This window comes from Microplitis mediator, chromosome 8 (assembly GCF_029852145.1).
Source record: "Microplitis mediator isolate UGA2020A chromosome 8, iyMicMedi2.1, whole genome shotgun sequence".
NCBI classification, from domain to species: Eukaryota; Metazoa; Arthropoda; class Insecta; order Hymenoptera; family Braconidae; genus Microplitis; species Microplitis mediator.
Window position 1 is genome coordinate 1175473 of NC_079976.1, and position 123756 is coordinate 1299228.

Here is a 123756-nt window from a genome sequence, read left to right on the forward strand (position 1 = left end):
GATAAAACCTACCAAACATAAATAAGTATTTTGGATTTTATTTCCAATCATTGGCTGGTTGTTATGGCTTTTGCTGATAACATTATTATTTACATTTGTTATTTAGTTTTTATAACGTCATTTAACCCGCGATGATGCCTGGGGAATTTGGTCTTAGATATTTTTGGGCACAGAATCAAAAATTGTGGGAATTGAAATTTTTCCTGAAAGGTATTGGTAGAAATTCTACCGATGGAATTCGATTTTCAAGATTTTTCAGCGTATGAGCAGCGAAAATTCACCCAAATCGACTGTTTGAAAGCCGTGTAACGAAATAGAAGGCTCAGTGACGATAAATATTCAAAAATAATAAAAATGAATAAATATGTCAGTATAGTTATTTTGAAATCCGGCAAAATATTTACTTATATTAATAATAATAACAAGATAATAACATAAAATACGAGCCGAAAATCTGAGATTCATATCCCGCAATCCGACGAGACATAAATCTAATAATAAGCTCTTGATGCCGTCGAAAAGTGTATATATAAACTATGGAAGAAGGCCAACGTATATACACGCATAAAACATCCAAGTATCAACGCCGGTTTGTCATTCGCGGCACATTGGAGTGACTAATTGAATTGCCTGAGACTCTCATCAAACAAACAATTTTTTGCCTTCATAATTTCCGATCTCCACTTAAGAGCCGCCGTTCCAAATCCGCCCAAATTAATCAAATAATTTTCAAATTTAAAAGTATGTTGATTTTCCCGGTCTAGAATATCAAGTCCTTCCCCTCCCACTGCTCAATTTTCACCAGCGCAAGCGCAGTAGGGGGTTTGGTCCGTCGAGCCACCACAGGAATTCAGTTCTGATTAAATTAGCATGCTAATGAAAATCCTTGGAAGGTTTTTGTTGAGTTGAATGAGAAATAAATAAATGTATAATATGGTGTTTTATAAAAAATGTAAATAAAAGTCGCGACTGGGTGGCAATAGAATTAAAAGAGGTCGCTGAAGCGTCATGGTCATGATAGACCAACAAGTGGCGTCGGTGGCATCAAAGCCGCATTCATTCTGGCTCGACTTGTTCAGTCTTGGAGTTGTTTCTCTTTCGTCTCCACTGCTCACTCACGGCAGCATCGATGTAGTCGTTGTTGTGGTGTGGCAATCCAAGTATCTAAAATACCTCTTGCTCCTCTCTATACGCTAGCCATTGTCTTTCGTAGCAGCAGCAACGGCCAAGGCATTGGATCAGATATATGTCGGTGGCGAAATATGCGATGAAAAAAATAAACTTTATCCCGACTCTACTCGGTTTCTTATTTATTCGTACGGACGCACATCGACACGTCAACCTACGGCATGAGAAACTAAATCGATGCCTTTTTCCTTTGTTTTATTTACATTTCTGGGATTTAAGGTTTAATGATGTGTCAGGAATTAATTAGCCTTTTTTGCACACCTGGAACTCCTCCGCTACCCAGGGTGTGCTCGATAGTCAGCTTCGTTTCGATGAATTTCTGCAACAAATAAATTTATTAATTATCGACTGAAATTTTTAAGTCAACCGAAGAAGTAGTGACTCCATTTAGCCCCTCAGTGTTCATTTCGAGAAAATAATGTAAGGATATTTTATTTCTTTTATGGTTTTCTCTACCTTAGTAAACGAGTAAGTTTTGTATTTTATCAGTTCAAGAGTAAAATTATTAGAAAAACCCGATTTTTGAGCAAAAAATGGTTTTTATTTTTTTTCAATATGTAGTACCATTTTTAAAAATTTCGAAAGGCCATAGATTCATAGGAAATTGGATGAGGAATTCAAAAAAAATATTTTCATAACTGTGTCGTAATGGTAAGATGCTTAAAAATTGAAATTAAAAATATAAACTCGTTTTTTTTTAGGTTTTTGTGAGCCGAAATAGCTCTTATTTTTTTTCCAAATAGCTACCATCAACCCCCAAAACATATCCAATTTTCAGATCAATCGAATAAGTACGCTCTGAGAACATCAATTTTTTCTAATTTTCAGTATTTTTCAATTTACTCCGAAGTGGTTATAGATAAAGACCTGAAACTCGCAGCATCGAAGTATCTCATGGGTACAAACATTTCCTGAAAAAATGAGCCCGATCCCTATCTGGGGCCGATTCAGTATACTTATCATCCCACGGCCTTTGAGTAAAAAATTTAATACGACCCATCGTGCCCCTTTTTACTTAAATTTCTTTTCTTATTCACACCCACATCCATTTTGGATTCATAACGAAAAAAAAACTTTCTATGGACAAAAAAAAGTGGGTAAAATGAGCAGCCTATGAAAATCCATCCAAAAAAATTCAAAATTGGTGTGCATATTTATTACATAACTCATGAAAAAAAAATGTATATCGATCTCAAGAAGTTTAAGTGTCAAAATGTGAGTTATATATATTTAATGTAATAGGTACGTTTCGTTGCGTATGTCTACATCTGTTGGCCCCATATAAACGTTTATGCGGGCGTGTGCCAGCTGATGCCGCCATACACTAAACTTGTATGCAAATTATATTCATGCAATGGGATATCTCGCTTACGATTACGTTAGTCCGTACCTACGTATTACTCTCTGTTATACACATACATGACACCTACATATATACATATATATATATGTGAAGAGTAAAGCTTAACAGCGACGGTAACACGCGTATTCGCGTACCAAAATCCATTTACCCGCCAAATATTATACTAGAGTATCCTAATTAGTCTGTTTCGAAAAATATTTTAACGCTTAATTTATATGTAAAAAAATATGACCAACGATCAGATAAAAAAAATGTATTTTTTAATTAAAAAGTTGACTTGTCAATGGACGGAAAAAGTTTATAATTTATAAGCCTGGTGTAATTAATTAATTTAAGTAAAGAAAAAAAAGGTATTGGTTAATGTGTCTTGAGATAAGGACTAATTAGAGGAGCATAATGGATATTAATGAACTGTGGGGCGTAATATAGTTGGTGAAGAAGAGCTAAGACTTAACTTGAGTGTATATAAGGCAGTAAACAGTGTCCCGTCCACCAAAAGTAACCGATCCCTCTTTGTTAGTCGTGAGTGTTAAAAGAAAGCACTCCGCTTATACTTAGACTAACACTTGATAAAATAATGAAAATAATGATGATAATAACGGTGATGGTGATGGTGGTGATGATAATGATAATAAGTTTTAGCGCAAGGGAGGAGTTGGAAAATGTCGCGAAAGAAAACAACATTTTCTTGAGTTGTGATGGCTGACGGCAGTTGTCGCCTCGCTTATTGCATCACGTCTCAGGACGCCAGGACTCTTGTCTTTCACTCCGAGATATGGTTCCTATTCTCTTACTCATAATCCATCTAAATTTTAAGACCGGATCAGGAGATTCTGGAAAAGTTTGTCGTGAGCTGCCGCAGTAATCCATTTAAATAATTCCCGTCGCGCCGGCTACCAACTTTAAGGAGCAAGAATATTTTTTTATCTCTATTACGATTAAATATTTTAATCCCTCGGTTCTTATTTCTTTGGGTTTTACAAAAATTTTAATTTTGTTGTCAGATTTTTATTTTCCCGGCCTGGTTGTACTTCTGTTCAACTCATGCGACATCTGACAAAGGCGTCAGTGCACTAAAAAATTTTCATACAATACCATGATATGTTTACTAATCTTCAATATTTTCAATTATTTTTATCATAAATTTTAAACTAACTACGAGTATTTCAAATATTTCCCGCGCTCGCCGCCATGGCGGATACCAAAGCGCCACCTAACGACGGCGTCAGTGAACTAATGTTTTTTTTTCCATATTTCGCATTGTTATCATTAAAACTGAAGATTTTTCAGGAATATTTTGGAGGAAAACCATTTGGTTTACGAAATAATTAAATAAAATTCGTAATGACTCCATTCTAAGCGGCTCTATTAATAGTTTAGAGTCTGAAGAATGGCAATGGCGCGTGCGTAACAATTCAGTATCGATGATTTGTTTGTCGTGTAAGAAAAAAGGTGAAAAAAGTATAACCAAATAACTCGGATGCTCGATCGGAGTTAAACACTCGTCATGAACGCCTATTTCTTATTCATCTGAGAAATGCACACCCCGTATTCACACATGCTTCTTGATTTACTCTATTTATTATACTTAACATTCAACGTTGTCTACAAGCCCAAGACGTAAGCTTGACGCGCCGAAAACATCGTCTGGGCGTGTCGCACACCCCGTCAGATAAAATAATCTCTGCTCATGAAACATTCTACGCGTGTCGTTCACATTGTACTAGTTCCTTAAAACTATTCATACATAGCCGTGAATTTTTCCATTCGCTCGAAATCTTTTATCTCTGGCAATTGAACGAAACCCGAAAAAAATAAAAATTTTTAATGACATGATCGTCGATTTTTTTGACGGCTCATTTCCTATCTACTCGAATGATTTTCAGAGCCACATTACGTCCCATATATTTATAACACGTATCTATATCTATATATATTGAAGAGTTAGTAAAATGAAAGTAGGAGGTGGGGGATGCCGCTTACACGCCAAATTGTCCCCATTCGAAGATGAACCGCCGCGGCGGTCTTTGAAAAGGATCACAGCTCGTGCTTATAAATCTCTACTCCGGTGGATGCTGAGAGCGAAAGCGAGAACAGAGGAAGCATAAAAAGACTAAAAAGTATTTTTAAAAAAATAATAAAAGTATCCGGTAAGAAAGAGAACGAGTGAGAGAAGTGTAAGAATCAAGTTTTAGTAAAGTGAGAGGACGCCGGTTCGAGTCTCACCCAAGACTCGGTCGACTTTTTTTTTTTTTTTCGATAGTTTATTTGTTTATTTATTTAATTTTATGGTGGCTGGAAACCTCGACCTGCAACCTCGGTTTTAAATTCTTCGAAATGGAGGTAGGATTCTTGAAAAAGTTACCGAGATCGATGTGAACATGTGCATGCATGTGTGTACATGTGTGTGTGCGCGGTTCGCAGGTAAGAGTCAAGGGAATCCCGTGGGTTTTAAAATTACATTAAATATTTATATTTTATAGAAATAGTTGGTTAATTTTTTGTTAAATTGGTAATTAGAGAACGAATTTAATTAATAGCGTTCATATATTTTTTTTTTTATATGAATAGAAAGTTTTGTGATTTGAATGTCGGTTTTGTTTAATGAGTTAACTTTGTTCTATGGTTAAATAATTATTACAGTGGTGATAATAATCGATGCTAAATATTTTAATTAAAAGGGCGATTTCAATGAGATAATTAAAAATTTCATTATGATATCAATGGAAGCGAGATTATATTTTAGTCTTTAATGTAAACATTATTTAATTATCTCAATCCGGCGTGATAACTTTACTCGTTTTTTATTAAACATTTTGTATTATCTGTTCACTACCTGGTACAATTGTAAATTTTCCCGGTTATTATTTTAAAATATTCAATGTCTCGTCCGTTCAGAAAATTAAAACCAATAATTTTCAAATAATGCAGTACTTCGAATAATTTAAATTCTTTTTTCAAATTTTCCAATTTCTAAAACTTCTAACAGCGATATCTCTCAAAGTATTGATTTTCAGAGATTTTTCAAAGAGACCAAAGTTGTAGGAAATCAAATTTCCATTCCAGAGACCAGTAATGATGTTAATTTATTTGTAAAAATTGGCTGGTAATTATTATTTGAACATTTAAATAATTTTCTAACAATTTTTTTTTTTTTTTTTCAAGTTCTAAGGCCTGTATCTTGGAAACTGTCGATCTTAGGCCATCTTTTAATGAACAAAAAATTACAGAGCATTAAATTTCCATTCTAGAGACCAATAATGATGTCAATTTATCTGTGAAAATTAACTGGTAATAATTATTTGAACGATTGAATAATTTTCTAACAATTTTTTTTTTTTTTTCAACTTCTAACGCCTGTATCTTGGAAACTGTCGATCTCAGGCCATTTTTAAATGAACAAAAAATTGCAGAGCATTAAATTTCCATTCCAGAGACCAGTGATGATGTCAATTTATCTGTGAAAATTAACTGGTAATTATTATTTGAACAATTGAATAATTTTCTAACAATTTTTTTTTTTTTTCTACTTTTAACACCTGTATCTTGGAAACTGTCGATCTTAGGCCATCTTTTAATGAACAAAAAATTGCAGAGCATTAAATTTCCATTCCAGAGACCAGTGATGATGTCAATTTATCTGTGAAAATTAACTGGTAATTATTATTTGAACAATTGATTAACTTTCTAACAATTTTTTTTTTTTTCAACTTCTAACGCCTGTATCTTGGAAACTGTCGATCTCAGGCCATTTTTAAATGAACAAAAAATTGCAGGGCATTAAATTTCCAGTCCATAACCACTTGAAAAGTTTTATAAATTCAAAACCTCGAGATCCAGATGAAAGTGATTCTCTTTAAAAACTAAAACTTTTAATTAAACCAACAATAAAACAACAACTCTAATTAAAATTCCTGTAGTGGAAAAAAAGAATATCAGTATCAGTATCAAAATAGCGTTTTAACGAGATATTGATGAATAAAAATCCAATTAAAGAGCCATGTATCAAAATTACACGGTGTAAAAGTAAAAAAGGAATAAGAAAAAAAGAAATCAGAAACAGACTAAGTATCTGTGAATGTGTCGAGAGCCGTGTAATAACAAACTGATGATTTAAATGGGTAGACGTACGTCGTGGTGGTGAGACCAGCTCGTTAACTACAGCCTTGGGTTCCCGGCGACGAGATGCCCGCCCTGATATCGTGACGCACTGCACCGTTGTTCCCTATCCGGTGGTAGTGTAAGTATACTTCACCATCATCACTACTATATAGACATATATATGTATATATGTATGTAGTCTCAACCGAGTCTCAAGTCTTGTAGTTAGTGTACTGCTGCTGTTATGTTCCTTTCGGAACCTTCGACACGGACATATCCTGCGGCAACATTTACTTTTTTATACCTAAGATCCTTTTAGATCCCTATTATACACAATTTAATACACCCTCGACAAAACAAAACTCATTTCGCGCAATTATCGACGTATATGGTGTTCAAATATTTATTTTTATCTTCCTCTGTACACTGAGAATCAAAACTTCCCGGAAAGTAAAGATAAGATGTCATCAGATTTTGTAAGATTTCATTAAATCTGCTTATTTTTTTCAGATTTAGTCAGATCTGATCAGAAATATCTGCTAGATCTGATCACTATCAAGAAAAAAATTTATTAGATTTGACGAAATATCTGATCAGATCTGGTCATATCTCGTCTGATTTAATGTTATTTGATAAATTTTTTTTCTGATAAATGTTCACATTTTATCATACACATTCAGATCTGGTCATATACCCGAGTCGAAATTTAGAGCCCATTTGGAACCTTCTAAAGTCGGACCTATTTCGGACTTGGAGGCTCTAAATAGAGTCTGTTTCTATGTTCAATTAGGTCCGATTTTGGTCCCTGAGGTGCTACAAATTTCCGTTTTCGGCACTTGCGGGCTCAATCTAGGACCTGATGAAAATTAAAATTAGGTCCGATTTAGGGCCTGTAAGCCCTGGTTTATTATAATAATAATAATCATAAATTATTCAATTATAATGAATCCAAATTTATTACGGGACTAATATTGTCGGACTTGAAGGCTCAAAATCGGACCTCTCAGTGAATGTTAAGACCTTCAGGTTCAAAGTCGGAGCTACAGGACTACAGGGCTCTAAATCGGATCTATTTAGGGCTACAGGGACCTACATAGGCTCTAAATTTCGACTCGGGTATATCTGTCCAGATTCGAGTACATATGAAAAGATCTGAGCACGTATCGAAAAAAAAAAAATTATCAGATATTAGATCTGACGATTTCCAATCAGATTTGACCATATCGTCAGATCTGATTTTTTTTCACGGGTGCAAAAAAAAATTTGTTATTTTTTTAATGGCAATAGGTAACGAGTAAAATGATATTGAATTATAATTTCCCGGGTTTTGAAATGCGGAAAGTGGTGTACGGGTAAGATAACAGGAAAGTAGGCTGTGAGTAATAGGCAGTAGTTGTTTTATGTGGGTGTATGTGTGTGTTTAATACAGAGTATACAGAGTACAGAGAGCAGAGAGTTGAGAGTAGAGAACATACGCTTCATTAACGGATCATCTCGTGTTAATATCTACTTTATCCTGGACTGACCGTATCAGCGGCGACCAGACACGTTCCCGAGCGTCCAATGCGCCCAGTGTACGTGTGCGGGTATTCAACTTGTAGAGGTAAAGGGCGCGAGGTGCGGGGTGGGGTCAGGGGGAGGTACAGGAAGAGTCTGAACGGATTCTGGAGCCTGGAGCGTTTTAGCTGACTGCAATCTACTGTATCTGCTCGGTGTGTATCTACCGCGGGATAATCATTGATACACTTGCTGGGTTCAGCGAGGCCGGCTCTCTGTTTGGGAATATTGCGAGTCAACTTAAATTTGTTGTTTTAGGAAGAGTTAATTAATTTTTCGTTTCAACAGAAATTTAAAAAAATTATGTTTCGATTAACGAGGACTCAAACTCCAAAAAATTTTTCGTTGATTTTAAATTTCTAAGTAGGGGAAGGGGGGGCAAAACGGGATACTTAACGAAAAATTTAGTTTTTAGGGACATAAATATCGTAAATTGGCTTCATTTTGATTCTATTTGAAATAAATATAACGAATGTTAGACTGCCATCAGAAAAAAAATTTTTATTTTCTGCGGGCAAAATGGGATACCCCAAAAAAAAGTAAATTTTTTTTTTTTTTTCAAGTGAATAAAATTGGTGTAATAATGTCTTTCTAAATTGATGTAAGTAATAAAATTTACTCTCAACATATTTTTAAAGAAGTTTTTCCTTGTTATTTCTTTTCAAAATTTGAAATTGGCGCCAATATTATACTTTTCGCAAAAAATATAAAAATGTTTTTTTTTTAGCTTTTAATAGTGTAAAATGATACTAGATGTCATTTTTGACCATTTTCGAAAGTTTTTCGAGAAAAAAAAATTTTGACAAAATTTTGAGGGTATCCCATTTTGCCGGCCTATCCCGTTTTGCCCCCCCCCCCCCCCCTTCCCCTAAATGAAAAAAAAATGATTGACAATTTTGGTGAATAAATTTTAGAAATGGAAATTCAAAAAATGTTTTTCGCTTTGATTTAAAAAGTTTTTGGAGAAAAAGAAAAAGTAAATATTTAGTAAGTGTATAAAAATGACAAAAAAAGTATCAGTTGTCAGTTGTCACCCGAGGAATATACACGATGTAGTGTAGCGAGGGGCTGGATGTATTAGAGTACTGAGTCGCAGAAGCAAAGAGAGAAGAAGGATCGCCAGAGTGTATAACTGCGGAGATGAGAGCCGAGCGCTGCCTTTTGAGGCCACGAGGGTTGACTACACGCTTTTCTACTTAGCGCCGGCGGCATCCCGAGGGGGTTAGAACTGCCGGCCCCCCACGCCCTAATTGCGTCCGAGAGACTGGACAAAGCGCGACCTGTGTATGTGTGCGCAGGAGGTATGTCCGGCCAGCGTTTCTGTTCCGGTTCCTACCAAGGATTCTCTCTCACCCTCATCCTCACCCTCTTCCTCACCCTCTGAGCCCTGCTCCCTTTTCGTACTCTCGCGTTAACCAGAGTATCAAGTCGGACACACTGTTCCTGCCCTGTCTGAGATAGTCGCTCTGCTTCTTTGTGTAGTATATACACACATATATATTATATATATATTTACTCCCTTTTTGCTTTACTCTCGAGTCTCTGTATTCTGTACCTCGGCTGCTGGACATGATCTATATATGTATTGAGTTTACTAGACTGAGTAAACTTTGTGGTCATTCCATTACAACTTTTAAAAACTTAAAAAATAAAAAATAAATTTAGTCTTTTTATAAATTTTTTATTAACCCTAACTTGTATTATTAATACTAAATTTTATTCATTATTACAAATTAAAAGTCTGAACTAAAAAATTATGAAACGGAAGTTAGCCGACATATGATAATTTTTGGATTTTTTTAAAACAATAAATCATTAAAAAAAAATATTTGAAAAAATTGCACCTGTAGTTTTTTAAATTTTCTACATGTGCATATTTTTAGTTTTTTTTTTTTTTGTAATTCTGTAAAAAAAAAAATCCGAAAATTTCCGATTGTCTGTTAACTTCTGGATCATAAAAAATTTTCATTAAAATATTTTTAGCGGTAAATTTAAAAAAAATAATTTGAAAATTAGTGTTGAGTGAAAAATTCAAATGAAATTTTTAATATCGATCATTCTATGGAAATTAAAAATGGAGTTTGTGATGATAATTAATATTTCAAAATTATGATAAAATCATTAAAAATGAATTTTTACGAAATTTGTTAATTTCAAGATTTTCGACAAATTTTAAATGAAGGACTAAAAAAATAATTGCAAATAATTTTACGAAATTTGTTAATTTCAAAATTTTCGACAAATTTAAAATGAAGGACTGAAAAAATAATTGCAAATAATTTTACGAAATTTGTTAATTTCAAAATTTTCGACAAATTTTAAATGAAGGACTAAAAAAATAATTGGAAATAATTTTACGAAATTTGTTAACTTCAAAATTTTCGACAAATTTTAAATGAAGGACTAAAAAAATAATTGCAAATAATTTTACGAAATTTGTTAATTTTTAAATTTTCGACAAATTTTAAATGAAGGACTAAAAAAATAATTGCAAATAATTTTATGAAATTTGTTAATTTCAAAATTTTCGACAAATTTTAAATGAAGGACTGAAAAAATAATTGGAAATAATAGACTCAAAACAAAGAGCGATATGATTGAGAGAAAGATTAACCGAGCAAACGATACAGACACGTATCTATTGTGCGCCGAGTTAGCCCACGTCCCAATCCACACACACAAACATACATACTCCCTTGGAGACTCACACACTTAGAGCATCAGCAAGTGCGAGAATCGCGAGTAAGCCGACTTGGAGCGTGACAAAAAGAGATAATAAAATAAAACCGGCGGTAGTCTGCCGGTAAGAGGCGGAGTCCGAGGTGCGGCCTCGCTCGCTCCTCCTTCTGTTATCGGCATGTCGGTGTGCCCGCGGCGGCGGCGACGTGTGTAACGGGAGTCGCTTACACGCGACGGCGCCCGCGGCTCGGGGCTTCACCGTGGCGCACTCTCATGAGCGACCCCACACTCATCGGATCTCAGTTCCAGCTCCTTATCCTCATCCTCGTCCTTATAAAGCAACTCAACTACCATCCACTCTGTTCTCTACATTCTCTACACTCTGTACTCCACTTGCAACATCAGTAAATATAAAATCAACAGAAAATACTCGGCAGTTAAAATTGTCCACCGCAACTCACATCCGCGTCCATTCCTCTGTCCATCATCATCACACGTCGACCATTAAATTACCTTCTTACCTTACCTAGACTTACATTATACATCCATATATATATCATATATATCAGCTTCAGCCTGAATCGATCTCCAAAGACTTGGATTCGAACCTCTCTGCGCTGATTCTCTCATCATTTATTTTCCCAACCGACTTCTGAGGAATAATAACAATAATTTACCTCTATTACCATGTAATAACTTGCCGTTAGTAATAATTATATATTTTTATTTTATTTAAATATGTGTAAGCGATTTTAAAAATAAATATAGAGAGCCAACGTATAATTTTGTTGATATGAAGATTTGAATAGATCCAGGCGAGTAAAAAAAATATAAAAAAATATTGAATGATGAGGTGATTAGATTACAAGAGCTCGTATTATATATATATATATATATATATATATATATGTATACATATATGTATGTATGTATAGACAGACTGATGGGCGTTTCAGAGCAAGAGCGAGAAGGAAAGTCGGAGCATCAGAATCCGACATGCCAAGAGCGCGTTGACGAAAACTACGGGGCTTCCTAAATGGAAACGTCTTGGGGATGTGTAAGTGGCTTGTCTAACATTTTGATTAACACGTCTCGGCGGGAATCGTTGGACGTTGATCGTCGGTTAGACGTTAGTTGGAAGTTGGATGCTGGTTGCCGGTTTCTGGGCGTTGGGTGCTGGGTGCTGGGATTTAGAACAAGTTTGAGGCCGCTGTATGGGCATATGTGTGCTGCGGTGTGGATGTTATGCGATTATATGCCACGGGATATTCGTATCGAGTATTTCGGAGAGATAACGACGGACGCGGCCGTGCGTGTGTGAGCTTGAGGAGAAAGGTGGAAAGGTGGTTATCCGCGAGGTGATGGGCCTGATGGGTATTAACGTGTCGGAGGCAAGTCGGCCAAGATTGTCCATCACTCAGCCGTTCGAGCGAAACTCTGATGCATCGTGAGTGCCTTCCTTTGGAGGTTTTTTTATTGCAAGTCTAAAGCGCGTGAGAAGATTCGTCTTTTTAAGCCAATCTCGCTTCGTGGAGATTTTTTAAATATTTTTTCGGGTAAGGCGGTCAGCGTTCGAGGCAAATGGATATTTGATATGCTCATTAGAGAGGTTATTTAATTTTCTACTGTTTTGGATTCAATAATAAATTTTGGGGATCAATAGTTTTGATATGGGGTTAATTTATTGTCTATTTGTTTAAGAGGTCGTAACTTTTGAACGGTTAGTTTTAGGGAATTTTTTAAAGAGACAAAAATTGTAGGAAATTCAATTTGCCGTAATTTTGTTCTCTGTAAAAAATTTGATAAAACCAATAGTTTTTGAGATATGAGTCTTCAAAGTGTAGAAAAAAAATATTCAAAAAACTGCACAGAAAAAAAAAAGTTCTCGACTGAAGGTAAATATTCTTGATTCAAGAAAATTTTTTTGGAGACCTAAATTTTTTCAGATAAAGTAGAAATCTTCTCCGACTAAGACGAATTTTTTTAAACCAAGACAAATTCTCTTGGCTCAAGAAAATCTTGACTTAGTTTCCGAAAACGTTTGTCTTCAAAAATATTTTCTTGACTCAAGATAACTTTTTTTTCTGTGTGAAATTGCTATTAATATTTAGTTGCAGATAAAAATAAAAAGTAAATAAAGCATTAATCTGAAATGTAATAATCTATATTTATATGTACATTTAATTTAGTAGGTCGTAAAAAAAGGCGAGTAATAAAATGATTAATTTATGAAATAATATTTTTTTTTCCACCATAAATTGAATTTATTGAGCTTATATATATGTATATTACACGTAATATGGAGTGTACATTGATGATGATATGTCGACATAAACCTTGATATCCATATCCAACATACATACATCCGCACATACATTTATATGTATTTATGTAGACGAGTGCATATATTAGGGCCTGCTTACATCAGGCGTAAAATAAGTTCTAAACGATGGGCAATTTAAGGAACGGGATATATTATATTGGACTCACCCCCGTACCCAGGGTTAGGCTTACAGAGAAACAAGGGCTCGAGATGATGATGAAATGAAAGACGCAGACCGAGACCAAGACTGAGACCGAGTGGCCCTACACCGAGGACTAAATAACTGGATATGCAGAGTCGTCTTTTACTCAGCGTTGGGCTGTCGGTTATTCGAGTGCGTAATGTTCGCTCGGGCATATCCAAGACCCGCGAAGAGTATTAAAGCCGGCTTAATGTAAACTAGGAAGAAAGACGAGTTGTATATGTATAATATGTATGGATGTATAAAGTAATATAGGGCTGGCTGGCGACCCTAGAGTAAAGAGGGGTGTTCAACTCTCCACGAGCATGAATTTGGTTGGTGTACCTCCTTCCAAACCCCATTCGTCGCTTTTTAATGTATACGTGTGTTGTGTGATTGTGTGTGAGTGTGTGAGTGTGTGTATTTCCAGCATCCCCTGTGTGCTTGCCGACGTTACTGAGCATAAGTAACAGGCCCTAGTACACTTTACTCTCCTACACTCGGTCTCTTATTCTCTATCCTGTCTACTCGACCCTCGACTCTATAAAGTCCTTCGCTTATTTGCCCCGACGAATAGTAAAATATCAAACAATTTGTCGCGTCATAATCAAAGGACTTTGCATATATACTCCTTTTAACTTTATTTTATATTTGTGTTTGTATTTACTCGGTACTTTTCGTGTAATAAGTCTAATGTATATTCAATTTATTTAAATTAAAAAATATTGATCTCGGAGGAATTAAAGCTTGATACCTTTTATATTGGCGGTATCTCATTGAATATGCCAAATAGGTATATAATGTTTGTGTTCATTGGAAAGGGGATTTAATTCCCTACAAATTTTCATTCGGTAAAAAATTTTTTAGAGTCAGAGGTTCACAAGTTACGGCCGCTTAAATAATCAGAAATTCAAATAATTATTTTTCTTTGACTTTAAATTACTGTATCTTTAAAACTATCGATTTTACGGAATTTTTTAAAGAATTCAAAATTTTAGAAAATTAAATTTCCTACAAATTTTGTCTTTTTAAAAATTGCCATAAAACCAATATTTCAAAAGTTACAGCATTATTTCTAATAATTGTTTAGTGAGGTTGGAAAATTTTAGAATAAATTTAGAAAATGTATGAGTCAGAGGAATTTCTTGCACAAAATGTATGAGTTTTTTTTTTTTAATGGATATGGAAGAAGGTATTTAGTATTTAAATTTAAAAAAAAATCTTTCAACTAAACGTTTAAACACAAAAATAAAATGTGAATATGTTAAAAGTCATAAAATACACGCTGAGATAAATCCGGTGAGTTTGTTGTTGTTGTTGGTGTAGTTTTCATGCCAGTGGAAGTTTTGGGATTGTTGTATTACAATTATACGGTGTTATTTGAATGGAATCGATATAACGTCAATTGCATTGTCAATGCTGGCTTCAGTCCACCGTGTCATGATTACTATTGTTTGCATCGCTGTATACCATCAATTCAATTCGACATACATATATACATACATACATATACATTCATACATATATAGATATAAAACTGGGGTTAAACGGCAGGAATGAGGATAATAATTTTGAAAACGCATGCGCTTGATAATTTAACCCGGCAATCATTTTCTCAGACTTGGACATTTTATTCACCGCAATTATGCCCCCAGACTATTTGCGGCAAATTTTATACCCGCAATTATTTTCACACTCATTTTTATCATTTTTTTTTTAATTTTAATTTTCCTGCCAATGAAAAATATTTTTAAAAAATTTACTGATTGAATTATTTTTTTCCGATTGAAAATTTCAAATTTTTTTTATAAGGCCTCGAAATTTTGTTAGAAGTCAAAATTTTGAGTTTTTAATGATTGATGATTTTCTTTTGAACTGTGATCTATGTAGATCTCTAAAGATCTCTCAAGATCTAAATAATCAGAAAAGTAGATCGCAGATCTGAAATTTTCAATCGGAAAAAAATAATTCAGATCTGCGATCTACTTTTCTGATTATTTAGATCTTGAGAGATCTTTAGAGATCTACATAGATCAAAGTTAAAAAAAAAATCATTAATCATTAAAAACTCAAAATTGTGACTTCTAACAAAATTTCGAGGCCTTATAAAAAAATTTTTAGGAAGATCTACTCAGTTCTCATTAGATCTAAATTATTTATCCCGCGTAAAAAAAACGATCTATAATTTTTTCAAATCTTAGATCTGTCATAATTTTAGAGGTCTCAGATCTTACAAAATTTTTTTTCTCTAAGTCGAAATTTTGACTTTGCAGTTCGACACTAAATTTTTCTAGTATGATCTACTTTGATCTGAATAATAAAAAACTAAGATCTAGATCCAAGTGGAACTCAAAATTTAACCCTTTAGAAATCCCAAAATTTTTCGTAACAAAAAAATTATCCTTTCAAATTTTCTCGACAATTTTTCATATTTAAAATTCCAGCTGTTGATTAAAAATAATTTTTTAACGAGTTAATTAATAAACTTTGTAAATTGCGGCGACAAAGGGTTGAGATGGATGGGGTGCGATAAGTAATAAGTTGACTATGTCTTATCTTGTATTATAATATTAGGAGGAATATGTAAGTAGGATAGTACGTAGTGTAGTATGTAGTAAGTAGTAGGTAGTATGTAGTTTGGATGTACATATAACAAGCGTGTTAGAGAGACCAAGTGAGAGGATTAGACGGTGTATGGAGTACAGTAACGTGTGAGAACAGGTGGTGTCTATTATAGAGACCAAGAGATTTGTAGTTTCATTAGGCAACGGCTGCTGTTTATGGGGACCAACCGTGCGTGTCTACAACCACTTACATTGATACTTATGTACATCTATATACAACACCCTTACACCCTATATATGTGGTGGAAATTTGGAGAAGCTGTTATCAACTCGAGTAAAGTCACTTTTTAAATTTAAATCCATTATATCGCGACTTATTGCGAGCTTTAGTGTCTATTGTACTCAACTTTATTTATTGTTATGGGAATCTAAAGTATACAGGAGTAGATTTTTTAAAAATATGTAAATATGTTAAAAAATTTAAACGAGTTTAAGTTTCGATGTCTGTTAGTTCGACACTTTGAATTCATATATATTTTATTTTGATGCAGATGATATGGGATCTGGGTGATTTTATGGGAAAAAATAAAACAGGATGAGTTTTTTTGTAGGAAAAATTTCGAGGTTAGTTTTATTGGGGATAGATGTTTGGCGCAATCCGAAGCAGCTGCAGCTCATTTACTTGCAGGTATTTTGTAGGACGTGTGGATATGAGTGATTGTATTAATATAAAGCTGTATGGAAAGTAGGGTTAATCCGGTCTATTCTCGGGCTTTCGCGAACAAAACTACTTATGACAAGAATAGACATGGCTTCTTATTGTTTACATTTCGATGTAATGAATAATCTGCTTAGACGGAAGGTTTTTTTTTAATCCATAATTTAATAAGATACTATTGGAATGTATAATTGGATAACTGAAGTTTTAAATTAAAGAAACTAAAAAAAAAAAAAAAAAAAAAAAAACCTCGATGGGGATTCGAACCGCGACCCTCGGGTTACAGTCTGAAGTTTTAAATTCCAGTTTTTTGTGGTTTAAAACAAAAATTTAGGCATTATTTTATTATATATCGATACTGTGATGATAAATACATATTATTTGATAATGATAAAATTATAGAGGGCGCAAAAGCTAGTGAAAAAAAAATGGCCGACATAAGCCACAATTAGGGCATAAAAAAAAATTATTTGCAGATCATGCTTTAGAATTGAAGCTGATGTGTTTTTAACATATGGGGTTTTTAAAAAAAAGCTTAACAAAAATTAATGGGGACTCGAACCGTAATCCTGGAACCTACGCGTCGTTAAAGTGAAAATAAAATATGTAAAAATGAAAAAATATCAATAAAACTTGTATCAACTGACTTAAGCCCCAAATATTGATTTTTTATCAATAGAGCAGACATTAAAAATAAAAATTCACTTCAGCACATAATGTAACCACATTAGCCCCTTTATCATCGTCTGAGGCTATTCTCGGCGTGCACACATTAAACATCGACTGAAAAACTCATCGATTCTCTATTCCGTACTCCGCATAACACACAATACACTTTATAATTCAACTGGTCGTAGAAGTACGTGCTTAAAGACTCTGCACGCGGATTTGTCATCTCAAATGACGTAACCTAAACCACAAAACTCCGCACGTGCACAATATACATTTTTATAAGCTTTGTCAGAGATATGTCTCAGCGTCATCTCACTCCCCATACCATCATAGATGATACGTCTTTTATTTTAGTGCACACCAATGCACACCACGACATACTTTCCACACCACACGATTGTAGTTTTTCTACATGGTCATTGTCTGACGATCACTTGTAATTACATTGTTAATATATCTTTTCCCTACTCTATTACCCCTCAGCAAACACAGCGCACACACCACAAAGTATATATGCACACCCACACATCTTAGCTCAAATTTAAGGGTCAAAAATATTTATACAGTAATTTGAGCTAAAAAATAATTGGAAAAGTTGAAAGTAATGTTTTATATTGGTGTGATTTCGCTCGAAATTAAGTTACATTCTTGGGTACACACTCATGCACACCCCGGTGTGTATTATAGGTGTGTATAGTTGTGCAAAAGTAGATTATTCTCATTCTCAATAGAAGATCCTCTTTATCATCTACAATGCAACGCCTCAAGGAGCAAACGATCACATTCACAAGGGGATAAGAAGTACGGGCATGTGCCTCTCCTGCTTTCGTCCTAAACTATTTTTAGGTTAACTCTCTCCGTCTCGCTCTCGCTGTTATCCAGACAAAACAGAGAGAGAAGGAGAAGGATACTGAGAGAGCGCCGGTTAATTTCATAGCTGATCACCCCGAGTAATCCGGGCAGGAGTGATGGCGCTCATGCGGAAAACAAAGCCAAGCGCGGGGTAGCCGGGATTTGGTTTCCCGAGCCCCTGGCTGCCTTCTATCTCACTCGAACCGCCTTGCCGGCAAAGCTTGTTCCGTGTATACAATACTGACATCTCTATTGGGTTTCTCACTCGTCCAATATCTACGTCATCCCCGTCGTCATTTCAGGATGCCAACGATGAGACTTAGTCGTACGTCATAAGTGCTTCCGCGCTAGATTCATCATCTTAACTTAACTTAACTTTTGGTGTGTATGATGTGTCTTTCATCCGACATCCTACTTATCCGACTGGCTTTTTCCGCTTGTGTTACTACCATATAATACAATATGTTGGATACACATGTATTGTTATATTTTATATACTTTAGAAATTTTTTTTTATTTCTCTCTTACAAAAGAAAATCTTTACTTCGAAACTAGTTTAGTAATTTTTCTGAGGTTTCATATAAAAAATATTTTATCTTTACAACAATCAAAATTTTGATCATCACCACGATTCAAAAATTTAATATTAGATCATATTTTTGGGTCGAAAATTCCAAAAATATTATTCAGACTTCATTTGAATTTCCACCGTAATTCAAAAATTTCAATAGACCCCAGTTTCTAATGCAAATAGTTGAGGTGTGCATAATAAAATTTTCAAAATTTCTCCATTTTCGTATTTTGGAAATCATATATGATTACATAGATAATTCATAATTTAAAAAAAAAATTGCACACCAAAGTAAAGGGTGTGCATTTTTTTTTTTTTTTTTGAAAAATTAATTATTTGGTAATGAATCCAATGAGAAAAATAAAAATTCATCTTCCCACGATTATAATGAAAATAGTGAAATGAAAGACCGCAAAATGATGATCAAACAACGAAAACTGAATATAAATTATATTTTATATACTTTAGAAATTTTTTTTTATTTCTCTCTTACAAAAGAAAATCTTTACTTCGAAACTAGTTTAGTAATTTTTCTGAGGTTTCATATAAAAAATTATCTTTACTACAGTCAAAGTTTCCATCATCATCGCGATTCAAAAATTTAATATTAAATCTTATTTTTGGGCCGAAAAGTCCAAAAATATTATTCAGACTTCATTCGAATTTCCGCCATAATTCAAAAATTTCAATAGACCCCAGTTTCTAGTGCAAATAGTCGAGGTGTGCATCCAAAAATTTTTAAAATTTCTCCATTTTCGTATTTTGGAAATCATACTCTTTAATTATCACATCGATAATTGATAATTTAAAAAAATTTGCACACCAAAGTAAAGGGTGTGCATTTTTTTTTTTTTTTTTTTTTTTTTTGAAAAATTAATTATTTGCTAATGAATCCAATGAGAAAAATGAAAATTCATCTTCCCACGATTATAATGAAAAAAGTGAAATGAAAGCCCGCAAAATGATGATCAAACAACGAAAACTGAATATAAATTATATTTTATATACTTTAGAAATTTTTTTTTTTATTTCTCTCTGTGAAAAGAAAATCTTTACTTCGAAACTAGTTTAGTAATTTTTCTGAGGTTTCATATAAAAAATACTTTATCTTTACTACAATCAAAATTTTCATCATCATCGCGATTCAAAAATTTAATATTAGATCATATTTTTGGGCCGAAAAGTCGAAAAATATTATTCAGACTTCATTCGAATTTCCGCCATAATTCAAAAATTTCAATAGCCCCCAGTTCCTAGTGCAAATAGTCGAGGTGTGCATAATAAAATTTTCAAAATTTCTCCATTTTCGTATTTTTGAAATCATACTCTTTAATTACATCGATAATTCACAATTTAAAAAAAAATTGCACACCAAAGTAACGGGTGTGCATTTTTTTCTTTTTTTTTTTTTTTTTTTTGAAAAATTAATTATTTGGTAATGAATCCAATGAGAAAAATAAAAATTCATCTTCCCACGATTATAATGAAAATAATCAAATGAAAGCCCGCAAAATGATGATCAAACAACGAAAACTGAATATAAATGTTTATTTGCTGATTATTATTGATAATAATTCTTGTAGGGAGGATATATAAGCAGTGCACACAAGTCACTCGAATTCGAATTGAGATTTGGGCAAGCCCTACATAATGTTTGTAAAGAAATATATGTACACATAAAATATATATAGGGTAGTGGTTCTGTAGCCTGTAGTCTGTGTGTCAAGCTAATCCACATCCGTATCGCCATAATGCAAGGGATAAAATTCATATATATAAACATTCGTCTCACTGTCCATTTTCCGTAAAATAAATCAGCCCCAAGTAGCCTCATAGTATTTCACTCTCCATGTCGGTATCCATCTTGCTCAACACTAGCACCATTTTTTTTTGTCCCTATTAAAACTATTCCATAAATGTTAAAAATATATGACAAAATACAACGCATTTGATAAAGTGTCTTGATTAATATATGTGATAAAAGTGAAGCGGTCACTTGGTATGTAAAATTTTAAAACTCGCAATGAATACAGACCTACTCGACGACAGCAATAAAGAGTTTTAACAAACGGCCTTTTTGCGTATTGCTCGGTGGACTTTTTTCCGCGGTTTACTACCACGATTGCATGGATCATATTTTTTTTTTTTTTATTCGCCAGAGTCAGAGTATTGTGCAGTGGAAATGTTGGAACGGTAGCAAGTGCAGTGGCAACTAAAATAATAAAAAATATGAAAAAAAAAAAAAAAAGGTTCAAATGACATGGCCAGCAAATTTCTGCAGCGAGCAGCGAGCATACAAACGCCTACAAGTTGACTAACACGAGTTCTGCTTATGATCCCGAGCTGAATTATTGTTATTCGTGGGATGTTAAATTAAAAGCGAAATATAAAATGAAATTAAAAGTGTAAGAACCCTTTTAGCAAACCTGTCACTAATAATGAGGGCTCGGAGTCCAAAGCGGGGTTCGGAGCTTCGGTTTGGGCTCAGAATCGGGGTCGGTAAATAGAATGATTGTATTTTGACAATGTTGGAGTAATAATCGCGGCACGTGCTGTTTTTAAATTCGGCCAATGAAAAGCCCTCATCATCGTCCGGGATGTTGAGCAATGGCAATTGGTGTTATCAGTAATCCACCAGCCACCAAGACACGTGTCGTGTAATGCAACTGTAAGACATGGACCCTTTTTAACCCGACTGTTGCCCCTCGTACGCTTGATCGATGTGATATGTTATTCCTAAGTAAACAATTACTGACATTTTAATTTATTTTACAATTGACACTGTATTTTCAACGGCCCATTTTACCCCGACCATTAAAATTTTGCCTCTAGTGGCGAAAATAATTGAATTAGTACTCAATCACCTCAAAAATTACTTAAAATTCCAATTTTACGCGGCCCGCTTTACCCCTCTTTCGATCGATGGTGTGCAAAAAATTATTTCACCCCATCCCTGGATTCTGAGGCCTCCGAACAAAAGATTTTCATACTTCCAGATAAATTTTTCAGGACATAAATCCTATAAAAAAAATTTGAACCGCAAATTTTGAAGTTTTCACTCCGCGGTTCGAATGTACGCAGACTCGATAGCGTCAAAAGTAACCAATTGATCGGCTCAATTTTTTCTTACCACCTTCAGAAGGCTTTTGTCCAGTGACTCATGAAAAACGGCCACTGAAATCCTGAAAATTAAATTTCCACAAGGAGTTAAAAATAATAACTGCCGAGGGTGTGCATAAGTTTTGAGATTGAACAATGAATCAATAATATATTATCGAAGATCCGAATCCTGTGGGAGCATTATACGTGTTTGTTAATGTTTGCAAGTACGTCGACACCCACCTACTTATGCAAATCATTTAATTTAACCCCAGGATCATGATCTTATCTCGAAACCTATTCGTATTCATTGCTTTGAGGGTCGTAGAGCCAGATGAAGAGCAGAGTAGGAGGCTAAAAAAAAAAACTCGCATACCAACGAGAATTGAATCTTCAAAATAGCCATCACCCTCCACCACCAGGCGGCGCCAGCTCACCATTTTTTTCTATTTCTAATTCCAAGCAAATTTTTGCCAATAAATTTTAATTTAATGATCAAAAAATAAAATTTGAATACTTTTGTAAACACAAAGCTCATGACGTTTCGATTACACGGATTTTGTCAGTAATAAATACACAGATTTTATTGCGTGGCATATAGTTGAGTGAAAACGATTGTCGTCATTCAACGGGCAAACAAATTGGAGAAGCAAATTGCCTGTTAACTGTGTCCATTTTCTCGTTTAGCTATTGCATCGATCACATTGCTGCTGGCTGTACTGATGCCATTATATATATCTATATATATATATGTAACGTATATATATGGATTTGTATCGGTACTTTTGTGAGTGTAGAGGACAGTGGCATTGCTATAAACACAGGTCACGGTACTTTAAACACACGAGAATGCGTATATCGCGTTTTCGCGGATGGTGTGTGTAGGGTGTGCATTGGTGTGTAGGGTGTGCATGTGGGTGTGCATTTGTGAACAGAATTCAGTACGCCGGTGCATCCTCATGACAATGTGTATGGATGAATATAGCATTGTTAATCTAGTAATCGAGTGTGTTTCAATTGGCACGATGATTATTCTCTGGTGATGTGAAATTAACTTGATAATAAACGAAGTTATCAAACATTTTGTTTGTGATTGTGATTGATTTAAATGTCTATCAACTTTACACAAATTGAACGCTTTTGTTGATAAATTGAATTATTATGTAGTGATTTAATTTATGTCATGTTAGATTATTTTTTGTGAAACTTTTGAATCCTCTTCGTTTTGATTTTTTGTCTGACTTCCAATGGCTTCAGCTTCGAAATTGCTGGAGCTGCGAAATTTTTGATTGACACAAAAATTACAGGAAATTGAATTTCCTTTCCAATAATTATCTTATATCTCGGATTATTTCTGCTAATTACTCGGTAATTACTTTTTGAGCATTTAAATTATTGATTCAGCTCAAGAAAGTTGTCAATTACTTGAAATGACGATATCTTCCAAAGTATTGATTTGAGAAAATTTTTTATAGAATGAAAATTGTAGGAAATTAAATTTCCAAAGTTTTTTGTATCTTTAAAAAATACCATGAAATCAATAGTTTAGAAGTTAGAGCCATTTGAATCATTACAAATTTTTTTTGAAATTATCAACTGCTTTTTTGAACTTCCAATCAAAGTATCAGTTTTGGAAAAATTTTTCCAGTTACAAAAGTTGTCGTAGAATGAATTTTCCCTCTCACAGCCACTTTTTACATCTAAATAATGCCAACCATCGCCCAAATATCGGCAATACAAAAAATAATGATGCTGCCCAAAATTCTGCACTTCCCCAAAATGAATAATTAATAAAATAAATTCTGTTAAAAAAAATATTTGTGTCTTGTCCCTCGGGTGTCAATCGGCATTATTACTATTTGCTTAAGAAATGCGTGAATCGATAAAGCCAGTTTGTGTGTGCGAGAAAAACAAAGAGGAAAACATATATATATTTATATATAAGGGATGAAAGATGAGGATGTTTTTCGTTGACAGTCTTTTCGTTGGCAACATCACCGACTAGTTGAGAGCCTTTCGGGCAATAATTCCTCTCTCTCGCTCTCATTTCGCGGAGGATATCGCCGCGTGGGAAAAGCTAACATACAAACAAAATAAAATAGAGATAGATAAAGTGACGAGGATCGTTGGCTTGGGGGATTACTTGTCCACGCGTGACGCGAGTAAACTATACATATATATACATATATACCCCAATATATATACATGCGGCAGCAGCTCTTAATCCCGGATTGACTCGTGTCACTTATTAATATTTTATGCAAACATGCTTCCAGTAGTGCGCACTTTGCAAGATAACGCTCCTATAAATCCGATTATCACCAAAAACCCGACGCGGAGACACTCGCGTAATCATTTTATATGGCATGTCATTTTTTTTCTTTATACCGACACTTTATAGATGTATTTTTATGCGAGATAAAGCCCAGCCGCTGACGATTTAATGAAAATACTCGAGGGATATTTAAGTAACTCAGTAGTATATATATATGTATATATATGTATACTCTGAGCAAATGAATTTTGTCTTAAGATCCAATCCAGAGTGTCGTGGTTTGCTGATTAGATTGTAAACGAAAACCCGGCGGGTTTCTGGGCTGTATCTTAATACCTTCTGAATAAGACGAGCAAGTTAAGTATTCGTCGGCAGGGAGGGCGACTTAGCTACTTTAATTTCAGCCGAAGAATAAGGAGAGCAGTTGGGCTGGAGCTTCAGATGTAACCCATCAGTGTGGCTTTTTTAAAACTCACTTTAAATTGCAAATATAGTAATGAGTATTTCTGGATTCGTTACATTTACTTGATTGGAGTATATAATAATTTTATTCTACGAGTTTTATCAGTGTAATTTATTTTATTATTTTTTTCAGATTTCCAGAATTTTGAAATTTTGAAATTTTTCAGAAATAAAAACATTTTTACACTGTAAAAAGAGTGGTGTTAAAAATGGACTCATTTTAACTCCGCCCGGTGTTAAAATAAAACTACACCGGTGTTAAAAATACCGGTGTTAAATCGGGGTAACCGGTGTAAAAGCGGAGTAAAATCGGTGTAAAGGCGGGGTAACCGGTGTAAAAACGGAGTAACATCGGTGTAAAAGCGGGATAACCGGTGTAAAAGCGGAGTAAAATCGGTGTAAAGGCAGGGTAACTGGTGTAAAAGTGGGGTAACCGGTGTAAAAGCGGAGTAAAATCGGTGTAAAGGCGGGGTAACCGGTGTAAAAGCGGAGTAAAATCGGTGTAAAGGCGGGGATCGGTGCAAATGCGGAGTAAAATCGGTGTAAAGGCGGGGTGATAGGTGTAAAAGTAGAGTAATGCCGGTGTTAAATCGGGGTAACCGGTGTAAAAGCGGAGTGAAATCGGTGTAAAGGCGGGGTAATCGGTGCAAAAGCGGAGTAAAATCGGTGTAAAGGCGGGGTAACCGGTGTAAAAACGGAGTAACATCGGTGTAAAAGCGGGATAACCGGTGTAAAAGCAGGGTAAACTGCGTCCACTTGGATTATTAACTTTAAAGATTATAAAACACAAAAAATGTCAGTTCTTGATGAAAATTAATAAAAAATATCATTTATTAACAAGTATAGTGATCGAGTAAGTAAAAATATTCACAAAATAAAATATTTTAACACTGGTAAAGAATGTCTACACCGGCGGCGGCGTTATTTTAACACCGGACTAGAATATTTACACCGGTGGCGGCGTTATTTTCACACCGCTTTCGGGAGTAAATTTAACACCGATAATTTTAACACCTACACCGTTTGGACTTACCCCGGTGATTTTTTGCAGTGTAACGATTGGTCCTCTTCCATACAATTTTTCCCCCTCTCCAAATATTTTTGGAAAATTCATAAATTTCTACATTTTCCTTTTTCTCGAATTTTTGTCCCTAATTTCGAAGCTCACAAATTTTAGAAACCTTTTTTATAATCAATTAAAAAAAAAAAATCTATTCTCATGTCTTTCTTTTCTTCATACAATTGACACAAAATCTGTGTTCCTCATCACTGCAATTTCTCATTTCCTATCGTATAATAATAAATATAACAATAATAATAATAAATGACCATTACGGTTGAGTCGTCTCAATACACATTTTAACTTTGCCGTCGACTGGTTACATTCGATAAAAGAAAACCACTCGACACATTACAAATAAAGTGTTCTCCAATCCTCCATATATATATATACATATATATAAATTCATATTTATTAAATAACTTTGGTAATACATTCGCCCGCATATTCATACATATTTATTATATTGTTTTGTATTCGAGCAAAATAAATTAATAAACAATATATATATACATATATATTTGTATACAAAATTCAATAAACCCATTTACAAAAACACTTTAGCTCTTTGTCATCGATACATATGTATAAAAATATATGAATATATATATAGATATATAAATGAGAGATTGGAAAGAAAGCAAATGACGGGACAGCAGATGACGAATTTGATTTGCGGTTTCAACGATGCGAGTAATCCCAAGTCACCAAAAATACGAAGAGAAGAGAGGAGACGTACACGACATCCGTTTGACACGTATTCTGTTAAAGTATACTGTGTAGAGGAGACGAATGAGAATGGAAGAGAGTAATGGCGATAGCTCGAGAGAGTAAGAATGATCCTGTAACAAATGCATGCCTCCCTTATGCCAAAAGTATAAACCCGCACTCGGTGTGATTGACATATTTTTTGTGGTTCTCTCAACTCCTCGGGGCCACTTTGCACTACTCACCGATCATAATGTTCCTGTCCTTACTTGCTCGACTCAACTCCATTCTACTCTACATGCTGCTGACTAAAATCCTATTGCTTACCTCTAGTATTTTATACACCACCGCTTTTATTTCACAATCTCGTTCATCTCTACTCTGCCGTTTCCACATCACAATACGCTCACTTTTCTTTTATTCCCATTTATATTTTGAAATATATAGATATATATATATATTTATATTATTACAACACAATACTGTACTTGTAGATCTACTTAAACAATTTTCCACATCAATTATTATGTTTTTGTACCCCTGGTTTGTTTGTGTTCAGCAAAAAAATTAGAAAGTCAATCGAGAAAAAAATTTACGTCATATACACTGTGAAAAATCGCCGGGGTAAGTCCAAGCGGTGTAGGTGTTAAAACTATCGGTGTTAAATTTACCCACGAAAGCGGTGTAAATATTCTAGACCGGTGTTAAAATAATGCTGCCGCCGGTGTAGATATTCTTTACCGGTGTTAAAATATTTTACTTTGTGAATATTTTTACTTACTCGATCACTACACTGTGAAAAATCACCGGGGTAAGTCCAATCGGCGTAGGTGTTAAAATTATCGGTGTTAAATTTACCCCCGAAAGCGGTGTGAAAATAACGCCGCTGCCGGTGTAAATATTCTGTACCGGTGTTAAAAAAAATTCTCCGGTGTTAAAATAACACCGCTGCCGGTGTAAATATTCTAAACCGGTGTTAAAATAACGCCGCCGCCGGTGTAGATACTCTTTACCGATGTTAAAATATTTTACTTTGTGAATATTTTTACTTACTCGATCACTATACTTGTTAATAAATAATATTCTTTAGTAATTTTCATAGAGAACTGACATTTTTTGTGTTTTATAATCTTTAAAGTTAATACTCCAAGTGGACGCAATTTACCCCGCTTTTACACCGATATTACTCCGTTTTTACACCGGTTACCCCGCTTTCACACTGATATTACTCCGTTTTTACACCGGTTACCCCGCTTTTACACCGATTTTACTCCGCTTTTACACCGGTTACCCTGATTTAACACCGGTGAATTACTCCTCCTACACCGGTGTAATTTTATTTTAACACCGGGCGGAGTTAAAATGAGTCCATTTTTAACACCGCTCTTTTTACAGTGTATACTTGTTAAAAAATGACATTCTTTATTAATTTTCATAAAGAAATGACATTTTTTATTTTTTATAATCTTTAAAGTTAATACTCCAAGCGGACGCAATTTACCCCGCTTTTACACCGGTTACCCCGCTTTAACACCGGTGCATTACTTCTCCTACACCTGTGTAATTTCATTTTTACACCGGGCGGAGTTAAAACGTGTCCATTTTTAACACCGCTCTTTTTACAGTGTATTTAAACCACTAATTATTCGTAAGTAATATATTGAATAATTTTAAATCTCCCGGGAAAAAATTTCTTCTCACATAAATTTAAAAAACTTGATCACCTGAAAATAAGTAATTACTCGCGACTCATAACCGCTCTCTCCTTCACCAGGTTATAATTACAGTAAACAAATTAGTTAACGCATCTGTTGTAACACGTACGAAAAATCCAATTTACCAAAAATAACCCGGCAACACCTTAAACGCAAACAAAAAGAGCAAAATGACCGATAATTGGGCACACGATTCCCCGATAAAGTCCTTAGAGCCTCATTCACCTCCAACCGGTTCTTCTTTTGCCCCGACTTCAACGCACTTGTTCTTATATAATTACTACAAGGTTTATTATCCTTAACACTACCGCGGACTCGAGTCCTCCCCAAAAATAATAAAACCGATGTTCGAACCACAGAGAAGGTATTTTCCTTAATTATTAACATCTGAGCCCTCATCATGACCCAGCTCGCGGCAGAGTCCGGAGCCGAACATCCGTCGGTTATTTAAAAACTTATTCACATAATAATCAACCTAATACTTATATACATATATATACATATATATTACGTTATATTACATTATTATACATTATATATTATATATTATACATAAAAATATCGCGTAAGATTGAAAAGGATACCGCGTAATGGCGTAACTGGCAAACTGCAGCTTGCTTGTGCCCAAAGGTGTAAAACTTTTCGTATATCAATTTAAATATATATATATATATCTATATATATTTTTATTCAATCCGTTCAGATGAAGACTCTATTTATTATCCGATAAAATATTTGTTATCATAAATTGCCAGTTATTTTTTTTCCCAAAAACTGAATGCAAGAACTTGAAAAATATATATGTATATATAAGTATATATATATATTTAATTGAATGAATAAAAATATTTAAAGTAAAATCGGTATCGGAACAGGTGCAAACAAGCATCTGCCTAATAGGTGCGTCGGCGAATAATAAATAGCTTTTTATTACATGAAAAATATATATATAAAATATAAATAATTATTTAAAATATATATATTGGTATCACGAGTGAAATTAAAATGAAATAATGGGGATAATGTAAAAAGACTTTTGTTTTAATTTTCTTTTGTAAAATAATTATTTAAATAGAAGCGGCTTTTGTTGCCGGTGTGCTTATATATATGTAGATATATTTGTTTTTTTATTTTATTTTACTTTTACTTTTTGTTTAATGTGTGGAGATCGCAGAAGTTAGCAGTGATTGGTGTGCGCAGTACCGCTCATATTGATGTTTACAATGAAACAAACCGCGCCGTCGCAGCTTTTCAGGCTTTTATATCATATGCACATATTATTGCTATTGTTATTGTCATTGTTGGGTTTTTTTGGTTTTCGGTAAGGCTTAATTATAATGGAGATCGCTCTGAGCATAAATTACGGCAAGTGATGAGGATAATGCGTTAAGTGCAGCAATGCCTTTTTGTACGACTTCATTTTATTTTTTATTGTTTATTTATCAAATGGATTGTTTACTGTTTTTTTGTCTTTTAATTGGAGAGCTTCTGCTTCGGGCTTAATGAAATGGGAAATAGTATTCAGCTCTTTTTATTATTTTTAATAATATTTAATTTTTTAGTTTTTATTTTTTTTATAAATCAAAATTACGAGGGATTTTTTTAAATTTTTTAAAAATGACAGTTATAAATTTTTCGAAAAACGGGTGTAATTTTTTTTTTATCAAGTGTGAGGTCAATTGACTGTTGGAAATATTTGAAATAAAATAACATTTCAAAATTAATTCAAAATTTGGAAATTAAAAAAAAAAAACTATTATTGTTGTGAAGAAAAATTAAATAGGAAACTGGTTTAGGGAAATATTTTTGGATCGTGTGAAAAAAAATTTTGTAATTAGTCGATCTTAATTTTAATTGTTAAAATTGAATTAAGGAGAGCTGGATAATTTTGGGCAGCGTCAAAAAAATTGAAAATTTAATAGGAAGGAAATTTAAACAGGAAACAGATTTGTAATTCGATTTCTATAGAAATTTTTTTTTTTTCGTGTACACGCAGAGAATTTTGAGAAAAAATTACCCACGAAGTTTGGTACTGCACAGAAAAAAATAATTTCTTGGCGCAAGAAATTTTTTGTATTATAAATTGAAAACAAAAATTTTCTTGAGACAAGAAAAAATTTCTCGGTTCAAAAAATTTTTTCTTGCTTTAAAAAAATTTATTCTCACTCTAAGAAATTTTAAGTTTTCAATTTATAATTCAAAAAATTTCTTGAGGCAAGTAAAATTTTTTTGGGACAAATAAAAATTTCTTGCACTAAGAAATCCTTTTTTTCTGTGTGTAAAAACATCTAGCCTGTAACTTAATTTTTACTATGTTAGTAAAAATTGCACTTCATTTACAAGCTATCAAGTAGTATATTTTACAGTGTGCATGGGAAAAAATTAGATATTCACTACATGTCCCCACAGTATCATACTTATTGGGTAATTTTTAATAAAAAATTATCTGCGTGTAAGTATAAGTACTGAAAAAATAATCGGAATAGATCTATTGATATCAATGCAGATTTAAAATGTGATCTAATAAGATCTCGTTACATCTAAATAATTTTTTCCAGGCCCTAAATAAAATTTTGAGAAAAAAAAAATCGTAGAAATTTCGACCCGCGAAAAAAATTTTGATTCGGTGATAAAAAAGAGGCAGAGTGCGACTCGTAAGAAGTAAAAAAAAAAAAATGTAAAATAAAAAAATGATTTAAAACAGACAATAACTTTAAAAAAGTTAGCATCAACATCAATATGTTTACTAGGGTAAACTAGAGTACCTCAGGGAGTCTATCCTTGCTTTAGTCCTGTAGTACACATCGTACAGTAAATAGTATGTATGTAGTGTTGCTCCTCGACAACATACGCAAGCAAACATAGCTCTATAAAGCTTGTATTGCTATGGGTGGTGTAAGTATAAGTGTGCTGAGCAGAGTGGCATCAGCATCAGCATCAGCAGAAGCAGAAGCAGAAGCAGAAGCACGGCAATAGCAGCAGGAACAGGAACACAGTATAAATACGTCGAGGGTGCGCGTGAGCGTCTCATAATGCACAGAGTAGAGAAAGAGACGATCGAGATGAGATCAAGCCAGAGCGATCGAGATGGAGATAAATGTAAAGAGGCAATACCCGCGAGGAAAGAGGGATATATGCATCCAGCCACCAAGCCTAATGCGCATTTCGTGTCAACGGGGACACGCAAACGCCTACTCCTTTTCACTATCTCCAGCTCTCTCGCTCTTTCTCTTTACTCTTATGTCCGGAAAAAAGAAATTGCTACGATTTCTCACTCGTCGCTTTTATAATGCCCCTACCCTCGTCTATTTTTTTCACTTTTTTTATATATATATACATATATACAAACTATAATGCTTTACACTGCATCTACATCGGTAAAACGGCTGGTACAAGAAGAAACTGTCAGCTAGACTTGATGCTCGTCATCGTGACATATGTTTCTGGAAAAAATACATTAAACATGACGTTTTCACGTGCATTTTACTTACAAAAGTCTTTTTTGATTTTCGACACTCAATTTTAGAAAAAAATCCGCTGGAAATTATTGTCGTTATTATTTTTTTTCTAACGAAAAGAGGCACGTGGACAAGGACTTCCGGTATGTTGAAAATTTTTAATGACGTACATGGTCCGAAAACTGGCGGTACTTGTTAACAATAAGGTACTCGAGAGTCTCAAGATAATGGGCACGTGCTTCAGATAAGACGCTGCTGATCATTTCTTCTTTGATCCCGACATGGAGGTAATTAATTATTTTGTTCGTGAGAATATTTCGGGCTTGTTGGAGAACAAGTTTACGAGGAGGGTTGGAAAAATTTTTATTCTTAAATAATTGTGAAGCTATTTCGAAATTTTTCAAGTCTGACCAACTTGAAAATGGATGAAAAGTTTTTTTCATACTGAAATTGATGTTTTTTCGAAAAATTTTGACTTTTTGTGGATTTTCTGAAAACTTATAATTTTTAAGATTAAGAAAAATGATTTTTTCAAAGCGAAATTATGATTTTTTGTTTGCTCATCTTGAAAATCGAGAAAAAAATTTTTTTCAAGCATTTTAGGAATTTTATAAAAATTTTCATCTATTTTCTATTATTTTCATGTCCGATGATCCCAAAAATCAGAGAAAAAATGTATGTTTTCAGAATACTAAAAATTTTCCTCAAGTTTTTGACCTCCTGCAAGTTTTCCAAGCCTTCAAAATCTTTAAACCAGCGAAAAAAAAATTTTCAAAGCTTTTCCAGCAGAAAACAGGAAAGTAAACTATAGTAGAACTAATAGAAGAAAGCTCGGAATAAAAGCCAGAACTAGATGTCTACGAGTCCATAAAACGAAGAGGTGGGACGCGTAAAAAAGCCAATACATCCAGAAAACCCATACAAGTGCTACATGGAGGACGTGCGCTGATACGACAACCGTGTGTCCAACGTTTCTCCTCCGGGAACGATCAATGATAGGCCGAGGGGACGAGTCACGTGACCTTGCCGCGGGAGTTCGCGCAATGCATCACCGCCAGCCCTCCATCCACCCCAACTACACCCGCGAATACTTAAACTACTTACTTTAACCCCGCAAGTAACATCCCAGGTACACCATTTGCCGACCGATAACTTGATTTTCATGCCTCCTTACAACCCTCGCGTCCGACCACTCGCGGCACAGGTTAACGATCTTTTAGCTCCCTCTCTCTCTCTCTCTCTCTCCATTCCACCCCTGCCCATCTCCAGCCGCTACAATTCCGACAATGCTCGATAATTTATCGCCCCGAGAATAATTGGTATCCGTTATAGAACTGTTTGTGGGCCCTTTCGAGTCGAAAATCCTTAAAAGATTTTAAAATCCATTCTGCAGAATATGAAAAGATGAAATAAAAATAGGGTAAGTCATAGATAATTTAAAGGGGCGTTGAAAAATATTTTACACGACGGATGTGGTGATCTCGATTCAATTTATACCTTCTCCCCACGATTTCCGGCAAAACTAAGCTCGGATCTATTCCATATCTGAAACTGCGACAATATTCCACTTAGAAAATTTCCTGTTCTGCTACATCTTGGACCCGTTTCCGGATTAAAACGTGAAATATTGTGGTAAGACTACCGGATTTCGTCGCTAGCTGAGATATTGCCGAAAATGTACCAGCGGAGGTCAGAAATAGTTGAAATTGATTAATGGATTATAAATTTTTTAAATGAATTGTTGTATGGAAGCTGAGGAAATTGATTTTTTGTACTGCAAAGATAGATTTGCTGCGTGGTTTCAAGACTTTTTGTTTGGGGAAGTCGAAAGAGGGAGTAGTTGGTGGATTTAAGAGAAATAATGTTATAAAGAAGGATTCAGCGATGCGGAAAATGTAAGGATCAGGAGCAAGATGTTTCAGCGAAAAAGTTTCCTTCGAACACGGCTATGCTTTTGGGCTTCTTTTCAGTTTCGGATTTGTTTGGGAATTGTGTAACATGTTCGTTCTTCTCGCCAAAGGTATCGAATGTCTGTTCAGGAAAATTCGACATTAATTAATAATCAATGGATCTGAATCGGTAGATAATATTCGGAAAACTGCGACGGCAAATTTTCGGACGGGAATTTTGGAAAGACGGAAGTTCATAATTGTATGAAGGGAAACTGCTGGGCGACTGTTTGATGAGCGCGTCATCTGACGACCAAACTGCGAGAAGACTGAGAATTGAAATGGACGTTGGCAAAGCAGAGATTCGTTTTAACGGAACGAACGCAGGTAATGTGGCTGCTGATGGACGGGATTGGAGGCCTTGGAATCGGCAGGTGGCGAAGGGAAAATAATTTATCAACGGGTAGCCTAGACGGTATTGACGTTACGCAGCGTTGATTATTTTCATAGGGTGGGTTCAGAAACACAAATTTTGAGGGTAGGAACTGATTACTTGGGAGGAAATATAGGAAGCGTGGATTGGAAATTAAAACTGTGGCTCAATGAACGACAAATTCGTTTAAAACCTTTATTAATAATCAACGTATATAAAAAAAATTCAACTTAATGCATCGGATAATATCTGCTGTATCTGTATTTTTACTCTGAGCTTCTTTTCTTCGGGGACTTCTCTCAGCGCGGGCAGCAACGATAGCAAGAAAGTTTTGTCCAGGTCCTCTTCCGTCGTCATTTCGTCCAGGTTTTCTTCCTTCGTCTCAATATCCGGGCTCGCTATGGGGTCTAACGAAGAGTCGGGATTTATGCTGGTTCTACTGGGCGCCGATTCCTCGGACAGAGGGTCTGAGGGTAGCAAGTACATTTCGCTGTTTGTCGGCACGTAGATTTCTACTTCATCAGTCTTTCCCGCGATTAAATTGTATTTGTTGTCTTCAATGTCCTCGTCTATTTGGACATCATCGGCCGATGATTCGTAGACGACTGTCGAAAATGTACTGAAAAAATTCAATCATTTCAGTTAAATTATTTTTTCGGAACTCAGAAATTCATGCCCTTTCAAAAAAATCCATGTGGAATTGCATGGGGGCCCACAGGAATCCATATAGGAAACTATGAATTTAGGTGGGAATCCGTAGGAATTAATATAGGAGTCTATGGATTTATATAAGAATCTATAAAGGAAACCATGGGTACCTGGATTCCCATATGGAAAATCCACATAGGAAATTGTCGGTACCTGGATTACCCTATATAAACTTGATTCTTTTTATGGTATTTGTATCAATAACGTGACGCTTTTTGTTAATTTTTCTAATTTCTAGTCCAAAATTCCCATGTGGACTTTGACATGCCGTGGATTTCCATAGAAACCCATGGGAGAATCTATATCAGGATCTATGTTAAATTTCCATATGGACTTGTTTGATAGAGTAACTTTTTAACTGTACTAATTTTTATAAATAAGTACAGCTATTAATTTTGAATTAGATTTTCTTGCTGGGTTATACATGAAATGATTATTTTCTTATAGTAAACAATAGTTACCTCTCTGAGTCTAAAAACGGTTTCAAAAAACATAAGGCCTCATAATGCCTGTATCTTTCCTTTATGTTGTACAGATCGCCCAATTTTTTTTTTTTATATTACAAAATAAAGAAAAAAAGCGGGGAATCGCTCATAGCGCGACCAACGAAGGGTTAATTTTTCTAATTCTTAGTCCAAAATTCCCATATGGACTTTGACATGTCGTGGATTTCCATATAGTCTAAGATCCCGATATAAAACGACCTTCACCGAGATGCTTATTTAATGAAACGTATTTTATATTTAATTTATTATGTCAATAAATATAATCCATATGGGTTGCCTAGAAAATTTCAGTCCAGAGTATGTTTAATTAATAATTAAAAAAAATTATTTTTTTAAACATTTCACCGGTGTGATTATTAGATAAATTCTATACCAATCGAAAGTATGAAGCCCATAGAATATGCAAACGTTAGGTTGCCTATTCTTTTCCGGTCACCCGGGATAATAGGAACCCATGGGAGAATCTATACCAGGATCTATGCTAGATTTCCATATGGACTTTTTTGATAGAGTAACTTTTTAACTGTACTAATTTTTATGAATAAGTACAGCTGCTAATTTTGAATTAGATTTTCTTGATGGGTTATACATGAAATGATTATTTTCTTATAGTAAACAATAGTTACCTCTCCGAGTCTAAAAACGGTTTCAAAAAACATAAGGCCTCATAATGCCTGTATCTTTCCTTTATGTTGTACAGATCACCCAATTTTTCCTGTAAATTAATTTCTCTCGCAAATTTTTGACGCGCAAGTCGCCATCGTTTTCTTAAGTATTTTTCTGAAACATATCAAGTTCAAATATTAATATTGCTTTTATAAATGCATATATTTTCTTAATATCTCTGATGGAAACTTTTCGGAATTTTCTCTGAAAAACTCAGTTCTAGAATTCTAAAGACTTTTTCAAAGTTCTAAAGACTTTTTCAGAGAAAAGTCCGAAAAATTTTCAGGGATTTGCGCCGGGAAAAAGATTTTTAAATTTTTATGAAAATCTGCTAGACCAAACTTATGAAATTTTTTTTCCAGGCACAAATAGGCACTCGGATAACAATCATTGTTGTACCGTGAATGAATTGGTCTTTGTAGGTCAATTCGTCCCAATAAGGGACCATTGCACGACAAACTTGTTCCCAGGCGTCTGATCTAAATGAATTCGTATTGAACTTAGTTAATCGCGGATTGTATATCTCTGGAAATTTCTGGACTTCATTTATTAATTTTTTAGTATTTTTTACGTATCTTTTGTCCATAACTTAATAATTTTAAGCAGAACTGCACATCACGCAAAATCCAGTAAAAAATATTACAAATGAATAAATTGCCGCCTTTTTATTTAAATTTGTAAAATTACTCGACTTTATCAACTTTTAATTGTTTTGTAATTATTTATGTCTATCAAGAAATGTCAATATTGTTTTTTTTTCGAGTTGAGGTTATAAACAAGTGAATTCTACATTTTTCTCCGAAGTACCACGAAGCTGCCCGAAGTGAAATTGGCGGGAATTTTCAAACCGCTGACTTTCATTTGTTTCGAATTTCATAATCGCGCGCTTATTTACATCTTTTGTAACGAAAAATAAATTTTCATAGATAACTTAAGTTACAATTGAAGCCGAAAGTGCAATAATATGAATTTTCCACAAAAAATTAGCAGACTGGCAATTTTCGGAAGTGACAGAACCTTCGGTACAAAATTTTAAAAAATTTTTCAAAAAATTCAATGCAATGAAAGTAGAAAAAAAATTTCAAAGTGACCCGCACAAAAAAATATATAAATAACATATATGTCCCATATAGCCGATACATTGATGCATATATGTCACATATATATTTTTTCGTGTGGGTACAAGGCATGATAAAAAGAGATTATAAAATATTTCATATTTATCAGGCACCTAAATATTTTCCTGGTGATAACTTCTCTTGATTACGATTTCAGATATGAAGTTTTCAACGTGATTTGAATATTTATCGCTTTTCAAATATTTTTCATATGAAAGATTGAATATCGTAGAATTACTGCTCAGGGCCGGGATAATTTTTCAAGGTATCATGTAAAAAAATCTGTTGATAAATTTCCTACATGCGATGTTGCCGTCACCAAACCGCGGTTGCGGATACGATGCGGAACTTTATCCTTTACCCACAATATATATATATAAATATATACATATATATATTAAACTAATACTACGCCCTGTTGCCACATTTAATGCGGCTACAGGTATGAAGCAGAAGGTTCATACGCACACATATGTATATATGTATATATATATGTATATATTTTCAACAGTCCTTTTTCAGAACCTAGTGGAAGGGGAAAGCCTTAAAAATTCCAGAGATTTCACATCTGGATCTACAGTATGGTCAAAAAACTATCATATGAATTTTTTCCTTATAAAAATGAAAAAACCCGAAAATAAAATAAAACTTTCAATAGTTGATTAAAGCCTCGCAATAAATAATACTTAAAAATCTAAATTATAAATTACGAGTCAATAAAATAGTTAAATAATATTAATAACTATTATTATTATACATATATATTTATACAATAATTTATGGAGGATTTTAAAAATTCCAATGCTAATATTTTATTTATATTATGCATAAATTTACAGCATTATTTATTATTCATCCTTTCATTATCGCTATCGATTATTTGATTCGCAACAACGATAAAAATATAATTACACGCACTAAAAAAATTTATTGATTGAATAATAAATATAATGCAACATATATATATATATATATATATATATATATAGAAATAAATAACAAGCTTTTTTTAATCACTCCTTGATAAAAAAAAAAAAAAATTAACATCAGCTACTTATTATAATTATAAAATATATATGCATATTTTTTAATAAAATATATCATCATATATATTTAATATATTAAATATAAATTGGAGTAGAGTAGGATTTATTATATGGGAAATAGGATAGCATGTGGGTTGTGATCGTTTTTACCGGCTTTTAACATAAAAAAATATATATATATATATATATATATATATATATATATATATAAGTGGGTGTGTGTATGTATAACAATACAGACTAAATTGTGCATTGAACATTGAGCTTGGGGTCTGAGTTCAGGCTTCGGTGTTCAGTAGTCGTCACGCTTCAGCCAAGAAAGCATCTAATCAGAAAAGAATATAAATTACCGATAGTTACTCCAACTATTAATTTATTTATTAACTATCATATTAATAAATAACTACACTAGCAAAAATGGCAGCCGAATTTTTGGGAAAAAAATACAAACTATTCAGCAGCGACAAATTCGACGAGATGATGAAGGCATTGGGTATGTACCGGCTTTTTGTTGTTTCATCATAAATTAATGTTGCTAATGCGCTGTAATTATTTTTTTACTATCATTTAAACATTTATTTACCATCTGACTGATTTTTATTTTCATTCCTTTCGAATGATTGAGCGGAGTAAAAATGGGAGTGGTTTTTTTAAAATGAGTAATTAGTTAATAGATAAATCGTATGATTTATTTTAATAACTGTAATTAGCAGGTGTGTTTTAGAGTGCCGACATCCGTTTATGATTATGGATGTGTGTATGCTATTGACGGTATTAGTAAATTGATAATGAATTTTTATCTCGTCTTTAATCCCGACAATTAAATTTTTTCTTTCGTAAGTTAAAAGTTATCAACTAAAAAATATGAATCATCATATCTGAGGATATTTTTTCACAATATGTTTATCATAAAAAAAAGATGATTTGAAAATAGTTTTTTATTCTAGCTCTTCCTACAGACTATTAATAAAAAAGTTATTTTTATTAAAAAATTTCAATTTCTGTATCAAAATTTAAAAAAAAATTCTCCGCCATCTTACGGTGTTAAAAAAATCAATTAAAAATTTTTAAATATTATATTTATTGTCATTACTTTCAATGAAAAAATTTATGATACTAGTGTCTAATAATTTTTGGATTTTATTTTAGACAGTAAATTATAAAAAAAAAAATTTTTTTAAATTGCACCTGTAGTTTTTTAAATTCTCTACATGTGCATATTTTTATTTTTGTTTTTTTTCTGATTGATTTGTTGAAAAAGAAATCCAAAAATTTTTAATTATCTGCTAACTTCAGGATCATAAAAATTTCACAAATTTTTTTTTACTCCAAAAAAAAAATCTATATAAATATAGAGCAAAAATTATTATATATAAAATCTATAGTCGTATATTTTTGAATTTATCAATTAAAATTAAAAAAAGAAATTTTCTGTCTTACGGCGATAAAAAAAGTCAGCTGCCAATTTTTAAATATTATATTTATATATAAATATATATGATACTGAAGTTAGCCGGTCTAATAATTTTTGGATTTTTTTTTGAACGATAAATTATAAAAAAAAAAATATTTAAAAAAATTGCACCTGTAGTTTTTTAAATTTTTTACATGTGCATATTTTTAGTTTTTCTTTTTTTGTAATTGATATTTAAAAAAAAAAATCTGAAAATTACTAATTGTCTGATAACTTCAGGATCATTATTTACTGTCATTACTTTCCATGAAAAAATTTCATTAATTTTTCTTTACTCCAAAAAAAATATATATAAAAATATAGAGCAAAAAAAATTAAAACAATTATTTATATTGCTAACAATATCACTATTATTATTCTATATTATATATTTTAAATCTGCAGACATAAATTTGAAATTTATCAATTAAAATTTTTAAAAAAATTTCTCCGTCTTACGGCGATAAAAAAAAATTAATTTGCTATTTTTAAACATTACATTTATTATCATAAATTTTAATAAAAAAATTAATGAATTTTTTTCACAGCGGAAATAAAAATCTATAAAAATGTAGAGCGAAAAAAAAAATGTAAAACAATTATTTATATTGCTAACAATCAGTCAGTCCATCAGTAACTATTATTATTATTATTATTATATATTAAATCTATAAATATATATATATATGAGTAAGAATAACAAACTGGGCGGCAAACAGCAAATGCGAGCCCATGACACGCTATCATTACGTGCGAAAATTGACTGCAGCTTATTATTAACATTTTAACTTTATTGCATGACTGACTTTTACTGTCCACAATGTATCTCATGCTCACGATTTCTTAACAATTTACAGCCAATAAAGTTATCATCTATTATACAACAAATATTTAAATAAATATTTTTAAAAAACATATTTTTTACATAATTTTAATATCAAATTTTTATTATAGTTCAAATAAATATCAATAAAAAGCCGATAAAATCCGAGTGCGTTTCCTTTGAATAATTCGTTTGGGTCAACAAAAATAAACTTTTAAATTTTTAATCGTTAATTAAATACTTGAGTTATCGATACTCGAATACTTTCACTCGGCACTTAACTAAAATTTAATATTCATTTATTTTTTAAATTTTAGCGATAAAAGGAAAGTAGACGATAAGCTGTGAGATAACAGATGATTGATCATTTTAGAGGTCAAAGTACACTCTTATCTATTTGTGCTCATTAATAATATTTATTTTTCATTAACTCACCATTCATTATTAATTATTATTTATTAATTATCGTAAAACTTTCATTTTAAAATTACACTCAATTAATTTCAATAATTAAATAATTCAAGTCATAATTAAACTTTTTTTATTAGATAAATTTATTAAAATAATTGATTGATTAATTTTTAATTGAGGCTGAGTAAATTATAATTTAATTAAAATTTATTAAATTCAAGTGCAAAATTTTTTTTACCAAAAAAATTAATGACAATAAAGTTAGCAGACACTTAACAATTTTTAGATTTTTTTTTAACAAAGACATGAATATTAAAAAAAAATTTTGAAAAATTGCACGTATAGTTTATGAAATTTTCGACATGTGCATTTTTTTAGAAATACTTTTTTTTTCATTATTTATCTGTTAAATAATTTTTTTTTAATTTCAAATGTCTGCCAACTTTACTATCATAAAAAATGAACAATAAAAAATTTCCTGATCATAATTTTTATACTGCGCAATAAATGTTAATATGCAAAAAAAATCCATAATCAGATTAATAAAAAAACAAAGTCATAAATTTCAATTTTTTATGATAAAGGTGTCGGACTGGTGACCCGCAAAATGGGAGCAAGTGTAAGTCCAGTGGTCGAGGTGACCAAAGACGACAACGACATGTACACGATGAAGACAACAAGTACTTTCAAGACCTCAGAAGTTAAGTTCAAGCTCGGCGAGGAATTCGACGAGGAGACACCGGATGGCCGCAAAGTAAAGAGTGTCATAACTTTAGATGGCAATAAAATGAGTCACATTCAAAAGGGAGAAAAAGATACTGTAATTGAACGAGAGTTCACTCCTACGGAAATGACTGCTGTTAGTACCTATTAACCAACACTTTGTACCATTATTACCACACATTATTTTTTATACATTACATTTGGCACTCGGTATTGGACATCTGATTCAACTTTTTTAAATTATTTACTAAACGGATGTTCAATAATATTACGTTTATTTATTTAATTGCTACAATAGAATTATTAGGAAGTACTTGGCCCTTTACTAATTTATATGAATAAGTACAGCTACTAATTTTGAATTAGATTTTCTTGCTGGGTCATACATGAAATGATTATTTTCTTATAGTAAACAATAGTTACCTCTCTGAGTCTAAAAACGGTTTCAAAAAACATAAGGCCTCATAATGCCTGTATCTTTCCTTTATGTTGTACAGATCGCCCAATTTTTTTTTTTTATATTACAAAATAAAGAAAAAAAGCGGGGAATCGCTCATAGCGCGACCAACGAAGGGTTAATTTTTCTAATTCTTAGTCCAAAATTCCCATATGGACTTTGACATGTCGTGGATTTCCATATAGTCTAAGATCCCGATATAAAACGACCTTCACCGAGATGTTTATTTAATGAAACGTATTTTATATTTAATTTATTATGTCAATAAATATAATCCATATGGGTTGCCTAGCAAATTTCAGTCCAGAGTATGTTTAATTAATAATTAAAAAAAATTATTTTTTTAAACATTTCACCGGTATGATTATTAGATAAATTCTATACCAATCGAAAGTATGAAGCCCATAGAATATGCAAACGTTAGGTTGCCTATTCTTTTCCGGTCACCCGGGATAATAGGAACCCATGGGAGAATCTATACCAGGATCTATGCTAGATTTCCATATGGACTTTTTTGGTAGAGTAACTTTTTAACTGTACTAATTTTTATGAATAAGTACAGCTACTAATTTTGAATTAGATTTTCTTGATGGGTCATACATGAAATGATTATTTTCTTATAGTAAACAATAGTTACCTCTCTGAGTCTAAAAACGGTTTCAAAAAACATAAGGCCTCATAATGCCTGTATCTTTCCTTTATGTTGTACAGATCGCCCAATTTTTCCTGTAAATTAATTTCTCTCGCAAATTTTTGACGCGCAAGTCGCCATCGTTTTCTTAAGTATTTTTCTGAAACATATCAAGTTCAAATATTAATATTGCTTTCATAAATGCATATATTTTCTTAATATCTCTGATGAAAACTTTTCGTAATTTTCTCTGAAAAACTCAGTTCTAGAGTTCTAAAGACTTTTTCAAAGTTCTAAAGACTTTTTCAGAGAAAAGTCCGAAAAATTTTCAGGGATTTGCGCCGGGAAAAAGATTTTTAAATTTTTATGAAAATCTGCTAGACCAAATTTATGAAATTATTTTTTCAGGCTTTGTACCATTGTTACCACACATTATTTTTTATACATTACATTCGGCACTCGGTATTGGACATCTGATTCAACTTTTTCAAATTATTTACTAAACGGATATTCAATAATATTTCGTTTATTTATTTAATTGCCACAATAGAATTATTAGGAAGTACTTGGCCCTTTAATTGTAAGGGTAATTTTAACTGATTGCTCAAAAGTACCGTCTATCAACTCTTTTTAAATCTATATATATATATATATATATAAATGCATTATGAAATAGAATATTTCAAAAGTACGAGCATGAGTATGAGAAAAAAATAATAGAAGGGATAACGACATACAATAATGTCATGTCAAGTTTTTTTTTATACTTGATGACAGTTGATTGAACAAATTAGCCATTATAATTGAATTATTCACTTAATATTTATTTTAACCACTCAATACTCATGCTATGTGTATTCAATACTTATAATGACGGTAGAGCTACTGGTTAATGTAGTGAATGAACATCAATGACATTTGAAAATTTAAAAGAGTTTATTTTTAAATTTCATTGGTCTTATATAATTTAATACGGGCTAGTTTTTAAATTAACGTCGATTGGTTTGATAGAATTTTTTTTCGAAAATAGAAACTGTTTCAATGACCTTCTATTTCATGGCAGCGAATATTTTTTACTATAAAAATTTCGAATTAACATGAAGTTAACAGACAATTAAAAATTTTTGGATTTTTTTTAAGCAAATAAATTACAAAAAAATAAAAAATAAAAATATGCTCATGTAGAAAATTTTGAAAACTACAGGTGCAATTTTTCCGAATATTTTTTTTTTTAATAATTTATCGTTTAAAAAAATTCAAAATTTAATAGGCGTCGGCTAACTTCAGTCTCATAAATTTCGAATGGGGTAAGAGACCCAGTACCCGATCAGGGAACTAGTACCTGATCACTCATATATTTATATATTTATATTGACTAAATTTTAGTAAATATAGATATACAAATTTATGGAGTGATCGAGTAGTTCTCTGATCGGGTACTGGGTCTCTTTCCTTAAATATTTAAGAGATTGACTGGAAATTTTTTAAGGAAATTTGAATTTTTTTAATAGAATAAATTTGAGTTTTGAAATTTTTTCAAATATAATTAATAGAAAAAAATATTTCGTGCAAAAGTACTCTAGATGTTTTTGAATTGAAAAAAATTATTTGTAATTCGGACTCCGAAGAGTGAAAAGATTTTTTGAATATTTTTTGTGATGAAAAATAAAAGACCGTATTTTTGAAAAATCAAAAATATGATGGTGGTTATAATACTAAATATTAAATTTTTATTTATATTAATATTGTTTATATAATTTCAGGTCATGAAAGTGGATGACATTGTCTGCACCCGTGTCTACAAGGTCCAAGCATAAGGCAGCGGACATTTTAAAATGCCATTTTCTGCACCAAGTGCACCCATAATCAATTTATCGTTTTTTATATTATTATAATTATAATTATATTAATTATTATTATTATTATTATGGAAATTATTAAAGATTAAATTAATCAATGCGGAATATAAAACTCTTTGTATTCTGTTCAATAAATATCATATGAAAGTACTCAGCTATTTGTCGTTTATTATTGAAATTTTATAATAATTATATATTTTTTTATTTTTTGATAAGAAAATAATGACATGAAAATGAATAAAACTTGCAGTTATTTAATAAAAGCGAAATTAAAAATTTTAAGCTTGCTCTGTAGCGCAACAGTTACGCAGGCGCATGCGCGTCAGTAATAATGACTTTTATTTTTTAAATTAAAAATATTTTACAGTAGGTAATTAAAAAATAAATACTTCATTAAATTCAGTACACTTTTGAGTAATTACTCAATAATTTATATTGACTTAATAAATTAATTACAAATATCCCGAATTATTGAGCATGCGCGGGAAATTTAAATTTATTAATTTTCTAAATTTAATACTCAAAAAAATCTATATTTATTTGAAATACAAAATTTCCTTAACTTTTCCTAAACACAAAAATTTTAAATAAAAACCCACGTAAGTATTTTTTACTCCTTAAAAACAAAATTTGAATTTTTAAATTTCGCGCCTTAAAATTAAAAATACGAAATTTTCAATCATAATTTTTTCAAAACTCGAAATTTTTATTAATAAAAGTTACAATTACTTCTAATAATTTTTTGTTTAAAAATAATTTGAATTTTTAAATTTCGCGCCTAAAAATAAAATAATAAATTTTTAGGTTATGTTCGCACACAACAATCACAATAACCTGCAATCAGTTAAATTTGATATTATTATCCTCCAGTAAGTACAATAATAAATAAAATATATCATAAATAATATAGACAGTAAATTAAAAAAAAAACATATAATTACAGAAAATTAAAAAATGGAGGAGTCAACTGAGGCGGCCACAGTTACTACCCCAAAAAGTCTCATAATATTCGGCAGAGACGTTGCTCAAATCCCATGTTTCCGGGGTAGTTGGTTATACGGCATCACCAGCGGCGTCGGAAGCGGTCTCTTGACGTTCATGTTCACCAGCAGAGTTCCTCTGGCTTCCCACGTCACCCTGGGGATGACCTGCGGTGTCACTCTGGTATATTTCACAGTCTGCCGGTACCGATTCGCCAAAGACGAACTGATGGCAGCCAGGCTGAAGGTTCTGATGCAGGAATCGGTCGCACTTGAAGGTGCTGATCATGAGAACAGAGTCAAAGAAATTGAAGAGCTCACGAAAAAATAGTTTGAATAAGTGTACATTTTAGAATATTAATTATTAATTATTATTTATAACACGACATGTAAATACTAGGATTGTTGACTCAATAATTATTTTATAAATATTAAATACTGTCATATTTTGACACCTGTCACTTTAAATACGTCATTCAATTAATTACACACATCATACCTATACTTAATTACTCAATTAACATTTAATTTTTTTTTTAAAAACGCAGCTAATTTTTTTTTCCAGTCGTTGACTACTAGTTCATATATTTCGGTTAAAAAAATTTTTTTTCATTGCATGCAATAAATTTGATTAAGATTTTTATTCATATATAAAACTAATGTTTTAAAATAAATTCTAAAGCTTTTAGTCGATAAATTTTTTTTTTTTTTTAAAAGGAGTCAATTTTTTAGATTGACCTCAAAAAATCCAAAAATAAACGTCTTATCAAAAACAATCTACTATAAGCAGCTTTTAAGAAAAAAAAAGTGTTTATATTTTTCCACCCGAGCCTGGTCGGTCCTCGGTCCGGGACCGGTTTCCCGCCCTTTCTTTTATTCTTATTAATTTTGTTTCATTTCGCCGTCCACACGGTCAATAAATAAAAGTACCAGAAAGCCTTTTTTATTCGGTTACGTCGACAGTCTAAATTTAGAAGAGCTCCTTTTATTGCGGGCAACCTTGAACAGGGAACTCAAGTTTACCCATTTCCACATACATTACATATTCTCACAATGTAGCGCTACATCCTCACACTAAATTCTCAACCGAAACCCATAAAGATCTAAACGAAAATAAACCATACAGTAATTCTACATTTCAAATAAATTATCACCATAAAGTCACACCACGAAGCAGATGCCCCATTCACTTACAATCTCTTTCCCAATAACGAAACATCACCTCCCATTGGTTTATTTGTACTATACTCTATTCGCCTTGAGCAAACAAAATCAAAGTTAAGATATAAATAAATAAATAAATAAGTAAACACTTAAATTCATGAAAAAGTATCATCTGGGCCTTGAGGAAACCAGATAACGTTAAAAGTGTACAAACATTTTTTTTATTCATTTTCATTACTATTTTATTATGCAAATGCTCGATGCCCTTTATCATAACTCAACTAAATTATTTATTTATTTATATATATAAAAGTATATAAAACTAATTTCCCACGTCAAGTATCTACGTAAATTAATCCATCTTTAAAACAAACAACTAATTTCTCAACTAATATTTAAAAATTATTACAAAATAATAATATTTATTCTATTTAAAGATCAAGGAACAGGATCTTCATTTTTATTATTATTATTATGATTATTTTTATTATTATTATTATTATTATTATTATTATTATTATTATTTTTATTATTATTATTATTACGACTTTTTTTTTAATTATTAAAACTCTTTGCCATTTTACCCCAATCACTCAACTGCGAATAATAATAATAATAATAATAATAATAATAATAATAATAATAATAATAATAATAATAATGATAATAATAATAATAATAATAATAATAATAATAATAATAATAATAATAATAATAATAATAGATTAATTTTAATACCTCGTCCATTTTACTTCGGTGCTTTAATTATTATTATTTTTATTATTACCCGATGAAAAAAGATTTTGTCTAATCATATATGATTATATATGTTCATATATATGATCATATATGATTATATATAATCATATATGAAGTTATATATAATCATGCATGATTATATATGAGGTCAGATATAATTATATATAATTATATATGACCCCATACATAATTAGATCTGATAATACCTGGCTGTTATAAGCCCATATATAAGTCTATATATGATCAGATCTGATTATATATAAGTCTATATCTAATTAGATCTGATCAGATCTGATTATATATAAGTCTATGTATAATTAGATATGATCATACCTGGCTGTTATGACCCCATATATAATCATACATAAGTCTATATATGATCAGATCTATTTATATATAAGTCTATATATAGTTAGATCTGATCATACCTGGCTGTTATGACCCCATATATAATCATATACAAGTTTATATATGATCAGGTCTGATCATATATGAGTCTATATATAATTAGATATAATCATACCTGGCTGTTATAACTCCATATATAACCATATATGAGTCTATATATGATCAGATCTGATCATCTATAAGTCTATATATAATTAGATATAATCATACCTAGCTGTTATAACCCCATATATGATCATATATAAGTCTATACATGATAAGATCTGATCAGACATGATTGATACAAACCCATATATAATTAGATATAGGCCTATATATAATTAGATCTGATCAGACGTGACTGATATAAACCTATATGTAGTTATATATGTCTATGATTAAATCTGATCAGATTTCATTGATATGAAACCTATAAATATATATATATATATATATATATATATATATATATATTAAATAATATGACAATTTTTTAATATCAATGTTATTAAATTTTTATTCTGTCAACTATCAATCAAACTTAAATCCCCAATACTTAAAAAATGTTCAAAGGTTTCGGCAGTAATTTAAAAGTATAAAGTATCAATTTGATTATTTGAGTTAAGTAATGCCATAAACGTTTCTTAATTGTAAGTGTATAACAGACTAGAGGATCAGACTACAAACCATCGATAACCAAAGTTAAGCAGCATTGGCGTTGGACATTAATTGGATGGGTGACCTCGTAGTAAAATAATTGTCGATGGTTAATAATTTTTTTTTTTTTTTATTTAATTTTAACCGACATTGATATTGATGAAGACAATAAATCCTAATTAAACTACTTAATTAATAATTTACAGATATTCTAAATGAGATTCTAAAAATGACTATATTCGTTCATGCATGATTATATATAATCATATATGATCATGTATAAACAGATCAAGTTATGTATGATCAGACCTGGCCAATTTTTGGATCTGATCATATATAGACAATTATGCATGATCATATATGATTAGACAAAATCTTTTTTCATCGGGTATTATTACTATTATTTTTATTATTATTATTATTATTACGACTTTTTTTTTAATTATTAAAACTCTTTGCCATTTTACCCCAATCATTCAACTGCGAATAATAATAATAATAATAATAATAATAATAATAATAATAGATTAATTTTAATACCCTGTCCATTTTACTTCGGTGCTTTAATTATTATTACTATTATTATTATGACTCTTTTTAAATTATTGAAATACTCTGCCCATTTTACCCCAGTCACTCATCTGTTAATAATAATAATAAGAGCAGTGAGGTAAAATGGACAAGGTATTGAAAGTAATCTATTATTATTATTATTATTATTATTATTACGACTTTTTTTTAATTATTAAAATTCTTTGCCATTTTACCCCAATCACTCAACTGCGAATAATAATAATAATAATAATAATAGATTAATTTAATACCCTGTCCATTTTACCTCGGTGCTTTAATTATTATTATTATTATTATTATTATTATTATTATTATTATTATTATTATTATGATTATTATTATTATTATTATTATTATTATTATTATTATTATTATTATTATTATTATTATTATTATTATTATTATTATTATTATTATTATTATTATTATTATTATTATGATTATTATTATTATTATTATTATTATTATTATTATTATTATTATTATTATTATTATTATTATTATTATTATTATTATAATGACTTTTTTTTTGTAATTATTGAAATGCTTTGCCCATTTTACCTCAATCACTCAACTGTTAATAATAACAACAATAGATTAATTTCAATACCCTGTCCATTTTTCCCCGGTGCTTTAATTATCATTATTATTATTATTTTTACTAGTTGAGTGAATGGGGTAAAATGGGCAGAGCATTTCAACGATTTAAAAAAACGTCATAATAATAGTAATAATAAAAAATTATGAATAATAGAAGAGAAATAAATAAAAATCTTTATATTTATTTGTTTCATTTTTATTTTTGTTTGTAATCAAGACAAAAGACTTATTGACAGATAATTTTTTATTATTTTTGACGTTGATATTAATCTTGCTTTCTAAACATTTGTGATTGCATTATAATAATTTCATTTGTAGCTTTTATTTATTATTTCTTTTGAGTTTAAAATAAAAAAAAAAAAAAAAAAGTAAACGGGGCTAATTGTCGTTCAGAGTGGGCAAGAGAGGTTTTAAAATTAAAAGCGGAGGAACGGCTGCGTTAGATTGATTATTGAAACAAACATTTGCGGTATAATTATAATTATAATTTAGGTAGTGTGGTGATGAAAGTGTGTGCGACGGCCTTAAAGGTGAACCCATTAAGTGTTACCGTGTGTGCGTACCTATGGAGGCATAACATACCTTTGGGCTCCTCAATGTCGCTCCTCAATTGCTTGTTACGCGAGAGCTGTTGTCTGAAAATTTCTCTCCGGATACAGGGACTTTCACCTGAGTCTGGTGCTCCTGGTCTGGCTCTGCTCTGGCACTGGCATGAGTTCCCGCCCTGATCGTTACGAAGATCAACTTGAGGTGTCACATTTTTTTTATCATTAGTATTTTTTTAAATCAGACTTTTTAATTATCGACAAGAGCTCTGTCTTCTTCCATCTTTTTTCTAATTTTATCTTCAAGGCGATGGATGATTTATTTCTATAAATTATTTTGACTGAATTAGTTTGCGGATTTGATTGATTACTTTTTTTTATAACAAATAGTAATTTGAATTTTTTTTACTATTCTACTCTTACATAACTTTTAACTAAAATTTTTATCGAGTCTTTGTCGATACGTAAAAAATAATTTGAAATAATTTTGTAGAGAAAAGTCTAAAAAAGTATCCTGCACAGTAAAAAACGTGTGTTAAAATTCTGAGTGTTGAATTTTCAACACTTTTGTGTGTCAATTTAACACGCAGAATTCATTTTTTGTCAACTATCACAATCGATTAATTTTTTAACACACAAAAATGTCATTTTATTCGAAAGTAACACTTTTTATATGTTACTATCAAATCAACATACACTGAAAAAAAGATTTATTTGAGCCAAAGATATCGTATACTTTTTTTTTTTTTTTTTTTTTTATTTTAAATTTATATGCCAAGGCATTGAGCCTAATGGCAAGTACAATATTGTAACATTTTAATTCTATCACGTAAGTATAATATATATTTAGAACATAGAGGAAATAATTCTCTAATTTACCTCAGTAAGAGGTTGCAAACATAGTAATTGTCAAGAATTTGATTCTTTATTCATAAAAAATTCATATGCTTTATTTTTAAAGATTTGAAGTGACGATGAATTTGTAATTTCTGCTGGTAATTCCTGCCACAGACGAATAGCTGACACCAAAAAAAAATGCTCATAGACGATGGTAGTAAAATTAGGCATTTTGAACATACTATTATTTTTTGCTGCAAGCCTGCTTGATCTCCTGATATCAAGGTCTTCATTTGTAAATAAAAGCCGCAGGAATTTAGGTTTACCAGTTTCTAAAATTTTGTAAATCAGACAAGCTAGAAAATATTCTCTTTTTGATTTAGCATTAAGCCATTTTAGAGCGTGTCTGTAAGGTGTAATATGCTCATCTCTTTTTACACTAAAAATGAATCTTATAGAGTTATTTATTATCCGTTGTAGCTTCTTATCAAGTCGTTTTGATAGGTCTAAGTAAACGATGGAACAATAAACGAAAAAATTCTTGGAAAATTTTTATTTTTAACGTATACGTATGTAAAATTTTTTAACACTCACAACATGTTAAAGTAACATGTGAATAAGTGTAAAACGTTCGTTTTACACACGGTGTATGTTAATTTTGACGAATCCTTTTTTGCTGTGTGTAACAAATTACATAAACCACATGGTTTAGACGCAAAAAAATTAAAAGTAATAAACCGTTGAAAATTCATTAAAAATTGTTGGATTAAATTTAAAAATACTAGTAACTTGAGTCATTAATTTTTTTATACCGGTCATATTTTATAATTTGACTCTACTTAAAACAACTTTACAATTTATATTTCATTTTAATTACCATCCTACTGTTTAATAATATTCAGGCCTACAAAACCACTTTAATTTTTTTATTAAAAAATTAATTCGCTAAAAAGTTTAGTCAACTTTACATGAAAAACGAGTCTATTCCTCTAGTCCATATCTACGGACATAAATCAAATTGACCAAAAATTCATCAGCCGCCTGCGTCAACGAGTAGAAATCTTGAGTCGTAGTCAGACTTATTATTTTCTGAGGATAAAAAATTTTAGATATTTTTAAAACAACAACAACAACAACAACAACAACAACGTCAACAACAGTAGTAAAACTAAACGTCATAACAACAACATTATGAGTCTAGTCACCTCGTGGGCACAAAAAATAATTTAATACTTAATTTGGGCAACGAAAAAAAAAAAAACAATGGCAATAACAATAATAATAAAAATAAAAATGATAATAAACGCCCGCGCATAACTCAAAGCTGTTTGATGTTCAAAAGTATCGGATAAGAGAGTAAAGAAGTGAACAAGGGCATCGGAGTATCTGGTAATCTCTGACACACCGACACTAAATACACTAGGCCAATTCGCGTGGCCACGAGCAGCCACGACTCCCATACACACATCACTGAATAATTTATACATTTATAAATAAAAATGTTGCAACTAAAGCAATAATGTAACGCCAAAGTGAACATCATATTTCATTCTTACAATATCTCCCATGGCCCCGGAATTCTTTCCTTCGTTTCATTACGCCCTTACCCATACCCATACCCATTACCTTACATATCACCACTATATATTTCATCATATAAGTATTAAGTTGAACAATAACGATAAATAATAACCAAACTTATAAATATTAAAATTATTTTCAAATTTCTGTAGACGCCGAATTAATTTTTTATCAAGTGACGAAATAATTAATTGTCGTACTTAATATTCCTCTTTAATCCCCGATTAGGTGAATTATTTTATTTACTTAATAGTTAATAAAAAAAATTTATATTCATTTTTATATTTTTGCGGTAAATTATTATGTACTCGGGAGATTAATCTCCGTAAGTTATGTGAATTTTTTTATTTCTGTGATTGATATGACCGTTTGTAATTTTTTTTTTCTTTTTTTTTTTATACTTAGATTATTATTATTTATGTAAACCGGGAATTTCCATGCGGTTATTACGATGATCACAATTTTTATCGGGCCGCAGATCATCTGTAGAATCCGGATACACCGAAGGTGGGCTTGTTTTATTTTTAATAATATTCAGCCACATGCCCCTTACCTGCCCCATCCGGAATGACGTGTGCGTGACGCGGTGACGCATTTTAATAATTTTTTAAATTAAAAAATTACAGGATTTTTGGGTAAATTCAAAATTTGCATTTTTTTATAATCACCCATTTTGCTGAAGAAAAAAATTTATTACTCATGACCTTAATTATTGGCATTACTATTTATAATTATCAGGTGAGGTAATTACCTAATTACTGGTTAAAAAAAAAATTAAACACTTGACTTATTGGTAATAAAAAAATTTTTATATAATTGGTGTTAAGTATTTAAATAAATTACTATTATTATTAATTTTTTTAATTTAATGATCAAAAAATTTGCTAATCGATATTTAAATTTTAAAATATTCTACGTGGATTATTTAGCTATTGACTTAACATGTAATTTTATTTCTTGTTGATTTAATTTATTTATTATTTTTTTTTTTTATATTACTATTGATTTATTTTATTTCTATTTAATTGCTGATTTAATTTATTTTTTGTCATCGATTTCAATCTCTGTAAACATCTCAATTAAGGATTTAGATAGACTTTACTGGATTTTCCGTATTTTTATTTAATAATGCCTGAGGTTAAAATAAATTACATTAATTAGTCATTGAAATTATTTCCAATTGAAATTTTTAATTTATTTCAATTAACGAAAGGCAAAAAAAATTTTATTTTTATTAAAAATTTTAAGATTCTACTAAAAGTTTTCTGTTGTGAGCCGCTGCGAGATGCTGTGTCTCATCTCAGGCCGCGTAAAAATTTGAATTTTTTGGCGGCAAACAAAATTTGAATTTAAAAAAATTTATTTATTTTTTCTTTTTTACACAAATGGATTTTTCTGTAAACGACAGAAACCGGGTGGTATTTTACACCCTAAGATTTTTTTTCGGTAAATTTTCTTATCATAGAGGAACTGGGGCACGACAGACCCCTCGAAATTTGTTAAAAAAAAAATTTACGGTAAATTTATTCGAGATCAACTTCTGCCCGTTGCTCGAAGCCACGGAAAAATCGGCAGCTTAGCGGACCGTCGTGCCCCAGTCTCCCCATATGTAAGTACGCGTACATATATATTACATATATATATACGTTACAAAAACAAAAATTAAAGAGTAGGGGAGACCGGGGCAAGACGGCCCACCTAAGCCGGTTATTATTATTTGTGGCTTTTAACCATCAAGTCGATTTACTCTTGTCCAACTTGAACTCAATTCACCAAAATTTTGGTGAAGCTCCTGAAAAAAAATTTGTTTTTTTTTTGGGGCAAGACGGCCCCCTCCGAAAAAAATGAAAAAAAAATTTTTTTTTTTTAATTGTAAAAAAATTTCCTGCGTAACAAATGTTTATATTTTTCTCTTTAACAACTGTATTTACTTTAATATTACTCGAAATAACCTTTTTTGATATAATACGAGTCATTTTTTCACTTCTGTAGAAAATTGATTATTGGTTTTTTTAACTTTTTCAAATGCTCTATTTTAATCCAAATCCATATAATTAACCAAAAAATGATATTTCTATTAAATTAATCATGACTAGGTTATAATACTATGAAATACATTTTCTTTTAGAATTTTTGAGTGGTTCATTTTGCCCCAAGTTTCACGTATCGGGCTAAAAATGAGTAAATAATCTAAATTTGTGATAATCAAAAGAAAACAAGAAAAAAAAATTTTTGGTTAATTTTTGAGGTGGGCCTTCTTGCCCCAGGTGGGCCGTCTTGCCCCGGTCTCCCCTATTGTGTAATAAGATCAGATAATACAGCGTACAGCATACATCAGAAGCAGTATTGCGATGACTCAATAATAAATCGACTGTTTGTATATATTTGCTCGTGTAATTTTCATACGTAAATTCACAAATATAAATATATGTATATATATATATATACAGAAAGATTATTATGATCGGTATTGGCGTGCATTGTACCTCAAGTGTGTACAGGTTCTCCTGTAAATATACTCGTCTCGACAAGGTTGTTCGAGGACGCTTATGAGGCCACGGCGTCTAATTTACGATCATAAATATTTGTTACTTTCTTTTAATGAAGATAATTAATTAAATTATTCACGAGTATAAACTATTATACACTTACTATGTATTTAAATATTTATTATTTTGACAAATAATCAATTAAAATTTTGGACGGGATTAGCATTGCGTCAAGGCTACAATCAACAAGAAGGTGAAAGGTAAAAACGCTTATATTTTTCTTTATTATTATTATTATTGTTACTTATTGAATGCTGGATGTTTGATGTTTGTTGAAAATAATAATTGAAGTTGATTGACTGAGGATAATTTTATCGGGGATGGCCGAAGATCGACGGATTATCGGTGGAAATATTTTTCAGACCGACGATGACGAAATTAGAGATTATTTTGGTGTCGAAAAGCTGAGGAATTTACAATCGCGTATTCGGCGGATGCTTTTGGGTTCTGTGTATGTTGACGGAATTGACATGTGTTGTATTGGGGTTTGAAGAATACACACGTGGTGTGGAGACTCATGAGTTGAAGAGATGGAGAGTGAAACGATTTTCGTTCTTGTTTTATTTTTCGAACGCTGTTTTGATGGGAAAATTCGGCGGCCGATACGACGGGATGCTGTTGTTTATTGTGGGTATATATGTAATATGACAAACACGAAATGGAGTATCGGAATTTTCGGAGAAAGTAACGATCGTTCGGTAAAGGAAGGATTCTGTATTTATAAGAAGAGAGTACCGAGAGTAGTTTCTGGGTGCGGTGCACTTATTTTTATTCTTGGATTAACATGGCTGTATAACTAGAATTTTTTAAGGTTGAATTTATTTTTTTTTATGACTAGAAAATTTTTTTATGTAACTCATGCTAAAAAATTTATATTGCTTTCATAAAAATGTTTTGTTGATTCGAATATTTTAAGTTTTTCGTTACGAAACACGACGGAATTTTATTTTTAGGGTTTTTCTACTCCAGCTTTTTTTCTTACAGCAAATATTTGCGATTTTCCAAAATCCTCAGTGACAAATTTATTACAAAAAAATGGATTAATAGCCACCTAATTTTTTAACTTCCATCTTACAGCACAAATTCCTCAAAAAATATCTAAAAAATTCACCTTCACATTTAATACAAAATCTCATAGGGGAGACCGGGGCAAGACGGCCCACCTGGGGCAAGAAGGCCCACCTCAAAAATTAACCAAAAATTTTTTTTTCTTGTTTTCTTTTGATTATCACAAATTTAGATTATTTACTCATTTTTAGCCCGATACGTGAAACTTGGGGCAAAATGAACCACTCAAAAATTCTAAAAGAAAATGTATTTCATAGTATTATAACCTAGTCATGATTAATTTAATAGAAATATCATTTTTTGGTTAATTATATGGATTTGGATTAAAATAGAGCATTTGAAAAAGTTAAAAAAACCAATAATCAATTTTCTACAGAAGTGAAAAAATAACTTGTATTATATCAAAAAAGGTTATTTCGAGTAATATTAAAGTAAATACAGTTGTTAAAGAGAAAAATATAAACATTTGTTACGCGGGAAATTTTTTTACAATTAAAAAAAATAATTTTTTTTTTCATTTTTTTTCGGAGGGGGCCGTCTTGCCCCAAAAAAAAAAATTTTTTTTCAGGAGCTTCACCAAAATTTTGGTGAATTGAGTTCAAGTTGGACAAGAGTAAATCGACTTGATGGTTAAAAGCCACAAATAATAATAACCGGCTTAGGTGGGCCGTCTTGCCCCGGTCTCCTCTACCAAAAAATGGATTAACAGCCACCTAATTTTTTAACTTCCATCTTACAGCACAAATTCCTTGAAAAATATCTAAAAAATTCACCTTCACATCTAATACAAAATCTCATAAATTTACAAGCATAAATTCTTGAAAAATTTTTTATCAAAGTCCATCATATAAATATTATTTACTTATTTCATATATATAAAATAAAATAAAAAAAAATAACGAATGCGGATCTCGTACTGTAGAAGTGTAAAGACTCGTCCTTGCATTAAAAAGCAAATAATCTAAAAAAACAACCTTTAAATAATAATTGACACACATAAGTTTTTTTTTCCAACAAATTCTCCATTGAAATGATTTAAATCATTGACATTACCGATTAAACATCAAACTAGTCATCTCTTTATGATTCGTATTACCCAGTTCTCCGTACATACCTTTAAATATATCAACACATGCCCACATATATAGAGCCAACATTAACACATTAGTATAAATTACCAATTTGTAAATCCCGCATGTCATCCCGATGACATTGCGTCCGACGTCATTGGTTTAACAGTGAATCAGATATTGGTAAAGAGTAAAGCGACTAAGAAATAGCATAAAGCAAAGAAATGTAAGAGGTACGTGGGTAAGCCCGCCAAGGTTTTTTGTCGGCCCACACTCTTAAATTCTTCGTGCATCAGCATCACCAGAGCACAACAACATCGAGGCTCTCGTATCAAGATGAACAAAAGGATTTTTATTATTTTATTGGTTGCTTTTTTTATTTAACACAGTGTGGGAGATATTATTACACTGTAATATATTTAATTGCGTCACACGGATCTAATTGTTACATCTAAGGAGATGCTAAAGAGATTCCATCCAGCGCCTCAATCTGGACTGGTGAACTCACGCAATACCATTATATTACTCATTTTTATTCATTGTCCGTCCGTACGTAAGTCAATGCGTTTACTCACTCGATCATGGAAAATTTGAATAAAATAAATTGATAAAAGGAATTGTCACCAGAGCAGTCTGACGGCCTGCACTGTTGTAATTATTGTTTATTAAATTTAAAGCGAGCCATTGTTCGGAGCGTCGAATTGGCACGCGCGGGCTGGGTGAGCTCGCGAGTCGAGAGCAAACGTTATTATCCGCAGCAGAAATTCTGTCTTATGTTACCGTGTCCTTGACTCCTTTAAGTGTCTGTACAAATGTACTGCACGTTACATTACATTATATTATATTACATTACACTACACTATATTACACATTACAGACATTCTGAGTGGATTCATCGGAACGCGAACACCGCATCATTGTTCTCGTTGGACGTTTGTTAAACCCTTGACTTGCTAGTTCCGGATGAGATTTCTACACTGATTGCGTTACTGCTTTTTGCTAAAACTTTAATAAAATGCTGGATGTGTATATATGTATGTACAGATGGCGGAAGATTTCCGCAATATGTTTGTATGATTGTTTTTATTTTATGATCTGCTAGATTATTGGGATTTTTTATGAGAAATTGTTGCGGGAAATGTTTTTTTTTCTTAACGAGGTCGGTTGGTTATATTGCTTTAGTTGTTTTTGTTGAAGAATATTACTGTTGGTTGTAAAAATGTGGGTCGTTTTATTTTTTTTAAAAGATATGTCGGTATTCAAATTCACAGGGACCAAATTTCGGACCTGCAGTTATGAGGCTCATCTACCTTTAGCTATAAAATATATTTTGGCAGGAATTTTATTGTTTTTTTTCCTCTAAAGAGTATTATCTGGCATCCGAAATGATGACAATGATTATTTTATACTAATAATTACGATAATTATATCATAACATGGGTTTAAAAATTCATAATGACCAAATTTTATAACTGTGGCTACGAGCCTCGAGCTTCTTTTCACAATAAAAAAATATCTGAGGCTTTTTATTGAATTTTTTTTATTTAAGTAACTTCTACTCATGTGCAAATTGGTAAAAAAAATTATTTCATGCCTACAATCGTAATTATTTTAAAATTACAAAGCCTTAAAAATTCATAATGACCAAATTTTATAACTGCGGCTACGAGCCTCGAGCTTCTTTTCACAATAAAAAAATATTTGAGGCTTTTTATTGAATTTTTTTTATTTAAATAACTTCTACTCATGTGCAAATTGGTAAAAAAAATTATTTCATGCCTACAATTGTGATTATTTAAAAATTACAAAGCCTTAAAAATTCATAATGACCAAATTTTATAACTGCGGCTACGAGCCTCGAGCTTCTTTTCACAATAAAAAAATATCTGAGGCTTTTTATTGAATTTTTTTTTATTTAAGTAACTTACACTCATGTACAAATTGCTAAAAAAAAATATTTCATGCCTAGAATTGTAATTATTTTTAAATTACAAAGCCTTAAAAATTAATAATGACCAAATTTTATAACCGTGGCTACGAGCCTCGAGCTTCTTTTCACAATAAAAAAATATCTGAGGCTTTTTATTGAATTTTTTTTATTTAAGTAACTTCTACTCATGTGCAGATTAATAAAAAAAATTATTTCAAGCCTACAATTGTAATTATTTAAAAATTACAAAGCCTTAAAAATTAATAATGACCAAAATTTAAAAATCACTTCTCTACAAACGAGTTTTTTTCTCCCGAAAAATTCCTTAACCAAAGTCTCGGATCTTTGTTTCATTAAATCATATCTACTCATGCATATTACTCAAAAAATATAATATTCCATCCTCTTAAAGCTAATCAGCTTAACTATTTAACCTATTACCCAAACGAATTCCCATCTCTCAACTAATTAATATTTTTAAATTATTTACTCAACATTTTTAATTCACCATTTATTAAATCTCTCAGGCAGATTACAATCCTTTCATCAATATCCACAAAATAACTTTACAAAATAAAAACCAAAGCAATTCAATTAAATCCAACAAAATATTTCATCACTCCCTAAATCCCAATTGTTTCATCAATCACCGTTCAAAAATTAATCCAACCGACCAACCAACAAAACATCAATCATCGGCAATCCTCAGCACCAGAATCTCCCGCGAAATTGCCGCAATTAAACCCCAGCCAAAGTCGCAATTAGATTTAGATACAATCCGCTGCAATATTACGTCTGAAAAAAATTCAAGGGTAAAGTTTATTTCGATACAATAAAATCCCATGTCGCCAAAGATCTTTATCTCTTGGGAACGTTACTGCGATTAAGTAACAAGCAGACACTAATTATTAAAATATTGAAATAGTAATATAAGTCGGTGTTTCGTCTTTCGAAAAAATTTTAAATCTTAAATTAATAAAATGCGTGTTTTTGGGGCATATGAATAATTACATAAAAATTACATCCAAACATGCCGCGTCGTCCAGTACACATGCATACATACAGACATATATAAATATAAATATATATATAAACTAAATAAAAGTGAATTATAATTAGATTCTCATTAATATATTCATTTATTGATGTTTTGGTTAACAAGCCCCCAGGTTGGACCAGGTTGTGCTCAAGGTTGTGTTTTGAATCGGGAATGTGATAAAAATATATGTTTATACGTATATATATATATATATTTAATTCCATAAATGACTAATGAGAATGTAAAACTGAAGACGTTCGATGGAAAAGTATAAAAAATAAAATAATACGTATTAATTAAATAAAAATATATATTGAGTTGAGAAAGAGAATGTTGAACTTCTCCAAGTAAACCGAAATTTGAGCGGTAGATTTGATTATGATTTGAATTTGAATATCGCCAGATATCGATGACCAGACAGGAATTGTAGGATTCAATTTTTTACTGTGACAAATGCGAAGGACAGGCAGGATGAGACGTTAAGAGGTAAAATGTCCATAGATATGGAGGTACATATTTATATATATGTATATATTTATGTATGAATGTATGATATGGAAGTATGGATCGGACGGACTTGTAGGAATGAAACGAGTTAAGTCTGGGTGTAGATTTTCGAGGTTTTTTAAGGTGGGGGAGATGAACGCATCGAGTATCGCGGAGTGAGGAGGATTATGGTATAAGAGAAGCCGCAATGTGGAGGAGTCGCCAGTCAAACAAACTCTCTCTGAGATAACGTACGTGGTTCCGTGTTTTTGGGAAGCGCGTATCCAGGTGAGTAGCGGACCAGTCGTATATTTATAAATTAACGGCTTTTTATTTGAATTTTTTTATTGAGGGTAGTGCGCGGCTCGAGTGTCTAGTGTGTGATGTGAAGAAATATATACATATATATATTTGTATTTATATTTATGTTTATATTTATATAAATAAATAAATAATAAATGCTAAAGGCTATAACTTTTTTTTATGTCTAGACTTGATCATGTAACGAGTGATTGTATGGAGTCGGTAGTCACGTTCAAGTTGAAGGTGTACTGCTCGTACTCATGTGGCTAGAGACCTGTTTGTGATTACACTAGTTGTATTAATTTATTAATTATTATTTATTTTTTTTTTTTAATTAATTTCAGATGAATAAATTAATAAATTATTTTTTTCGGGTTTATATTCAAAGTCATTTGTAATTTTTTTTTCTGATATTTAAAATTAGTTGCAATTTTTTTTATAAAATCAAAAAAAATATCAATTAAAAAATTTTGATTTAATTTTTGAAAAATTTTATAGGTGTCAAAATTACCCTCAATAAAATATAAAACAAATTTTGCATCAATGAAAAAATAGTAACAGTGAAATTTTTATTTTTTTAAAGGAATCGTAAGAAATGAAGCGAAAAATGTTGATAGTATTATTTGCGACACTTGCGAGTGTCAGCGCGAGTCCTTACTCAAAGATATCTGATGACGATGCCTACGGTCAGCGGATCCAGAAAAACCCAGTGGTGGGTAACGCATATGGGCAGACGTTCGCGGCTTCGTCCGCGTCCGCCCACGCGGGCGCTTACACTTCCAGCCACGGGTTCGCCTCTGCAACAGCTCATGCTAATGCTAATGCCAACGCAGCTGCTAATGCTGATGCGTACTCTGGCAGCAACGACCAAGGGTATGAACAGCAAGCCGACTATGGGCACAAGGGCTCCGATGGTCAGACTCAGTACCATGTAAGCCAACAGACCGAAAACACTCACGGAAGTAACGCCGCATCTGGATCTGGAAGTCATGCAGCGGGTGGATCTGGACAGAAAGGATCACAGTATTGGTGGATGAACAACAACAGTCCATTCGATGGTCACAAGTCAAATGCTAACACTAATTACAACAGTGCTTCTGCTACTTCTGGGTCAACTTCATCGGGATCTGCTCATTTTGGAAGCAATCCATTCCTGAGTAACTCTGGATCTTCTGGATCTAGTTCGCAAAATTACCATGGGTCCAGCAGTGGAAGCCATGGAACGAACGCAGGACATTCGAACACTGCAAGCTCGGGACATAAATTCGATGGTTCAAAAAATCCGTTCTTCGGTAAAACTAATTCTCAAGCCCATGCCGGAGCCACTGCGTCAGCAACAGCTTCTGGTCATGGTTCAAACGTGCCACCGTCCAAAGACATTCAGGTAAATGAATATATATGAATACCGTCGTATAAATTTATAAATATTAATAGCTGGGCATTTATCAGAATAAATTTAAAAAGAAAAAAAGAAATGATGCAACGAAATTTTTAGTTACCTCACGTATCAACGGCGTCGAAGAACGTTTTCCTGGATCAATCTATCAACCAGCAAGAGTCCGGGAACGGACTGAGCGTGACCTGCAGCGGGGAGGCGCGGATCTGCGTGCCAAAGCACCTTTGTAACGACGGGTACGTTAGCGCCAGTGTGCAAGGACTCTCCCAAGTCCGGTCAGATGTAAGTTGATTTATTTATTATTTATAAACTTTTAACTTTTAGTTATGACACTACCGTTTAGTTATTAATTGCTCATTCACTTCCGCGGATTTTGAATAATTTAATTTATAAAAGTTAACTTGGAAATTATTTATTATTTAACAGTTTTTTTATTTATGTTTATTAATAGAATCACGTAATCGTTAATCATAATTACCTGTGTCGTAAACAATCACCTTAATGTATATAATTATTTTCGGAGACTATAAATCTTTAGGTGAAGCAGCTTTTGATATATTCAATCTTAGCAGATCAAGGAAGTCCATTTTTTTTTTTTACGCGAATTTTTTTTTTTTTCAATGTCAAGTATGAGAAATTTTTTTTTTCTAATTGTTAATAATTTTTTTCAAAAATTTACGGAGTAGATGCGGAGCCGCCGACTGTTTTTTTATTGAATTTCCTCGGAGTAAAATTTTTTTAATTTAAAAAAAATTATTTTGAAGTTAACAGACCATCAGTAATTTTCGGATTTTTTTTTTGAACAATTGAATTACAAAATAAAAAAAAATAAAAATATGCACATGTAGAAAATTTTAAAAACTACAGGTGCAATTTTTCAAAATATTTTTTTTTTGTGATCTGTCGTTTTTAAAAAAATCCAAAAATTATTAGACTTCGGCTGACTTCAGTTTCATAAAAAAAATTTGAATCGGAGTGAATTCTAATTTAAATAAAACCCGTAATAATTTTGAATTGACTCCCGATTTTTTTTAGTGTAATAATAATAAAAAATATGAAATTTATGAAAACGAAAAAATAATTCATTAGATCATCATTTAATATCTGATAATTTAAAAAGTTATAAACGTATTACACAATCAGCAATTTTCGGATTTTTTTTTGAACAATTGAATTACAAAATAAAAAAAAATAAAAATATACACATGTAGAAAATTAAAAAAACTACAGGTGCAATTTTTCAAAATATTTTTTTTTTGTGATCTGTCGTTTTTAAAAAAATCCAAAAATTATTAGACTTCGGCTGACTTCAGTTTCATAAAAAAAATTTGAATCGGAGTGAATTCTAATTTAAATAAAACCCGTAATAATTTTGAATTGACTCCCGATTTTTTTTAGTGTAATAATAATAAAATATATGAAATTTATGAAAACGAAAAAAATAATTCATTAGATCATCATTTAATATCTGATAATTTAAAAAGTTATAAACGTATTACACAATCCCATGCCCCGCGTAACGAGGGTGGGCATTTAACTTTCACACAATTTAATACCCAGTTTAAAATTTCACTGAATAACATACAGGATCGAATCGATGTGTACATAAAACATAATATATTTATTTAATAATCAGCCCAGCAATTTAAAACCCATCTATAATTACTAAATAATTTAATGACAGCAGTCGCTGTTACATCGGAATTCGACTCTACCTTTTTTCTTTTTTTTTTTTTTATTTTCTTTTTTTACGGTCACTATTTCCAGCCTAGATAAATGAAATTTAAACGGCTTAAAAGGCCGTTTTACTTAATCTGTCTATAAAAGTACTGTCCATCTGAGCGTTGGGTCGTCGCTATATCCAACAAAACTCTAATATGTATAATTTAATACCACGATTTCTTTTTTATATTTTCTATGTTTGTAATTGTGAGGTTTAAATATCCCAAGGCCGGGATTTCCCAATTTTGAAAGTTACTTAAATAAAATAACAACAAGATGAGTCGAAAAATCGTCAACTCATCAATAATATTAATTATATATTTTAATATTTGTCGCTTCCTACGTCCATACTCTTACTGACACACGTCACTAAATGCACTTAAGTGCTAATTATTTAATCGACAATAAATAATCAATACTCAATATATATTATTAGCAGTATTCAGTCAATCATTATCCGGATTTTTAAATTAATCACCGCGCGAATTAGCTGTCAAATAAAAAATATTAACCGTGACTTGCTAAAAAAATATGAAAAAGGCTTTTGCATAAGCGCAATTGACAGGTCCTTACAAATTCAATTACAGGATAATCGATCGGGAAAAAAAATGATAAAAATTACGACCCGGGAGAGATCGGAGAGAAAAAGAGGAGGATAAAATTGAAAATAAAAGTTTGCAAGCATTATATCGGGTTTTTATAACTCTTGATTACTCGGTTCTTGTTATTTTATTTTTATTTATCCTCCTTCGTATGTGCAAAGTGTGATAGATCGGCGAAAGTGATGTTATGTCACCGCATTCTCTGTAATATATATTTTCTTATATTATAAAATAAAAAATAAAAATCACCCGCACTATGGACTAAATTACACAGTTATTTATTAATGATAAACGAGTATTCAAATACTAATATATATATATATATATATATATATTAAAAAATTTTTAATTCAAAATAAAGTGCCTTGAACTTTAAAATTAGCCAATAAATTTAAAAATTAATAAACATAAATAAATTATTCAAACCAATTGTCTTTAATTTATTAACTTTTTACTTGTCATTATTTAGATGCTGATTTATTTATATTTAATTAATTTATTATTATTATTTGCCAATAAATTTAATTAGTATGCAAAGACAATTAAATATTATTGATAAATTTTGATCAGGACTGAGGATTTTTTTAAAAAAAATTTCAGGTACAACAGTGCGATGTCAATCGTGAAGTTTGCTGCACTCTGTCGGCCACCCAGCACCAGAATCAAGATCACCATCACCAAGACCAAGTCCCAGCGGGTAGCTACGATGATTACCGCAAGACATCCGAGTCAGCTGGAGTCTACGGGTCATCACAGTCTCAAATTAATGTCAATGTCAACGATTACAACTCCCGCGACAAAGTAACCGGGGGTCTCTTCGACACAAAGTACCAGCAAAGCGAATTGAGCAACAGTTTCGGTAGCAAACCCTTGGTTGGAGACACTCTCAATGGATACCTCCCACCGGACCACAGCGGCAACCCATCAGACCCAAAACCCGACTTCATTAAACCCCAAGGTTTGTATTTTATTTATAATTATCCACCGTGAGTTCAATAAATCAATAAATTAATTACTGATCAATGCTGCAGATCCAGAGGAACCAACAGGACCAGGACCGATTCCAACTCACGTGCAGTTGGGCTGCGCAGCGGCTCTGATTTGCGTTGAAGAAAATCTCTGTGGAATGGACGGCATGATAAATCCTTCACCTCTGTCACTAACCGAAGAGCAGATTACGAGACGCGTACCATTGAGCGTAAGTTGAATATTAATTATTATATTTTCTTATTTACTTTCTATTCATCGTAACCATAAATAAAATATTTTATTTCATTTGAATATTACGCCTACTACCTGGTTCAGTAACGACCGGTAGTTAACATATTTTATATATGAATATATAAAGTCTCTAATTGGCCGATTGATCCCTGACCTTTTGGTTTTTATGTGCAGGACTGCAAGAACCCGGACAACGGAGTGATCGGAAAATGCTGCCGCGACCCGAACTACGTTGACCCCTGGCCCACGGGCAACTTGCCGGCAAACTACTCGGGAGGATTCGACGACCAGGGATTCCCGACCTTCTTGAACATACAGAAGGCAAAGCCGACCAAGAAGCCGACGCCGACTCCAGTAAAGGGACGAGTGCCCAACAAGAACGTCCAGGCTCCGACACAAAATGCGATCCCCCAGCAACCGAAACCCCAGTTCCCAGTTCCGGCAAATCCTCAGCCAAATTTTAATGTTAATGCCAACAATGGACAGCCGCTGGTCAACTACCCCAATGTACCCAACTTCCCCACCTTCCCCAAACCCTTCAACAAGAACAATTTCGTTGAATCGCCGAGTAACGCAAACCCGGTTGTCATTCCGCCTCAAGTTTCGAGCTCATGCGGTGTTAAAAATTCAGTAAGTGGTCAATGCTCTTAAAACGACGGGTTTTTTTTTTTAGATGAATTTTGAGGTTTTTTATTTTTAAATAAATAAAAAAAAAAATTACGTAGATTTTAATATTTTATGGTGGGGTCAGACTAGAGTAATTTTTAATGATTTTTTTTTTATAGAAAATTGATAAAAAAAAAATATTTTTGTTTTCAAAATTTATCTGATCAAAAATGAAAAAAAAAAAAAACTTTATGATTTTCAATTTTATAAATTAAGCGAAAAAAAAATAATTTTATGATTTAAAATAAGAATTTTTTTTATTAATTTTTTATGATTTTAATCAGCGGTAAATAATCAAGAGGCTAAAATAATTTTTCTTATTATTTTCACTAGTAGTTAACTAGACCTAGACATAGCATATATTTTTATACAAAAAATAAATAAATAAATAAAAAAAAAAATGTATCAAAAAACCCTAATTTTAGAAATAAAATTTTCTAAAAATCTCCAATACTCTGTACTCTAATATCACTAGTAATTAGTCTTATGTAATAGCGTAATGAGGTAAACAGTAATTGAGCTGCAATAACAATCCATACTCAGATTATGTTACATCTGAATCGACTTGGATAACCCGCTAGTATTTACAAACAACAGCGAGCATAATTATTTTTATTATTAGCAATTCTTTACATAAGTGCAGAACCAGCCGATTGTTAATCAGCTGACACGTTGCGCCATTACATCTAATTACTAATTAATAATAAATAATTATTAATGTTGAAACAAAAAATCACATATTTTTTTATCTGATATTTAACAATTTTATTTTTTATCTCGTGTTTATTTCGATCGTAATTTTTTGCCTCAACTTAATAAATTAATTAACATTAAAAAAAGTGAAATTAAAAATTCGAGGTGATTCTGAACTTGGAGTTGATAATTTTTGGAATTTTGAAAAAGTCCAAGAGTCAAAATAATTTTCAACTGAGGACTCAACCGAGGGAAATTTTGCTTTGAAAAAAAATAAAAAAAAAAAATTTTGAAACCAATTATTAATATTTTTGACTTCTGTAAGAACTTTTCAAAAAGGCGGAGATTGAAATTTTCGCTGAATTTTTTCAAAGTTCCAGAAATGATCAACTGAAATTTCAGAAATGTCTCAAATTTAAAAGTTCACTATTACGAGTTTTGGAGCAGACGTTTTTTACATGAGAAATAAAAATAATTGATTATTTATTATGTTAAGGTACAACGACCGAGTAATTTAAAAGAAGAAGAGGTAGGATTTGGTGAAATACCCTGGGAAGCAATGGTACTTTATACTCCGGAAAAGAAACTCCTTTGTTCTGGAGCATTTGTGGCGCCAAATGCCGTTCTCACAGCAGCCCGTTGTCTTGATGGGTATGTTATAGTAACTCTTACTCACTTACCCCTCCCACCCTTCACCTGGAACTAGTACGCAATTCAGTCTAGCTCTCGTTAATCCATTAATTTATTCTGCAATACTTGACTATACATTTATATTGAGGCATTTCATTGTAAAAAATAGGCACCGTAATTACTAAAGATTTTATTATTATTATTACAGATACCAGCCCCAGGATATTTCCGTAAAAGCGGGAGAGTGGAAATTGGGATACGAATTGAAACACGAAGAGCCTTTGCCATTTGAAATAGTCAAAGTCGCATCGATTGTGCCACATCCTGGATACTTGCCTGGGAGCTCGGCTCATGATGTTGCAGTACTTTATCTTGAGCACGATGTCCATCTTGACAGACATGTCGGTACTATTTGCTTGCAAGATCAATCACAGCAGTCTTACGTTCCCCAAGGTGCTAAATGTATTTCCACTGGATGGGGCAAACACATTTTGCAAGGTAATTTTATTTATTGCAAGCATCTGTCATTTTTTACTAATAATAATAAATTGTGTTTGTGAACTTTAGCTCACTTGGCGGGAGCGATAATGCACTCGGTACAAGTCGACGCAATCGAGGAAAACGAATGCCGGCAACGGATTTCAAACGCCGAGGAGCAGATCGAGGTAGACGACTCGCTGGTCTGCGTCAAGCCGCATCAGCAGAGGAATAATATGTGCCAGGTTGATTTGGGCGGTCCGTTGGCCTGTGAACGCAGCGATGGTACTTATGAGATAGTCGGGGTTTATACTCAAGATACTGGATGTCTACCAACTAATCAAGTTGCTACTTTTGCTTTGATTGATGTTCCATGGGTTAAATATATGTTGCAAAGTCCACCTCAAATACAAACACAACCTGAACCTTATCCACCTGCACAACAACCTCAGCAACCTTATGAACCTGTTCAACCTCAACAACCTCAGCAACCTTATGCACCTGCTCAACAGCCTAAACCTTACGCACCAGCCCAAAAACCTGAACCTTATGCACCTGCCCAACAACCTCAGCAACCTTATGCACCTGCTCAACAGCCTAAACCTTACGCACCAGCCCAAAAACCTGAACCTTATGCACCAGCCCAACAACCTAAACCTTATACACCAACTCAACCTAAACCTTACACACCTACTCAACCTAAACCTTATGCACCAGTCCAACAACCTGAACCTTATGCACCTGTTCAACAACCTAAACCTTATACACCAACTCAACCTAAACCTTACGCACCTGTTCAAAAACCTGAACCTTATGCACCTGCCCAACAACCTGAACCTTATGAACCTGTTCAAAAACCTGAACCATATGCACCAGCTCAACAACCTGAACCTTATGAACCTGCCCAACAACCTGAACCTTATGAACCTGCCCAACAACCTGAACCTTTTGTACCAGCTCAACAACCTGAACCTTATGCACCAGCACCATCTCAACCTCGACCTTATAAACCAGCCCATTTACCTTTCGTGCCAGCCCAAAAACCACGACCATTTGCACCAGCAGATTCCCAGCAACCACAACCTAGCCAACAACCTTATTATTACGAAAAACAAAACAACCAACCATGCGATTGTCAGCAAAGTAATTTACCGCCTTACGACAATCAATACCTACCTCCCGTTTAAGGGCTGACTGAACCTCTTAAAATTTATTAACCTTAAGTTCTATTATTATTTTAATTATTATTATTATTAAATTAGTCATGTAATTGTATAGATTAACACTCGTGTAAACTAAAAGTTAATATACTTATCATTTATTTAAACTTTACTGTATTCACTTTTATTGTGTATTTTATTAAAAACTTTAATACGTTCGTAAATAAAAAAATTATTTACTGTGATAAAAAAATTTTTCAATTAGCCTTAAATTTATCTCAAAAAACTTATAATTACCCACGCATCCATTTAATTTCGTGTCATATAATTAATTAATTAAATAAATAAATAATTTACAAGAGTCCCTGGCGCTTCAGATCTTCGTAAGTCTTCCGGTTGACGACATTACCAAGAGAATCTTCAAACTCTTCCTCTTGCTCGGGCTGCCACCTCTCCGCCTGCTTCTGGGCCTTGAGTTTCTCCCAGAGGGCCAGCGCGTCCTCGATCTGGGTGACATTGGCGAAGTGCGCAGTGTTGGGGATACCCAGACATCGCATACCATGGGCGTGTCTCCACTCAGCAAAGTGTCTTTGGAAAGCCTTGGGTCCTTTGTAAGTAAAATTCCCGCAGATCTCGCAGTTGTAACTGATGTTGAGCCCATGCAGTTTGTAGAGCCAGTAGGGAATGGGCTTTCCGTCCCAACCTAGGGGCAAATTCTTGGGATTGTAAGGAACTTCATTGTCGTCCTCTTCCTCAGACTCGGAAGCGCTGGCCTCTGCGTCAGAGTCTCCGCGCTCGCCTTCAGTTCGCGCCTGCTTCCGCTGAACGTTTTCTTTGGTCGCGACCCGCTGAGTCGATACTATCTCAGCAAGACGATAAACCTGGGCCTCAAGACAGGCGACTTCCTTCTGCTTGGCCACGTCCTTGCCCTTTCCTGCCTTCTTATTCTTACTCTTCGCAAGCAAGTTCGGGTCCAGTGAAGCCTCGCCCTTGGTGCTGAACAATCTCTGGGCGCGTTCCTCTAAAGTTCCACCGCATTTGAGTCCCAGTGCCATCAGCGCGGACTTGAGTCGATCCAGACCTAGAGAGGCCAACTCTTCCCAGGAAGAAAAAGCTGACAGATCCAGATGCGCTCCGACGTTCGTCAGAGCACTGCCAGTTTCTTTTGGCCACCCGGGGAAATTATTCTGCTCCCACTGGACCTCGAACTCCTTTCTCGCTTCCTCCAGGTCAGTGTTCAGGTTGTGCAGGGGCTTGATGCGCTCGATGTAGTCCGAGAGGTAGGTCAGCAAGGCGTCGAGGTACCGACGATAGTCAGCGTTCTTACGCTCCCGCGGGATGTCGAACAAGTGATCGAAAGTTGATAAATATGTTATGTAATCAATCTTTTCAATACCTTTCAAGTTTATGTACTTCTCGTAGCACTCGTGGAGATCCAGATACTTGCCGTAGCCTTCTTCGTCGGTGAACTCTATCCAATTAGCGAGTTCTTCTGTTGGATTCTCCCGCATTTTCGCTAGTTCTTCAAATTCTACGGACATCGGAACGCTGATTTCATTGGGGTGCCGCCGGTAGAAGTCTTTTATTGATTTTAAACGGGCGTAGAATTCGGAAAATTCGTTTGGACCTGACAGCGCTTGGACCTGAAATATTATTTACTTAATAAGACGATAATTAAATTTATTCAATTGAAGGAAAATATTTTTAAAAATTCCACTTGTAGTTTTTTTAATTTTCTACACATGCATTTTTTTATTTTTTATTTTTTTGTAATCGATTTGTTGAAAAAAAACCCGTAAATTTTAAATTCAATTTATGGTCTAGTCTACTGAGTGCGAATGTAACTGACAAGTGGAGACTCATAAATTTTTGAATAAATAAATGGAACTTAAGTATAATAAAAATAAAAAAATGCGCATTTAGAAAAATGGAAAATCAGTACGCGCAATTTTTAAATTTATTTATTTAAAATTTATAAACTGTTTCACGAGTGTGAATGCAGCAGACAACAAATTTGAGATTATAAATAAATAGAGTAAATAATTAATAAAAAAAAATTTAATTAAAATGCGCATTTAAAAAATTTTTAAATTAATATGTGCATTTTTTTAAAATTTTATTTTTTTAATTATTTACTCTATTTATTTATAATTTTAAATTTGTCTGACGTCTACTATATTTATACGATCATGATGTTAGCAGACAGTTAAAAATTTTCGGATTTTTTTTTTTCAACAAATAAATTAAAAAAAAAAAAATAAAAATATACATATGTAGTAAATTTAATGAACTATAGGTTCAATTTTTCAAAATATTTTTTTTTTGTAATTTATCGTTTTTAAAAAAATTCAAAAACTCAGACGTTTGCTAACTTCAGTATCATACACTTATATGATACTGAAGTTAGCAGACGTCTAATAATTTTTTGATTTTTTTTTAGACAGTAAATTATATAAAAAAAAATTTTGATAAAATTGCACCTGTAGTTTTTTAAATTCTCTACATGTGTATATTTTAATTTTTGTTTTTTTTTTTCTGATTGATTTGCTGCAAAAGAAATCCAAAAATTTTCAATTATCTGCTAACTTCAGGATCATCATATGATACTGAAGTTAGCTGACGTCTAACAATTTTTGAATTTAAAAAAAAACGATAAGTTATAAAAAAAAAAACATTTAAAAAAATTGCACTTGTAGTCTTTTAAATTTTCTACATGTGCATATTTTTTATTTTTTTTTTCTTCAAATTTAATTGTTCAAAAAAATATCCAAAAATTTTTAATTGTCTGCTAACTTCAGGATCGTATCATCATTATGGTCCTGAAGTCAGCAGACAATTAGCAATTTTCGGATTTTTTTTTTTTCAACAAATCAATTACAAAAAAACAAAAAATAAAAAAATGCACATGTAGAAAATTTTAAAAACTACAGGTGCAATTTTTTCAAATATTTTTTTATTTTATAATTCTCTGTTTAAAAGAAATCAAAAAATTATTAGACGTCTGCTAACTTCAGTATCATATCATCATTTATACATGATCCTGAAATAGCAGACGTTGAATAATTTCCTGATTTTTTTTTAAACAAATTAATTTAAAAAAAAAAAAAAAAAAATATGCACATCTAGAAAATTTAAAAAACTACAGGCGCAATTTTTTCAAATATTTTTTTTTATAATTTATTGTACAAAAAAAATCAAAAAATTATTAAACGTCGGCAAACGTCAGTATCATATTCATGCTCACGCCTCATGTCTGCTACACCCGCACTCACTCCAGTCTATTATTGATAAATAATTAAATCAAAATAAATAAACTCACCTCTTCTTTTCGCTGGCCATCTTTATCTTCATACAAATCTTGTAATTGCATTGCACAGTCCATGAATTGTTGTAACAACATTTTTAAACGATGCTCTGAATTAATACTGTCCCGATGTCCCGGTTTTTTGAAAATCAATTCCTTTACCATCGCGTCCATCAGCCGCTCGCGTTCCTCGTGATAACGACGTTGTTGTTCCAACAGAGTTTCCATTGTTTATATTATTAATTAACCAATTAATTAATTAACTAATAAATGAACAAGACCGAGACCGAATGCTGACCAAGCGCCAGATTCAAGTCCGGTTCAAATTAGAGGTTATGAATTTTTTAAAGTCTGATTTTCATCAACTTGTTGGTAACATAGAAACTCATATATTTATCATATATTGATAACATATACTATAGGTATATTTGTAAATATGATAATTTATATATATTTTAGTTTGAGACTCAGATTCAGAAACTTTTGAATTCCCGCGCAAAAAGTTGAGGTTATTTTCAGTTGTTTGTTAAAAATATATGAAGTAAATCATTGATATTAAAATATATAACAATAGTAAGAGTTTATTATATTTATATGGTAGTTTATTATTAAATTTTTGACACAATGAAGAGTTTGAGTAAATAATTAAAAGGTGGGAAAAATGTCAAGTTTTAAAAGTAGAGAATTTAAAGAAAATAAAAATAAATTGTTGAGTAAAAGTAACGAGGAAAATTTTAATTGCTCATTAAATACTAGTGTAATTGATAAATTTTCATGTGAGGAAACTCCCAAGAGGGTCAATAATAAGAGAAAAAATATTGATGACAGTTTTGAAATTTATGATTCAGATGATTTTTGTTCACCGGAAATTAAAATTGGTTTTTATTTTTTTATTTTATTAATTATTTAATTAATTAGACAGCTGACTAATTAATTTTCAATTTTTTTAGAACCAGCAGTCAAATTCGAATTGAATTCCAACAAAGAAATTGTCAAGGTTCCGTTAAAAAATCCACTTTGATTCTATTTATTCTAAGTTTATTTTAATTAATTTGTTTACTAATTAAACTTTTAATTAATTAATTTTTTTATTTATTAAGATCAGCAGTTGAGTGGAAATTGAATTGTAGAAAAAAAAATTGATAGTTTTAGTAGAAAGTAAATAATTAATTAATTAGACAGTTGGTTAATTAATTTTTTAATTTTTTAGAACCGGCAGTCAAATTCGAATTGAATTCCAACAAAGAAATTGTCAAGGTTCCGTTAAAAAATCCACTTTGATTCTATTTATTGTGAGTTTATTTTAATTTATTTATTTACTAATTAAACTTTTAATTAATTAATTTTTTTATTTATTAAGATCAGCAGTTGTGGAAATTGAATTATAGAAAAAAAAATTGATAGTTTTAGTAGAAAGTAAATAATTAATTAATTAGACAGTTGGCTAATTAATTTTTAAATTTTTTAGAACCGGCAGTCAAATTCGAATTGAATTCAAACAAAGAAATTGTCAAGGTTCCATTAAAAAATCCACTTTGATTCTATTTATTGTAAGTTTATTTTAATTAATTTGTTTACTAATTAAACTTTTAATTAATTAATTTTTTTATTTATTACGATCAGCAGTTGAGTGGAAATTGAATTATAGAAAAAAAAAATTGATAGTTTTAGTAGAAATTAATAATTAATTAAAGATGCCGCCAAAAAGACAATCGACGTACGTGAGTTCGGATGATGACGTATCAAATTTGGGTATACGAGAAACTAGAAGCCGGTGCAACAAAAGTTTAGTTACAAAAAGTCCATCGAAGACTATAAAGATAGCGAACGAACCAGAGAAGCCCAGAGAAGGCGGCATAATAGTAAAAATACGCAGGTCAACTGAGCAGAGTCAGTACAAATGTGAGATCGCGGAACGCAGAGCCTCGCTGAGGACCAGCATCAGCACGCCGGTGAGGTACCGGGACGCGAGCTCGTCGCAGAGTCCGGTCTCCAAGAGCCCCAAGTACAAAACGAGATCAGCCTGCGCGGTGGCTGACAGAATGTCGGGATTAAAAATCTCGGAGGACAAAGAGAACGAGTCTGATGATCTAGACAGCAGTCTGGAGTTATTTAAGCCAAAGATGCAAAGAACTCAGCGCGCGATGACTCCAAGTAAAATCACTAAATTGCTAGAGGAAGCGCCAGAGACTCCACGGCTCCGTGGGTTGAGGACTCCTGTGAAAAAAGCTGCAGCGACTCCCAAGAGATTGAAGGAGATCGTCGAGGAAGTGACACCCCGGCGTAAATCAAAGGCCCCAGCGACTCCCAAGTCTGCAAAAGCTCCAGCGACTCCCAAAGGAACTCCGCGTAATTTACGATTCTTGACTCCGTCAATGAAATCGCGAACTGCCGGAGTATCAAAACCCGTTACCGTTTTAGAAAAAGCTCGAGCGCAGTTGCACGTGTCCGCGGTTCCCAAAAGTTTGCCCTGCAGAGACCAGGAGTTCAATGACATCTTCATGTTTCTGGAAAAGAAAATAACCGACGGAAGTAGCGGGTGCATGTACATCAGTGGAGTCCCCGGTACCGGGAAGACCGCAACCGTGAATGAAGTGATCCGGTGTCTGCGTAAATTAACTCACGATGACCGACTGCCTCCATTTAAGTGCGTGGAGATAAACGGCATGAAGCTCTCCGAACCCAGACAAGCTTACGTCCAGATACTGAAGCAGCTGACCGGTAAAAGCACCACCTGGGAAGAGGCCCACAAGGCCCTGGACAAAAGGTTCACTGGAAAAAGATCCAAGGGGGACAAAGACTCCATCACCCTGCTGGTAATCGACGAGCTGGACGTGCTCTGCAACAAAAGGCAGGATGTCGTCTACAATTTACTGAACTGGCCGTCCCAGCAAGCTGCCCAGTTGGTCGTCATCACCATCGCCAACACCATGGATCTGCCCGAGCGCGTGCTGATGAGTCGCGTCACTTCCAGGTTGGGGTTGACAAGATTGACCTTCCAGCCCTACAACTTCAAGCAGCTACACGAGATCGTCATCACCAGACTGAACGAGTCCGACGCCTTCAAGAGCGACGCGATCCAACTGGTGGCCAGGAAAGTCGCCGCGGTTTCGGGGGACGCGAGACGCGCACTGGATATCTGCCGGCGCGCAACCGAAATCGCGGAGATGCAGGAGTCCAAGATCGTGGGCATTTCGCATGTCAATGAAGCTCTCACGGAAATGATTGCCAGTGTCAAAGTACGCGCTATCAAACATTGTTCGGAAATGGAACGTGTTTTTCTTCAGGCTGTTTGCGCTGAAATAACGCGCACTGGAGTTGAAGAAACAACTTTTATTAATGTTTATAAACAACTTGAAGCTCTGTGTTCCTTTGAAGGTTTGAAGCTTTTACTTTTTATTGTCCATCAAATCGCTGGTGTGTGATAACGTTTTTTTTTCATGCTCCAGGTGTTGCGAGTCCTAATATTACCCAGGCACTGGGGATCTGCAATCGTCTGAGTGCGTTCCGATTGATCATTTGCGATGAGCCACGCTGCGATATCATGCAGAGATTGTTCCTTAATGTCTCCAGTGATGATGTCCACTACGCGTTGCAGAATGTTGACCTATAGTTTTATTTTTATTATTATTTTTTTTCTTCTAATTAATTGTTAATTTGCTAACTCGTTACTCTGCGACTCGCATTGACAATTGTTTAAAATTGTAATGATAGTTTGTAGTTATGACGTTAATTTATGACATAATTATTTTTTTTAAAGTCATTCAATTAATTTTTGTACGTAAAAGAAAACATGACTGATTTTTGTAAAAAGAATAAAATAAATATTTTTCATTACTTGTAATTATCTGAAATTTTTTTTTTTAATTATATGATAAATATAGAGGAAGTGAGGGAAGTTGGGCAGCTTGGAATATTTAAAAATTATTTTTTTTTATAAATGAATTTTTCTTCATAGATCGGCGATATGTTAATTAGTAGTGGGGTAACTTTCAAAATGATTTTTTAGTGACTTTGAAGCCGACATCATTTTAACCCTCGATTTGACGTCAACAGCTTTTAGGCCATTGAGAATTCACGGATGACATCGTCGGTCTATTCGCATCGTCACTTTTCTTATGCAAAATTGACGCTCGTTTTACATAGGGGAAGGGGGGCAAAAAGGGGTAGGGTAGGCAAAACGGGGTACCCCCAAAATTTTATAAAAAAACAAATTTTTTTTTTGTCTAATCAGTCTAAATCCGATATATTTGCGCACTTTTAGCCCTACGCATGACACCTGGGGCAAAATGGACCAGCCGAAGATCCTGAAAAAATGATTCTTTCAAATTTTTATCGTTAAATTAAAAAAAATCCGATATATTTGCGCACTTTTAGCCCTACGCATGACACCTGGGGCAAAATGGACCAGCCGAAAATCCTGAAAAAATGATTCTTTCAAATTTTTATCGTTAAATTAAAAAAAATTTGATATATTTCCGCATTTTTAGCCCTACCCATAACACCTAGGGCAAAATTAACCAGCCGAAAATATTTAAAAAATGATTCTTTCATATTTTTATCGTCAAATTGAAAAAAATATAATACACTAATCCATTTTTCGGCTGATTTTTTATAGCTGGGGCAAATTTGGCCACTAAAAATATTCGAAAATAATATTTTATTTTTTTATTGATAAAATATTTCAAATAATGCAAAATAATCTGCAATCTAAAAAATCAAAAAACACGTTTTTTGGGTTCAAAATAATGACAAATAAGAAATACAGAATTGTTTTTTTTTATTAAATAGCAATTAGTAATTGAGTTAATCGAGGGGAAACGATTTATTACACTTAAAAAAATTTTTCTTGAGTATTATAAAACCAAAAATAGTTGTCAAGAGAAAGAAATACATTCTTAATAATGAAAACAATTAAAAAAAAAAAAAATATCATTTTTTGGAGGAAGGCCTCTCTGCCCGACAAAAATTTTTTTTTTTTGCCTTCGTGTCCACCAATGATGTGAAATGTAATTTTTCTTTATGTATATTACATATAAAAGGTTCAAGTAATAAAATTTGATCAATTTTCAGAAATTTTTTTTTTTCAACTTTTTTTAAGGGTACCCCGTTTTACCCGCCAAAAATAAAAATTTTATTTTTTAACGGCAGCTAAAAATTTTGTCTATTTACCTCGAATATCACTAAAAACAAAAAGATTTAGCGTATTTTAGTCCTCGAAAACTTAGTATTTCCTTAGGTACCCCCTTTTGCCCCCCCCCCTCCGTTAAGTAACTATATTACGATTATTTTTTTTAAATAATTTTATTTTAGCCGCTGGGAATTAAGAATATATATATATTTTTTTTATTTTATCCCTGGCTGTACTCTAATAAAAACTATTTCTAACTATAAAAAATTTGTATGATTACTGTAACGGATTTATTAAATACACTTTGAATAATGTCGCACTAATTGACGGAATCATGAGCATTCTGTTGGTTCATGTCTTATAGGACATTTATGATAAATGAATTATTATAGTAATATTTTGTATTATAGCCAAACCTTATGGAGGTGAATAACTCCTATTAGTGACTTTAAAAACAATCTTCAATGAATTTCGATTATTATAGTTTTTGCTGATGCTTATGAAGAACAAAGATCGGCGGCCGCTTTGGGATCCGTCAGAGTATAAGTGAATTTGTCAAAAAAAAAGTTGTTTAATTTCTAATATCTCAATTTCTACTTGAAAATAATTAGATACTACGAATACAATTAAGGTTTCACATACATCATTGTTCTTTTGTCACGGTAATAGGTAACATTTTTATAAGTTACAGAATCATTAACACGAGTGGAATTATTACCAATAAGTATAACATTATCGTCAGTATCGCATTTAACTGTGAAACTTTGCGGATCATCAGGCATATTCTCAACAATATATTTATGACCATTGTACTCAAAAGTCTGTTTATTATCTTTGTATATTAAATTTACCGAAAGTCTGGGCGTGATATACTGGTACCATATAAAAGATGCATTTTTTTGTTGACCTATTACGATATCAAGATATACTAATTCGCAACTTTCCACTTGGGCGATTGCGCTCTTGACACCTTTCATTTCAACATTGCAAGAAAACAACAAATCATGCCAACCCTTATTATGAATTTGATAAAAAGTCTCCATTCCATTATGTGTACATACTCCCACTTCAGTGATCTGGTAGGAGATCTCATCGGCAGTATGAATATCACAAGTCCTTTTCCAAAACATAACTTGATCTATCGCAGTCAATTGTCCGATATAGTTACTTCTCTCATATGTATTATTGCAATCACTATAGGAATAGGCCTCCTCGTTGTAAAGCATATACATATTATCTTGTTTTTTCCTTATTATACCTGACTGATATTTAACGTCATCCCAATTTTCGAAATCTTTGACATCGCCACTGTGCTCAGGAGTGTAAATTGTTCTTATGTTCATAATACTTGTAGCGAATGGATTACATTTTGTTTTCTGCGATTCTTCACATGTATTTAAGCAAGAAGTCGGAATACCAGACATCTGTATCCTTAAGGGAAACATTAAATTCTCTGTTTTGAGAATACCAAATCCAATAGAAGGTATAATATAACAACCCGTTTCACCCTTTACATCCAACCAATTGAAATTTAATTTTGTTTTGCCTTCCGAACTGATTAAACCATGCAGTACAACATCCAACTTCGGGTGCATTAATATTGAGACTATTTTCTTAACAACATCATAATAATTAGCGGGTATGTTGAGTTCCGAGTAAACAGAAGCATAAAAATCCGGATATTTTATGTGAGCAACAGCATCTTTGAGGTAATAGCTGTAATCAATATGGAGTACATTTCTCGTCGGGTGAAAAGTAAAAGCTGAGCCATCTTGTCGTATACCATCCAGCATCATCTCAGAATCACAATAATCGTTATTTATTGTGGAATTAAAGGCGGATAATGCGCCACTATTGACATCATGAAGATAAGCTTTAGGATTATTGATGTAATTTGTTAGCAAACGCGCCGTTGATAGTTTTAACAATTTTTTGTACTTATTTTCATCAAAATGTCCGGATTCAATTGAGTAGTTATGTGATTTTATGGATGGAATTTCGGGTATTGATGTAGTTATTGTTTCGTGGGTGTTCATCCATTGGGCTTCGCCCGGGTATATCAAAATATGCATTGAAAGTAATGTTGCCGATGCCTCGATTACATTTTCATTTTCTCGCAAAGTTTCAATGTTTTCATTTATCATATTTCTGACACGCTTTACTATGTCCTTAATAACACGCAAGTATTTGTTAGAGTCCTTGGGAATATTATTAACATTACGTAATAATTTTATGCCGAATTCGGAAAATTTAATGCATCGACTGTGTAGGTTGCTATCTTGTAAACGCCAATGAACTTCATCGTCAGTAGAATCATAGTTGTAGTTATCTACAATTTCTATATCATCGTTAGATAAATTGTAATCGTTAATATAAAACTGTTTCAATCTACGTTTGATGTTTGATATATTCTGGTCTCTTTGTGATAAATCAATTTTTGCGATCATCGATCTAATTTTACTGTTTGACAATGTTTTCTTTACTATTAGTAATTCTCTATTCTTCTCTTCTAATTGATTATCTCGCTTTTCTACTGTTTCTTTATGGATTTTTATCTCTTTATCCTTTGCTTTTATTTGTTCATTTAGCCGTTCCACAGTTTTCTTTTGGGCATTTATCTCTTCATCTTTTGCTTCTATTTGTTTATCTCGCTTTTCCACTGTTTCTTTTTGAACTTTTATTTCTTTATCTTTTGCTTTTATTTGTTCATTTAACTGTTCCGCAGTTTGCTTTTGGGAATTTATCTCTTCATCTTTCGCTTCTATTTGTTTATCTCGCTTTTCCACTGTTTCTTTTTGGGTTTTTATCTCTTGATCTTTTGCTTTTATTTGTTCATTTAACTGTTCCACAGTTTGCTTTTGGGCATTTATCTCTTCATCTTTCGCTTTTATTTGTTTATCTCGCTTTTCCACTGTTTCTTTTTGGGTTTTTATCTCTTGATCTTTTGCTTTTATTTGTTCATTTAACTGTTCCGCAGTTTGCTTTTGGGCATTTATCTCTTCATCTTTCGCTTCTATTTGTTTATCTCGCTTTTCCACTGTTTCTTTTTGGGTTTTTATCTCTTGATCTTTTGCTTTAATTTGTTCATTTAACTGTTCCGCAGTTTGCTTTTGGGCATTTATCTCTTCATCTTTCGCTTCTATTTGTTTATCTCGCTCTTCCACTGTTTCTTTTTGGGTTTTTATCTCTTGATCTTTTGCTTTTATTTGTTCATTTAACTGTTCCGCAGTTTGCTTTTGGGCATTTATCTCTTCATCTTTTGCTTCTATTTGTTTATCTCGCTTTTCCACTGTTTCTTTTTGAACTTTTATTTCTTTATCTTTTGCTTTTATTTGTTCATTTAACTGTTCCGCAGTTTGCTTTTGGGAATTTATCTCTTCATCTTTCGCTTCTATTTGTTTATCTCGCTTTTCCACTGTTTCTTTTTGGGTTTTTATCTCTTGATCTTTTGCTTTTATTTGTTCATTTAACTGTTCCACAGTTTGCTTTTGGGCATTTATCTCTTCATCTTTCGCTTTTATTTGTTTATCTCGCTTTTCCACTGTTTCTTTTTGGGTTTTTATCTCTTGATCTTTTGCTTTTATTTGTTCATTTAACTGTTCCGCAGTTTGCTTTTGGGCATTTATCTCTTCATCTTTCGCTTCTATTTGTTTATCTCGCTTTTCCACTGTTTCTTTTTGGGTTTTTATCTCTTGATCTTTTGCTTTAATTTGTTCATTTAACTGTTCCGCAGTTTGCTTTTGGGCATTTATCTCTTCATCTTTCGCTTCTATTTGTTTATCTCGCTCTTCCACTGTTTCTTTTTGGGTTTTTATCTCTTGATCTTTTGCTTTTATTTGTTCATTTAACTGTTCCGCAGTTTGCTTTTGGGCATTTATCTCTTCATCTTTCGCTTCTATTTGTTTATCTCGCTCTTCCACTGTTTCTTTTTGGGTTTTTATCTCTTTATCTTTTGCTTTTATTTGTTCATTTAGCTGTTCCACAGTTTCCTTTCGAGCATTTATCTCTTCATCTTTTGCCTCTATTTGTTTATCTCGCTTTTCCACTGTTTCTTTTTGGGTTTTTATCTCTTGATCTTTTGCTTTTATTTGTTCATTTAACTGTTCCACAGTTTGCTTTTGGGCATTTATCTCTTCATCTTTCGCTTTTATTTGTTTATCTCGCTTTTCCACTGTTTCTTTTTGGGTTTTTATCTCTTGATCTTTTGCTTTTATTTGTTCATTTAACTGTTCCGCAGTTTGCTTTTGGGCATTTATCTCTTCATCTTTCGCTTCTATTTGTTTATCTCGCTCTTCCACTGTTTCTTTTTGGGTTTTTATCTCTTGATCTTTTGCTTTAATTTGTTCATTTAACTGTTCCACAGTTTGCTTTTGGGCATTTATCTCTTCATCTTTTGCTTCTATTTGTTTATCTCGCTTTTCCACTGTTTCTTTTTGAACTTTTATTTCTTTATCTTTTGCTTTTATTTGTTCATTTAACTGTTCCGCAGTTTGCTTTTGGGCATTTATCTCTTCATCTTTCGCTTCTATTTGTTTATCTCGCTCTTCCACTGTTTCTTTTTGGGTTTTTATCTCTTTATCTTTTGCTTTTATTTGTTCATTTAGCTGTTCCACAGTTTCCTTTCGAGCATTTATCTCTTCATCTTTTGCCTCTATTTGTTTATCTCGCTTTTCCACTGTTTCTTTTTGGGTTTTTATCTCTTGATCTTTTGCTTTTATTTGTTCATTTAACTGTTCCACAGTTTGCTTTTGGGCATTTATCTCTTCATCTTTCGCTTCTATTTGTTTATCTCGCTCTTCCACTGTTTCTTTTTGGGTTTTTATCTCTTGATCTTTTGCTTTAATTTGTTCATTTAACTGTTCCGCAGTTTGCTTTTGGGCATTTATCTCTTCATCTTTTGCTTTTATTTGTTTATTTAGCCGTTCCACAGTTTTCTTTTGGGCATTTATCTCTTCATCTTTTGCCTCTATTTGTTTATCTCTCTTTTCCACTGTTTCTTTTTGGATTTTTACCTCTTTATCCTTTGCTTTTATTTGTTCATTTAGCTGTTCCGCAGTTTTCTTTTGGGCTGTTATCTCTTCATCCTTTTCTATTATTTTTTTATTGAGGCCTTTCACTTTTTCTTTTTCAGTAATTATCTCTTCATTCTTGCCTGCTATTTGTTTACTTAGCTGTTTGGATTTGGTTGATAATTCGTCTTTTACATTTGATAATTCTTCTCGTTTTTTCGATAATTCTAACTTTATATCCTCTAATTCACGATTACTATCTGATGATTCTTCCCTTAAAGTTTCATCAAATTGTGTCAGGTTACGGATATATAGCAACCCTCCAATTATGATCACTACTAAGAATAGTAAGAAAAACCATGTAGATGTATTACGTTGTTCAGCCTTCATGATAAGATTAGTCGTTGCGTTTTATTTTTATCTATTATGAGCGTAAATACGTTCTAATAGAATTATCAAATGATTTGAATATTTTGTTTCATAGCTGTAGCTTATTTATCAAATGCCCTTTGAATAACGACGTGCCCACTGACATAAGTTATTAGTACTCCTTGGCATAAGCCATCATTAACCATAAATTATCAATAAATCACTACTCAAATATGAGCCACATATTTTAGCAGTAACAATTATGAGGCTGTACAAACGTTATCTTAAAAGCTAGTTTCTACAAATCGTATGAAAAGTAAAAAACTGTTGGATATCAGACTTGTATACGATAATTACAGTTTGAAAGAAGTCAATATGTTTTAATAATAGATTGACAGAAGTTATGATAGGAATTTCAGAGCTGGATGCTGTATTGTTAAGTCATATGACTAGATGCGATGACACAACAATGATTATTTATTATATGATGCGATATTGTGCGATGACACAACAATGGCAATTTATTATTTTTTTTTAAGTCATTCAATTAATTTTTGTACGTAAAAGAAAATATGACTGATTTTTGTAAAATGAATAAAATAAATATTTTTCATTACTTGTAATTATCTGAAATTTTTTTTTTAATTATATGATAAATATAGAGGAAGTGAGGGAAGTTGGGCAGCTTGGAATATTTGAAAATTATTTTTTTTTATAAATGAATTTTTCTTCATAGATCGGCGATATGTTAATTAGTAGTGGGGTAACTTTCAAAATGATCTTTTAGTGACTTTAAAGCCGACATCAGTTTAACCCTCGATTTGAAGTCAACGGCTTTTAGGCCATTGAGAATTCATGGATGACATCGTCGGTCTATTCGCATCGTCACTTTTCCTATGCAAAATTGACACTCGTTTTGTATAAGTAACTATAATACGATTATTTTTTATAAATAATTTTATTTTAGCCGCTGGGAATTAAGAATATATAAATTTTTTTTTTTTGTATCCCTGGCTGTACTCTAATGAAAACTATTTCTAACTATAAAAAATTTGTACGATTACTGTAACGGATTTGTCAAATACACTCTGAATAATGTCGCACGAATTGACGGAATCATGAGCATTCTGTTGGTTCATGTCTTATAGGACATTTATGATAAATGAATTATTACAGCAATATTTTGTATTATAGCCAAACCTTATGGAGGTGAATAACTACTATTAGTGACTTTAAAAACAATCTTGAATGAATTTCGATTATTATAGTTTTTGCTGATGCTTATGAAGAACAAAGATCGGCGGCCGCTTTGGGATCCGTCAAAGTACAAGTGAATTTAAGTAAAAAAAAAAGTTGTTTGATTTCTAATATCTCAGTTTCTACTTGAAAATAATTAGATACTACGAATACAATTAAGGTTTCACATACATCATTGTTCTTTTGTCACGGTAATAGGTAACATTTTTATAAATTACAGAATCATTAACACGAATGGAATTATCACCAATAAGTATAACATTATCGTCAGTATCGCATTTAACTGTGAAACTTTGCGGATCATCAGGCATATTCTCAACAATATATTTATGATTATTGTAAGTAAAAGTCTGTTTCTCCTCTTTGTATTCTAAATTTACCGAAAGTTTGCCTATGGACTCGACATACTGGTACCATTTAAAATATGCAGGTGGGTTTGATCGACGTGGGTCTAGTGGAGGTATTACGATATCCTGACCTTGGCCGAAACAACCATCTGTTACGTCGCGTTCGGTTTTCATACCTTTCGATGTACCCATCGAACGAAACAACAAATTATGCCAACCCAAATTTTCAATTTGATAAATAGCCTCCATTCCATGGGATGTAAAGACTCCTACTTCAGTGATCTTGTATTCGATTTCTTCGGCGGTATGAATGTGACAAATCCTTTTCCAAAACATAACCTGCTTGTCCAGAGTCAGTTGTCCGATATAGTTTTTTGGCGAATACTCATTATTGCAATCACTATATGTATAGGACTCCTCACTGTAAAGCATATACATTTCATTTTCTTGCTTCTTTATTATACCTGCCTCAAATTTAACGTCATCCCAATTTTCGTAATCATTGAGATGTCTACTGTGCTCAAGAATGTGAATTTTTCTTATGTTCATGATACTTGTAGCGAATGGATTACATTTTGTTTCCTGCCCTTCTCCACATGTCTTTAAGCAAGAAGTCGGAATACCAGGCATTTGTATCCGTAAGGGAAACATTAAATTCTCTGTTTTGAAAATACCAAATCCAATAGAAGGAATTATATAACATCCCGTTTCACCCTTGATATCTAACCAATTGAAATTTAATTTTATTTTGCCTTCCGAACTGATTAAACCATGCAGTACAACATCCAAATTCGGGTGCATTAATATTGAGACTATTTTCTTAACAACATCATAATAATTACCGGGTATTTTGAGTTCCGAGTAAACAGAAGCATAAAAATCTGGATATTTTATGTGAGCAACAGCATCTTTGAGGTAATAGCTGTAATCAATATGGAGTACATTTCTCGTCGGGTGAAAAGTAAAAGCTGAACCATCTTGTCGTATACCATCCAGCATCATCCCAGGATCACAATAATCGTTATTTATTGTGGAATTAAAGGCGGATAATGCGCCACTGTTGACATCATGAAGATAAGCTTTAGGATTATTGATGTAATTTGTCAGCAAACGCGGCGTTGATAGTTTTAACAATTTTTTGTACTTATTTTCATCAAAATGTCCGTATTCGATTGAGTAGTTATGTGATTTTATTGATGGAATTTCGGGTATTGATGTAGTTATTGTTTCGTGGGTGTTCATCCATTGGGCTTCGCCCGGGTATATCAAAATATGCATTGAAAGTAATGTTGCCGATGCCTCGATTACATTTTCATTTTCTCGCAAAGTTTCAATGTTTTCATTTATCATATTTCTGACACGCTTTACTATGTCCTTAATAACACGCAAGTATTTGTTAGAGTCCTTGGGAATATTATTAACATTACGTAATAATTTTATGCCGAATTCGGAAAATTTAATGCATCGATCGTGTAGGTTGCTATCTCGTAAACGCCAATGAACTTCATCGTCAGTAGAATCATAATTGTAGTTATCTACAATTTCTATATCATCGTTAGATAAATTATATTCGTCAATATAAAACTGTTTCAATCTACGTTTGATGTTTGATAAATTCTGGCCTTTGAGTGAAGTATCAAGTTTTTGGATCATGGATCCGCTTTGCCTGTCTAATGATGTTTTTTGCATCATTGATAATTCGCGATTCTTTTCTATTATTTTTTCATTCAGGTTCTGCACTTTTTCTTTTTCGGTTCTTATCTTTTCATCCTTGGCGGCTATTTGATTAGTCAGTTCTTGCACTTTTCCTTTTTCGGTTTTTATCTCTCGATCCTTGTCGGCTATTTTTCTATTCAGTTCTTGCACTTCTCCTTTTTCGGTTTCTATCTCTCGCTCCTTTTTGGCGATTTTTCTCTCCAGTTCTTGCACATTTCTTGTTTCGGTTTTTATCTTTTCATCCTTGGCGGCTATTTGATTAGTCAGTTCTTGCACTTTTCCTTTTTCGGTTTCTATCTTTCGATCCTTGTCGGCGATTTTTCTCTCCAGTTCTTGCACATTTCTTGTTTCGGTTTTTATCTTTTCATCCTTGGCGGCTATTTGATTAGTCAGGTCTTGCACTTTTGCTTTTTCGGTTCTTATCTTTTCATCCTTTTCTATTATTGTTCTATTCAGGTCTTGCACTTTTGCTGTTTCGGTTCTTATCTTTTCATTCTTTTCTATTATTGTTCTTTTCAGGACTTGCACTTTTGCTGTTTCGATTCTTATCTTTTTATCCTTGTCAGCTATTTGTCTAGTCAGTTCTTGCACTTTTTCTTTTTCGATTCCTATCTCTCTATCCTTGTCGGCTATTTGTTTACTTAGCTGTTTGGATTTGGTTGATAATTCATCTTTTACCTTTAATAATTCTTCTCGTTTTTTCGATAATTCTAACTTTATATTCTCTAATTCATGATTACTATCTGATGATGCTTCTCTTACAGTTTCATCAAATTGTGTCTGGTTACGAATAAATAGCAACCCTCCAATTATGATCGCTACTAAGAATAGTAAGAAAAACCATGTCGATGTATTAGTTTGTTCAGCCTTCATGATTAGATTAGTCGTTGCGTTTTATTTTTATCTATTATGAAAGTAAATACGTTCTAATAAAATTATCAAATGATTTGAATATTTTGTTTCATAGCTGTAGCTTATTTATCAAATGCCCTTTGAATAACGACGTGCCTACTGACATAAGTTATTAGTACTCCTTGGCATAAGCAATCATTAACCATAAATTATCAATAAATCACTACTCAAATATGAGCCACATATTTTAGCAGTAACAATTATGAGGCTGTACAAACGTTATCTTAAAAGCTAGTTTCTACAAATCGTATGAAAAGTAAAAAACTGTTGGATATCAGACTTGTATACGATAATTACAGTTTGAAAGAAGTCAATATGTTTTAATAATAGATTGACAGAAGTTATGATAGGAATTTCAGAGTTGGATGCTGTATTGTTAAGTCATATGACTAGGTGCGATGACACAACAATGATTATTTATTATATGATGCGATATTGTGCGATGACACAACAATGGCAATTCATTATTTTTTTTTAAGTCATTCAATTAATTTTTGTACGTAAAAGAAAATATGCCTGATTTTTGTAAAAATAATAAAATAAATATTTTTCATTACTTGTAATTATCTGAAATTTTTTTTTTAATTATATGATAAATATAGAGGAAGTGAGGGAAGTTGGGCAGCTTGGAATATTTAAAAATTATTTTTTTTTGTAAATGAATTTTTCTTCATAGATCGGCGATATGTTAATTAGTAGTGGGGTAACTTTCAAAATGATCTTTTAGTGACTTTAAAGCCGACATCAGTTTAACCTTCGATTTGAAGTCAACAGCTTTTAGGCCATTGAGAATTCACGGATGACATCGTCGATCTATTCGCATCGTCACTTTTCCTATGCAAAATTGACACTCGTTTTGTATAAGTAACTATATTACGATTATTTTTTATAAATAATTTTATTTTAGCCGCTGGGAATTAAGAATATATACACTTATCCAAAAATTAAAGGAACAAGAACATTTTATAAATTTTTTAGTGATTTTTGGAAGGCTGTATTTTCGTGAAAAATGATCGTATCGAAAAACTTAAAAAAGCAAATTGAAGCTTGAAATTTTTTATAGTTAGAAATAATAAAAACTATTTCTAACTATAAAAAATTCGTATGATTACTGTAACGGATTTGTTAAATACACTTCGAATAATGTCGCACTAATTGACGGAATCATGAGCATTCTGTTGGTTCTGGTCTTATAGGACATTTATGATAAATGAATTATTATAGTAATATTTTGTATTATAGCAAAACCTTATGGAGGTGAATAACTACTATTAGTGACTTTAAAAACAATCTTGCATGAATTTCGATTATTATAGTTTTTGCTGATGCTTATGAAGAGCAAAGATCGGCGGCCGCTTTGGGATCCGTCAAAGTACAAGTGAACTTAAGTAAAAAAAAACGTTGTTTAATTTCTAATATCTCAGTTTCTACTTGAAAATAATTAGATACTACGAACACAATTAAGGTTTCACATACATCATTGTTCTTTTGTCACGGTAATAGGTAACATTTTTATAAGTTACAGAATCATTAACACGGGTGGAATTATTACCAATAAGTATAACATTAGCGATATTACCGCGTTTGACTGTGAAACTTTGTGGATCATCAGGAATATTTTCAACAAAATATTTATGACCATTGTACTCAAAAGTCTGTTTCTCGCCTTCGTATTGTAAATCTTGATAAACTTTGGGATCGACATACTGATACCATTTAAAAGATGCATGTGCGTTTTGAACTATTACGATATCATACCCGTCTATATAACAATCCTTTAATACGGCGACTTGGCTCGTGATACTTCCTGTTGTAACATTACAACAAAACTTCAAATCATGCCAACCCTTATTATGAATTTGATAAAAAGTCTCCATCCCATTATGTGTACATACTCCCACTTCAGTGATCTGGTAGGAGATCTCATCGGCAGTATGAATATCACAAGTCCTTTTCCAGAACATAACTTGATCTCTCGCAGTCAATTGTCCGATATAGTTACTTTTCCCATATGTATTATTGCAATCACTATAGGAATAGGCCTCCTCGTTGTAAAGCATATACATATTATCTTGTTTTTTCCTTATTATACCTGACTGATATTTAACGTCATCCCAATTTTCGAAATCTTTGACATCGCCACTGTGCATAGGAGTGTAAATTTTTCTTATGTTCATAATACTTGTAGCGAATGGATTACATTTTGTTTCCTGCGATCCTGCACATTTCTTTAAGCAGGAAGTCGGAATACCAGACATCTGTATCCTTAAGGGAAACATTAAATTCTTTGTTTTGAGAATACCGAATCCAATAGAAGGTATAATATAACAACCCGTTTCACCCTTTACATCTAACCAATTGAAATTTAATTTTGTTTTGCCTTCCGAACTGATTAAACCATGCAATACAACATCCAACTTCGGGTGCATCAATATTGAGACTATTTTCTTAACAACATCATAATAATTACCGGGTATGTTGAGTTCCGAGTAAACAGAAGCATAAAAATCCGGATATTTTATGTGAGCAACAACATCTTTGAGGTAATAGCTGTAATCAATATGGAGTACATTTCTCGTCGGGTGAAAAGTAAAAGCTGAGCCATCTTGTCGTATACCATCCAGCATCATCTCAGGATCACAATAATCGTTATTTATTGTGGAATTAAAGGCGGATAATGCGCCACTATTGACATCATGAAGATAAGCTTTAGGATTATTGATGTAATTTGTCAGTAAACGCGGCGTTGATAGTTTTAACAATTTTTTGTACTTATTTTCATCAAAATGTCCGTATTCGATTGAGTAGTTATGTGATTTTATTGATGGAATTTCGGGTATTGATGTAGTTATTGTTTCGTGGGTGTTCATCCATTGGGCTTCGCCCGGGTATATCAAAATATGCATTGAAAGTAATGTTGCCGATGCCTCGATTACATTTTCATTTTCTCGCAAAGTTTCAATGTTTTCATTTATCATATTTCTGACACGCTTTACTATGTCCTTAATAACACGCAAGTATTTGTTAGAGTCCTTGGGAATATTATTAACATTACGTAATAATTTTATGCCGAATTCGGAAAATTTAATGCATCGATCGTGTAGGTTGCTATCTCGTAAACGCCAATGAACTTCATCGTCAGTAGAATCATAATTGTAGTTATCTACAATTACTATATCATCGTTAGATAAATTGTAATCGTTAATATAAAACTGTTTCAATCTACGTTTGATGTTTGATAAATTCTGGCCTTTGAGTGAAGTATCAAGTTTTTGGATCATAGATCCTCTTTGTCTGTCTAATGATGTTTTTTGCATCATTGATAATTCACGATCCTTCTCGGCTATTTTATTAGTCAGTTCTTGCACTTTTCTTGTTTCAGTTTTTATCTTTTCATCCTTGGCGGCTGTTTGATTAGTCAGTTCTTGCACTTTTCCCTTTTCGGTTTCTATCTCTCTATTCTTCTCGGCTATTTGATTAGTCAGACCTTGCACCTTTCCTTTTTCGATTTCTATCTCTCTATTCTTCTCGGCTATTTGATTAGTCAGTCTTTGCACCTTTCCTTTTTCGATTTCTATCTCTCTATCCTTCTCGGCTATTTTATTAGTCAGTTCTTGCACTTTTCTTGTTTCGGTTTTTATCTTTTCATCCTTCTCGGCTATTTGATTAGTCAGTTTTTGCACTTTACCTTTTTCGATTTCTATCTCTCTATTCTTCTCGGCTATTTGATTAGTCAGTTCTTGCACTTTTCCTTTTTCGATTTCTATCATTCTATTCTTCTCGGCTATTTGATTAGTCAGTCCTTGCACCTTTCCTTTTTCGATTCCTATCTCTCTATCCTTCTCGGCTATTTTATTAGTCAGTTCTTGCACTTTTCTTGTTTCGGTTTTTATCTTTTCATCCTTCTCGGCTATTTGATTAGTCAGTTTTTGCACTTTTCCTTTTTCGATTTCTATCTCTCTATTCTTCTCGGCTATTTGATTAGTCAGTTCTTGCACTTTTCCTTTTTCGATTTCTATCATTCTATTCTTCTCGGCTGTTTGATTAGTCAGTCCTTGCACCTTTCCTTTTTCGATTCCTATCTCTCTATCCTTCTCGGCTATTTTATTAGTCAGTTCTTGCACTTTTCTTGTTTCGGTTTTTATCTTTTCATCCTTGGCGGCTATTTGATTAGTCAGTTCTTGCACTTTTCCTCTTTCGATTTCTATCTCTCTATCCTTCTCGGCTATTTTATTAGTCAGTTCTTGCACTTTTCTTGTTTCGGTTTTTATCTTTTCATCCTTGGCGGCTATTTGATTAGTCAGTTCTTGCATGTTTCCTTTTCCGATTTCTATCATTCTATTCTTCTCGGCTATTTGATTAGTCAGTCCTTGCACCTTTCCTTTTTCGATTCCTATCTCTCTATCCTTGTCGGCTATTTTTCTATTCAGTTCTTGCACATTTCTTGTTTCGGTTTTTATCTTTTCATCCTTGGCGGCTATTTGATTAGTTAGTTCTTGCACTTTTTCTTTTTCGGTTCTTATCTCTTCATCCTTGTCGGCTATTTTTCTATTCAGTTCTTGCACTTTTCCTTTTTCGGTTCTTATCTTTTCATCCTTGTCGGCTATTTGATTAGTCAGTTCTTGCACTTTTCCTTTTTCGGTTTTTATCTCTCGATCCTTGTCGGCTATTTTTCTATTAAGTTCTTGCACTTTTCCTTCTTCTGTTTCTATCTTTTCATCCTTGTCGGCTATTTGTCTAGTCAGTTCTTGCACTTTTCCTTTTTCAGTTTCTATCTCTCTATCCTTGTCGGCTATTTTTCTATTCAGTTCTTGCACTTTTCCTTTTTCTGTTTCTATCTTTTCATCCTTGTCGGCTATTTGTCTAGTCAGTTCTTGCACTTTTCCTTTTTCGGTTTCTATCTCTCTATCCTTGTCGGCCATTTTTCTATTCAGTTCTTGCACTTTTCCTTTTTCTGTTTCTATGTTTTCATCTTTGTCGGCTATTTGTCTAGTCAGTTCTTGTACTTTTCCTTTTTCGATTTCTATCTCTCTATCCTTGTCGATTATTTGTTTACTTAGCTGTTTGGATTTGGTTGATAATTCATCTTTTACATTTGATAATTCTTCTCTTTTTTTCGATAATTCTAACTTGATATCCTCTAATTCATGATTACTATCTGATGATTCTTCTCTTATAGTTTCATTAAATTGTGTCTGGTTACGAATAAATAGCAACCCTCCAATTATGATCACTACTAAGAATAGTAAGAAAAACCATGTCGATGTATTACTTTGTTCAGCCTGCATGATTAGATTAGTCGTTGCGTTTTATTTTTATCTATTATGAGCGTAAATACGTTCTAATAGAATTATCAAATGATTTGAATATTTTGTTTCATAGCTATAGCTTATTTATCAAATGCCCTTTGAATATCGACGTGCCCACTGACATAAGTTATTAGTACTCCTTGGCATAAGCCGTCATTAACCATTAGTTATCAATAATTCACTACTCAAACATGAGCCACATATTTTAGCAGTAACAATTATGAGGCTGTACAAACTTTATCTTAAAAGCTAGATTGTACAAATCGTATGAAAAGAAAAAAACTGTTGGATATCAGACTTGTATACAATAATTATAGTTTGAAAGAAGTAAATATGTTTTAATAATAGATTGACAAGAAGTTATGATGAGAATTTCAGAGTTGGATGCAGTATTATTAAGTCATATGACTAGGTGCGATGACACAACAATGATGCCAACCGATATAGAAAGTTTGTAAACTGTATGGTTTTTTTTTATTATAATATAAAGATACTGTAAAACCATATTGTGAAGGAGTCCGTATGTTTAAATTATAAATTCATTTAGAACGATTATGGTGAAAAAACCGTAAGCAATTGTAAGAGTTATAGTATGGTTTAAAAAGTTTATGTCAATTACTTTAAAAAAGTTAGGAGTTGATGGAACAGTTGACATGTAATAAAAATTAGCTGTAGGTTTAATCTCATTGAAACTCAAAACAAGTTTGAACCAATGACAGTTTGATGCGTAGTGGTTGAGACACTTAGCTAGTCATCAAGATGGATAGTTTGTTCTTTGCACAGTTAGAACGAAAGTGTGTAGGTATCTAACGCCTCCTTTGTGTTTACCTGTCGAATAAGTACCGACCGTCGTGGTTGTATTTTGCTGACAATAAAGTAATTTTTAAATGATAAATGAAAGATAGAAAGAGATAGTCATATCACTTGTCGTACAAATTAGTAGATTTGTACAAACTAGATTTTAGGATAGTTTGTACAACCAATTATGAGACCCATAAAATTCAAATTCAAACTGATTGTGATAAGTAATTTTATTTGTCATTAGAAATATACAAAAAATAAACTATTGGTTAAATATTTACTTTCAAGGCGAGTTTATTATAAATTGTAACATTAAAACTCTGGATCAGAGTGGTTGCGAATTGAAATAAAACCTTTATTTACTCCCGATTTTTTACGTTGTAAGTAACAACTGGTGAAAAAATAATAAGGGACAGTCGTAAATAAAAATAATTCGGATTTAAAACTGGGTGTGGAATAACTCAATATTGTGTTGTTACTAATAAAATAAAAACTTTCTCTTCAAAGACACTAGGATTTTATTTAGACGACCACAGAAGCTACTACTATGGACATAGTCTCCATAGCTAATACTCATAATCGACTCTCCTCTTGACCGGCTGCTCTATCAACTATGCAGCTGTACTGTTACCAGATGATGTTAAGGGTTTTCTCCGTGGTACATCTTACGACCCGGGACTTGCTTCTTTGCCGACGTAAGAGATGCTCAGTTTTCTTGAGGTCCCTAGCCAGTTTTTTTTCCTTTAATTATTTGGTAATTTTCAATTAAAATGAGAAAATCAACTATTATTTCCCTGTTTTATTATAGATAATAATAATTCATAAAATTATGAATAATAATTAATTTATAACAATTTATTAATTTTTTTTTCCAATATCAATTTGTCTTTTTATAAATCGGTGGTATTTCAATTTTTGGTGAGGTAAAATGGTCATATATCAACTTTGATGAGTTAAAGATATATATTTATAGCTTAAAATCTTGTGATGACGTAAATCATTAGTGTCGTTTAAAAGCTGAGGCCTATAATTAGAATTACTTTGAACTTATGTTGTCATTAGCATCATAAGTAATCGAAGGTTCTGGCGCGTGCATTAATTTTGAGTTATAACGAATTCAGCAGTACAGTCTACTGTAAAGATTTCAATTTATTTTACAATTTAGTGCGAGAGAACTTAAAAATGGGGAGTGAGTTTGAGGCAAGAATTATAAAATTGTATGAGGAAGGAAAGCACGAAGAAATAATTAAACTGAGTGATTTTTCGGAGTGTGATGAGGTGAGAAGATTGCTGTGGGTATGGCCGAGCTTCAATGATTTGAAGTGGTTGAAAAAAATTATAACAGATTTAAAGTTTAAGGGAATAGTTAGCGTTGGTTGCGGCACTGGGCTTCTGGAATGGATTATTCAACAATATTTAAGTGAGTTAATTACGTAAATAGGGAATTTTTATTTCTAAGCCAAATATTCAATTAAAAGTTTCAAAAAATTTTTTTTTTATTAAGTTTTAATTTGAATATTTAATTAAAACTTTCAGTTAAATATTTCTGCGCGCCTCAAACGCGAAGCGGAGAGCTAGTGCTCTACTATCACCAGAGAAAAAACAAAATTCATTCAGCTTAAATCATTTCCACCGGCTTTATATTACACTTATATGGTAAAAAAATACACTGATGGCAAAAGAACATTCCGATGAACAATTCTGAGACAGTTATAAGTTCACGTATTTAGACTGTTATTAAAAAAAGTAAATTGAAAAAATTTTATCTTGGACGTCAGTTGGTCTGTACATATGTGAGCACGATATCTCTTGAAAAACTTAATGAATCAGTTTGAGTTATTGTAACGCATAGATTCATTTTCTTGATAGAAGAAAATCGAAATTTCTTTACATTATTGTAAAAAAATAGATCTGGAAATAAACTTGAGTTTCTTCGATTAAAAAAATGATTTTGAATAAAATTTTCAAATTATTGCCTCAAAACATATAAGATTCAAAATTTTTAATAGCATAATTTCTGGTTGTAAGAATGTACACGGAGAAAAAAATATAGTAAATTTTACTAAAAAATATGAGAATAATTACTAAATTTGGATAGTAATGTTGAAACGCTTATGATTTATATGAAAAATTCATAAACAGATTAGCATATTTTACAAGTCGTTTAGTAAATTTTACTATATTAGAATGGAAAAAAATAAAATTAAACTTTTAATAGTTTTTTAACTTTTTATTATTATTGATTATTATTATTATTATTATTTCTGTCATCTGTATTAGTGTTGGTGTGGATTTTTGGTTTTTAAAAATCACTTGATTCAACCGAGATTCGAACCCTGATCTCCCGCGCGCGAGTCCTTTCCAATGTCTGACGGCCCGATGTGTCCTTTGAACAAAAGTTACAGAACTTATAATACTTCTTTGTATATGCTATCCCCACCAACTTTTAATTTTATCTATACATAGTAGAATTTACTATACAGATAGTAAAAAAATATAATCGTGTTAGCAAAAAATACATTGCGTAGGGGAGGGTGGGGCAGAGCGGCTCCCCTGAAATTTTGATAAAAAAAAAAATTTTTTTTTTTTTCGCTTAATTACTATAAATCCGATATGTTTGCGCATTTTTACCCCTACGCATGACATTTGGGGCAAAATGGACAAGCCCAAAATTTAAAAAAAGTGATTTTTTCATATTTTTATCGTCAAATAAAAAAAAAAAAATTATTATAATTCCACATTTCTAGCCCTACGCATAACACCTGGGGCAAAATGGACCAGCCGAAACTTCCGAAAAAATTATTTTTTCATATTTTTCGGCCGTTTCTCTATGTAAGAGGAAAATTTGGTCACTAAAAATTTATAAAAATAAAATTTTTTTTTTAGTTGATAAATTTTTGAAATAAAGTAAAACTATAGAATTGTTTTTTTTTTTTTTTATTAAATAACAATTAGTAATTAAGGTAATCGATAGTGAACGATTTATTACACCTAAAAAAATTTTTTTTGAGTAATATAAAACCGAAAATAGTTGTCAAGCGAAAGAAATACATTCCTAGTGATGAAAACAATTTAAAAAAAAAAAAAAACGAAAAAAAAATTTTTTATCACTTTTTGGAGGGGGGCCGCTCTGCCCCACAAAAAAAAATTTTTTTTTTCAGAATTTTTGCAAAATGTCCACAAATTTGTTCGAAATAGGACCAAAGTAAAGTGATCTTATGGTTGAAAGCCACAAAAAGTAATAATTGGCTTAGGGGGGCCACTCTGTCCCACCCTCCCCTATAGTAATTTTTAATATTTTGTATAGTAACAAATGCTGTATTGTATTAGAAAATTTACTTTCTCAAATTTGTATTTATTAATATTACTTGATAGTAAAATTTACTATTCAAATAGTAAAAAGTATAATCGTCTTACCAATAAATACATTACGTATAGTAATTTTTAATTTCTTATTATGTAATTATTACTAACTAGTAAATTTTACTAAACATTTAGTAATAATTACAATACAGAATGTATTTTTTCATATCTATTAGTAAATTTGTAATTTTTACTATACTTTTTTCTCCGTGTACAATTATCCTAAAAGTGTTTTTTGTTATATATGATAATTTCTTGCGTTTTATTTATTATTAAAATTTTACAATTTCACATTCAGGTTTGGTTCATGAGTAATTATTTCTCCCATAACGGCAGTAGTTTCTTTCACCATGAAGACAAATAGCAACACTCCAATTACACCGAATACTACGGATAGTACGAGAACCCATATTAATAACTTATATAATTTATCGTCCATAATTATATTGTTTGTTTTGTTTCGTTTTCTTTTCTTTTTTCGTATGCACGATTGTATTCTAAAAGAATTATAAAATGTATTGAGTAATTTGTTGTATTGCTGTGGCACATTTGCCAAATGTACTTTGAATAATGACGCGCTCACTGATATAAGTGATTAGTACTCTTTGGCATAAGCTGTCATAAGACATTAGCTATCAGTAAACTTCTACTCAAATGTTAGTCATATATTTTAGGAGTAATAATTATGAGACTTATAAAATTCAAAATAAAATTAATTATCATTAATAATTACTAGACATGACAATTAAGGTCTTAGATATATATATGTATAGGAGCAGGGTATCTCTTAAAAAACGTTATGAAGTTTTATTAGATTCTAAACTTCGTATGAGTGATAACATATGGACATCAGTAGGATAATGCTCACTGTAATCTCATACATTATTACACTGTAAAAAGAGCGGTGTTAAAAATGGACTCATTTTAACTCCACCCGGTGTTAAAATAAAATTACATCGGTGTAGGAGGAGTAATACACCGGTGTTAAAAATACCGGTGTTAAAGCGGGGTAACCGGAGTAAACGCGGAGTAAAATCGGTGTAAAAGCGGGGTAACCGGTGTAAAAACGGAGTAATATCGGTGTAAAAGCGGGGTAACCGGTGTAAAAGCGGAGTAAAATCAGTGTAAAAGCGGGGTAACCGGTGTAAAAACGGAGTAATATCGGTGTAAAAGCGGGGTAAATTGCGTCCACTTGGAGTATTAACTTTAAAGATTATAAAACACAAAAAATGTCAGTTCTCTATGAAAATTAATAAAGAATATTATTTATTAACAAATACAGTGATCGAGTAAGTAAAAATATTCACAAAGTAAAATATTTCAACACCGGTAAAGAATATCTACACCGGCGGCGGCGTTATTTTAACACCGGTCTAGAATATTTACACTGGCAGCGGTGTTATTTTAACACCGGAGAATTTTTTTTAACACCGGTACAGAATATTTACACCGGCAGCGGTGTTATTTTCACACCGCTTTCGGGGGTAAATTTAACACCGATAATTTTAACACCTACACCGATTGGACTTACCCCGGTGATTTTTTACAGTGTAGGATCGAATCGGAAATCTGAAGATAAATTTATAAATACGGTTTCACCCCGAATATACTTGATGGGCTCATCAGTAAAGTTGATGCAAGTATATTCTATTTTAGACCGTTTGAAAGATGATGAGGATAATGACGGTGATTTCTTCTTTATGATGATGTTATAGCAAGTACTCCAAGTTCGCTGTCATAATTTAACAAGAATCATATTTTATTTATATACTCACTAAAAACGAATTAGTGAAAATCACGTGACAATCACTATTTGGCAGTGAATAGTCACCTATCGCTAGTGAAAAGTATCACACTATTTAAAGTAGTGACATACTTTGCACTAAGAAACAGTGAATAGTCACTACTTTCACGATTTCAAATTTAAGGAGTAGCTTAGAATATAATTATACATTTTTTGTGAAATTTATTTAAACGATCGGAGTTTATTTTATTTTTTATTAAAGGAATTACGACTTTACTGATCTGATTAATTGACGGTTTTATTATTATTATTAATATTTTTTTTTTTTTTTAGATTGTGATGTAATTGGAATAGAAGTGGATGAACCATGGTGGCAAAGTAAATACTCCCCGCGATGTTATTTAAACAAAATAATATTTACTTCAAAAAAAAAACCCGCAAATATTCCCCCAGACTACGCACTTTTATTCTGCTACTTCAATAACAGCGCGGCATTTGAAAGCTACTTGACAAATTACTCTGGTCAATTAATTCTAGTGATAGGTCCCGCGACGGGCACGAACCGTCACACAGACCCGCTGCCTTTCGACCGAAAATTCGCGGCTCTGAAGTGGAAGTTACACGACTTCAAGAAACTGGACAACGGCATCGACTTGATCGCGGCCTACATCCGAATGTAAAATGAATCTCAACCTAAATATTTAACTCGCTGTAAAAAAATACTTGAGATGAGGGAAAATACTCTAGATCAAAGAGACTGTAATATGACAATATAAATGACGTGGGCTCATTTGAGTTTGAAAAAAAAAATATTTTTTCCTGCAAAACTTGTTGGAGACAGTAACGGTTTCTTTGCTCAAAACTCATCTCAGTAACAAGAGTAAAGCACGCCGACGGGTGATGTTTGCAAATCATTAACTGTACAGTCAAGAACATGCTGCTCCCTAGTACCGACTATAAGTATAACTATACCTTCTACTGGCTTCTATTGCTGCAGCACATATCAACTACAAGTATAGTCTTAACACACTTGGCTTAGTTTCAAGTTTTCAAGGCAAGAGTACATTCATATATACACAAGTTCCTTCTGCCACTGCCTGGTTTTTTTTTATTTCTCTGTTCTATTCGGTCTATTACTTATACCCCTTTTATATTTTTGGTACCAAGAAAATTTAAATGGACAAGGTTGATGCTAAATTCAGACATTCTATTCCTGACGATATGTTTTTTTTAGATTTTTTTATTTATTTGGAACTTTGGTATGCAAATGTCGAAATTTTGGTGAAAAGATCGTTAGAATGATTTTTTAAAGTTAAAAATAGAAGTGTGCTTAATTTTTGAGAGATTTAGGTTATAAGTTGTCGTTTGGAATGACGTTTTGATCAGGGCCCGACTGAAGATTATTATTATTATTTATTAATTAAATTGGCCATGGAGTCGTAACTCCTTGCGGCCATCAAAAATACATAATTTTATATAATAGTATATATAGTGGTTAAACAAACGATATTAATACAAAAGTTTAATAATATATGTAAATTATACATGTATAACAATATATGTATGTTACAAATGTATAACAATAATTTTTATTTCTTATTTTAATATAATCATTTCATTGATCATTAACTAATTAACTAACTAATCATCTTAAGATTTGACAAGCTTTGGCATGATCTCGGTCCAAGACTGGCAAACCAAGACTTGGTTGACAAGCTTTGGCATGATCTCGGTCCAAGGCTGGCAAACCAAGATTTTGTCAGGAAGTATCGGGCGAGTCTTGGGCCAGACCGAGTAAGCCAGGGCTGGGCAGCCCAATATCGTGCCAACACTGTCCCCGTTATCAATTTTTGTTTTCCTACTAGGGTTATTCAAGAAATAATCATAACACGCTTTCCTAAATTCATTGAATGTGGGCTTTTGCGTACAAGTACTAGGTAACCCATTCCATATTCTAATTGCGCTCATCAAAAAAGATTTATCATACTTCATGCTGTGACAGTTTGGTAATATTAAATAATCACGACGGATATCACCTCTTCGGAATCGAGGCTCTAGCACACAAAAATTGTTTGAAAGCAGTTGTTTTTGATTCAAATACAATATTTTATAAACTAGACAACAAAGATTTGATCAATATTTCAATTTATAAATGAAGTTACATCTTACACAGTAAAAAATATTGTGTATCTGTGTTAAAAACAGTCCGTGTTAAATTTTTTGTGTTGATTATTTTGTGTCAAATCAACACAATTCTTTGTGTTACTTTAAAATTTTCAATCGATCTCCTATTCAACACTTTAAAAGTGTTACCTAGTACAAAAATCGATATTATCAACATTTATTAAGTGTTACTGTAAAATCAACAAAAAAAAAATGTGGAAACGACAGTTGAGTTGTGTTAAAAAAATGTCTTCCTTCTATTCACGCGGGAAGCGCCATTAAGCATCAGTTTTGCTTGGTTAGTTATTATTTTTGTGACATTGATTTTATTTATTTCCAATTGGACATGAAATAATTAAGTCGACAAAGTTAATGATTCGTATAGTTAAAAAAAAAAAAAATATTTAAAAAATTGCATCTGTAGCTTTTTTACTTTTCTACATGCGCATATTTTTATTTTTTTTTCGTAATTGATTTGTTGATAAAAAAATTGAAAAATTGTTAACTGTCTGCTAACTTTAGGATCATGTTTACTATCACAAAATAGTTCAATGTTAAATAATAGTTGTTGACACTTTTGATAACCTAAAAATAATCCTTGGTACAAATATAAAAGTTAACATTTTTTTTGTGTCACCATTAACATTTAAAAAGTGTTGAAGTTATTTCTTATATTACTCGAATTTTGTGTTGAAATTTTAACACAAATTTTGTGTTGAAATTCAACACAAATTGTTTGTGTTGAAAAATAACACAAATATTGTGTGGACCGTTTCTAACACACAAATTGTGTTGATTTTAACACAATATTTTTTACTGTATACGACAAGCAGGCTTTTATCATAATTTGCTCTAGGATAAAGGAAGTTGATAATTTAGAAATCAAAAATTGAAAATTTAGAACATTAAATTAATTTAAAAAAATGTTTTTATTATAAATTACTTCTACAACTTTTACTAAAAGAATTTAATGACCGCACACTTTCGTATTAAAAAGTAAAATTATGAATATGTAGTGTGATTATTAAATTGTATTAAGCAATAAAAATAAAAAAAATATAGTAATTTAGTTAGTCGTTAACTAATAAAATCCCTTTTCCCAAAGGATGAGATAAAAATACTAAAGTAATGAACCCTTGTTGGTTCGCACGAATTTCCTGATCCTGTTAACTGGATCATCCGCACACGTATAATCTAAGATACCAAACTACCAAACTAAACCATGCTTTGTATTCACATATATAAACTCATAGCGCAGTTATGATTATACATTATATATATTATACTGGTCTATTATTTCTAGAGTATGCATATGAACCGTCAAAATGATCGCCAGCTCCGAGCGAGGGTAGGGAGAACGAGAGGGAGGGTCTCTTCTCCAGAGCATACACGATTCGTAACGCAAGGCCACAGTATTTACATATGCATAACCTAATTTGTATGGTATCGTATCACCAACTAGGGAAGATATCACTCGCGCGTATCCCACAGGACTCTTTTCGTATCCAAATCGTATTAGTCGACTACGGCACTTGGCTCATTCCTAATCGCCGATTCATACGCGACAAAATTGTTTAAATATGACAGATGGCCTTTTTTTCTTTTTACGAGACCTCAGACCGAAAAATAAAAATTACTGAACTAAAATTCCCAGGCATTTAACGCCGGTTCTACCGCGGCCCCATCGTTAAAATTTAAAAACCGCGAAGCAAAAAATTCCAAGCAAACGCGTGGGGGGAGTTTACATTTAGTCGTGGGTGCGCTGCCCGAAAAATCACAGCCGATGGTTACTTTTATGCCCCGTAATTACACATTTTTGTAGCATTCTCTGTTTCAAAGTCTGGCAGCATATCTGATACTCAGAGCTGAGAGCTGGTTCTTCTGAGTTCCCCAAATACTAACTCGCAAAATTACTCTCGAAAAATGAATCAGTGAAATTTTTTCTGATTCACTGGTTCATTTTGTCACTACTGACTAATTTCTAGTTAATGATAATCGACTGATAGACAATAAGAATCGTAAACATGCGTTAGTGACTCAGTGAGAATACACTACTTTATTTTTAGGGAGTCTACTTATTTTTCCACTTATCAGGTTTTCCCACGACCTCAGTCTACGACACTGTCCTGAGGGCGTCTGGTGCCCGGCGAACGCCTTCAGGTAATTTCGGTACTCTCGAGGATGAAAAAATCTGAATACTCTTGACCGGTGAAACAAAAAGTCCGTTTAAATATAGTAAAAATCCCTTACAACGTCATTTAGCATTTCGGTTGTCGAAGACTAAAATTAGTTAAGTTAGTCACGGAATAGTTTATAACTATCCACTTGTTACGCTTGCGGTCACGAATCCTCTTCTCGGTCATCTTCTCTTTCGACAAAACTACTTGGATTAATTGATAACCAATCGCCATTATGTCTTTTTTACAATACCCTTCCATAAGTATCTCAATGGATTGGTCTCTATAATTATAAACCAGAAGTAACATGCTAAGTGTTTACTGTTAAATTATCTTTCGTCAAAATAAATATATATAGATCTGAGAACTAAGAATTAAGGATTAAGGATTGAGGATGACCCGGATAGAGAAGAGAGAACGCAGCGTGAAATTTCCTTGCGGCATTGTTCTCACAATTATCGTGATCTACGGGATTTTTAGGAACCCGGGAACCAATGATGATGATGATGATAATGATGATGATGATGAGTAGAGCAGAAGAGTAGAGTGAACACGAAAGCAAGACTCGTAAAAGTATATTTATCTCAATCTCTCATTCACTTTCTACTAAACGGTTCGCTCTCACTCTTACAAGTTCTTTAAATGCTAGCTCTGGTCCTGGTTCTGGTCCTGGCTTAGACTCTTGCTCCGGTGGTTCTGGTTCTAGTTCTGTTTCTGACTACATCTTAAACTTCGCTTCGGCTTTGTTTTAGTCATTTATTTTTTTCAGAAACCCTTTATCTCATAGTTCGTCTGCCCACACATAACCTACATCTCACTAGAGCTTAGCCATGACGTGTTGTAAAAACACCATACCAGTAAATCCTTGAGAGTATTGGTCTTGGCTTCAATATATAGTAAGAATATATAAATGCACGATAGCCGTAGATGGGCATTTACAGAAACAAGTTTAGATTTTTAAAAATAATTATGGGAATAGTGGAATCTTCTTTGTTTTCTCTCACGAAAAGGAATAATTTAAAGACTGTTTGGTTATTAAATTTGGCTAATGTATGGATTGAGTAATGGGTGAAGGGTGAGAAGGTGGGAACCAGGGGAAAGGGGAAGAGAAAAGAATAAAACAGACAACGATAAAATTGGGGTTCTAATCCTGGACGAGCCTTATGATAGACATCGGTTTTAGATCCACTGTTTACCGATAGCATTTTAACCCTCGATTTGTCGTCAACAGCTTTCAAGCCATTGGGAATTCACGGGTGACATCTTCGGTCTATTCGCATCGTCACTTTTTCCTATGCGATATTGACACGCTTTTTATAATTAACTATACTACTTTTTTTTTTCAAATAATTTTATTTCAGTCGCTGGGAATTGAGAATATTTTGGACAGAAACAAATTAGTGTTTTGATTTAGCTGAGTATTGACTGATCTCTAACTGCTAATAATATACTTATACCTTTAAAAATACTTAATATCCACAGTGACTCCGTCGTAATTCGTTATTTAATTCATTTTATTTTTATCCCCCACTGTAAACTAATAAAAGAATTATAAATTATAAAAAATTTGTTTAATTACTGCAACAGATTTGTTAAATATGTTACTTGCTCACCTAATTACTAATGATGGTTAGTCATTTTGATGAGGTTTAACTATAATGCCTATGATTCACATCAATGAGTGCGACATTATTCAAAGTGTTTTTAAGAAGTCCTTTATACAATAGTTATTTGATTATGATTAATAATTTTCTTTGTCATCAAAAATATAACAAATCAACTATTGATTGAATATTTACAAGTGATTATTGCTAATTACACTGAAACTTATATTTGCAAACATATATATATATATATATATATGTATCTTAAAATCGATCAGAAGACTATTTTTTTTTATGAGCTTGACATTAATATAAAAGTAACTAGAAAACAATGCGGAATTCGATAAAACGTTATTGGGAATAAGTTCGAGGGGATAAAATTGTCTACAAAAAAGGTCCCATAGTATTTTGTAATAGGTCTGATAGTTTTGCTGGAAAAGTAAAAAGATCTCAAAATTTAATATGAATTCGACTTCAACCTCAAATAACTTTTAAACAAATAGATTTATCAAAAAATGATAAGAAACTTTTTTTGTAGAGGATTCAATTACCTACAAAAATATGCCTTTCAATTATTCCTATGACGCATCGTTACCTACTTATAAAAATCAGAAGACGCAAAAAAATTTTTTTCCATGTTATTCTTATGGAAAATAGAAAAGTGCAATGAGGAACCTCTTAATGTTAATATTAAGAGCTCTAATTTTCACAGGCCTCTTTTTTTATCTAAATGAAACTTTTGAACCTGTTTCCGAAGAAAAAATAAAATTTGTTATATTTTGAATCACCCTAATATATATATATAATATTTTATAATAATTACAAAAAAAGCTGGAGGAAAAAAAATCATTTTCATAATAAAACATAAAAGTATTAAATATATATATATATCCATCTTTTTATAGTAAAAAAAAATGACATAAAATAAAATGTAAACTTTTTCAATAATTTTTTTTTTTTGTTTTTTTGGTGAAACGGTTCGTCGCGTGTAATTCACAACAGAGAGAAGATCAAAGGCGTCAGTAGCACCTGTCCTAACTCTGGTAGTGTTCAAACTCTAGTAGAAACGAAGAGTACGCGGTAGAGCTCGTCATCCAGAGATTGCGCCAGGAAACGTATCACCAGATCTGACAACTCTTATACTAAACCAAAAAAGGATCAACGGAGATGCATAAAAACCATTCGGATCATTTTGTGTTCTTTGTATGCCCTGTTTTATCCGTACCAGCTTAAATAGTAATTATCTTTATTGCTCACATGCTCCACTTTCAGATGTTATTCTGTTTTATTTATTTCTCTTGCGACATTAATTCTAAATGTTTCATAGCGCAGATTAAGCGAATGTGATACTGTACACTAGAGTATTGAAAGAGTGACATTAAATTTACGTTTAATGAGGACGAACAAAATGCGGATGAAAAAAAGCAAAAATGGGAGTTAAGTTGACGATCACCTTGTAGGTTGGTTTTAATGCACCTCAAGCCAAAACATAAGTCATCGAGGTGAGCCTCAGGCCACCCGGCCGAAGAACCCTAGAATTAACGTGAAACGTTATTGCCTAGACTCCATAGATCTTTAGTATAAAATGCTAGCTTGGCAGTTGCTCGTACACTCCAAAAGCGAGGGTGGACGACTCGTATCCGTTAAATGTCCCGAAATGGTTTTTTTTTCCTTTTGTTATTTATTTTTTTATTTATTCGATGACTTGTTTCTTTATAGGGGATTTTTAAAATTGAGGTTAAATGACCACTTGCTATTTTTTAGATTTATTACTCTTTATATTTATTAAATTATTTTTTTTAACTTCCCGCTAAGAAAATCGAGTTTTCATCAGATTTTGACGTTTTGAGGTTCTAGAAATTTATTCTGATTATTTTCTGCATGATGCATATGTGTGTGAGTGTGTGTGTGTGAGTGTGTGTGTGTGTGTGTGTGTGTGTGTGTGTGTGTGTGTGTGTGTGTGTGTGTGTGTGTGTGTGTGTGTGTGTGTGTGTGTGTGTGCGCGTGCGTGTGTGTGTGTGTGTGTGTGTGTGTGTGTGTGTGTGTGTGTGTGTGTGTGTGTGTGTGTGTGTGAAAACTCTCTGTATCTTTTTAACGAATCAACTAATTTGAATAGCTTTTGCGACAATCGAAAGAGCTTGTCAGCCATCAACTTTCCTGTAAATTTTAGATCAATCGATTGAATAGACTCTGATATATATAAAGAAAAACATTGATGTCGATTGAAAGAATGATTAAATTCTAATACTTTTATTTCCAAATAACTATAATGACATTTTGAAAAGCATTTAAATTTTAGTTACCCGAAATTTCCTATTTTTTTTTTACCTGTTGGAATAATATTTGTAAAATTCAGAAGAGGCCCATTTTTTCTCTAGTTTTCATTAGTATGATTACCGAAAAAAAAAAAAATTAAATTGTATCATTTGTATCAATTAATTTCTTATCTATAATTATCGAGTTCAAAGAGTTATTTAAATTATGATTTGTGAAATCTAATATAATCTCTGGTCATAATTTGTTTTAAAATATTTCAAGTAATGCTGCGGATCTAATTAAGTGTTAACGTACATCAGTGTTATTTGGTTCCGATGATAATGAGAACCATCGGCAAGAATAAATTTATCAAGAGTAGGATTTTTTTTACCAATAAGTACTACATAATCATCATATACAACAGCGATAAGTCTGTTGCTATTTTTATCATTTGTAATTAATTATGTTGACACTGACTTTGTTTCTTCTATCTTTGATATTTCGGCACCTAGTTCGTTTACTTTTTTAGTTGCCTGTTCCAATTTTTCGTTTTTCATTTCCATCTCCGCCTTATTCACTTGCAATTGTGTTTTAAGTTGTTCCACTTGACTTTTTTTTGTTGCTATCTCATTATCTTTCTGACGTAATAGTATTATTAGCTGTTCAATTTTTTCTTTTTCGGCTGTTATCTCGTTATTTTTCTCTCGTAATTGTGCATTTAACATTTCCAATTGCAAGACTTTTGATTTTATATCGGCGTTTTTCCCTTGTAATTGCGTTATGAGCTGTTCCACTTGCCCGTCTTTTATTGTTATCTCGTTATTTTTCTCACGTAACTGTGTATGTAACTCTTCTACTTGCATGCTTTTTGTTGATATCTTGTTATTTTTCTCTTGTAATTGTGTTTGTAACTGTTCCACTTGTGCGTTCTTAGTTGTTATCTCTTTATTTTTCCCCTGTATTTGTGTTTTAAGCTGTTCCACTTGCTCATTTTTTATTTTTATATTGCTATCTTTCTCGTGTAGTTGTTTATTAAGCTGTTCCACTTGTGTGTTTTTCATTGCTATTTCGTTATTTTTCTCTCGTAATTGTTCATTGAGATGTTCCACTTGCTTGTTCTTTGTTGTTATCTCTTCCTTTTTCCCTTCTAAGTGTGTTTTTAGATGTTGCACTTCCGCGAGTACGATTGATTTCTCGTTAATTTTCTCGTGTAACTGTATTTCTAGATTTGTCACTTTTTCTTTCTCCGTTGTTATTTCCTTATTTTTGACTAGTAATTGTGTTCTAAGCTGTTCCACTTGCACGTTTTTCATTTCAATATCGTTCATTTTCTCTTCTAATTGTGATTTTAGTTGTACGACTTGTTCGTATGTTGTTACTACTTCGGTTTTTATCGCCTGTAATTGTGTTTTTAAATGTTCCACTTGCTTGGTTTTTGATACTAACACGTTGTTATTTCCCTGTAATTGTGTTTTTAGCTGTTCTACTTGTATTATTTTCGTTATTATCTCGGTGTCCTTTTCGTGTAAATGTGTTTTGAGCTCTTCCAGTTCAGTCTGTTTGGTCTTTACATCGGATTCTTTTTTCTGTAGTTGTATTTTGAGCTCTTCCACTAGCCTGTTTTTCGTTGCTGTCTCGTAATCTTTCTCTTTTAATTTTGTTTCTAAGTGGTCCAGTTGATCGTGTGTCTTTTTTATCTCATTGTTTGAGTCTCCTAACAGTGCTTTGAGATGTTCCACTTGCGTGTTCTTTTTTGTTATCTCATCCTTTTTCTCTAGTAGATTTGTTTTTAGCTGTTCCAGTTCCGCTTTTCTGGTTGCGATCTCGTTATCTTTCCATTTTAATTGCGTCATAAGTGCTTCCACATTTTCTTTTCCCTTTGTTGTTTCGAGATCTTTTTCGTTTAACTGTGATCTTAGCTTTGATACTTGTTCGTTTTTCATTGTTATCTCGTTGTTCTTCTCTCGTAACTGTGTTTTTAACTGTTCCTCTTGCCAGTTTTTCGATTTTATCTCCTCGTCTTTCTTGTGTGATTGTGATATTAGCTGTTCCACTTTATCTTTTTCCATCGATATTTCGTAACTTTTTTCTTGTAATTGTTTATTTAGCTTTTCGACTTCTTCGTTTTTAGTTAATATATCGTAATTTTTCTCTTTTAATTGTTTGTTTTGCAGTTCTACTTGTCCTTTCTTGTTGTTTAAATCTTTATCCATCTCTGCTATTTGTTTATTCAGCTGGTTGATTGTTCCTCGTTGGGTTTTTATCTCTTTCTCATTCTCTTCCATTTGATTATTTCGTTGTTTAATTGTTTCTGTTCGGATCTTTATCTCTTTAGACATGTCTTCTATTTGTTTCTTTAGCTGGTTTACTGTTTCTCGTTGGGTATTTATCTCTTTGTCCTTCTCTTCTATTAGTGTATTCAGCTGTTCCATTTTTTCTGTTCGGATCTTTATCACTTTGTCCCTCTCTTCCATTTGTTTATGTTGCTGTTCCACTGATTCTTTGTGGTATTTCATCTCTTTATCCTTCGCTTCTATTTGATCTTTAAGCTGTTCCACAGTTTCTTTTCGGATCTTTATCTCTTTGTTCTTCTCTTCCATTTGTTTATTTAACTGTTCCGTAGTTTTCTTTTGGGCTCTTATCTCTTCATCTTTTGCCTCTATTTGTTTATCTCGCTTTTCCACTGTTTCTTTTTGAGCTTCTATCTCTTTATCCTTTGCTTCTATTTGATCTTTAAGCTGTTCCTCAGTTTCTTTTCGGATCTTTATCTCTTTGTTCTTCTCTTCCGTTTGTTTATTTAGCCGTTCCACTAGTTCTTTGTAGTGTTTCAGCGCTTTATCTTTCTCTTTTATTAGATTATTTTGCTCTTCCACTTTTTCTTTTTGAGTTTTTATCTCTTTATCTTTCGCTTCTACTTGATCTTTAAACTGTTCCACAGTTTGTTTTTGAGTTTTTATCTCTCTATCCTTCTCTTCTACTGTTTTATTTTGATTTTCCATTATTTCATTTTGAATTTTTATCTTTTTATCCTTCGCTTCTATTTGATCTTTAAACTGTTCCACAGTTTCTTTGTGAGTTTTTATCTCTTTATCCTTCGCTTCTATTTGACCTTTTAACTGTTCCACAGTTTCGTTTTGGGTTTTCATTTCTTTATCCTTCTCTTCTACTAGTTTATTTTGATGTTCCATCATTTCATTTTGAGTTTTTATCTTTTTATCCTTCGCTTCTATTTGATCTTTAAACTGTTTCACAGTTTCTTTTTGAGTTTTTATCTCTTTATCCTTCGCTTCTATTTGACCTTTAAGCTGTTCCACAGTTTCTTTTTGGGTTTTTAGTTCTTTATCCTTCTCTTCGACTAGTTTATTTTGATGTTCCATTATTTCTTTTTGGGTTTTTATTTCTTTATCCTTCTCTTCTAATTTTTTAGTTAAGTTTGTCGCGTCCTCGTTTTGGGTTGTTGAGTTTGCCATGATTAGATTCTTTGTTTCGTTTACTTTTCTTTTTTCGTATGCACGATTGTATTCTAAAAGAATTATAAAATATATTGAGTAATTTGTTGTATTGCTGTGGCACATTTGCCAAATTTACTTTGAATAATGACGCGTTCACTGATATAAGTGATTAGTACTCTTTGGCATAAGCAATCATAGGACATTTGTTACCAATAAATTACTACTTAAATGTTAGTCATATATTTTAGCTGCTATAATTATGATCCCTATTGATTTTAGAATAAAATTGATTATGCTTATTAATTTAATTCAGTATTGAAAATATGACAAACAAGCTATTAAATGAATATTCAGAAATGCAATCATCAATTATTAGTTATGTGAGTTGCAGCCTCAAAATAATTATAAACTAAACATAAAGTGGATAAATGAACCTTTACAAAATCAGTCACCTGGGATTTTTAATTACATATTGTATTAAAATAATGTAACAAAATACAAAACTGAGGTGATTGTCAGTCAAAAGAGAAGTGAATTTAAAAAAAGTGATAATTATCAGTTACGTAACAACCGGTTGAAAAAAAGTAATAAAGAGAATACTGAATAAAAAAAATTTTTGAGGTTAAACGGGGTCTCGAATAACTCAATATTGTCTCGTTAATAATAAAATTATAATTTTATTTTTTCAAAGGCACTATTTTATTTAGGCAACCTGAAGCTAATATTTATAAACAAAACAAAAAGAAAAATAACAAAAAAAAATATTTCCCGTGGCAGTCGGAAAACCAAACTCGAGCCAGAGGCTTTTGTTGTGCGACAACAGTTAGTTGCGTACATACTATATAATATAGCTGCATCGGACTTTGAGCAGTGTGCCACAAAGGTCAAAGCTGGCTCTGCCTAAGGCACATCTACGCGGGCATTACGCTGTTTTGAATATACTACGCTTATATTATGTACCCTTTTACTCTTAACGCCAATGGCGTGCACCAGACTAGTAATCAACTTTTCGCTTCTTTCTCTTTCACTCTTTACTTCACTACGCGAGCAATCACGTTCATTTTTTAATATTTTTCATTATTATTATCATTATCATTTAAATACATACATACTTATATATATCTATATATTTTTTTTATCCTAGATATTTATGGATCCAACTTTTTTTCTTTGTTACCCAGTCACCGGTTCATTTTCTATTCCGGGATTTCAATCATCCTGTAACCGACTCAGACTCGGACTCGAACTCGGACTCGAACCGACTCCACCGCGACCTACTTGTCTATGACTTATAAATTATCTTTAACGAATAGTAAATAAGAAGTTTGAATTATGCTAGACATTAACTATCGGTAATAAAATCAGCGATATTTCTATATTTTCATTAGCCGATATTATGTATGCATTCAAATTCATATATTTATTTGAATATTTGCATATTTATTTATACTTATTTGCAGATAATTACCAAGTGAAAAAATTTTTCACAGAAGATTGTGAAGAAGTATAAATAAAATTGACTCTAAAAAGGCCTTTTTTGGGACATCTATTCAAAAACATGTAGATAAGTCTGTAAAATTAATTAAATAACATACGGTTAGAATATTTCAACAATTTTCCTCTGATTCCATCAAATTTCTGTAACATAAATTCTGAAAAATGCTCAAACTACCCGTGAGAGTTCGTTTTATGGAGATCTACCCGCAATAAATACGTCTCATATAACGATATGTATATATATTTCTATGGGGAACATATATAATACATATAATGTGTAAAACGTGATATATATTGTGGGTGATATGGAATAAGACAGCCGCGGAGTGCAAAGCTGGAAATGATTATTCTTGAGATATGAAGAGCTGTTCTGGTTAGTGGATGTGCTGGATGCTGGATGTTGGATAGTGGTTGGACTGTGTGCCACCGAACAGCAGGCAAACGTCGAGAATTTCTGGTGTTACACGTCAAGACTCCCGCAACCACAATCAGTCACGATTGTCCTCCTCGTTTACGCTTCTCATATATCCCATAATCTGTACCGAGCACCCTTTCTTCCGTTACTCGGTTTTATTCCCTCATCACCACTGTTTTCGCTCTTTCCAAATCATTTTTGTAAAGTCGGCTGCAGATTAATTAAATCGATAACTTATCGATTTTGTGGTTTTGTAAACCGAAAAAATAAATTTTAACCCAAATTATCTCCATCGTTGGGACGTAAAAAAAAAAAATTAATAAATGCAATTTGAAAAAATTGTACTTTTAATTCTAAATATACAAAATTTTATATTTTTGTTAAATTAGTCAAGGTTTCAATTTTAATTGAAAAAATTTGTATTCAGTTTTGTTCGAATTTGGACATTTACAAAATAATCAAATTTTGTTCGTAATTTAGGAAAAATTAACACGAATTTAATACTTTCTGTAAATGTTTGTCCAAAAAATTTTGAAATGAAATTCCCCAAAAATTATTGTTACACAGAAAAAAAAAATTTCTTGGCGCAAGAAATATTTTGTATTATGAATTGAAGACAAAAATTTTTCTTGGCTCAAGAATTTTTTTCTCGCCTAAAAAATTTTTTTCTTGTTCCGAGAAAATTTTTTCTTACCCAAAGAAAAGTTTTGTTTTCACTTTATAATACAAAAAATTTCTTGGGTCAAGTAAAAATTTTCTTAGAACAAGAAAAAATTTTTTGCGCCAAGAAATCCGTTTTTTCTGTGTATAAATGACCTTATTAACTTTGAAATGAAGATTAAGATAAATTTAAAAAATTAAGAAACAGGAAATGCATAACATGAAGACGAATAACCCAAGTGTGTTAATGTTAATAAATGATAAATTAACAATCTAAAAGTTGTATATCAAAAGTAAATGTTAAAGCATATAACACGCGCTCGAGAGATCATAATGGTCCGCGGATTCTCTTTGTGATGCACTGGACCGAATGATTGCTCAAGTTGGAAACTGGTGTCTCGGACGTGCTTGTGAGTAGGTACGCCCTTCAGAAACCAAGATGAGTTTCTCCTTTGTACTGGTAAATCGCTAATAATTAGATAATCACTCATCCATCATGCGTTCACCAAACAAAGCATTTTTAACTTCTCTTTAAACATTTTAAACGCTTTGATAATTACTTGGAGTTCTTTTACACTTACACTCCCACTCAACTCACGGCTTCCTAATTTAAATATTAAATGCTCCTTTTAAATTTTATTTACTCCATGTAGATTTTTTTATCCGGTTTTGCTGCACGCCAGTTTGGTTTTTTGTATCGAGATTTCTGCCGGAAGAATATAAAAGAGTTAAATCACGACACACGACAGATGTCTCGGCTCTCATAAGAGCGGGAGACTCTAGTCCGACTGAGTGAGTATATATATTTTATAATGTACATAGATATAGATATATATGGCAAGTTTAAAAAAAATAAAGAGCAGAGTAGAATAGAGTGAAAAGAGTGAGAGGCAACGAGGGATTCCCAACTTGACGATTTTTAGCCTACGGCAGGGTACCGATGGAAAAGTTGCATCCTTGAGTGCTCTGCTCTGTTTTTCGACTGCCGACGTTCGCTGACGAATTGAAAAAAAAAATAATAATAAAAAAAAAAAAAATAACAACTAAATAAAATGAAATAAAAAAATGTATAGAAAAAAAATATAAAATTTATGTATTAACTTTGCGTTGTCGTGTATGAAATGTATATAGAAAAAATATAAAATGAAATATAATTTCAAACGTTGTCTACTGGCGGATTGAAATTTTTCCCACGAGCGCGAAACAATTTCATGGTGAAACAACTTTTTTAAATTGACACGATTAGATTGCATCGGTAAATTATATTTTTTTTTTACTCATATGACTCGACAGGAGAAATTTTTTCATACGAAATTAGTAAAAGTTCTATTTCCGTGTCTATTTAAAAATTATTTTTCCAGAAAAAAAAAAAATATTTTTTTGTCGTCTTCGGGATTCGAACCCCAGACTACAGATCACTGTCGCCATCTTGTGTCGAACATAAAATCACGATTATAGTCGCCATCTTGACGTGAACCTCAAAAGTTAGATATTGCCTTGATCTGGATTCGAATCGCAGCCTTCAGCTCAAGATTGACCTCAATGTGAGCAACAAAAATTTATGAGTGTTGTAGGTTATGATCCAACAATTCAGTAACAAAAAAAAAAAAAGGACTATGATAGTCGATTTAATAGACCCCCAATAATTATCAAAGCTCACTCGCGTGACGAATCGAGCAGGTAGTCGGGCATTTTTCCCAGAATCGCGGATCTTATAATAAAAACCGGGAATAGAAAAAAAGTAAACGAAGGAAAAAAAGCAAAGACTGTGAAGAAAAAAGATAAACTCTGAGACGCGAAGGTACTGTAAGAGTTGTAGCGAGGGTCTCGTCCTCGCTCTGTAGTAGACGTGCTTTTATTCCCTTGGCTTTTTCTAGTTTCTTTTACTATTTCCTTCCTTTGTACACGGGCGTCTGTTTGCTTTGCACTGAGCTCATTAGCCAACTCAAGGGGCACTATATATACTCACCTACAATATATACATATATATAAGAATCTTACTCTTTTCTCCTGTCCACAGCGAATGATTAAGATGGTCGTTATACTGCGTTAGCAAGCAGGACATTAAAAATATATCCAAAGTGATATATCACCTGATATTTGTTTCATTCGTTCGGATTCAATAATACCTTTACAATATATGTGTATATACATGTATATAAATATATAACAACACACTTTTTACTATTTTACTCTGATCCTACTCAATGAATCATTTTCGAAGTCTTCAGTAGAAAAAAAGACGTTTCAGCTCATATATATATGTATATACACATATATATGATGAAGATGAACTTGGGTAACCTGACTAAAGTCACCGTAAATTTTAGTGGGTTATGAATATTCAAGTCTTTGCCGTAGAGTTGATGAGTTTAGCAAATTTTGCACCCAGCTTCCCATGTTAATGACCTCGTCTTATACTTTTACTCGTTCCGGCTGTGACGCAGCTTCGGATAATAAAAAAAATTCAGTTAATATTTTGCGGACAAATAATATTTTATGTATAATAAATATAATAAATATTTTTGTTGGGTTTGTATGTAAATTGTAATTTGCAAAAAATATGAGTACAAGTTTTATTTAAAGAGAATTGTTTGGTAGTTTTTTTGTTTGGACGGAATAAGGGAGTGGAAAGGAGCTGGCTGGGGTGAACTTGGGGCCGGATGGGGCGAACGGAGACAGGGAGGCTCTATGAGACTGGATAACAAGCTTTGAAGTAAACCCGGCATTTAGACGCCGAAGAAAAATGTTTTTCCGTTTCTTTTACTTGGACCAAGTTATATACTTAATTCGCGAGATAAACTTTTCCTTCGTTTTATTACACAAGAATGAAACCAACTTGCGTTTGAAATGCTAAGTAAAATTGTAATGATAATAATAATAATAATAGCAAGAAAATACAGAGATTTATTCCTTGAAATTTTAGCGTTGAGGTTTTCGGTGAAATTCGTTCCCCGCCTGACGTTTTTATCAACTCATTATTTTTATTGTATTCACTGGAGGATTTATTTGTAATTTTTTTTCGCCCCTGCCAAAGTGAATCATGATAGAAAGTTGTCATTTCATTAATTTCCTCCCTGTTTTTAATTTTAAATCGAGGAAATTCATTTTTCAAGTTTTTCGAGGTTAGTTTTTTCCCGCGGGCGGCCGATGATTTTGCGCGGGAATTTCAAAATTCAAAAATGAAAATTGGAAAGGAAAAAACATTCTTAGTGAGTGAGACATCAGGGGGGTGTAAAAAATAAAAAGTTGATATGTTTATCAGAAAAATAAAAAATCAGCCCTAAAGTAGCATGTGGCGGGCAAAGCACCCATTTTAACGGTCTATTGTTATGATTTATTATAATATGGATATCGGAAGTGTAGGCGAGGTACTCCCTCTTATGTTAGGCAAGCCAGCGCCTAGGGGTATTGGTCGAGAGCAAAAAATCCTAGATCCTAAATCCCGTGGTATTTTTTTTAGTTATTTATTTTTTTACTCAGCCATCTGTCATTGTTGCTATTATGCTGTGGTATTTTTTGTCGTGATAATATTTGGTAAATACGATTGTTGTGGAGCAGTGATCCCTCAATGAGGATTGATTGTAATTGATACGGACGATAAATTCGTCAACAGAGCATGCCAGTGAACTTGGAGACGTTGTGGAGTAGGCTTAGCTGGGCTTGTAGTCACGATTGTGGATACGATGAGTAGGTAAGAGACTAGAGGATAATATACACACAAACAATGCCAGTGTAGTATCTATATAAGCCCGAGACAGCCCTGTTAAGGGCTCTTCGAGTACTTGGCACGTAGGGTTAGCTTCCCGGACTCTATCGTCCAATTACCAACTGGGCGCGTATCTTCATGGGGGGTCTCTACGCAATTGTTGTGTTTCAACCATTGTTCTCGCGGTGTGTGTGATTGGACCCATTGTTTTTATTTTTTATATAAAGATTATTATAACTCCTTTCAAACGTGTCGATTTATTTTTTACACTAATTTGGACATAAAAGGCAACATAAAAAAATTTTTCATTTTTTTCCGAACTTTCAATTAAAAAATCAACGAAATCTGAAATTTAATTGGAATTTCAGACTTTTAAGTAAATTTTCATAGCCATCATCTATTTTGCAACCTGGAGATTAAAAAAAAATTAAAGACTTAAAATTTCAAATGCAGATTACGTTTCCGAGAGATCTACATGTTAATGTGACATCAAATGCAAAGAAAAAAAAAATTTTCCAACATTTTCAATATTCCGACATTGAAAAAAATGAGGTGAACTGTAGCATAAAAAAATAATCGATAAAGTATATATATATAACATTGAAACGTCAAACGGAAATACACGCGAGACTCGCGTCTGTCGTGGCCAGCTGCCATCGTTTCAAAGGCTTGACGTTTTCAATATTCGCAAAACTCTCCAAGCTTCCTCTATTTTCGCCACATCTATCCACTCTATTCTGGCCACATATATATGTATACATATATCCATATATCCTCCGCAGTGGCCTTTACTCTTATACAATTTTTTCCGCTTAACTTTTCCAATTAAAAACTCGCCGCGGACGAAGCCCCGAACCCGATATTTTTTCTCAAACGACCGCCAGTGCGTTAATTTATTGGACTATTATTACGATTATTACCATTATGATGATGATAATAATTACGGTTTTACGCTCAGCAAAAAGTGTCTTTTCAGCGATCCCGTCACCAAATTGGTCATCACTAATGTAACGCACGTTTACCGCAGAATTTACCCGCCGGGTACGATGATATAATATATATAGTCATCGTGGAATAAAGATCCTTTGACAAAATTGTCCCCGGGGAAGTGCTTTGGGGACTGGTAGTTTCGCTGGGGCTATATGGCCAACCAGGAAATGACTGAACCACGTTAGGATATTGCGTTACGTCCCCTTATACCCCAATGTCTAGTAGTTGTGTGCTCAAGTATACACTACTATTGCTTATACACCATAAGAAAGATACTCTAGCAAACTACTACCTACTACCTACGTATTATATAGGTAACTGGTAACTGGTAGTTTAGTTGCCCCACTTGTTGTTACTTCATATTGCCCAAGACGAAATTACTTTAGCTCCGAGCCAAAGTGACCAACTTTTATGCTACCACTTTATTATATTTATATGTCGGTAAACGCATTGTGCTTGTATTTGATAGCAAGTCTAGTACTTTTTTTTATTTGCTAAACACTTTTTATAATTTTTCACGGTGAAAATTAAACAAAATTTAAAAAAAACAGCGGGTTCACTACGGTACTGACTGGTTCATTTTGAGGAAATCCAAATCCTCTTTTAAAATTAATTTTTGAAAAGTACTGACGATCACTGACGGTCAGTACTTTTCACTGACTCAGTTAAAAATTCAGACTATCAGTGAATATTTACTGTACAAACAATTCAAGTAAACTGCTGATTGGATCAGTGACAAACTTTGGATTTTTTCTCAGTGAAAATTCACTGATCGTCAGTACTTTTCACAAGAGAGTGATTTTGAGTTTCGGGACGAAAAAAAATTTTAGAAGTAACCAGGGGTCGATATTTTTTTGAACTTTCGATAAAATTGGACGGTCGATTTATTAAACTGACCAATAATCAATTGAACCTGTCGGATATCCGGACACCCGTGAGTTTTAAAAATAAAAAAGTAACTTTTGCGTGATCAAATAAGACATATAAGCATGTCTGTGCGTAATTTAGAGTTCTTCGACGCAGTAGGTGGGTAAGAACCGCCTGGTGGGCAAAACACCTTAACCTATACGACTGAAGGTTGTCTTATTATTTTTATACCTTATCCAGTATCACACGTGGACTCAATAAAATTTTCGATCACGCGCCATCGCGTGACCAGATGTCTTCTTTTATACTCTCTTACTCTTAAAAAGTTTGGATCGGATTTTTCGGATACCCAGCGTTGAGTATCCGGACGTCATAAGACCATTATTTTCAATTTATGCCCGCTCGGCGAACTTCCTAAGACGCCCCGCGGCTCGCCGCTGGAAACTGCCACCCCCAAAGTATCTTTCTCTTCATTTGTTTCCTTTTTGCGCCAGCTTTTATTTCTATGATGCAATAAAAATTATTTATTCTCCAAATTAGAAAAAAAAAACCCAGGCCGGGGCTCGAACCACGAACCTATCGCGCAACTTTCTCTGCGGTTTCTAAGCAGACCATTGCCTTAATATTCATATAGATATCAGATCTGGACTCGACGCGTCCGAGTTTTGAGGTTATAATTATAAATGATGGAGATGTTTCAAGATGTTATTGAGTGATGAGGATGATTTGAGTCTCATCAACAGCGTAGTAAAAAAATAATTTTATTATGTAGGATGTATATTATATGTATACTTATTTTAAAAACTGGTTATTGTAGAAAGATAATATAAGGCGAGTCTTGGAAAATGTATGCGCACACGGCCAGATTCACAAGGAGGGCTGTAAATCTAGCCTCAGGCTAAAACAGAGTTCTATATTCCATCCGAAATTTCACCCTATACCGTATCCACCCGGTCCATCGCCCCTCTGATGTGACGTCGTGTTCAACACTCACTTTATACATCCATCCATAGATATATATATAAATGTGTGTGTGTAAGTGTGCATGCGCAGACATACAAACCAGTGACCCACGAATCAACATATTGGCATTGTTTGAAGAACTGAAATTGCTCGGTGATGTGGTTCAACGCTGATGACTGTGGTCTTATTGCGATGGATTTAATTCTGAGTATCGTGAATTAAGAGCATGAATGTAAAAAATAATTTAATGAGAGAAATTTAAGGAGTCAATTAGTATATGTTTATAATTAAGAAGCGGAGAAGGGTTGGGGCAGGAGGATGAATTAATTGAATTGCATAACTCAATAGATATTCCGAAAGGGATTTTTAACTTTACGCCTACGCGCACTTAATTCCGAGCGGAGAAAAAACCGCGAGAGCCATCATAAAGTTACACATGGACGTGTAAATATATGGACGGTGGATATGCAAGCGAGGATGTGTGAGAGCAATGTATGATGGCATATGGGTATATAGCGCCCTTGTATACGATATGATACGTTCACGCATATACTTGCCACAAATTAAACTCACGCACAAACCCCCGGGCGATTGCGTCAACTAATGAACGAAAGAGAAAAGAAAACGATAAAAGTATTCGAGTCGAGCTTTGAATCGACTTATTGTTCTAGAGTAATAAGTTACCGATTTTATTTTTTTTGCTCTTTTTGGAATCTGCCGAGTCTTGGCTTCAAATTTAATGGCTAGAATGGCTGAGATCAAAATATTTTAGATGGTAAATAATTAAGGGGAAATATTTTAAGTAATGAGTGAATTCATGAAAATTCATGATTTCCAAAAATCTATTTTTACGTCAGCCTTCCAATTCTTAGCCTCGTAATTATAAAATTTTCAACTTCCCGCTATAAAAATTTCAAATTTTCAAAAAAAGGAGTTATTGGTTTCGGTCCGATTTTCGAAAATCGAGTTTTCATCAGATGTCGAAGTTTTGGAGCTGGCCCGCAGGGTCAGGTGGTTGTCAAATTTTTTTTTTTCAACAACACAGAGCCCTGGGTCTAGATTTTCTTTGTATTTTTTCGAAGGGCTCGAAAACAGCGGGAAGTTTTGACGCTGGCCCGCAGGACCAACCGATGCCAGAATTTTTTTGCTTATAATTCCTTTTTGAACCAGAATAATTTAAATGACTGTTCAAAAAATGACAGACAAGTAGAGGAACCAAAAAAAATTTTGCAGTCAATTTTATGAAAATAGATTTTAAGAATACTTTTAATTACCAGGGTTCTAGTTCTAGAAATTGCACTTGTCTACCAAATTTTTCAGCTTCAAAGCAATGAATCGAACAGAAAAAGTTCATTAGGCAAACAGAGGGATGAAAAAAAACTTTTGGATCGAATTTCCAGAAAATGGATTCCATGTTTGGCAAAAATTGAAAAAAATGAGTTTCAGTTCACAGAATGGAATCACTGTCAATAGTATAGTGTTTTATATAAATTCAAAGTTTTCTGCACGGAAAGTTTTAAAAGGTAAAAAAACTGCAGCCAGAAAATAAAAAATTGTAAGAGTAAATCTAAGAATCAGATAAAAAGAACTTTTTAGACAGGTTATATCGTTATTGGTGGTGAGTTCGGAGCATGTTCGCACGATGGGTGTTCTCTTTTATACTAAAATACAAGTTTCAAACCAATGTTCTATCACGAATTAAATCCCGTATGCGTTAGCATTAAATCTAAAAAGAAAAAGAGAAGGAAAAAAAAAGCCGGTGATTTTTTCAAAATAAATAATCGAGTTTGTATAGATATGTAGCCTTCAAATTATGTTACTTTATCACGCATATCCAATACTCAAATAATTTATTCTATTTATTTATATTTTGATTTATTCGGTACTATCAAGTTTTTATATTTTATTTTTTCTTTAAATCCGAGATCTGAATCCAAATAAATAAAAAACGTGATCCCAGGAAAACCAGAGGTAGAAAGGTACGAACAAATAAGACGAGTGGTATATTTTGAAAGGTGAATTCGCCACGCGCTTAAGTCAACATACTTCACCCTACTAGACTACAAAACTACAGAGGACCCAAGAAAGGATTTCAAGTCCTTACATTTCATCTCAATGTTTTGTCAGCACTACTGATTTTATTTTTTTATTGTTGCCCTAATAAAATTCCACGGATTTACCTTTTTTAACGTCCCTATAAATCAATGCAGGAATCGATCACCCACCGACGGATCGATCGAATGTTAACTCAACCATTAAATAAGGAGCAAAGTGGATGAAAAAAAACAAATATGGGATACAAAATACTGTAATGCAATAAAAAAAATTTTAACAGATTGTAAAATACACGACAAATTTCAGTGAGAGTAATGTTTACAATCGCCCGGCGTTCGCTCGTTTGTAACAAATTCCCGGTTGTTTTCCGTCGTGTTCAGAGCAGGTACATTCACCGGTTTTATGCGTTAACACAAATACACAATGTGTTTCAATAAATATGTATCGATAGCTTTCGACAACTCCCGTATATCGTTTCTCCATTTAATTCGCTGTTCGACGTTTACATACAGTACTTAAACTATATATACATATATATATATATATATATATATATATATATATATATATATATATATATATATATATATATTGGGAGTATGCGGAAGTGTCTGACTCGAATAGTTCTATACAAATTTTAAAATGAAAATTTGAATAATTTGGTTATAATTTCAATTATTACACTGTAAAAAATTCGCGGAGTGAATGCGGAGTGAATGAATTTTTAATTATTCACTCCCCTCGGAGTGAAATTTACTCCGCAGGGGAGTTTTCGCGGAGTAGATAATTTTTCATTAATTGAATCCCTCCGGAGTGAAATTCACTCCGGAGCGGAGTTTTGAAAATATTATTAATAAAAAATAACTCCACTCAATAAAATCGAAGTAAAAATTCGCGTATTACATTATTGATCAGCTGATATGCACACACATACGCACATACATATTTAGGCACACACGCGCACTCGCACACACACATTTTCACACACGCACACATTTGCACACACGCACACATTTGCACACACGCACACATTTGCACACACGCACGAATTTGCTCACATGCACGAATTTGTACACATGCACACATTTGCACACACGCACGAATTTGCACACATTGTTTAGCATTTTAATATAAATTTATTTAAGTATTAAAACTCCGGACCGGAGTGAATTGGAAGTGAAATAAAATCCGCGTCACTCCGAGATCACTCCGCTAAAAAAAAACTCCCAATTCACTCCGCATACGGAGTGATTTTTTTCAAAACTCCGGAACTCCGAGTGGCTGAGTGAATGCGGAGTGAATTCGGATTTAATTTCACTCCGAATTCACACCGTATTTTTTACAGTGTAAATTAACTTAGTGATGAATTTCTCAAAAATGTAAATCCCGGCAGTTTTCTGCTGCAATCGACGATATGCAAAATATAAAACGGATTTATTTAACAAACCAAAAATATACTGATATGTTCATGTTGTCAAATAATTAACCAAGACTTAAAAATAACTTATCTCGTAGAATAGACTAGGCTTTAATAATTTCTGGCTATAACTTGTATGCATATCCACCTACGCTGGGTCTCTCGCCTTAATCTTGATTGGATGTGGATATGGATGTGGAAGTATGTGTGTTTGTGTGTCGGTACGTAGAAGTTAGCACACAGGTAAACCAATAGATAAACACCTGCATGGACAGATTACACCAACTGGTTTGGCCATCTCTCACATAGCTCAATGCAATTTAACTAGTAATTTCAAACTTACATCGGCTTAACTTCTGAGATAATGATGTAGTAGGTAAATTGCATCACGACCAAGTTACCAAGTTATTGGGCATCGGTACCTTATACCTAGTACCTATATGTGCGCAGATATTTATATATCTTACCAAGTCGATTTAGTTTATTGCTATCTGATTAATACTCCAGTCGCAGAGCCATTGATTTATTCTATTTACATATTTATTATTTGCGAGTAATTATTTTTTTAAATTCATTTATGATTCAGAATTAGGTCTCTATTTTCATTAATTAAAATTTCAATTAAATATAAATGTCAAAATTTCTTATGTAAAAAATATTGGAAAGGAAAAGCTGCGCCCTCTAGGTACCTCCAGTACAATGGCGGCTGGTAGAGAATTTTCAGGACCACTTGGAATTTTTGTCGACTGATAAATATGCGACAGAAGACAAAAAAATAATGAACGAAATTTTTTTGGGCAGGAAAAAAGTGAATTTAGAAAAATTGGTAACCAATTTTGGAATTAATGGAGTAGGAAAAAAAAACGAATTTTTTCAGATTTACAGATTAGAAACTTGGATGTCGA

At 32.4% G+C, this 123756-nt stretch overlaps 11 protein-coding genes across 15 annotated transcripts; 5 read left to right on the forward strand and 6 right to left on the reverse strand.

Moving 5' to 3' along the window:
- Positions 1-34055: 34055 nt before the first annotated feature.
- LOC130673165 (uncharacterized) lies at positions 34056-36534 on the reverse strand. The gene is made up of 3 exons (XM_057478107.1): positions 36148-36534; positions 35709-35862; positions 34056-34487 (listed from the first exon to the last, which is right to left on the reverse strand). The coding sequence occupies exons 1-3, from the start codon at positions 36332-36334 to the stop codon at positions 34094-34096; spliced, it is 735 nt and encodes a 244-aa protein (XP_057334090.1). The 5' UTR covers positions 36335-36534; the 3' UTR covers positions 34056-34093.
- A 1652-nt stretch (positions 36535-38186) lies between these two features.
- Positions 38187-44419, forward strand: LOC130673166 (fatty acid-binding protein, muscle). Its single transcript, XM_057478108.1, has 3 exons — positions 38187-38405; positions 41184-41458; positions 44174-44419. The coding sequence occupies exons 1-3, from the start codon at positions 38330-38332 to the stop codon at positions 44225-44227; spliced, it is 405 nt and encodes a 134-aa protein (XP_057334091.1). The 5' UTR covers positions 38187-38329; the 3' UTR covers positions 44228-44419.
- Positions 44420-45041: 622 nt separating this feature from the next.
- Positions 45042-45737, forward strand: LOC130673003 (cytochrome c oxidase assembly protein COX20, mitochondrial). The gene is made up of 2 exons (XM_057477849.1): positions 45042-45138; positions 45213-45737. The coding sequence occupies exon 2, from the start codon at positions 45224-45226 to the stop codon at positions 45578-45580; it is 357 nt and encodes a 118-aa protein (XP_057333832.1). The 5' UTR covers positions 45042-45138; positions 45213-45223; the 3' UTR covers positions 45581-45737.
- A 14905-nt stretch (positions 45738-60642) lies between these two features.
- Positions 60643-69531, forward strand: LOC130672649 (uncharacterized). Of its 2 annotated transcripts, XM_057477304.1 has the most exons (10): positions 60643-60782; positions 61381-62181; positions 62293-62475; positions 65118-65475; positions 65549-65715; positions 65913-66368; positions 67594-67748; positions 67936-68225; positions 68295-68903; positions 68958-69531. In XM_057477304.1, the coding sequence occupies exons 2-10, from the start codon at positions 61393-61395 to the stop codon at positions 69389-69391; spliced, it is 3441 nt and encodes a 1146-aa protein (XP_057333287.1). In that variant the 5' UTR covers positions 60643-60782; positions 61381-61392; the 3' UTR covers positions 69392-69531. The 2 variants fall into 2 exon arrangements, with proteins under 2 accessions (XP_057333287.1, XP_057333286.1); XM_057477303.1 differs by having other exon boundaries at positions 68295-69531.
- A 10-nt stretch (positions 69532-69541) lies between these two features.
- On the reverse strand, positions 69542-72995 carry LOC130672653 (splicing factor 3A subunit 3). Its single transcript, XM_057477309.1, has 2 exons — positions 72684-72995; positions 69542-71007 (listed from the first exon to the last, which is right to left on the reverse strand). Exons 1-2 carry the CDS (start codon positions 72894-72896, stop codon positions 69718-69720), a joined length of 1503 nt encoding a protein of 500 aa, XP_057333292.1. The 5' UTR covers positions 72897-72995; the 3' UTR covers positions 69542-69717.
- Positions 72996-73173: 178 nt separating this feature from the next.
- Positions 73174-76512, forward strand: LOC130672650 (origin recognition complex subunit 1). 4 transcript variants are annotated; one of them, XM_057477305.1, is made up of 6 exons: positions 73174-73546; positions 73619-73665; positions 73879-73960; positions 74137-74218; positions 74292-76046; positions 76118-76512. In XM_057477305.1, exons 5-6 carry the CDS (start codon positions 74363-74365, stop codon positions 76279-76281), a joined length of 1848 nt encoding a protein of 615 aa, XP_057333288.1. In that variant the 5' UTR covers positions 73174-73546; positions 73619-73665; positions 73879-73960; positions 74137-74218; positions 74292-74362; the 3' UTR covers positions 76282-76512. The 4 variants fall into 4 exon arrangements, with proteins under 4 accessions (XP_057333288.1, XP_057333290.1, XP_057333291.1 ...); XM_057477307.1 differs by having other exon boundaries at positions 74295-76046; XM_057477308.1 differs by having other exon boundaries at positions 74363-76046.
- A 1845-nt stretch (positions 76513-78357) lies between these two features.
- Positions 78358-84179, reverse strand: LOC130673468 (interaptin-like). The gene has a single exon (XM_057478486.1). The coding sequence runs from the start codon at positions 83196-83198 to the stop codon at positions 78426-78428; it is 4773 nt and encodes a 1590-aa protein (XP_057334469.1). The 5' UTR covers positions 83199-84179; the 3' UTR covers positions 78358-78425.
- A 335-nt stretch (positions 84180-84514) lies between these two features.
- LOC130673560 (uncharacterized) lies at positions 84515-87436 on the reverse strand. The gene has a single exon (XM_057478601.1). The coding sequence runs from the start codon at positions 87368-87370 to the stop codon at positions 84590-84592; it is 2781 nt and encodes a 926-aa protein (XP_057334584.1). The 5' UTR covers positions 87371-87436; the 3' UTR covers positions 84515-84589.
- Positions 87437-88793: 1357 nt separating this feature from the next.
- LOC130673514 (putative leucine-rich repeat-containing protein DDB_G0290503) lies at positions 88794-92735 on the reverse strand. Its single transcript, XM_057478538.1, has one exon. It carries the CDS (start codon positions 92695-92697, stop codon positions 88870-88872), a length of 3828 nt encoding a protein of 1275 aa, XP_057334521.1. The 5' UTR covers positions 92698-92735; the 3' UTR covers positions 88794-88869.
- Positions 92736-94559: 1824 nt separating this feature from the next.
- LOC130673377 (uncharacterized) lies at positions 94560-99488 on the forward strand. Its single transcript, XM_057478365.1, has 2 exons — positions 94560-94939; positions 98960-99488. Exons 1-2 carry the CDS (start codon positions 94702-94704, stop codon positions 99304-99306), a joined length of 585 nt encoding a protein of 194 aa, XP_057334348.1. The 5' UTR covers positions 94560-94701; the 3' UTR covers positions 99307-99488.
- Positions 99489-107259: 7771 nt separating this feature from the next.
- LOC130673421 (putative leucine-rich repeat-containing protein DDB_G0290503) lies at positions 107260-110358 on the reverse strand. Its single transcript, XM_057478411.1, has one exon. It carries the CDS (start codon positions 110294-110296, stop codon positions 107288-107290), a length of 3009 nt encoding a protein of 1002 aa, XP_057334394.1. The 5' UTR covers positions 110297-110358; the 3' UTR covers positions 107260-107287.
- Positions 110359-123756: the final 13398 nt, after the last annotated feature.

What these genes read in the sequence shown, in the direction of transcription:
- LOC130673514 (XM_057478538.1), bottom strand. Translation starts at nt 92,697, where the DNA reads ATGCAGGCTGAACAAAGTAATACATCGACATGGTTTTTCTTACTATTC.
- LOC130673165 (XM_057478107.1), bottom strand. Translation starts at nt 36,334, where the DNA reads ATGGACAAAAGATACGTAAAAAATACTAAAAAATTAATAAATGAAGTC. An exon ending in CAAAGACCAATTCATTCACG is followed by an intron (nt 35,863 to 36,147) that starts GTACAACAATGA and finishes GATATGTTTCAG; the next exon opens with AAAAATACTTAAGAAAACGA. An exon ending in CCGTTTTTAGACTCGGAGAG is followed by an intron (nt 34,488 to 35,708) that starts GTAACTATTGTT and finishes GAATTTTTTCAG; the next exon opens with TACATTTTCGACAGTCGTCT.
- LOC130673421 (XM_057478411.1), bottom strand. Translation starts at nt 110,296, where the DNA reads ATGGCAAACTCAACAACCCAAAACGAGGACGCGACAAACTTAACTAAA.
- LOC130672650 (XM_057477305.1), top strand. Translation starts at nt 74,363, where the DNA reads ATGCCGCCAAAAAGACAATCGACGTACGTGAGTTCGGATGATGACGTA. An exon ending in AGCTCTGTGTTCCTTTGAAG is followed by an intron (nt 76,047 to 76,117) that starts GTTTGAAGCTTT and finishes TTCATGCTCCAG; the next exon opens with GTGTTGCGAGTCCTAATATT.
- LOC130673377 (XM_057478365.1), top strand. Translation starts at nt 94,702, where the DNA reads ATGGGGAGTGAGTTTGAGGCAAGAATTATAAAATTGTATGAGGAAGGA. An exon ending in GATTATTCAACAATATTTAA is followed by an intron (nt 94,940 to 98,959) that starts GTGAGTTAATTA and finishes TTTTTTTTTTAG; the next exon opens with ATTGTGATGTAATTGGAATA.
- LOC130673166 (XM_057478108.1), top strand. Translation starts at nt 38,330, where the DNA reads ATGGCAGCCGAATTTTTGGGAAAAAAATACAAACTATTCAGCAGCGAC. An exon ending in CGAGATGATGAAGGCATTGG is followed by an intron (nt 38,406 to 41,183) that starts GTATGTACCGGC and finishes TTTATGATAAAG; the next exon opens with GTGTCGGACTGGTGACCCGC. An exon ending in CTCCTACGGAAATGACTGCT is followed by an intron (nt 41,459 to 44,173) that starts GTTAGTACCTAT and finishes ATATAATTTCAG; the next exon opens with GTCATGAAAGTGGATGACAT.
- LOC130673560 (XM_057478601.1), bottom strand. Translation starts at nt 87,370, where the DNA reads ATGAAGGCTGAACAAACTAATACATCGACATGGTTTTTCTTACTATTC.
- LOC130672653 (XM_057477309.1), bottom strand. Translation starts at nt 72,896, where the DNA reads ATGGAAACTCTGTTGGAACAACAACGTCGTTATCACGAGGAACGCGAG. An exon ending in ATGGCCAGCGAAAAGAAGAG is followed by an intron (nt 71,008 to 72,683) that starts GTGAGTTTATTT and finishes ATAATATTTCAG; the next exon opens with GTCCAAGCGCTGTCAGGTCC.
- LOC130673003 (XM_057477849.1), top strand. Translation starts at nt 45,224, where the DNA reads ATGGAGGAGTCAACTGAGGCGGCCACAGTTACTACCCCAAAAAGTCTC.
- LOC130673468 (XM_057478486.1), bottom strand. Translation starts at nt 83,198, where the DNA reads ATGAAGGCTGAACAACGTAATACATCTACATGGTTTTTCTTACTATTC.
- LOC130672649 (XM_057477303.1), top strand. Translation starts at nt 61,393, where the DNA reads ATGAAGCGAAAAATGTTGATAGTATTATTTGCGACACTTGCGAGTGTC. An exon ending in CGACTTCATTAAACCCCAAG is followed by an intron (nt 65,476 to 65,548) that starts GTTTGTATTTTA and finishes TCAATGCTGCAG; the next exon opens with ATCCAGAGGAACCAACAGGA. An exon ending in CATGCGGTGTTAAAAATTCA is followed by an intron (nt 66,369 to 67,593) that starts GTAAGTGGTCAA and finishes TATTATGTTAAG; the next exon opens with GTACAACGACCGAGTAATTT.